The 144,179-nt window shown below is 31.2% G+C and overlaps 7 protein-coding genes and 4 long non-coding RNA genes across 13 annotated transcripts; 5 read left to right on the top strand and 6 right to left on the bottom strand.

Moving 5' to 3' along the window:
* Positions 1–9,782: 9,782 nt before the first annotated feature.
* On the bottom strand, positions 9,783–13,187 carry LOC147807597 (uncharacterized). Its single transcript, XR_015434884.1, has 2 exons — positions 12,988–13,187; positions 9,783–10,957 (listed from the first exon to the last, which is right to left on the bottom strand). It is a non-coding gene; the product is annotated as an uncharacterized LOC147807597 (long non-coding RNA).
* Positions 13,188–39,144: 25,957 nt separating this feature from the next.
* LOC107452857 (putative nuclease HARBI1) lies at positions 39,145–56,178 on the top strand. The gene is made up of 5 exons (XM_087166703.1): positions 39,145–45,179; positions 46,014–46,183; positions 53,133–53,301; positions 54,422–54,570; positions 55,759–56,178. The coding sequence occupies exons 1-5, from the start codon at positions 44,877–44,879 to the stop codon at positions 56,123–56,125; spliced, it is 1,158 nt and encodes a 385-aa protein (XP_087022829.1). The 5' UTR covers positions 39,145–44,876; the 3' UTR covers positions 56,126–56,178.
* On the bottom strand, positions 41,861–43,384 carry LOC147807596 (uncharacterized). The gene is made up of 2 exons (XM_087166704.1): positions 43,196–43,384; positions 41,861–42,043 (listed from the first exon to the last, which is right to left on the bottom strand). Exons 1-2 carry the CDS (start codon positions 43,382–43,384, stop codon positions 41,861–41,863), a joined length of 372 nt encoding a protein of 123 aa, XP_087022830.1.
* Positions 56,179–56,605: 427 nt separating the features above from the next.
* Positions 56,606–59,514, bottom strand: LOC122272496 (uncharacterized). 2 transcript variants are annotated; one of them, XR_015434882.1, is made up of 3 exons: positions 59,071–59,514; positions 57,841–58,020; positions 56,606–57,312 (listed from the first exon to the last, which is right to left on the bottom strand). It is a non-coding gene; the product is annotated as an uncharacterized LOC122272496 (long non-coding RNA). The 2 variants fall into 2 exon arrangements; XR_015434883.1 differs by lacking the exon at positions 59,071–59,514 and having other exon boundaries at positions 57,841–58,054.
* A 1,360-nt stretch (positions 59,515–60,874) lies between these two features.
* LOC147807595 (uncharacterized) lies at positions 60,875–65,935 on the bottom strand. Its single transcript, XM_087166702.1, has 5 exons — positions 65,863–65,935; positions 64,735–64,866; positions 63,917–64,083; positions 63,534–63,797; positions 60,875–63,449 (listed from the first exon to the last, which is right to left on the bottom strand). Exons 1-5 carry the CDS (start codon positions 65,933–65,935, stop codon positions 63,165–63,167), a joined length of 921 nt encoding a protein of 306 aa, XP_087022828.1. The 3' UTR covers positions 60,875–63,164.
* Positions 65,936–83,760: 17,825 nt separating this feature from the next.
* LOC147807594 (uncharacterized) lies at positions 83,761–86,904 on the top strand. 2 transcript variants are annotated; one of them, XR_015434531.1, is made up of 3 exons: positions 83,761–85,059; positions 85,686–85,869; positions 86,679–86,904. It is a non-coding gene; the product is annotated as an uncharacterized LOC147807594 (long non-coding RNA). The 2 variants fall into 2 exon arrangements; XR_015434532.1 differs by lacking the exon at positions 83,761–85,059 and having other exon boundaries at positions 85,529–85,869.
* A 616-nt stretch (positions 86,905–87,520) lies between these two features.
* LOC147807592 (uncharacterized) lies at positions 87,521–100,754 on the bottom strand. The gene is made up of 5 exons (XM_087166701.1): positions 100,461–100,754; positions 98,972–99,968; positions 94,195–94,437; positions 89,129–89,455; positions 87,521–88,150 (listed from the first exon to the last, which is right to left on the bottom strand). The coding sequence occupies exons 1-5, from the start codon at positions 100,712–100,714 to the stop codon at positions 87,644–87,646; spliced, it is 2,328 nt and encodes a 775-aa protein (XP_087022827.1). The 5' UTR covers positions 100,715–100,754; the 3' UTR covers positions 87,521–87,643.
* On the top strand, positions 97,139–98,772 carry LOC147807593 (uncharacterized). Its single transcript, XM_087165446.1, has 2 exons — positions 97,139–97,673; positions 98,438–98,772. Exons 1-2 carry the CDS (start codon positions 97,555–97,557, stop codon positions 98,730–98,732), a joined length of 414 nt encoding a protein of 137 aa, XP_087021572.1. The 5' UTR covers positions 97,139–97,554; the 3' UTR covers positions 98,733–98,772.
* Positions 100,755–116,856: 16,102 nt separating the features above from the next.
* LOC147807591 (uncharacterized) lies at positions 116,857–120,904 on the top strand. The gene is made up of 3 exons (XR_015434876.1): positions 116,857–118,795; positions 119,470–119,626; positions 120,492–120,904. It is a non-coding gene; the product is annotated as an uncharacterized LOC147807591 (long non-coding RNA).
* Positions 120,905–133,299: 12,395 nt separating this feature from the next.
* On the top strand, positions 133,300–136,153 carry LOC147807590 (uncharacterized). The gene is made up of 2 exons (XM_087166579.1): positions 133,300–133,734; positions 134,646–136,153. Exons 1-2 carry the CDS (start codon positions 133,531–133,533, stop codon positions 136,008–136,010), a joined length of 1,569 nt encoding a protein of 522 aa, XP_087022705.1. The 5' UTR covers positions 133,300–133,530; the 3' UTR covers positions 136,011–136,153.
* A 284-nt stretch (positions 136,154–136,437) lies between these two features.
* On the bottom strand, positions 136,438–140,716 carry LOC147807589 (uncharacterized). The gene has a single exon (XM_087166582.1). It carries the CDS (start codon positions 138,257–138,259, stop codon positions 137,165–137,167), a length of 1,095 nt encoding a protein of 364 aa, XP_087022708.1. The 5' UTR covers positions 138,260–140,716; the 3' UTR covers positions 136,438–137,164.
* Between the last annotated feature and the right edge of the window lie 3,463 nt (positions 140,717–144,179).

Raw genomic sequence — 144,179 nt, 5'->3', positions numbered from 1 at the left:
TAATAAGATGCCATCTAGTGGCTTATAATTTGTCAGATTCTGCAATATCCCCCCCCCAAAACGAGCTAAAAAGTTCATTTAACTACATTTCAAATTAACAATTAATTATCAAATCAAATTAATAATAACAAACATAAAATACAGTGAAAATTATCTTCAAATTACTAAATTGAAAAATTATATTTATCAACACTTTCTTAAGTTAACAAAAATTTCTACTTTGAATTTTACGACCACTGGGGAAAATCATCCTCGAGAGGATTAAAAGTTGGCTGAAATAGTGTGTTTTAAAAAGGTTTTTCCTTTCAATTTTTCAATAAAACAGGTGTTTAAGAAATTAATCTTTTCCTGATTCCTTATTTTTAAAGGGTGAGGGCTTATTTTTACAAAAAGGAGGGCTCATTTATAGGGATCAAAAGGCTGGCAGGTTGGGCCTACTAATAATACATATAGGTGTAAATATTATGACAATATTGGAATATTTAATCATTATTGATAACTATAATTACTAATATGATATATTGTAAATATTATGCATTACCACAAATATTGAAAACAATATAGTGAGTTTTGATATGTAAGGGTAACCGAAATATTGACCTTTATAAAAATAATACTAATTAGTACAGTTGGGAAAATTTGTTATATTTATTATACTTGATATATTTTGTCAATCGATAGTAATATTAAAATTATTCATCCAAATTCGATTCTATTTTCTAGTTTTCACATTAATTTACAACCCCTGTTACGTTTACCTATCTCTTTCATACTTCATTTTTCAAAAGAATACTAACAGAGCAAGTGAAAGTCAGTCATTAGGATAATTGCCAGCTCATTTATCAGTAGATCAAGAGCTAAAATAAATTTTAAAAAACACAAAATTAGAGATTCAAATACAATAAAGAGAAATTGCTTAAACCACTAATATTCTTATTGTAGAATTTTTTTCATTGTGAAGAAAACAATAAAGGTCAGATTCGATTAACTGGACAAATTCCAAAGCTTTAACTGAGTGTTCTAAGATCATATAGCTCAAAGTAATCAAACACAATAAAAAAAGTTCCCAATTTGTGGAAATGTTACGTCTTCCACATCATAATTACTAATCAAATATTTAAGTAACTCTTTAAAATCAATTATTGGAATATAGCTCTTACTTACAAAAATATATAAATCAGTAAAATTGATAAGTTACCGTTTTTTTTTAAATTTCAGAAAACAATTATAATTAGTATCATTTTAAATTGAAATATTATTCACAAATATACAGAAATTTAATTCAATAATGCACATCTGATAATTCACAAATAATCAGAAATTTATCTCTATTGCAATTCTTAAGGAACTTATCATATACTTCCTTTAACAATCGCTTTATTAGTAAAATACTGTTTTATTATAACAATTAAAAAAGAATCTAATCTATATTATATAAAACGCTAATACGTATGTATCAATAAAACCGATGATATTTCTTTTCCGCGTTGGCAACAGTTTTCATTTTTAATTGATAGTCTTCGGCGCGCAAGAGCACGTAGTGAGCATCATATGGCTAATCTATATTATATAAAACGCTAATACGTTTTAATTGATAGGCTTCGGTGCGCAAGAGCACGTAGTGAGCATCATATGTCTAATCGGGTGAATTCTCACCGAATTATCAAAAAAGTTCTCACAAAATTATTTCATTTCTCATACACATATGCACACATTTCTCAACAACTGAAATTTAGAATAGTGTGATTAAGAAAAATATGTGAACTGTTTGCAATTTCGAATTAATATTGTAATGCACAGGTTTAGAATTTTCTAAATTGAAAAGTTTTCGAAACTTCAGTGTTCAAAAAAGTATACAAAAGCTAGACGTTAAGAACGTATCCAATGAGCAAGCAAAGTGAGCATCGGATTGCGAAACAATCAGAAACAAAACTGCGAAAGCAGTTCCGTAGGTTGGCGAGCGCCAGCGAGAAGGGGGCGAAGCCTCCTAGTTAATATAATTTTGCTTTAAATGTGAAAATTTATTTGCAGGTTCTTAAAAATGCTAAGAAATTGACTTTCTTATAAACTATCATCTGATATATAATATTCTTTCTTTTCCTTTTCAATTTGATAAAAGTACTTTCAACCAAAATCTAGCTTTGCATCTTTTTTAACGCAAAAAAAAGAAAAATTTCTTTTGTCATTGATATTTTTAGAGGCCAAATCCATTTAACCGGTGATTTTAAAAAGCCTAACTAATCACTGAAGACATCAATATAGATGGTTGACCAGGGCCGGCTTATGCATGTTGCGGCCCCTAGGCAATGCTCGTCTCGGGCCCCCTCCCCTACCGTCTTCTAACTTCCTAATTATTATATATCACAGTATATTATATATAGTATATTATCACATTATTCAATAAAAATATTGAATCAAACGAAAAGAATATAAGTAATTAATATATGCATTTAAAAAAAGTCATATAATAAGCTTAGATATTAACTCTTCTAACTTTTTTTGTTACAAAATCGTTCAAGACATCCTGAAAGTTAACCTTTACCAATACATCATTTTCAATTGCCATTAAGGTTGGTTTTGAGGTCGGTTTTAAACGGTTTTGAGACATAGTTGAACGAAGACAGTTTTTAATTTCAATTCTCGGTGGCTAGTTCTTCCCCTTTGTGGTTCTGTATGAGAAGAAATTTAAGGAAACGTTCAGCCGAAGTGAAAATTCAATTGCACGAAGTGAAAATTCAACGATTACATTAAAAATTTTTCAAAAATGTTGTCTATGACACAATACAACGTATGTATTTAGCGGATCGGGGAATACCCCAGTCCTGCGACGAACGAACCAGTACTGCCAACCTTATTTTTACATACTCTTTGGTAGCTTGGCCATAGAATATACATACCTATGGTAGGTACCAGAACAGTAAGTGTGCATTCACAACGTAGAATTTTGCGCGTTTTTCAGGCGTGTTGTGTTAAAAAAGCTGCTCTCGCTATATAGTCATCTGATTAGTCGGCGTTGAAATTACAGCGATAAAATTGCTTGCGATTATATTACTGCGTTATATATGAACTAACTACTATAATATTAATATCTAATTTAGAATGCGTTCAGAAATGTACTAAAATAGCGTCGATGTAATGTACAGAGCAAAACAATCGTCATTGAAATTTCGAATTAAATTTCTCTGTAGCACAGGGCCCCTAGGCAGTTGCCTACAGTGCCTAATGGATAAAACGGCCCTGTGGTTGACCGTATAATGTTAAGTGAAAAGGGTGCTGGAGGGGTCAGAATTCGCCATAAAATTTCTGGATTGCTATTTCCGACTGATTTTTAAGTCTAATAGTGAAAACACGCGCCATCCAATTGTATTATGCACGTAGTATTTTCAATACAACACGTTTTTTCAATTTAACTTTCAACGAAACAAATAACAAATGAATTTGAAAGACTCCGCAAGTTTGTCATAATGCTACCCAAAATTAGAAAACGGCACTATTTTACACAAATATTGCCAAATAAGGGATAACACTCAAAACATGACAAACATTACACTTTATTAATATTGCGATATAAATTTTTTTTTTACATTTGTTTAGAATATTTAAATTACGAAAATGTCTTATGAATGGTATAAATTAGAGCAAATTTAAACGCAAATCACAATAATAAAAGTTCCTGGAATATTAAGCCTGCTCACACATCGCCTCGTAAGCATTAACATAAGCACAGTTTTTAAAATTTCGTCCGATTTTAGGAAGCTTGTTATTGTTTACATTTAGTTAATCATCAATACAAACTAATATTTGGATAAATATTTGCTGTAAAGCGATTTTCGAAGCATCACTTCATAATTACATACAGAAAAATTGATCAAACATTTAACCGATCTAATAAATCTTGAGCAGAAAGAGTGCAGACAATGATATCCCTTAGAACATTCCTTGAAACAGTCAGTTCGTTTTTCTGGGCGTAAAAAAGTATTCTAGACCCCAAACCTCGCAGCTTTTGAACACGGACGGTGACGTCACTATTCCCCGGAGTCTATTCTATACCACCGTCCGATAGTAAAACAAATTCCAAACCTCGCAACTCCCGAATAGAGTGCCTGTATTGAAAAGAGTGATGACAATATCCTAGAGCGCATGCGCTGCAGTCAGATTTTTGTCCAAGGGGGTTGCCAGATGATACACCGAAATTGGCGCCACTCGCTCATTTGGTGTTATTCTGAAGGTTCTGTTATTCTAAGAGTATATACTAAAGTATCAATAATATAAACGTTAAGATTGGAAAGTACATGATATTACAGATTTTTTAAGAAACATTGTCTAGCATCTGAAATTGTTAAAAAATTAACGTCAATGAAAAAAAAAAAAAGACTAATGAAAAGACTTCAGCTTTTAATAAATGCCTTAAATAAAATATAAAAATTAATAATGATTATGCCATTTATTTCAGAAATAATAATTAATAATACAAATTATATAATTTATTATTATTTATTACTTTTTCAGGAAAAAATTATCGCATATTCACCTGAAAAGGTATTGTTTATTTCAACAAATTGTAAACAAAAATTTCCATAATTAGTTGAAATTTAAAACAAACTAGCGTTTTATACAGTTGGTAACGAAAAGTAAACAAATGCTACTTTGTAACTGCACTTCTGAAGTTTTGATAAAAAGATGCTCAAATCTTAAAATTTATAAGTAATTTAGATAGAAATTATGTGCATTAAAAGTAAATACATTTATTCTTATCTAACCATTAGTTATTTCATCACCTTGTTCTCTTTACAATGAGATAAACATAACTTTATATGCACGCAAGTAAGTGATAATAAGGATAAATTCTAATAACTAACAACTATCCAAATTTTCAGCCATAATTTTAACATTTACTGTAACTGTGAAGTTTCTTATTGAAAAAAAGTAAGTAATGAACTTATTACATGCATTTATTAATACAGAACATAATTTTTTTGAGTCAGATAATTTTCACTCCATGTAATTCCAATGGCGAATTTTCCACTCTCGCCTCCGGCGGTAAAGTTTTTCTGTCCACCAATCAGGAATCGTTTCTCCCTTGTCCACTCTCTTTTACTCTAGGCTCTCTACTCCCGAAGAGAGCGGTGAAGGGAATCCCAGCCCTCGAACAAAGGTTCGGACCCTCCCCCTAGGAAGTGACGTTTTGTATCGATAGTTATAGGAAAGTGACCAATGGCTTTTGTTTATCCTTTAATCGTTCTCCCTTCGCTTAGGGGTCGTGACCTCTATCCCAGAGTTTACTGTGTTCTTTCAGAAAGAGAATGTATTCTTCTTTCATTTTGACAGTTACATACATAGTCTAAAATAAATATCTACATATTTTAATCTTTGATCTTTCTTCAAGAATTTAATATGTAGTATTCGTTTTAAACTTGTTTGCATTATTGTATTTATTATTAGAGAATCGATTTACTTATAACTATATTTACTAACAGTTTGCCAAAAAAAAGAAATATTCTTAAAATAAAAAATAATACGTCAAATAATAGAAATCCAATACATCTTTATTTATTACCTTTTCTAAAAATCATACTTTGAATGTTGTTTTAAATATATGTAATTGAGTCAATCAGAAATTTTATCACTAGATTATGAAACTTTAGAAATTATATGTATATTATCGAGTGCTTTTAGATTTAAAGAACTAATGATTAATAAAGGTTATTTAATTTCACAAAATTTTGCAATTTTCTATTTTTACTTATTTTATTATTTATAAAATTTTTATTATATTTATGATTACTTCATTACCTTCTATTATTTATAATTATTATTTTTTTTATTATTATTTGCAATTGATAAAATGTGTAGCTTTATACTTTATAACACTAAAATCTTTTAGTTTTAAAGCTACAATAAGTATCAAAATAACGCGCAATAAATAAACTTTAATAAATCGGTAGAATGCATGAAATAAACTTTAAACTAGCATTTTTTAAATAATTGTTAGTTTAAATAATCTTAAAAAAAATTTGCTTTACAATTTTAAAAGAAACTGCTTTTTCAATTTTTCACTTTCTTTTTTGTTATGATTCCTCTTTTTTTTCCTTTTTTTTTTCGCAATTGCAGACTTATAGATTTTAATAATTGTAAGTTATTTTTTCAAGAAAAACATTATTTTCTTCTTTTTTATAATATTTTTTTAATAAATTACAATTCGCAACTCAAACAATGCAATATTTATTTTTCAAATTTAATAATTTATCTCTTTTTTGGAAATGGTATTTTCAATCGTTATGTTATATTGAGCTAGATTTGGAAAAAAAATTCTCTGCAATGGATTTTTTGCCTTACATTACCCTCTTACATTAAACCCAACTCAGAAGACAAGGATGCCAAGTAGTTGTACTTTATTTAAGAATTTCATGCTAGAGTTATTAGTTACACAATTTCACTATTGTCGTTCTAACCATAAGGGCAGTTCGTGATTCTTTTTATATCACAAATTCGTTTTTAAAGTTTAACTCGTTACAAGTATTTTTAATACTTTCAATTAAACACATTTTCAATTTCAAAATGTTCTCAATTGTTTTATATTTGATGCTGGATTTTATTTTTTTTGCCCTATCATTTACCATTGTGTATGTAAATAAATTATGAAAAAGTAATTCGGAAAAATATTTGTTTTAAGTGTCACATAAATTTGTAAGAGACTTTTTGAATTAGAATTAATTGCATCAATGAGGATAACTTTAAATATTATTCGAATAATACCAAAAAAAGATTAGTATAATAATTACCAATGAATACAGGTAAAACAGAATATATTAGTTAATATTTAAAAATTAATAATACTTAGCAAATTATTAATACTTAACTAATATTTAAAAAAAAAATCTCAAAAAAAAGAGAAAACAATTATGCTTGATTTTTTTCTCTCCCTAAAATTTGTAATACTAACAATAAGTATTTTCAAAAATTCAAATGTCAAACAACAGCTTAAGAAATAACTAAAAAGTTTTCTTTAGTCTAGAATTTTTTTAGTACAATTTTTAAACAAAATATTTAAAACAACGTGATTTTTTTTAGAAATTTTTTAATGTTTATTTTAACAATTTTTTTTTGAGTATATTTCGATGTCATAATTATAAGACTAGAAATGTAAAAATTTTTTTCTTGGAATATTGAGAACAGGAAAATTAAGGAAAAAAATAATAAAAAAAGGTTTCTTAATTATGCATCTAAATTTACCAGCAACTTTAAAACAATTAATTCAAAAACAATTTTATTAAAAAAGTTTTCTTTCTTTATATTCCGGTCTTTTTATTATGCTCTTATATGGAATCCAACTCAGAAGACAAGGGTGACAAGTCATGAGAACTTTGTTAGAACTTTTGGGAGTTAGAGCTTTTAGTTATACATTTCCATTGTACAGCAATGGAAAATGGTCTAGCCATAAGGATTATTCGTGATTTTATTTTATCACAAATTAGTGTTAGTAGTTTAGCTCGATGCAAATATCAACTAGTTTTTATTGCACACATTTTTAAGAACAAAATTTTCTCAATTGTTTTTCTGATTGACGCAGGATATTTTTTTCTTATGATTTACCATTCTGTATATAAATAAATTATGCTAAAGCAATTCAAAAGAAATTCTCTCTTTTTACACGTCGCAAAAATTCGAAAAAAGCTTTTTGAAGTAGAATTAATCGCATACATTAAGATAATTTAAAGTATTACTTGAATAAAAGCATAATAACGCTAGTTTAATAATAACAAATAAATATAAGTGAATATCTTTAGAATAACTTAGCTGATACTTAATGGAGAATCTCGAAACAGAAAAGAAAATAAGTTTTTTTGCCACCCTGAAACTTATTACTTACCATTTTATTAAAGGAGTAATTATTTTAAAAAGATCAAATGTCAAACAGAAGATTAAGAAATAACTCTAAAACGCTTTTCTTATTCAATTGCTTTTTTAATGCTATTTCTAACAAAAAAAAATTTAAAAAAGGTGATTTTAGAATTTTTTTAATCTTAATCTTAACAAATTTTATTCCTAAAAATAATAGTTAATTTTTCAAAAAATAAATTGTCGAATATATTTTGGCATTATAGATAGATATAAGAGTAAAAATATCTTTTTGTCTTAGAAAATAAAATATGAAATTTTCGCATTTAAAGTATGAACAGAAAAATAAAAAAAAATAATAAAAATGTTTCTTAATTATGCATCTAAATTTAACTGCAACTTAATAATAATTCAAAAACTATTATATCGAAAAAATTTCCGCTCTTCATATTCCATGCTTTTTATTACCCACTTATATTCTACCCAACTCAAAAGACAAGTGAAAATAAATGAAATTATGCTTCTTAATTATGCATCTTAACTAATCAACTACTTTATAAAAATTACAAAACCGATCATATTCTAAAAGCTTCAGTTTTTTCAAATCTCTGATAGAAAATTGCATAGCGGATTAAAAATAAGCATACAATTTATAGTAATTCTTATTTAAATTTTATACGATTTAGTTATAGTAATCTTTTTTATTTATTTGGCACTAATCTCAGTCATAACTCACCAATTTTTTAAAGAAAAAAATTCCATTTTTTTTCTGCAGTTATTTTGAAAATATTACGAGGTAATTAAAATGAAAGTTAATAAAAACATGGCAATAATTATACTAAACATATTATGGCTAAGAATACACAAAAATTTGGAACAGGAAAAATGTTCACGTTTTATTTAAAGTCGTGCAAGATTATTATAGATTTTATTATAAGTTCTGCTAGAAACCGAAACTAATTATTTAATCCATTTATTATATGAAATAATAAGTTTGTGAGAGAAAAAATTATGTCTGAAATATATTCATAAAATATCTAGGTAAATGATTATAAAAAATCATAAAATATCTGGGTAAAAATTATCTTTGAAATCGGAAATCTAATTTAATCCCAGCGTTAAACGTATCCTATTCGAACGTTCGAATCGCTTTCACCAGCAAATTGTTAGGTGAAAGCTTTCCGATAGATGGGAGGAAAAATGAAGATCGCAGCCCGTTAGCAAAATCCGTTCGAAAGCGCGAGGTTTCAGGTTTTCCCTAGGAGTAGAAACGTGACGTCAAAATGACGTCATTTTTCTCTTCCTAGATCGTTCGAAGTCTGCGAGGTTTGAGCTCCTAGTCAAGAATTTTAAACGCATTCACGCAGCTGCGTCTTCATGAAAACACAAGTGTAACCCTATAGGTTGCCATGAGAAAAAGTATTGTTCATTTCCGTCCTGCCCGGTTCTGGGACTAAGCGCTAACATCTACTTTTCAGAAAGCTAAGTTTAAAGCCTCAAGAGAAAATAATTTTAGTTTTTTAAGATTACAAGCGTATCTTACACCACCTTTTATTTTATTAGAATTGAATTATATAGTTGTAGAATTTGGTGAAGAATGGTGAGAGACGAGTCTACACCTTTGAATAGTAGAAATCCACAGTGATAGGGATGGAAAATTCCAGTTTTGAGTTAAAAATCGACGAGTCTCTTTAAGAGCATGCGTTCGAGGGATTTGCTCAAGGTTGATGTAAGCGATATGGATCTGTATGATGATACTAGGTCAGGTGGTTTCCCTTTGTTATGGATAGGGATGATATGGGCCAACTTCCAGGATTCTGGGATCTGTCCTGAGACCCAGATATAGTTTAACTCGTCGAGTAGCTTCTGAGTAGCTGCTTCCGAAAGGGAGCGAAGAATTTTTAAAGGAATGCCATCTGGTCCGGGGGACTTGCATTTTGAAGCTGTGAAAGCGTCATTTTGAGTTCTTGTAAGGAGAATGGTTTGTTGTATTCTTGGTCAACTCTGCTGAAATCCAGTGGGAGTGTGTTTTTGTTTGTTGGTTTGGAATAGAAAGCTGCAAATGCATTTGCTTGAGACAATGGGCTGTAAAGTTCTATGTTGTTGATCATGATTAAGTTCGACGATATATTTTGCTTTTCTGGGCGGTTAATAATCTCCAAGAATCTCACTACTTCTCCTAGACCAAATAGCCAAATTGTGAAGTCTTTCTCATTTATCTGGGTCCCAAGTTAGTAGAAAGTCCTAAGGGCCCCAAATGCGGACATATAGACACGAACAAACACTTATCTCTTGGAGTGCTCCATTTATCAAAATGCTCGTAAAGACCTCTATCAATCCTTATCCCTGCAGAGCCCAGCTTTCACTGATCTGGTTAACTTGTCTCTTAACTCCCGGACCAAAATCCAATCCCTCTTAAAATTCTTCCAAGCTACTAACCGATTCTAGCAGTTCGCTCCATCCTTGTGCTATCTACTCAGCCCCAACCTTAAACCTTACCTATTGAAACGCAGAGCTATAAGCGATAAGAGCTCATCGCACCTTACCACACTCAATACTACTCGTCGAATTTTGGCATGTGCTGCTTATTACGACAGAGTTCTTAATAATAGTTCTTTTTTTTTATTATTTTTGAATCAGAAAAGAAAACTCCTTTTTTCTTGTGTGAATTAGCTTCCTATATGAGTTGTATTCTCTGCGTAATTGCCTATGATGTGTTCTTAGTTGCATATTATATTATTAAATAGTATTTAATATTGATAAACAAAATTTCATCTACTTTAATTCTTCTTCGTTATATATTTCCTATCTAACATTATGTTTATTGCTTTGAATAGTATAAACTGAGAATTCGTTTAATTTTAATTGCACTCACTATATACTTTTTAAGTACTGGCAATATATATTAGTTCTGCGATCTATCAACAAGAATTTTTTTCGGATTAAATAAGAGGATTAAATAAAAAGTGTTTTTCTAATTGTAATCTGCATTATATGTTTTTGATTGTTCTGGTGTTTAGTTTATATTATGGTTTTTATGATGAAATATAATTATGAGAGTGAAATATAAAAACTTAAATACTGCAGAAATGCAACGAAAAAAAAAAAACGTTATGCACTCATGATTAGGACTGGGCGATATTAGAAATTATATATCGTGATATATCGTTAGTTTTGCATCGCGATATAGCGATGTATCGCGATATAGTATTTTTGAATTTCATTTACTTTAAGGCACAGAAAGTCAGATTTCTATCAAGACTTCATACGCATATTGATTTAAATCAATTTATAAATTTGAAAATATATATGTTTTGCTAAAGAAAGATATTAAATAAATTGACTAAGATGTACAAATCTTACTTAAAATATTTATTGAAAAAATGTGTGTAGATACAGAATGAAATATTTGCACTTCTTTATCGTTTATAAGGTATAAGCAGTCTTAATTTAAGTTCACCCCTAAAACACCCTTAATGAAAAAAAAAAAAATTGTTATTAAACAAAAGCTGATTTCAAAATTTCAAAATATATTTTAATTAAAATAAAAGTTAGATTGACTAAAAGCCGAAGTTTAAAATTAAAAATGTTCGAATTTTAAACTAAAAAGTAAACATAAGATTTGTAATAATTTCTTAAAATTTTCGTTCTCTGAAAGATTTCTCAGTTTAAAAGTAAAAAGGGAATTTTATAAAGATATCTAGCTGAAATTATTGAAAGAAAATTTAAAAAATTAAAAAAAAAGTTTGTTAAGAAATTCATTATACACTTAAAACAAAGTGTTAAAAATATTTTTTTTTTTTTTTTTAAAAAAAGAAACTTTTTTTAACAAATCAATATTTGCTTGTACTATTATGCGTAAATAATTACAGAATTATTAAGTTCGATCGTAATGTTCAAATTCTTAATGAAGAAGTAAACACAAGTTTTGCTATATTTTCTAAAGATGATCACGCAAATAACAAAAGATTTCTTAGTTTAAAAATAAAAAAATAAATAAAAGTGAAATTTATCAATATATTTACCTAACAGCATAGGAACAAAATTTAAAAAATAAGTTCGTTAAAAAATTATTTGTATGCTTAAAACAAAGAGCTAAATAAATTTTAGAAAAAAAATGCTTCTTAAACACTATTTTTATTATTATTTCATAGAAATAATTAAATTAAATTAAATAATGACCGAATTATAAACGAAAAACAAAGTAAGGCAAAGTTTCTTAATTAAATTCTTAAAAATAAAAACAAAAGAATTGTGATATTCGGTAATATATTTAGCTAATTAACTAATAATATAAAACGAAAATTAAAAAAAAATAATGATTTTACTCTCTAATAAAACGAAGTAGTAATTGATAAAAAAAAAAAAAGAAATGAATAAAATTCGCAAACTTTTAAAATTCTTTTGAACAAATAAAGTTTATTGACTTATGTCCAAAAAATAAGTTTTGTTTTAACTTTATTTCTAAAAATAAAAACAACGCAAGATTTATAAATTTAAAATCAGTACATAATAGAAGCCCATTAAATAATTAGAAGTTTTATCCGAAAAGTTTTTAATAAATTTAAAAAAAAGTAAAAAAATAACCTAACAAATTTATTTACTTTGTAATTTAATTCCTTATGGGTGCCTTAAATTAGATTTCCGATAATTTTCACATTTAAAAATATAAAAAAAGTTTTGTCAGAAAATAAATAAAAAACTTACCTAATTAATGAAGAAACTTTTCTTTATAAATTCTTTTCAATAATAGATTGCGTTCAGAACAAGGTTACGACGGCGATCACGAAGTTAATCCCATTGAAAATAATCTACAAGAAACGATTTCAAATAGCGAAGGTGCGAAAACGAACATGTGATATAACGATATAAGGTCTCAAAAGTGATTCTGATTCTACCGCTCATCAGTCAAGGCCGTCTCAACATAACGAAACAATATCGTCTTCCACAGCGCGAGTTGGCATCGGAACGTAAGAGAAAGTCCTTGCGTGTATCGCTATATCGCTATATCGTTATATCGTCTTCTTCACTCGACGGCTTAAATCACATTTCTGATGTATCGCTTGGAATGAAAGTTGCTGTATCGGTTTGCCGATATAGGCGTTAAATCGATATGTCGCGATATATCGATTTATAGCCCAGTCCTACTCATGATTTATGTATTTGTTGACTATTATACATTATTATAGATGCTTTTTAATGCTCTTTCAAAGAATTAAATTATTTTTAAATTCTCTAGCAATCATATCACTCCATTGCTGATATCTAGCATTTATTTTTTTTAATGGATTCAACACTAACATTTACTGGAATTGTGTTATAAGTTCTCTCTTTTTTTAAAAAAAAAATTAAACCGTTTTTTTTCTTTATTTTAGTGTAAATTGAATTGTAGAAAAATGTTTGCAGTCCTTGATTATATGTTGTCATGGAATGCCTCGATGATCGTAAATCATATATCAAGAGTGTAATTAAGACATAACGGCATATGTCTGATACATTTTTATTGTTTTTCAAATGATCATTTTCCTCAGGGGGTTTACTATTTTGGTAAACACGGGTGTCACATTCCCGAGGTACCCCAGTGATCTTTTTTTAAAGAACGGTGAATTATAGGATTTTTATAGCCCAATACTCCTTTACGTGAAACCAGATTTTTTCTATCGTTTGCTACAGCGAAGTCAAAATATTTAAAATATTGTGCCTTCCCAACAAGTATTGAAACTTATATGCAAGAACCATAAGTTTATTTAAGAAGCTATCTTTCTGACAGTGATTATACAATTTTAAAAAAATAAATATAATATTATACAATGAAATATTCTAATGAAATGGAGTGTTAATACAAGAAAAAAATTAATAATTTCAAGCTGTAGATAAAATATATAAAAGATTTAAACCTGTGCTTTTTGGAAAACCTAATTTTGAATTTTCAAATGTTTGCTTTATTGTGAATTTTTTTTTTTGCTGCTAGTATAGAAATACTTAAGCCTAAGGGACTGCATAACTCCTTCAATTTTTCTACCTTTCTATTATTGAAAAAAATGAGCTCCAATGATTAAGAAGTGTTTAAAATGTAATTTATTATAAAGGATAGAGGTGTGATATGAAAATATTCTTTGAGAACAAGAATATTCAAAAATTCTAGAATATTTTGAGAACATATTCTTGAGTAAAAATGAAATGAATTCTTGAGTGAAAATTTTTAAAAATAGAGACATCCGTTTGCTTACACCCTTGTTGACCCCTTATTCCTCTTTTTTTTACCTTTAAAATTCTATACTTCTCTCTCCCAAAAAATTTATAAATCTGTTTTTAAAATAATTATAGTAACTTAATGTAAAAATATTTTGCTAAAACTCTAATCGTCATAAAATGAACTATTATGTGACATTGAATACAATCAATTGAACTTAGTAAAAGTAATATTTATAGTTTGTCTAAAGTAAGAACTCCTCTAGACATTCGTCTGAACCCTTGGTGGTGACTATGGTAAGGAGGTATAACTTAGTTATACAGTGGGGTGTCCATTGAAAAGACATCAAATTCGCTGTAAGTCTCAGAATTTCCCTGTATCGCTCAGATGATGTTTAATTTTCAATTTTATAAAAAAAAGAAATATTTTATAATCTGAAATATATAATAACCTTTGGAAAATAATGAACAGATTATAATATAAACATTATGCATTTAGAAATAAAGTAGATATATATAATACTGCAAACTTATATTTCTCTTAGTACATAAAACGTTACGTAACTTCAATACTGAATAAACAAATACAAGAAATCACTGTTCAAAACCCTATCAAAATATTTATTTATTACTTATATCATTATGATGAAATGTTATTCTACATTAATTCACAAAGAAGCAATCTGCTCCCCCACATTACTAATTTCTTTAGTAGCATCTTCTTTAATCTTAGCAATTTTTTCCCCCAATTCTTTCTTAATCAACGAATGAGCATTCCGAAAGGAATGTACAAGTGGTTTTGAAATTTTATAGGAATTTGCATTTTTCGCCGTGAAAATATTAGTATTGTTTATCATTCTCTGCGATATCAGAGTCTCTTCTTACAAATTTTCAATCAAACATTGCTAGTTTACAGAGAAACCTCTCCGTTATATAAACTCATGGTGAGTTTCATGACTTTGGTGATTTCATCCGAATCTCAAAGAAGTTTAAATACATCTCTCCACAATACATCGACACGACTGTCAGTCCTATTAAATTTTTTCAGCAGTTCTATAAAAGATTTTGTTTTCATGCACTTTTATATTGACGTTCAGCTTTATCAGCTATTGGTCCATCAACCCAACTATTTTCAATGAAAGTTGTAAGGAGATTCTTTATTCTCAACGAAGCCAAGTCGGCAACAGTTGCCACATCTGGATTGAAGCACGTCACTGCCTTAGTCAGTGGATAAAGCAACAGCGATTTATCAAATAATTTTGTAGCAAAGGACTTGTAATATGCCAGACAATCGTTTCGAAATTGTGACACCTCATTATCAGCAATTTTCTTTTCGTTCCTCTTTTTTAAAGCATTACGGGCAGCATACCCTAAATCAATTTTATCTGCAGTTTCTTAGTTGTTGAAATCTATTTTATGTATCGAATTTTCTTTTAATATATTAAGTTTTACAAATTTACTAATTTTCAGGCAAATAGAATGCCGCGGTTTGAAGCATTCGGAGATTGCTGGCTATTTGAATACTTTCGTCACCCGTTCGTAATTTAAATCTGTTGATAAAATTTTTATATTTTTTATAATGCACCTTAAACTAAAATTTTTTTGAAGATGTAATAATGCAACAACTGATTGCGTTATTTTATGATTCAATTTTTGCCTCGAAAATTATTTTACTTTACTTTTTTTCCCACATCATTATTATTTAAAGAATAAACCATATAAAGTAAATATTTCTTAGAATTCAACCCATACAAAGATACTAAAGATTTTTGTACTATATGAAAAAGGCAATACTCAAAAATAAATCATAAGGTGCTAGACAAAACTAACTCACACATAAACATTACAGTTTTATATTTTACAAAAAAGTACCAATTTCGCAAGAAGGAAATAAATGTTTCATGGCTATTTTTTAATTCAGAGACATTATGCTGTATGTCTCGTGAGTACTTTTCTATTTTATCCTTTTCAAATTTTATATTTATATACACACAGATAAGTATTAGCAAATTGATGAAAAATCTACATACAAATTATGAACTATGATCTAATATATGAAAATAAAATTCTATAAATTAAAAAAAGAATAAAAGCTCCCATTTCAAAATTTCCTCTTTAGACTAAAAAAGCAGATTTTTTAAATTGAATTTCATTGTACAGGAAACTATATTGTGGACAATTTTTCCCTGAAAGAATTATTTAAAAAATGAAATTCAATTAATTAAAAAATAATACATTCTCTTATTAGTATATTTTTTAAAAAACATTATCTTTTCCTACTCAAAAAATAAATTATGAGAGAAACATTTCTTAAAATTCAAGTTATATTAGGATCTTAAGTTAGAATTTTTTTTCTCCACAATAATGCTAATAAACTGTAGAATTAACAAATTTAAAAATTTATGGCAAAGGAAAAACTCATCAGATAAAAAAATTTAGGAAACTATCTAAACAACGTACATACACTGGTTATCATAAATTAAGGAAAATTCACAAAAATCGCGATAACTCAAGAAATTACACATGGAATTTTATGAAACTTACCCACAATATATAACACATAGTAAGGTATTAAACAACATAAAAAGAAATTATCAGACATTAATAGTAGTATAGAAATTAGCACATGTATAAAATAAACAAATAGGAAGTATCGGTTTGCAATAGAAAAAGTACCTTTAATATGGAATATGATTGCCTCTAGAAGCAATACAGCACAAACAGCGATGTGTGATGCTTTCAATTATGCGGTCTATCAGTTCAATAGGAAGTGAGAGCCATTGCTCTTGTAAAGCAGTTGCAAGGGTCTGAGGGGGCGGATTGATGGCAGATACACGCCTCCCTAGAGCATCCCAAACGTGCTCGATAGGATTCAAGTCCGGGGATCGAGCTGGCCACTCCATGCGAGTAATTGTTTCCTGTTGAAGATAATCATCAACAATGCGAGCTCTGTGTGGTCTTGCATTATCGTCCTGTAACAGGAAGCAATCACCAATTGCCCCGGCATATGGGCGCACATAAGCATCAAGGATGTTGTCTCGATAAACCTGAGCATTCACGGTTCCCCTTGGAAAGACATGGAGGTATGTGCGCCCTCCTAAGGATATGCCTCCCCAAACACAGACACTGCCTCTTCCGTATGCATCTCTTTCACGGATGTTTGATGGATGATAACGGGTCCCAGGTTCTCTCCATATCAAATAACGTCTACTGTCACTTTCTAGACTAAACCTGGACTCATCCGTAAAGAGAACAGGCCTCCATTGATCTGACGTCCAGTGGACATGTTGTCGGGCCCACTGCAAACGGTCTCTCCTATGGCGTGATGTGAGCGGCACGCAAATGGCTGGTCGTCTCGCATACAGACCACCTTCGTGGAGCCTTCTGCGCACAGTTGACGTTGACACCAACCTTCCGGTGGCTGCAGCAAGAGAGGATCTAAGATGTGTCGGAGTAGCGGTTCTATTCCTGCGTGCACTTAATGTCAAATATCGGTCATCGGCACTGGTCGTAACAGTTGGCCGTCCTTGACTGAACCTCCTAGATGCCGAATCTGTGGTTTGAAATTGCCTCCAAAGTCTATGAACCACAGATGGACTCACATTTAGCCATCTGGCCACTTCTGATTGACTCTGCCCTGCCTCTAGTCTCCCGATGGCTCTCCATCGTAGTTCTTCAGGCAAATGATGCCTAGAGGTCATTATTACGAATTGGCTATCTCAGATTTTCAATGTCGCAATCACAGTAAAATTTGTGTGCTTTCTCTCAAACTTGGACTTTTATGCTCCAGGCAGATGACGTAAGCCGAGTGCAGCGCCACTAATTTACATATTGCAATTTTACTCAGCTACTCTTAGTGGACAACATATGCAAATTTTGCACGGTTTGACTTACTTTTGAAAGAGTTATCGCTATTTTTGTGATTTTTCCTTAATTTATGATAACCAGTGTATATTAAATAAAACTTTTACGAGTTAAATCTATAAAAGTGCTTACTTTTTTTTACACTTTTTAAAACATTTACTAAAATAGCATTTAATTATTAAAATTTTGTATTGCTGCATGTTCCATACAGCAATTAAGTTTCAAAATAAGGGACAGAGAAAAAATTTATAAATGATATAAAACTATTTGTGAACTGTAGCTAATTTTCTAGCATTTGCTTTTTAAGTTAGTAACTTATCATTCCTTAATTTTGAATAATTATTAAAAAGAATATTGGAAGTAACTTTTATACAGGCATATATAATATTACTACTTAATTTTTTACAAGAAATTCTACGCCTTCATCCTGAAGTTTTTCCTTTACCAATTCACAGTAAATACCCTTGATTCTGAAATTTTAAAGACTCTCCTTCATAGGGATCATTGATGCATGTTTGAAAAATTTATAAACCGTAACACACAGCATTACCATGAAATCACTAGACCATATTAAGCCTCCTCGATCGAGACCACACAAATACTGCTTGATAACATCAGGAGCTTAGATGAATAATTCTGAATGCTTGTCAATGGAGAATTTTTCTTTGTATTTATTGCAAGATTCTGAAACTACCCGTGCAATATAATATATCCCCCAATGTACAATAATACTTTTTTATTACCATTACTCTGACATCTGAGAGGATAAAACAACATTGAAAAAGAAATCAGGAAGAGGAATTTCATTCTCTTTTAGAGATAGCAAAAAAGACTTGATATTGAATGTTCCCATTTTTGCAGACTTTTAAGTATAAACTAAGAAGTTTCAACTTTCTTTCAGACACTAAAATTTGAGTGACAGAAACTTGTTGACTGAGAGTCAGATAGTTTCCACCACTCATCAGTCTGTACTGCCCGAATCTAGCTTCTAATTTAGCCGTTTGAAATTTTCCAAGCAGAATATAGTGGGACTGAATACTTTCAAGGAGGTATTTTGAGATGGAAATAAGCGTTCTTGTTGTATGCAACAGTGCAAAAAAGGTTTCCCTTGAAAGTTTACCGCTTCTTAATTTGATTTAACACATAAACAGTTGATTAACACAATATGGGATCACAGTAAGCATCTCGCTTAAATTTACCCGTTTCTGGTGTCTTGACGTTAACAATTCTCTCCAGATGATTAGGAAATAGAGCTTTTCTAGTTAACCCTGGAGCTAATTTAATACAATTATCAGAATCATTGTATTATAGACTTTTTAAGAAGAAAATATTTGCATAGACATTTTCTTTCTCTTCACTTGACTCAGTGTTAGCTGGTATATAAAAAAAGTTTGATTGGTATCATGCTGATTAAGCCAGTTGTATCGGATGCATTTCTAAATATGAACTGTATCAAAATATAAAAAGAGCTTCTGTCCAGGATCAGGTATTGATGGTTGCAGTGTGTCACCACACAACTTTTCGAATGCTTTCCGATTTACACGGTTGTTATCACCAATAGCAGCTAAAACTTCAAATCCAGCCCCTTTAATACTTTTAAAACATGCAAAAGTATGGGTCATCGGAAGAAAGCCTACAATATCTTTATTTTTTGAAAATATAGAGCTTAATAAAAAGCTCTGTAAAGTTGAAACTTCCGCCTTTTCACTATTTATGGATAAGCCTACTAATTTGCCTTCTTCATGTTATTTGTTGATTGACATAAATTTCATCCATGAGTAAGCATACTGTTTTCTCATGCTCCGATAATTCCATACATTTCTTCTCCAAGTACTTAGCGTGGGTACTTTTAACACCAGCTTCCAAATTCCCTATATTCTGTAGTAGTGTCTTCAAATAGTAGGGGTGCGGCAGAGTTAGTTTACCTGACTTTCGTAGAAGACGATGGGCAGCAGGATAAGCAGCTCTCTTTATGTTGATGATCTACATATTTTGTGTTCAGGATTTCGTGTTCATCGAGCGGCAACTTCAGTTACCAGTAAACTAGATTTTAGACTTGCAGACAGACCCTTCAAAATGATCCTGTCATTTTCGTTAATGACATTGCTATACCAGTTATGTCACATACAAAGTTTTTAAGAGTCACTTTTGATAGCAAATTTTATACCTCATATCAAACAATTACGAAAGAGATGCGAGCAGAAACTGAATATGTTGCGTGTTCTGTCTAATACGTTCTGGGGAGCGGATCGCCAAGCGCTTCTGCGCATTTATCAAGCCCTGATACTATCACGGCTTGATTATGCATGTATAGTTTATGGCATGTATAACCGCTTCTAACCTACGAGCATTAGACACAGTGCACTATACTGCTTTACGTATATGTTCCGGAGCATTTCGTGCTTCCCCTGTTGAAAGTCTATACGTTGTTTGCCATCCGATACCATTACATCTACGTCGCATACAAGCTGTCTCTTTACTTATTATTTTCGTATCATGTTCTCTAAGACACATCCCTTAAAGAATGATGTTATTTCATAAAGCCTGGAGCGACTATATGCTGCTAGACCGTCTAACATTGGCTCATTTCATGCACGCACCCACTCACTCATTCTAACATTCGTTATCTGTGAATTGCCATCACAATCAGTGGATCACTTTCTCATTCCTCCATGAACCATTTCACCACATTACTCTATTTCCCGTTTCAAGTTCTACAATAAAGCCAACGTTACACCCAGCATTTTTCATATACTCTTTACTGCACGTCGTCACCAATTTGCTCAATATGTACAGATTTTTCCATCCAATTTTATGTATCATTATTCATTTGTTAAGGGGACACAGGACCTTGTGTGCAAAATTAAAAAAAAATATATTTTTTTTGCACTTATTTGAATTTTTTAGCTTAATTTATATGTTTTTAGCAAAATTATTAATTTTCAGCTGTTTAAAACATTTTTATTTATTTTTTTTTCTTCAAAAATTTAGCAAAATCTTTAGAAAAAATTGAAAACTGAAAAATTGTCCCTCGCGCCTCAAAATTCAACCAAATTACTTATAAACTGAGCTATGAATATGTAATGCTAATATAAAAGTACTCAATCATTGGTTAGTGTGTAACTTTAAAAGATTTTTTTAAAAAAAGTTTTTTCAAACTTTCGATAATTTTTTTAAAAATTTTAATACATTTGTGTAATTATTTCTTCGTAAAATTTTTTCAAATTAATATTTTTGAAAGCTATTGCTTAACCCTTTATGTCCCAAATTATGATGTTTTTCAAAAACTTGTGCAGTACATTTTTTTTAATGCTCAATTTAGCTGTAGAAAGACGCACAAAAATTGAGATTCATTTACAATAATTATTTTTATTGTAATAACACAGAATATTACACGGGACTTTAAAGTCCCGTCGGGATTTATGTTCATTACATCCATTAGTATGAAGAAGAAAAAAATATTAAATATAAATGAAATGTAATATATTTTTACACAATTAATTATGGTATTGATAAAAGCAGTTCTTTTTTTCATTAACACAAAGAAATACTTTGCATAATGTGCACTGAGAATGCGGTCATGACTCAATTCTTTCCGAAGCACAAAACTCGCACCGTTCTCTGTTTTTTACAAATACTGGCCAATGCGCACCTTTGTTTTGTTGTCTTATGTCATCAGAAACGGAAAAATTTGCGGTCTTGCGTTTTTTGGGGGGTGGTAATTTCACTTATATCTCCAGCATCTGATCTAGGTCTTCCCCTTTTCTTCGAAGACACTTTTGACATTGTTATTAGACCTTGTGTTACCCTTCGTTTGTATTCTAGAAGAGGTATTTTATCCTGTATGTCAGAGTAGCAAATATACGAGTTTACCATTGCAATTTCTATAATACCGAAAAAGAGACGATGCCACCACTTTTTGGCCTTTCTATCTCTATCATATAGTGATTTTAGCATGTCACTTTTATCCACGCCTCCCATGTGTCTGTTATAAGCTCTTACTATTGTAGGAGCTGGTATATCCATAATTAAACCATCTTTTTGTTTTCTTTGAATTTTACTAACTTGAGGTGACTTGAATTTTACTTGGACAAGAAAAAAACACAGCGGTTGTCTTTCCATTTGAAGTATGAAAGTCCTTGGTCTGTTATTCGACAGTCAAAATCACCCCTTTTCAAAGCTTTGTTTACTGCAAGAGACGGTAAACCTTTGCGATTACTTCGTACAGTTCCATATGCATATATACCAACAGATTTTAGATATTCATACAATTCCACAGAGGAAAAAAAGTTATCCATCATTATGATGTGATTTTTATTGGCAAGAGATTTGGTTAATTTCTGCACTACACTCCCTCCTAGACCAAATCTTTTGAATTCTGAATCACCTTTTCCCTGATATACTTCAAATTCATACATGTAACCTGACATATCTGAACGACACCATAGTTTGTATCCTCTTTTTATTGGTTTTTTAGGATTGTACTGTTTGAGTGTCGAGCGGTCTTTGAATAATATCATGCTTTCGTCTATACTTTGTGTTTGATGAGGCATTCTCAGTGATTGAAAATTTTTATTTAGTTTATCCATAAATGGTCTAATTTTATACAGTCTATCAGTATTTTGCTTTGGTATTACTTCATTGTCATTTACATGCAAGTTACCTAATATCTGGAAATACCTATTTCGTGAAAGAGTATCAGGAACAACAGGTACAGAATAATCTATATCACTGCTCCAATAATTTCGTACTCGAGGTAAACGGTGGTAGCTAAATAACATATTTAGTCCCAAAAATCCATAAAACTCCTCTTTAAAAATAGGCTTTATATTCCTTTGTTTTTGATTTGAATAGAGGTTTGTTTGAAATACAATATTACTTATAATTTCATGGTCTAAAAATGTTTAAAAGAAATCGGTAGGCAATGTTTTACCTTCGAAAGCTGATACACATGTTCCATGAGATAAGCTAAATATAGGGATAGTTGATGTACAATCTCTTTTCTTCCAAATTCTTTTTGGTGTAATTTCTTCACTTTCAGTGTCTTCACTTGAATCGTTTTCAGAGTCTGAAATTTTATGAATGTTTTCCGGATTCAAACTTTGTTTGTTTTATTTTGTTCTGGGGAATCTTCGTCAGAACTGCTGTCCCCTTCTGGTGTTTCAACATCAGATGGTAATTCATCCCAGATAATTTTAATTTCTTCTGGCGTCAAGCCTTTTCTTCGTCTATACATTATTCTAAAAAAATAGAAATCGAAAGAATTTTGTAAAAAGGAGGGAAACTCTAAACATTTGTAAATACTCAGTGACAAAACAAAAAACCATTAAGAAATGCAATACTTCAGGATAATTGAATATATTCAAGTGTTTAAAAACAAATTATAACAACATGCAATAACAAAATTCCATTTCAAAAAAGAAATTATTCAATTTTTACCAGGACTTTTATGACCCAACGGGACTTCAATGTCCCAAAAGAACAATAATACGTCATGTTAGAAAATTTTCACTTAATTGGTTATGTTTTGAATTAAAATTACAAGAAAGTTCATAAAGAAAAGGTAAAAAAATATAAAGTACTTACCAATAAATATTCTGTTGTTACGAAGCTTGGAAGTACGTTAGTAATTTTCCAGCAAAATGGCTGTTCAAACTGAGCGCATGACGAAAGTGTTCACTTATATCCACGCGGAACAAACCGTTTTATATAGTGCTGCCATCTACTGATCATTAGAAGAAGGTTTAAATGAAAGAACTTAAAAGTCCCGTCGAGACATAAAGGGTTAACAACCTTTATAATCATCATATAAAACATTAGAAAAAGTTTTAGGTGCATTACTAAAAAATTGAGGCTCGAAGCACAAAATAAAGAAAAAAAATACCGATAAATATTTTACTGAGAAAAATGAGTTTTTGTGTAAATGAGCTCAATTACCAACAATGAGTATTATATGTATAAAAAAATCATATTCTCTTAGGTCTCAACTAAAAAAACATGTACCTAATAATAATAATAACAAAAGTTTATTTCCTGATTTTTATGTGAAAGTGTATATAAATAATCCATCGACTCAATACATATGATATCGACAAGCTTTCATTTCCATCGCATTTGAGGATCCGTCAAAGTTCTTGTCGCAGGGTCCCGCACTCTTGTGACCTTCATAGCAAAAATGATACTCAGGAGAATCACCTAATTCTCTCTTGGTGATTTCACATAAATGGCAATACTTTGAAAGAATTGTGAAGTCAATTGCAAGTCCTGTAAGAATGTCAATTACAACACCTATGCCATAAAGGGAGTTGTGGCCGCGCTTCTGCCATGTTCCGTCAAAAGAAACACCAATGTTTATAATCTCACCTTCATTCTGTAGTTTTAAATACTCATTCCTGACAACTTCCCTAGCTTGTTGTAAAACAGTTGTTTTGAAATTTTTATTTTCTTCATACAATTGTTTAACAAACCTATCAAAAGTTTTTTGGTCCATTGACTTTAGACCTAAAGTCATCGAAAAACTTTCCATCGCTGAGTGGCCTTTGCCCACATTCAAAAAAGCTTCAATATTTTTGTTCACAGAAAAAGCTCTCTGATCCACAATGCGTGGACTAGAAAAAGTGGACCCAAAGATTTTTTCGCAAAATTGACATGGGATCTGCAATTTTGCTGAGAAACCATATTCTGTTGACTTTGAAAATTCTAGGCAGTTTTTATTACAAGCATCACATTTCAATTCTTTCAGTAATACAGGCCATACTTCATCAGCAAGGATAGTATGAGAAGAAGTTGATGCTTTAACTTCTTCAACAGGAAAGCATCCCAGTTTCTTTTCACTTCTGGATTGTTCCACAGTGTCTATTCTTGTATCAGAAGTTTTAATTTTGGACCATCTCGCTTTTGCTCTTTCAACAGCAAGTTTGCGTTTTTTAGAAGGCCTCGATTTTTTTGCATGCCATCTTCCACTTATTTTATCCATACTTTTGAAAACAAGAAATATATAAACGTAACAGAAAAGAACAAGAAAAATATAACCGTAACAATAAAAAACAAGAAAAATATAAACGTAACGTAATAAAACAAAAATATAACGAATACAACTGAATAAAATCAAGCTATTTTGAGAAGTTCGAAATTGACAGCAAACGTCACAAAAGTAAACATCAACAAGTGTGAGATTGCAAACAAAGATACAGTTACAATCAGATTTTCCGGTACAGTTAAATTACAATATTAAAAGTATTCCAGATAATAATAGTAAAAAAAAAAAATGAAATCAAAACTGAAATCCGAAATGTAAACAAACCTGACAGCTGTTAAAAGACCACGTCCACTTTTGGATAATCGTTAAAAATCATCGGATTGAAAAAATTTCAACACCACGTGATGAGTACTGATTATCTTCACGTTTTTAACGCAAAATCCCCCCCCTTAAATTTGATGATTTCAAGGTCCTGTATCTTCAGAAGAACGGCTTTGAGATTTTATTTTGCTGGTTATCAAGTCATGTTGGTATTCCAGGGAGTGAATTCGCTGACTCAGCTGCACGATCTCCCACATCTGTCTTAACATTGTCAATACCTTTCTCCGACGTGAAACGACACAAAAATTTGTAATATCAATATGGCAACAACAATGGGACCTCAAAGTTTTTATTAGATGGCATAGAATTAAATCTGATTTAGACGATCTACCAGTGCTGACGTAAAGCTCACCCTCCTCCGAATTGATCACACCCGATTAACACAAGTCCATTTACTGTTTGGAGAACCTTCTCCGGAATGCAGTACTTGTAATGTCCCTCTCACAATTCATCATATTTTAATAACGTGTCCATGTTTTAATCAACATCGTTAAAGTTTTTTGGGAATTCTATTTTTGCATTTTTATGTGTCGTTGGTATTTTTAACTGCATATAAAAGTTTAATTTTGCATATTTTACTTACTTCGTTTTATACTGTATTCATACTTTTTATCTTACTGTTTTATCAGATGTAATTGTGCTACAATTAACATTTTGTATGCACTTCAGCATTTGAACTGTTTGACCATATTGTTTAGCGCAGCATGTCCTCATTTGGACTTTGTGCCACTAAACCCTACATTCAATCAATCACACTTGAAGTACATAGTTCTTATTAAAAATTTGGAACATTGCAGCATATCTGGGCGTAAGAGATCACCTACACGCTGCCTGCTCAATTCTTGGACAGCTGAATCTTTTTTTAAACCTCTCTACCAGACTTCTTTACACCCCAAGAGAATGTCTAAGTACACTATTTTAAAAATGCACATCGTAGATCAATTTTAATTTAGTGATATTCAATTTACAATTATCCTTAAAATATCTTATTTACACCCCTAACATAGTGAAAAACTAATCAAATGTAAAATATTACACTCAAAATAATCATATATTTTTCTGCTTAATATTCTTACTCTGCCTTGATAGCCTGTGGCTTTCTTCTTACTATCTATAACTATATTTGTTGCTAAAAAACAGTTGAATTACTGCTATAAATCTTATTCAAAACTCATGAATACACATCAAACATTAACAACTTTACAAGCAACTTTAATCTTTATACCCCTTAACCACACCCATCAATGGCAGAATTGAACTAAAGCGTATTCAAACGCTGCATGTAACATTTCTAAATTTAACAGATCATCTACGCGCAGCCTGCTTAGCATTCGCCTTTTCAGCAACTCTTTTAAACTACTCTACCTGATTTCTTTATCTCTTAAGAAGATGTATGTCTATCTGCACTCTAATTTGAGAACATACTACACCTCATTAATATATCAGTTTTAATTATATTAGCTGTAATTAGAAAATTTGAGCAATCTTAGTCACACCCTTCTCAAACATAGAACTCTTACACTTGGGACTTGAAAATTTTTCTTTTAGACCACAGTTAATTTATAAACATAACAGGTTACCTACACACAGTTCATTTTTCAGCTGATATTTTTAAACCACGTATGATTATTACTAACTAAATATATACGACTACTACTAACCTCAGTAAATTCTATGACCCCCTAACCCTACACAAAATATTACTTAATCTTTTAGAGACATCTGGCATTGCGGCTGATTTCTCAACTTCTAGGAACATCAAAACAGTTTTTTTTAACTCACTAGCTGACAGAAGAATTACCAAACTGCTAAATATAATAAGAGATCACACTAAACACAATCATCTGTTACTCCTTCATCCACAGCTAAAGAATTAACTATTATAAGAGACTCCTCTTGTTGATTTACTTAATATTGCTGCACGATTACGCTTTTTTTTTCGTAGAAAAAAACCTTTCCCTAGATATCTTTTTATTGACAGGCTCTTTACCAACACCTGGCTTGCAGATAAATGATTCTGACGCAATAGAGAACGAAACATCTATCCCTGAAAACATCCTATCTAACTTGGTGCACTCCTCTTTAGAACTACATGACTCCATATAATTTCAAAATTTCTCTATGTACTTTTATTCTATGCCATCTCTATTTACTCAGCATTAAGGTCAACATCAGACAGAGATATAAAATTATTGTTTGATCTACAAAACCAAATGAATGTAGTTACACATAATGGAATTGTCAATGCACGTGCATATAAAATCATTCAAACAACTCACATTGCACAGGACAAGGCTTAGTTGTACATCTGTTATATCTTGTAACTTCATAAAATTGACCTTCTACACTGACTGATTGTACACACCATTTGTCGCTATCATTACTGGGCACCACATTTAACAAATCTGAATTCACACTGTTCCAGTATCTTTGTCTGGTGGTCACCATCTTAAAAGATACCTTTCCTTTATGTAGTTGTTGTGTTGTGTCCAATCCTTCAGGATCTAGCGACAGCTAGATCAAATCCATGAGACCGTGAACTCTAGCAAAGTCAAGCACCAGAAGTGGGCTATCACGGATATCTGCCAGAGCGAGCCCCAAGCAATCGAGAATATGATCGGGGGAGGCCGGCATCAGATGACACTTGGTGCACGTTGGGAAGACTTGGCGGCCGCATTTAAATTTCATGCATTTTAGGTGCCCACCGTTAAGTCTTGATGCGGCCGTTTGAGCCTGTCTGTCAGCCTCAAGATAAATGCGCATCCTGGTCTTTTCCTACAGAACCAGGTATGGGCAGGAGGGGAGAGCGAGTCCCGCTGGTTTCTATTTTTCGTCACTGAGAATATCTCTTGAAAAGAGAGGTCATAGTCGGTAGTTGCCGTCTCAGAGCAGCCTCTTTTAGCAAAGATGTCCGCAAATTCGTTTCCAGGGACGTTGACGTGAGAGGGGATCCACTGAAAGTGGACCTCCCTACGATTTGCGAGAATTTTGAGCATATTGATTATTTGAATGCTTACGAGGTCTTTTACTCGACCTGTCCTGTAGATGTTGAATCGAGCTGCGGTTATCTGTGAGAATCCAAATATCGCTAGAGTCAGTGGAGTGGAGGATGGTTTTTAAACCCTCCTCAATAGCTATTAATTCGCTCCTAAATACCGAGCAGTTCTCTGGGTTTCGTCTAGAGAGTCGAACAGAAATATTCTCGATATAACTACTACTTCCAGTGTGATTTGACTCGTCTTTACTGCCATCTGTATATATTAAAGTGGCATCTCTCGGGATACAGTTTATAACCTCGACAGCCACCTTTATGTAGTGCCATAAGTTTATCAAAATGTTTGTCTCGCACAAATTGAGTCAAAGATATAGTTACTTACTTCAATAAAAATTCTATAAAATATAGTTAGTTACTTCAAGAGAAAAAAATTCCAAATAAGAAGAAAATATGACTGATTTTTTTTCTCTTATCAAAAAAATTTCTTTATAAAATAAAAAAATTGGTCGGATTAAGTGCCGAATTACTACATATTTATATTTTAAAAATATTTTTTTTAATTTCATTTATTTTTTGGAAATATACCTCTTTTATTTAAATAAGAAGATATCAGTTTATAAATCGCGTCCATAACAACGATGCATCGGCAAAAATTAAATATACTAAAGTAATGCTTTACAAATATTACTAAAATTAAAATGTAAATTAATATATAAAATGTGTAGTCTAACAAAAGCAAGAATCTGTTATTAAACCCTTTGAACAAACTATACTCAAAATAATAATTTTACAATCGGAAATCGCTGGTGGCGCCATCTCTAGGTTAAGAATTAAATAACTGACTTACATTGCAACATATTTACATTTTATTACTTAAGCACGCTTTTTAAAGTGGGTCGCATCCACTTAAAATTTAGGTTCACTGTACCGTTACCCCTTTGGCTGTGATCTCAAAATTTAAATTTAGTAACGGTTACCCAGGTTATTTAGTAGACAAATATCTAATGAATTACAGAAAACTTTCAACATTTAAAACTCATTTTTATTGCACCTCTAAATCTTCAAAAACATAATTTCACACATTTCCAAATGCCAACATGGGAATAAACATTTATACATTAATTAAAACAAAAATGCAACCTTAAAACACTCAAGCATAACCTTCAACTTCTACAGTTCAAAAAAAGACATTTATAAAATAAAAACTTCATTTAACATTTCTAAAAACCCAGACTTGGTTTATGATATCTATAAATTACACTTAAATGCTGATTGTTCTCCTACATAAAAAAAAACACAACATAACAGTTCAGAATTTTCGGTAAATGATTCCTCTAAAAAGTTAACGAAATAAAATTTAAAGTTTTATAAGTACCCTACGGAATTTACTGCTTTCACTCTGGAACCGCCCACCGGAAAGGTAGATGAACTCATGGACAAACTTGGAAAGAAGATATTTACGGTTATTTAAATAAAAAGTATACCCTTGCACCTTTTTCTGAATCGATAGTAAATGTAAACGTTAGGAAATATTTTAATTCTGAATTGTGTTTGGTGGAACCTATTTTTAACGACAGGGAATACTGTGTGGCAAGGTCAGTTAACAAATTTAAGAGTAATCATCAAACCCTTCAAATTCGCTGCATTCAGAATCTGAATGAAACAATTGAAGCAATTCTTCATCCAATTCAGCAGCATCATTATCTTCCTCTGTCGGATCACTTTCTTCGATAGAACCACTCGGGATTATATCCGCCTGCGAAAAACCTAACTTTATTGTGTCCGGAGAAATTGCTTTCCAAGCTTCTGAAACCCATCGAGCTACTTCTCCATATGAAGCTCTTTTCAAATTTCCGTTTTTAGTGTACGAGTGATCTTCGCCAGCCATCCATGCCTCCCAAAGCTTTCTCACGCGGCTTTTGAAACTTCTATTTACTGTTAAATCCAGCGGCTGAAGTATTTTTGTTAGCCCACCTGGGATAACAGCTAAAGAACCTGAAGCTCTTTTTGCTTCCTTTTTCACCGAGTCCAGCAAATGTGCCCGTATCGAATCCATCACAAGAATGCCACTTGGCTGGAAAAATGACCATTTTCTTTTACGCTAGACTTCATTAATCCAGTCAAGCATTATTTTCTCACACATCCAGCCCTTCTCGTTGCATTTTATTACGACGTCATTTGGGAAAATTTCCTTAGGCAACGTTTTCAGCTTGAAAATCAGCATCGGTTTTAATTTTTCACCATTAGCAGCACAGGCAAGTACACAAGTGAAGGATGTTTTTTCGTGGCCAGATGTAACAATTGTAACGGTTTTAACACCGGTTTTATTTACCGTTCGGTTGGGCGGGCAATCGAACGTCAACGGAACTTCGTCCATATTGACGATTTGGCATTCCTTAATTCCTTTCTGAGCTCTTAAATCCTTCATATAATTCAAAAAGGATTCTTTTTTTTTCTTTCCAGTCATCTGGAAGACTTAGGCCGATCGTCGTTTTACTTCGCACAGATAATTTCTTTCTTCTCATGAACCGATAGCACCAATTTGGATTGCCGTTAAAATTGGAAATTCCCATGTTTGCAGATATCTTTTTTGCTTGTAGACGAATTTTAATGGTTGATACAGGGAGTCCTTTCTCGCGCTGTTCCAACGCACAGTTCCACTTCTTCCCCTTTTCATTTTCGGCATGCTTTCTTTTTTCGACCGCCATCGGCGAATGCATCTCTCATCTACTTCAAATTCCCGCGCTGCTGCACGATTTCCTGTACTTTCCGCTCGTTCAATAACTTGCAGTTTGAAAGCAGTTGTATAACTCTTATGTCTTTTAGGAGGCATATTGTAATATGAAAAAATATTAGCAAATACTAAAAAGAAAACTTTCCGCAATTTAATTTCTCCACAAAGCACGTTGTTACAAAGTGAGAAAAAATGTGAAAGAGCTATCAACCACGCGGTTTGGCGGGAACTAGATCGAGATCAACCCACTTTCTTTAAGGATGGGTTATCGATAGTGGCGCCAGTTTTTAAACTCGTAAACGCCGCGGCGTTTCTTCCATAAATTTATATAGAATTTTCAGGAGTTATTGCTATTAATGTCAAAGGCGAAACACACAGTTGAGAAGTTTTGGTTCTCATGATTTCATCTCCATTAACTTTGGGGGAAATAAGAAATTAGTCCATTAACATTAATTAAGCCTGTTTTCAATAAGGCAATGCTCTAATTTAAATGAACTATTAATTCTTATGTTCACACTGACAAAATTATGTGGAAAATTGCATTATTTAACAATTATAAAACATAGGTTGAATAACATTGATACACAACACGCTAAAATAGTAATGCAATTATTTATTAATTAAAATGTTTAAGCATTTTGGGTCTTCAACTACAATCCGGTTTAAATGTTCCTGAAATTCTATTTGTGCAGACAGCAGCCGCATCTTTAGACCATGTTCCTCTTCCTCCCGCTCCTCTTTCTTTCTCGTTATCTCCATCTCCAGTTTATTCTTCTCCTCAATAGAACAAGCAGCTTTTAAGTCGGCAGAGGGGGCAGATTTTTTGGCCTGTTTGCGGAACATTGAGAAGCTCGGTTTGAAGGTGGCCTTCGCGGGAGTTTCCTCGGTTCCTGCCACCTGGGAAGGACATGGTGTTGAGATTAACTGTTCTTGATCCTGTAATATTCAAAGTAAATTTGACATAGTGCTACATTACATTAAAATTGAATGCAGTTACAAAGTTTATTTCCTGATGGTGATGATTTGTGAACACATAGTTAATTTCTTTTAGCATGTATAAAAATGCAGAGACTAATAACTTTTTTAACCGGTTCCCGGATTATCCGGAGTTAACTCGGGTATGTATATATTGCAAATATTTAATATTATACGTCTAGCAGAATTCATCAATATGCTTTGTTTTATCACATTTTTATTTATGTGTTCTGACATCTTATTTTTATTCTGAGAGTGAAAGTTAGCCAAATTTTGTTTGTAGTTTTGCCATTTTTGGGGCAGAAGATTTTTTTTTTGTGTGTGTAATTGTATATACACTGGTTAATGAATTTATATGGGAAAAAATGGTGATAATGCAGATATTTTTTCAGATTATTTAAACATATACTGATGGTAAATTAAATATAGTAATCACACAAAAAATTTCAAGGTAGTACAAAAACTGAATAGCTGATAAAATTGTCTTTAGATGCTGAAAACCTTAGCTGCGCCATTAGATTTAAGCAATACATGTGCAACATAATAATTATGAGGCTAAGTTATTTAATCTATAATTATTTGCTAACAAAATAAAAATACTTCGTACTTCTGTTTAATCTAAAGTGTCCCAAGGAAGAATACTTTCAGGTTCATCTAAAATTGAAAAAAAAAAAAAAAAAACTGATTAGTAATATTCTAAGAGGTTAACATTTAAAAAATTCATCAAACAACAAAATCAGAAAGATTCTAGGCTAAAAATATTGCTACTTATGATATGTACATATATAGGTTAATTCAAACTTCCTTATTTCATAGGTACACAATACGAAATGTAATATGAATTACATTCTTTAAAAATAGATAGAGGAAATGAAAGCAAATTTTGAATGTAATTCCCCACAGATGTTTACACTTTTGTTTTATGACATCCATTAAGCTTAAAATATATTTATCATACTTGTTTTCAACCTGCCTGATAGTTAATCAATTATTAACATTATTCAACTAATCTAAACATTGTTTAAATTCTAATGAAAATTTCGATTGTTCTATGCTATATTTTATTCTCAAAGTTCTCAGTTATGACATTGTGTGGTTTACAATTTATCAAGGCGTTTGTTGCAAATTTTTAGATGTTTCAATAATGTAAAAATTAGTTGATTTAACAAATCACAACATAGAAATATCTGAACCCTTGTGGGAGAATTTTTCAAGCGTTCTACAACAATTATCTCTTATACTAATACCTTTCTGAGAGATATGTTTAGTAGTAGCAAATACATATATGTTACTTATTTAATGTAACAGAAGTGATTTTTGCTTACAAAAAGTCTTTAGTGTATGGGACAGAACAGTATATATATTCTTAAATAATAAATATAATGTTTTTAAAATCTAAATTACATATCCTAATATTGACGATATTCTCCTTTACTAAACGTACTTATATATTTAACCTTTTTAAAATTTTTGCTATATAGAAATTACTTTAATCGGGAGCCTTTTTTTTTCAAACACTGATATGTGAAAAAGGGATTTTTCAAACATGATTCTGCAGAAAGTAAAAAAAAATATATGTCGAATAATTTTGTAGATAAAAATTTAAACTTTTTTTGCTTTCCAAATAAAAAATCTGTCTGCAGGAATTCTGTAATATCGTGCGAACATGTCACCACAATTCTACCATATGGATCTGAACAAAAAATTCAACGTAGCATAGTAGTTCATTGTCATAATAAATTCAAATAATATCTTTTGACAACGAGTGAAATTAGCATGAAGCCACTAAATTGAAACACCAAATACTGTCATATAAACATATATTCATAACACCTCGATGATTTCTTGAGCATAAAATTCTATTAACACCTTACACTTACAGAAAAATATTAAAATTATATATAAAAATATCACTTTCGCATGATTATATATATATCTTTTAATATTAGTACAATAGATAAAACAAACACTATTAATAATCAGATATATAGAATTAAACGTGCTCATTTGTTTCCCAAGGAAATAAATTAAATTGACTGAAACCTTCAATGGCTAAAGTTTTTAAAAATCAAATGGCACTCTTAACTCATTCTATATATTTCAATAAAATGAAAAACTACATTGATATTTTACAATCAGGTAAAAAAAAAAAAAAGACAAAAACATATACCAGCCATGTTTCATAATCAAAATTTACTGACTTTGCATTTTAATTTATAAGTTAGAGTTACTTCCTTTTTATATTTTAAATTAATAACTAAACTTGCAATTTTTGAAAATTACTTTACAAATTATTCCCAGAGCTTCAGTATGATTTCAGAACATTAATTTTGAACACAAATGTTATAATTCAAAATTATAAAATAATACTTACTTTCTAAATCCATAAAATCACAGTCGTATCTGGATTTCAACGGCTGCGTAAGTAGAGGCAATGAGAGATATCTTTCGTCTGTTTCAGTTAACTGAGTGCATGAATTCTCCCCTCCCCCAGTTAACCTGAAATGCTGCCGAGCTTTGGCGGATTTTTTATTCATTTTTTTTAAATGTTTTGGTAGCATTGACGCAATTGCACAGCAGTTCTGGGATTCACTCCCGCAGTTTTATTAAATTGCCCTGCAATTTCAACGAAAGCTTCGGCTTTCTTAGCTGAGACCACTTTGTTGGTCTCTTTATTTTCAATGATTCCCAGCTTAGGTTCTACCAGCTGCATTAATAATTCTTTTTCCGTTTCTGTAAAATACAGCTTTTGAGACATAATGAAATGATGTCGAGAAAAAACAAATATCAGGGGAATCAAGCAAACAACGCCATTATCACGTGTTTCATGCAAACAACGCGGTTATCACGTGTTTCATGCAAACAACGCGGTTATCACGTGTTTTCTCTTATCCAATAGGAAAGAGCCTGTAACTGCCGGTCAAGTAACCTGCAGTTAAGTAACCGACGGTCAAGAAATAATGGTGAAATCGCTTTTGAACTCTCGGTCCAAGTTTCCAAACTTGGGGCTTCGGAACTGGGAGTTTCGCGCTGGGTCAGAGTTAACGGTGAATTCGGGGGTTACTGTCTCTCTCATATCATTCAATATTTCTTTAATGGGTTTTTTACTACTCAACTGATATGCAATACTCTCACGCTCATCCTTAGAAAAACGGAGACGACCTAAACCACACTCATGGTTTTGTGTTTCAGTGATACAGACAATCACAATCTTTAACTTCAACAGAAATCATTGCATGACAAGTACTATCTATTTCATGACTACCCATTTCTTTACTAAAACCCATACCAGAATCTTTTTTACAATGCATACCAGAACGATGATAATAATAATACTCATAAATAGTTCCTTTAGACCTCTTAGCACCACGATTTTTTACAAAAGAGCTTACTGTCTCTTGTTCACTTTTTTTTACCACACTTATTACATGTACATCTTTTAAGGGCTTCTCATAATTACATTTAGAACTAAATAAAACTTTACAAGAAACACATTATCTTTGATGCATCTGAAATGAAGTGTACCTTTAATATATGTTTCCTGGGGTGCTTCACATCAGGATACCTGTTTTCACAATAAACCTTCTCACGGGTAGTTTGGTCACTACTTCTGCCAGCAACAATCATATCAGAGTCTTCTTTTGAAAATCCTTTAGAGCCACACGTATGCTGAGAAACAAATTTCACTTTAACTAAACATCTACTAGTACCAACATTTTTGCAAGACATTTATGTGTAACCTAACCTGCTTAACATCTGACCCATTTGAACAGTAATAATACTGTCACTTCCTAGTAATTATTTAAATATTCATTATTTTAATGAAAGGGGGATTAGTGTTTTTTTATTATTATTATTTTCAAGGCCTAATGTAGTCACATGTGTGATTTTCGCTCCGGCATCGACTACATTTTATATATAAGTAGCGCATTACGATTCGCATTCGTGCAAATTTTAAATCACTACGGAATTTTAATAAATAACACGCAGAATGGACAAGGAAAAAAGAATTTGTTTCATGCATCAAAGGCGAAGAAAAATTTAGTAAATTCTTACATAAAACCATCGTTATGTGTTTAATAACTTATTGCTGGGTTGACTGGTTTAAACCATGACTCAAACCACTGTTTAAAAGCCAAACTTGTTTTTTTCCCCGTGAAACTCCTTGTTTCGCCAAATGTCAAACCAGGCTCTAGCTTCCTTTTCCAAATCCTCATTATTATAAAACTTTGAAAGGTCTTTCACAGTTTCAAAAAATGTTTCTTTGTTTGTGTGTTTAAGCACATTCGGATGAAAATGCATTCCTTTAATTGGAATCTGATTAGACTCTGAAAACCTAGTTTCAAGGGATATTATAAGAGAAACCAAATAAGAAATGAAGAGAGATTTTTTATAATATTCCAACGGTGTAGCTGCTGGAATATTTGACCTGTGAATGTGCTTTTTATTTATTCTAGGTATTTTGATTTTCACATCAATTATATTACATGTTTTTTCTGCATCTTCGAAAATTTTATCAAATTCCTCATCTGCTACAGCCCTATGTTTTTTAAAAATTTCCATCAAATAATTTTTCATACACCTGTGTACTGCATAAAGGTCACAATCAACTGATTGCATTTTATGCTGAATATCTAGAAATAATTGTTAAACCTATTACGAAAACCACGCAAGAAGTTGCTAAGTCCAACTGATGAACTTGGGATCTTGTTTCTTGATTAACTTCTTCATCAAAACTTAGATTCTTTTAAGATTAAAAAATGTTTGGAGAATTGTTTAATACATTTATATTTTTCAGTCCATCTTGTCTCACACAACATTGGAATATTCGATGCTTTTTTCCTCCGTATATGCTGAATGTCTAAAAAAATTAATGACCGTTTTTATTGTACCAATGGTGTTTCGTACCTCCGCTAGGTTACTCAAGTCATTAACGACTAAATTTAGTCTGTGAGCACAGTGAAAGAATATAGCTTAGGATATTTTATAGTCGTATCCTTTGTTGCACCATTCTTAATTAATAGTTAGCGCTAATTAATTAGCATATTTGAAGTCACCCCCAGGAACCATTAAGATTGACACTTAGTTCGTGAAAATCCGATCATTAGAACGAAAGTTATTCAGTGTGATTCTTTTTTTTTTGCGAACTGTAGGGGAGACCGGTGTACCTAGGGCCACCTTTTTTCAATTCATAAAAACAGAGCCACGGATTTGTTTAAAATTGTGAAATTGATACACACACATCATATTATACTTACTGCTTCCGATTGGGATTAATATAAATACTTAAAATAATAAATTCTGTCAAATAGAAGGTTTTTTAAAAAACTTCACAAATGGCCCTAGGTACAAGAACTCATTGTACCTAGTGCCATTCCCTGAAAGTTGGGTTTCACTCCACAATCAATAGAAAAAAATACACACATGAATTTTCTAAAAGAAACAATATCAAGTGATACATTGATTTATTGTAAAATAACAATTTAAATTGCAATACACCAAATTATTAGTGAATTACAAAAACTGATTCCATGAGCTGCATACATTGTCGCTCTGAAGCACCAACAGATTTTGGTTTGGGCGATTTGAATACAATATTTGTGTTATCATAGAGAAACTTATTTGAATGTGCGATTTTTTTCAGGTATTTAACACTATATTGTTCCTCTTTAACATCTATTATTTCTGCCACATAAAAATGTTCATTCTTTTTGCCTTGTAATCTTGTTAAACGAAAATCCCCTTTTTCAATAGTATCACTTATATCAGCTACTGTAGAACTTGCATCATCAGTGGAATCAGAAGAATCTACAATGTCTGATAATTCTTCAGATGAAGTTTCCGCAATTTGAAACACTGGTTTTTTCACTTTCTTTTTCTTTTGGCCATTCTAATCGCAATTTGTTCTTCAAGTTCTTTTTTTTCTGGAGTGTCTGTCAGGATTCTACATCTCCCTGGTTTTCGACCGCCTCTTTTGGATGTACGGGGTTTTGCTTTTGGGAAAGGTCGTACCTGTTCAGGCGTGACACAGGAAGTAGAGCTGCATGTAGGTAGCTCACAAAATTCAGCAGCACTTGAAATAGAGTTTGATGTCGAAGGCGCTGAAATTTCTGCAGGACATGAAACTGAGTTTGATACAGAAACATCCAGTTCCATCATTGTTGATTCACTTTCTTCTTTAGGAAAATTATTATTTTGGTAATTTAAGGAAGGATCTGGTCTGTCGGTAACATATGAACTGAAATATTCATCATCAGTGAATATGTTTTCATTTACTGGCCATATACCAGACGCACGAAATCCCGCTAGAATGTTTACAGGAGTAAAAGCCAAAGGGTAGGATTTGGTTCCTGGAGGTGAACCTTTCAGCACGTGATTTTTAAAGTTCACTCTTGGGGAGAATCATCATAGGAGGGACGGAATTTCCTATTGCATTTACACTGCAAATAATAGTTATATTAATTCCTCGTTCACCAGAAGTCATGCTGCCAACCTGTTTCTTGCCTTTTGGGACTATAACTTTACTTGGTGTGTGAACTGTCGTAATGCCTGTTTCGTCCACATTATAGATGCATTCAGGCAAAAACTTGTATTTTGAAAACACCTCCTGATACTTTGCAAAAAAAAAATCGACATTTGTTTTAGTGAAGCTGGTGGCTCTTGCTAAACTCGTGGCTTGGGGTTTTCTTAGTGAAAGAACCTTATTATTTCTTTTCATAAAATCAATGTACCATTGATCACGAGCTTCACTATTTGCATCCCAGAACTTTGGATATTTTTTTCTATTGGCGGTTGCATACTCAAAAGCAAGCTTTTTAACCTGTTGTTTTGACAACCCGTAATGCATATTGCATGCAACGAGAAGGTACTGAATGAGGGCATTCTCTTCATCTTTAGAGAACACTGTCCAAACAGCACATCGGTTAGAATATGCACAATTTAATTCTGTATTTTCAGAATTATTCTTCCTACAAAAATCAATATGTCTCTGCAGAGTTGTTCTGGCTACTCCAAACTGTCGTGCTGCAGTCCGAACTGGAACTCCATCCTTCAAAACCGCACTTACATTATCTGCATTAGGTTTTGACCTCTTTATTCCATCAGGATTTCTAGGCATCTAAAAACATAATTAGGAATTTGTAATTAGTACTCACGAAGAGGAATACTGATAAATTAGAAATTTTCAAATGGTATAAAGGTTGAAAATTTAAAATTTTATAGAAACCTTATTTAGAATTATACTTTTGCTTTTATAAATATATCCTATATATTAATAAATTCTCATATTTAAATAAACAAATTAATAATCCTGGATAATAATAATAGCAAACTTGTGTTTTATAAGTCAAGCACATTAAAAGTTCCAAAGCAAAATATATACCCTCTCACTTACATAACATCCAATAACAAAAAGTTTGACTAAATCAAAATGGTTCAGATAATTAAAGCCATTTTCCTCCATTTATTACAAAAACTTCTCAATAAAATAACAACATAAAGAATATGATTAAAATATGGTAGAAACCTTATTTAGAATTATACTTTTGCTTCTATTAAATATAAAAAATTATTTTTTTTAAAATAAATTCTCAAATTTATATAAACAAATTAATAATCCTGAATAATATAATAGCAAACTTATCTTTTATAAGTGAAGGGCATTAAGAGTTCCAAAGCAAAATATACACCCTCCCACTTAAATAACATCCAAAAAAAAAAGCTTGACTAAATCAAAATGGTTCAGATAATTAAGGCCATTTTCCTCCATTTATTAAGAAAACTTTTCAATAAAATAGCAATATAAAGAATATAATTGCAGTTGTACCTAGGGCCATGGCCCTAGGTACGAGACTAGGTACTTTCATACAAAATGTCTTCTACTGAAAAACACACATGGAGAGGGGACTTATTTCATATCTCATTTTGTACTTAATGATACAAACAAAATTATGTACTAGAATTCAAAGAAAAGTATTTGACTTACCTTTGTAAAACAATAAAAGTGATGAGCTCCAAAATTTTACTTCAGACCTTATAAAACACTTTTCCACTTATAACTTGCCACAGCTTTCTCCTCCAAAATTTCAAAATGGCCTCATTAATATACGAATACACTTACTTAATTTTATTCAGATATATATATAAAAAACTAAACATAAACTTAACAAAAAGATTTAAGCAAAACGACAAGCCAAAAATTTTGCGATTTTCTCAAAAGCATCGGCTTTCCTTCTCTCAATTTCATTTCGTTCTTTTAGCTCCTCGGCCTTCCATTTTTCTATATCATTCCGCTCTCGCATAATCACTTGAATGTGTGCAGATGTTGTTTCTCTTTGAGCAGACAAGAGCTCCTGCACTTTGTCAGGAGACATTCATCTGTCAATTTTCTGCCTTTTCCTCCTTCGGAAACCAGACTTTTGGCTGGTGGCATCATTTTCTCTTTTTAGGTTGGGCGTCGTAAAAACCTGAGAGTTTGTAAAAGATACATCTGCCTCCCCTTCTGAAAATTGAGGCGTATTAGGAATTATAAACTCAAATGGTGAGATCGTTCTTGGAGGGGAAGCAGATGTCGATGGCAAGTGGTCCGCTGCCTTGTTATCAAGTTGGAACTTAAAGAAAATGAAATTTTTTTTATTCAGCACAATTAAACTACCCTTTTACGATTTTTGGTAAACTATTTTTTCAATGTAGAAGTTACAATTTATTTACAAAATGTAGTGACTTTTGACTACTTTTAAGAGGCAAATTGTACTAAAAGATTTTATTTCCACTGTTAAAAAAAAATAGAAAACTGAGAGAAAAAATTTAAGAAAAATAAATTTCTAAAATTAAATTTACTTATGGGCCAGAGGCAATGGTAAACTATCTATTTTTGTTAACAAGCAAAAATATTTTACTCTAAGATGTTTAATTCAAGAAATATTAAGAAATCGTTCTACATTTATAACAATGTTCATGGCAAATCGCAAAGTAAAAGATGTCCATCTTCAAATATCGTAAATAAGCTGTCAAAAAACCATAACATAAATCATTTCAAGTACAAAATCATCTATATATATATTTCTCTTACACGGCGACAAAAAAAGCCTCATCACAACTCCCCAAATGGCAATGCTAGAAAATCGACCAATGATTGCCGCTAAAAATGTCACACGCCAAATCTAGCTGAGATGGCTCAACATATAGTGCTTTTAAAAACGGAAACTGAAATAACCAGAGAGAGCATAAGCTAGGCAGAAGTGAGTAGTTTGTCGATAGCACCTTTTTTTCATGAATTTATACATTACGAATTTATATGTCGATTTTTGATTTATATCAACTATTTATTTGTTTATGCAGGTTTTTCCATTGCAATTCACTTATTTCAATTTTTAATAATTACAGACGAAGTTTTAACCTTTTTAAGGAGATATCAGTGTTAGAAATTTTATCTTAAGATTTTATACTATAGCACATTTTTAATAGGTTTAACGAATTACATGTCATTTATTTGGATTCAAATTTATTTTAATGACTTAGTATTTACTAAAAAGATATAATTTTATTTTTAAAAAAAAAGTTGTTTATGGATTTTAATGATTGTTTTAAATTCTTAGAATTTTGTGCATTTGCAATGTACCTAAGTTAGTAGTTAACGAAGCGAGCTTGGCTTGCGAAGCAAACCATATAAGAATGCGCAGCCACTAGTTTCTTGAAATACCACTAAAGGTTGTATACTATTTGAAAGAGCAGATTTATGCTTGCAATACTGATGAAATATAAAAATTTAAATAGGCTTTATATCTTATTATAAACGCATAGTAATGTCGAGAAAAAGACAAAAGTATAAAATAATTCCCAACTGCAATAAAAATTTTTTGATATCAACAGTTAATAGTGCACGTAACTAAGGATAATTACTTCAGGAAAGACTACTCTCAAACACATTTTGCAGCCCATTCAAAGCATCTGGCCCGATTAGGGCAAGGACCCTCTCATCAAGGGCACTGAGGGGCTTGGGATCTGGTCCTCCCCCAGTTCCGTTGGCATATGTCTTGTATCGCTGAAACCTTCTCTTTGTGTCGGTTTTTAGCTGAGTCCAACACTACATAAAAAAACTTTATATTAGACACAAAAATTAAATTATATCTAATAATGAGGATGCATAATTCTCAATTGAGACACTATATATATTTCCAAGCAAATGAAATTTTTTTAAGTAGTTTGCCAGATTCAGATATAACTAAAAATTTTTGTGAACTCAAAATCTCTATATACAAAACCTTTTAGCAACAATCTTAATTAAGCCTTAAATATTGTAATATTAATTAACTCTTAAAAACTAGTTTCAACTCTTATGGCTCATATTTTTTGGCAACGGTGAGTGACAAAATAATCATTAAGTCCTAGCGATTTTTGACAGTGAGCCAAGATAACTAAAAACAAAATCATAGAACTGCCATAATCGTAGAAGGGTATATTTCCCAGAAGAACGACTATTTTCTCAACTAAGAATTTTAAGTAACAAAAAATAAATTACTTCTTTTTGAAAAAGTAATATCAATAAGAATTTTTCTAATATTTTGTAAAGGAGCATTCATAATTATTTCTTCAAAATATTCAGACACTACTCCCTGTGAAAAATAGACATTGATATAATTCTTATTGATATAATATTTATTGCCTTATATGAGTGAAGCTGCGTTCTCAGCCGTTACGTTCTAAAAATATAAGTATCTGAAAAGATTTGGTGTCGAAACAAATTTGAGAATAAAATTAACATCACCTCCTAATATGAAATTGCTATGTGATGACAAACAACACTATTCTTCACACTAAGGACAAAATATGTTGAAACATAATTTACCTCTTTCACTTAAGTTATAACAATTTAAATTTATTTTGTAAATAAATAGGTTTTATTTTTTCATAAAGCAGATCACAAAAATTTTTAAAACCTATTTTTTAACCAAAAATTTTGAAAAATGTGGATACATGTTATACACACTAATGGGCATCGCAGGGAGTCAACTAACAACTGTTAAGAAAACAAAAAGAATGCAGTTACAATAGAAAAAAAAATCATAATTTAATCAAAGGTCTGCAAAATTTTTAAGCTCATTTATTGTTTGTTTATAACTTAGAGAAATCGGTGTTATTTTGCGAAAATTTTCTTCCTAAGTTAGAAACATTGAAAGGGAACAAATACCACCAACGATGCCTATGAAAATAAATTTATACTACTCAAAATACTTACTTCTCTCCATTTCTCAACAGTTTTATGGCAGCTTCCAATCGCATGCAACTCCAGCTGCAAGGCCAGCCACATTCTCTCTCTGTCTTTATTGGTGAAACTCGGCGTCAACTCTCCTTTGTACAGTTGCGGATTTTTCTCCATGAAGGAGACCAATTTTTCCATCTGAGTAGGAGTAATTTTTTTACCCATAATTAAGATTAGAAGATACACAGTGCACGCAAAGAAAATACACAGTGCACGGAATTAGTATTTTAAGAAAACACACGGTTGATAAAACAACGTTGCCATATTGCGGAAATAAATATTGCATAAATTCAACGATTGGTTAAATTCAAGCCACGCTCTTAGAACCAGAATCGTGGAATGTCTGATTCCCGGTGAGTGTTCGTGGTACGATTTAGGGATGACATGGAATCAAACTTTCCCTGGCTTCTCGTTCCAGGCGGGAATCTTCGTTCCATTCCCAGTAGTTCATGGTAGGGGTCCTGATTCGCGAAGTAAAAATCGAGGAAGTTTGATGTTCAAACATAAGATCTTTCTGAACTTGTTTCCATTTATCTGCAATCTCTGGTGTTACACTATCATCCCACTGCAATTGGCGTTTCCATAGTAGTTACACGATTAGCTTGAATTGAATTGTGATTGGAGATAGCCATCCAAGAGGATCAAAGGTCTTTGCTTTGGAGGAAAGTAAATGTCTTTTTGTTACTGAAAGTTCAAGAGATGATTGATCAACTTTGAAAAGGAATACATCTGCTGCGGGATGCCACAGGATACCTTAAGTTTTTATGATGTTGTCATCATTGTCTATGCTCAGGGACGTCTTTGATGAACGCAAATCTGGATCAATTTCGTTCAAAAATTCTGCAGACTTTGAAGCTCACTTTCTTAAGTTGAGTTTAGCATTTGACAACATTTCCGTCTATTGTCTACAAAGTTCGATTGCCTTTGAGGTTGAACTGGCTCCTGACATCAAATCATCAACGTAAAAGTCCTCGAGAGATGCTTTAGAAGCTATTGGATATTTGTCTGCTTCCTCTGCTAACTTCTGCAAACATCTCACTGAAAGGTACAGAGCTGATGCAGTGCCGTACGCAATTCTTGTTATTCTGAAATCTTGAACAGCTTCATTAGGCGAGTTGCGCCAAACTATTCTTTGAAAGTCTGAATTTTACATTATGATTTGCCTGTATATCTTTTTTATGTCGGCTGTAACTGCTACTTTGTGCATTCTAAATTTGAGAAGCAATAAGGTAATGTCTAATTGCAGTTGAGGACCTATCATCAACTTATCGTTGAGTGATATACCACTAGGTGATTTAGCTGAACCTTCAAACCGTCTTGGATTTCGAATTTAGAAGTTTTTTTCTGGAATAATAAATAGAATTGCACTCATAGTTAAGAAGCTGTATCACTGCTAAAATCTGCTGCATGACTTGCGGACTAAACTGAGCACCGGCATCTACCCGAGTAATTTTCATGTACGCTGTAAAATTGCTAATTTGGCGGCTTGTTGGAGTATCTCTTGTAATCGTCAGGAAGTTATCCCCGATCAGGGGTCCTATTACCAGCTTCACGGAATCAGATTCCGATCGAAATGAAGCTCTCGTGACGTTATAAATCCGTGAATGTCAGTTAGGCCGTATTACGAGCTCTTGATTCCGCTCGGAACTAAATTCCGATGCGAAATAATTACGAATCCGATTCCGGCAGGTTTAAGAGTAAGCGAAATCTAGATTTCGATAAGATTTTGTTTATTTTTATGATCAAAATGGCGCTGTTTTCTGTCTTACAATTAGCTATTGCTGAAGAAAGTGATAGAAACACAATTAAAAGGAAGATTAAAGTTTTTCAGTATCCAGATAACGAGTTTCGAAGTCAATTCAGATTGACAAAAGATATATGTGCGGAACTTATTGAAAAACTTCGGCCAGCGTTGGAGCCATTGACTTCACGTAGAAATGCCTTCTCTGTCGAAACTAAAGTAAGTACACAACTTTATTTTGTTCATTTATACAAGAAAATAAGTCCCTAGAATTTCTTAATTATCAGTTATAACTAGTTTTTATTCAACTTAAAACTTAAGTTTATAAAATTTTGAAACAAGTGATTTTGCAGTGATATTTATTATTATTTTACTTAGCTTTTTTTGTTTGGTTATTGTTCGATAAGTTAAAAAATCTAAAGCTTATTACAGTAATAAAGCATGGGGATAAAATTCTCATGATTATATATGCTTACAGCACTAGGTAAGCATTGGCGATTTTTTACAATGTAAGCAGATTGTAAAAAATCGCCAATACTCCAAATGGAATTTATACTTGCTAATTTAAAAAAATATGGGTAAATAAATGCTTGCCTTGCCGTAAATCGCAAAACGGAAATCTTTCCAAAATTTTTATATGTTATATTTCAGTTTAACTCCCTATATATTTTCTCTTTTTTTCTTTCACAAAATTACTTGCAATGAAAATAATTATTGACAACCTTGATTTTCCTTTTAATTGCATTTAGTGGTGGATATTAAAATCTGATAAAATTTACACATTTAATGCATTTATAACTTTAAAGATTGATTACGATAATAATTTTAAGATATATTAGAAATTCAATTCAGATTTCTTTTATATTCAAATAATTTTTTTCCTAACATTGTTAAAAAAGTTATGTTCATATTTTTTTGCATAGAACTTTTCAAATATTATTAAAGTTTGAAAGTTCCTTTTAAAATATATTTTAGAAGCTATTTTAAGTGATATTGATTTTAAAGATGTGATGTTGATTTTACTTGTGTGCTCATTTTTATGATTTGTTTTAGATCTTTTGTGCTTTAAGATTTTTTGCAACTGGGTGTTACCAGAAAAATATTGCCACAGACACTTGTGCAAGCATGACACAAGCAAGTGTCAGCAATTCCATAAGGAGTGTGACCATTGCAATTAATGAATTGATGTTTGAAGAATACATAAAATTTCCTGTCCTTGAAAGGTAAAAAAATCAAATTCTTGTGATACAGTACAGTAATATGTATACAGTAAATAGGTTTCAAAGATTAGAATAAGTATTCTTTGAACTTTTTGATTTTGTTGAGAAACATATAGTATTTTTCCTAACTTTAACACGAATGTAAATTAATATGTATATTGAATTCTGATGGCTTCAATAAACATTATATGATTAATTATAAATACTAGAATAGGTTAATAACTAATACAAATGTTTGTAGAAAGCTGCATTATCTTTTATTAATTAAAAACTTATTTTCAGATCATTTATTTAGAAAAAGTTTGTAAATACAAGCAAGAACCCATTATTAAATACACATCAACTACCTTAAAAACAGCGTTGCTTTTCATGATTTATGTTAGGAATAATGTAATGTGATGTATTGTTTTTTTTTTTTTTTTTTCCATTTCAATTTTTATAAATTTTTTGTACTGTTAAAATGTGTCGTATAAAGCAAATGAAACAATTAATTTTTAAAATTAAAGGAAAACATTAGCTGATTCAGTTTATTCATCTCTGACTTTGCATGTCCCCCCAGGGGCACACTCTTGTGTGACGGGCGTGGCGCACCCGGGGCCCTGAGCTGGACCTGAGCATTTTTCCATTTCTCTCTTGCGACGGTCCTGTTTTGAGTTCCCGACTTTTCATCAAATACTATATTGACCTAGTGAACGAATTTTATTTCATTCCATTCAAAAACACTGTATATTATTTACAGACTATAGATCTTCAGATTTCTGTATGTTTTCTACTGTTTTTGTCGGCTTTCCTGATTTATGATGTTTCACCTATTTATTTTAAGTAACCAATTTTCCCCTAAAGTAAACAGACTAACAACGTTAGCTTTTGCTGACCAGCACGTTTGCCGTGTGCTGCGTCTCGTAAGGTGGAAAGGGGGAGCCTGGAGCTACCTGTCTGCTCTCTCATACGAGTGTGGCGCCCAAGGGGGCATTTTCATCTCGGAGTTGGTCGACTGCGTACTCTTTGGCCCCTGCTTCACTGTAGACGAGTGGAAGGAGGTTAGGTCCCCCTCCCTTTCAATCGGCTGGTAGGGCATGCGTAGCACCCTGCTAGGGACTACGTGCTGCATCAGGAGAGTGCCCTTGAACTCTGATAGTTTTGGCGGATTCACGCTCCCCTGTTGTAGTGCTATACCTGGAGCTACCCTGAACAGAACACCGAGGCTGAGCTTTTCAGAGCCGGTGCTTCTTTTCCCCTTGTTGGGCTCGATGGTGGGCATGGGAGTATCCAGATGAACGTTTCTATGAACTATGGAGTCACCCAAAGATTCTGCACACAGTTTCGCAAATACATCTAAATTTGATCTATCCAAATGTCCCAACTACGACGCAGCAAAATCCAGATTTCTTGTTCTTAATTCTAAAGACAAAAAACTTAGTACTGTTTCACCATTTATTATTCAAAAATTCTTAGAATCCCAAATCGGAAACCCTAAAAATGTTCGTCAATTGCCGTCAGGTGATTTACTAGTTGAAACCAATTCTAATAAGCAAACCATGTCACTTCTACAATCACGTAAAATAGATAATATATCTATAACTGTTACTCCTCACAATACCCTCAACATATCAAAAGGTGTCATTACAGTTCAATCATTACAATATCTCCCAATCAGCGAGATTATTGAAGGTCTTTCTGATCAATCAGTTGTTGATGCACGCCATATAACCATTAAGAGAGGCAAAGATATAATTACTACTCAACATTTAATATTAACTTTCAATTCCGCCACTCTACCAACTGACATTAAAGTAGGCTATATGAATTGTAAAGTACGACCATATGTTCCTAACCCTCTTCGATGCTTTAAGTGTCAGAAGTTTGGCCATTCGACTAATCACTGCAGGGGTAAAGAAACTTGTTCTCGCTGCAGTGAATTTGGACATACATTTCAAACTTGCACCCGGCCTGAAAAATGTACCAACTGTTCAGAACCTCACTCCGCCAACTCCCGACTCTGTCAAAAATGGAAAACGGAAAAACAAATCATCAACATCAAAGTTAATCAAAATCTGACATACACTGAAGCTAAAGCTAAGTTCTTAAGTTCACAACCAAGACCTAATATTTCATATTCTGCAGCATTATCCAATAGTAAACCGAAGATATCCATAGGTATTCAGTATGACGCAGCTGATACCGAACCAAATAATACAAATTTCAAAAGACTATTGACTAAACCAACAGCAAGCTCAACTAATAAGGAGCAATCTCAATCAACCTCAAAAACACAAAACCCTGTAAAATCTGTTATCTCTCGTACAACCCCTTCACAAACCTCTACAGAAAAACAAAAATATCTGAAACTGACTCCACAATTGGTAAATGTCTTACAACAAAAACTTACACAATCACCACTAGTGACTAAACACAAATATGTACCAAAGAGCAGACAAAATAAATTTAATAAGAATAGGCAAAAACAAACAAAAGAAAAAGAACAAGAATATTCACAATCTGATGCAATGAGCACAGACGAAAACACCGCCGATGAAATTTCAGATACACAAATGCAAACCGATAAAGGATTGGAAACACCGCCCAATCTCTGTCCAAAAAATCCAAAATCCAAAAATCGGAAGCAATAAATGGCTAAATTAATATCTTGGAATTGTAGGAGCTACAACAATAATAAACCTGACATTATAGATATAATTAATAAGTTTTCTCCATGTTGCATTTGCTTACAGGAAACATCACTAAAACCCATTCATAAAACTAAAATTCATGGGTATCACGTCATCAGGAAGGATAATATAGACAATAGTAGAGCTTCAGGTGGAGTCATGATAATGACTTCCTGTATGTATCCCTCCAGTATGGTTTCACTAAATACTTCTTTGCAGGCAGTAGCTGTCCGCCTTAGTATCCAATTTTTATTGACTGTATGCTGCATATATCTTCCACCTCGAGATGATGTATCAGAAGCAGATCTTGACGAACTAATTGCACAACTCCCAGAACCTTTCATAATAATAGGGGATTTTAATGGCCATAATCCCATCTGGGGTAGTTTGGACATAAATAATAGAGGGAACTTAATTGAAAAACTTATCAATAATCATTTACTCAGTCTTCTCAATTCAGGTGAGAATACTTATTTTCACGCCCCTTCACAATCTTATCATGCCATAGATTTAGCAATCTGCAGCTCATCTCAGTATCCATATTGGTCTTTTTTGGTTCATGATAACATTTTCAATAGTGATCACTTCCCCTTAATACTAACTCATACAGGCAGCAGTAACTTTCAAAATTCCCGCACGCCACGACTTAAAATAGACACTATGAATTGGAACAAATTTAAATCGACTGTAAATATAAATGAAAACTTTATAAACCAAACCAATATAAATGATGCAGTGGAACATATCACATCGAATATACTTAAAGCAGCGAAACACTGCACAAAGATGACATCAACTAAACTGCCAAAACATCCGAAACCTTGGTGGAATCAAAACTGTTTTCAAGCACAGAAAGAACAAAAAAAGCAATGGCAAACCTTTCGTAGACACCCAACCACAGATAATCTGATTGCATTTAAAAAAGCTCGGTCCATAGCCCGGAGAGTTCGAAGAAATGCTCAAAAAACCTCGTGGAAAAATTATGTCTCCTCAATAAACAGTAATACACCCTCAACTGAAATCTGGAACAAAATTAAAAGTATATCCGGTAAATATTGTGAACATAACATACCTATTCTCAAAGTTAATAACACACATATATCACACACTCCTGATATTGCAAATGCTCTTGCTGCTGCTTTCTCTGAAATTTCAAGTGCTTCAAATTACAAAGAACCCTTCGCCACATTTAAGAAAAATATCGAAAAAATTAAATTGAGGCCAAAAGATGACATAGATTGTAATTATAACCAGCCATTTACAATAAATGAACTCCAATATGTTCTAAAAAACACCCGTCCTTCAACACCTGGACCAGATGAAATTCATTATTCAATGTTACAAAACCTGCCGGATAGAGCTTTAGTGCTTCTACTTCAATTATATAATCGTATCTGGACAGAAAGAGTTTTTCCACAGACCTGGTCAACAGCATATGTTATCCCTATTTTAAAACCTGGTAAGAATTCCGAAGACACCACAAGCTACAGACCAATAGCCTTAACTAGCTGTCTTTGTAAACTTTTTGAAAAGATGGTAAATAAACGTTTAGTATTTTTACTTGAATCGCGAAATCAATTATCTCCTTATCAAAGTGGTTTTCGCAAGGGCCGCAGTACCACTGATAATTTACTCAAACTTGAAACCGACATCCGTCACAGCTTTCTCAAAAATCAACACTTGGTTTCTATATTCTTTGATATGGAAAAAGCATATGACAGGACGTGGCGTTATGGAATCTTGCGAGATTTAATCAATTGTGACATTGGCGGTAATTTATTTTATTTTATCAAAAACTTTTTATCAAACAGGACATTTAGAGTTAAAATTAGTTCAACTTTATCAGATGTTTTTTCCCAGGAGCAGGGTGTTCCTCAGGGAAGCGTTTTAAGTGTGACACTTTTCATTTTGAAAATAAACGAAATTTTAAATCAACTTCCCCCGACTGTCTATGGCGAGCTATTTGTCGACGATTTTAGAATTTCATGCCGATCTGTCAATATGTCTCTCATTGAACGACAACTACAAATAGCTGTGAATAAAATTTTAAAATGGGCAAATGAAAACGGTTTTACATTTTCCCCACAAAAAACTCATTGTGTTCATTTCTGTCGTAAACGTGGTATGCATCTTCATCCTGAGATAACTCTGAATAATAACGTGATTCCTGTTTTAGCAGAAACCAAGTATCTAGGCATGATCTTCGATGAAAAACTTACATTCAAACCACACATATTTTATATTAAAAGAAAATGCTCTCAAACACTTAACATTCTTAAGGTCCTCACAAACTGCTCATGGGGGGCTGATATGGACGCAATGCTTAAAATATACCGGTCCGTAATCCGTTCCAAACTTGACTATGGTATTTCTGTATACTCATCAGCCCGCCAATCTGTATTAAAATATCTCGATACCATCCATCATCAAGGATTAAGAATTTCATCGGGTGCATTCAGGACTTCACCAGTTGAGAGTCTTTATGTTTTATGTTCTGAACCTTCTCTGCATTTTCGTCGTTACAAGTTATCTCTGGACTATTATTTTAAAATAAAAGCGAATCCACTTCATCCACTCTACTCTTGTGTTTGCCATCCGCAACTTGTTACTCACTTCTCTTCACGTCCATCTTACATTCCTTCATTTGGAATTAGAACCACCAATATTTTATGTGAGCTTAACGTTTTAAATTTTGAGGTTTTTACTAGCACAGACGCTATCCCACCATGGGTTGATCTTACAACTTGTGTTTTAAACGTTTTTAATAATTTGAAAAAATCCGAGACGAGCCCAACAATTTTTAGCCAAATGTTTTACGAACATCGTCATCAATATATGGATTTTACACCTGTTTATACAGATGGATCGAAACATGATAACCATGTTGGTTGTGGTGTTGTTTACGAAAGCTCTAATATTTCTGAAAAATTTATTCACGAAACTTCAATTCTCACTGCAGAATGCTATGCTATTTTGCTAGCACTTAATTTTATTTCAAACCAAACAAAAAATAAATGGATAATTTATACTGATTCTCGTAGCTTTATATCTAGTATTCCTTACGTCGGAAAAAATCCCATAATTCAAAAAATACAAAGCCACTTTATGAAAATGCAAGTCCGAGGGTTCAGCATATATTTTTGTTGGATACCGTCACATGTCGGCATTCTTGGAAATGACCGTGCTGATATCATAGCTAAAACTACTCATAACTTAAACAGTAATCTCTTGACTTGCTTAGACCTGAAACACATTTGTAAAACTTCAGTTTATCAGGCCTGGAAAAATCATTGGAATACGCAAAATAATAATAAATTATATGAAATTTACCCTAATCTTGATAATTGTAAGACATTAACTGTTGATCGCAAAACCCAGACTATTATAAATAGACTACGTATCGGTCATACTCGTTTCACGCATATGCATTTACTGAAAGCCGAACGTGCACCCATCTGTACTCTATGTCAAGTTAACATTTCAATTAAACACATATTAACTGACTGCAGACGATTCAAATATTTGAGGAAGAAACTTTTTGGCAGATTTTATCCCGATCTTTCATCCCTACTTAGTGACCCTATACATCACAATCTCATCAAGTTCATCAAAACAATAAAACTGTATTCATTGATATAAGTAAAAGTGCAATTTTATTTACCTAGTGACTGGCGCAGTATAGCCACTTCTGGCTCTTGTGCCATTAAACTTTAACTAACCAACTGACTTTGCATGTAGAAATCAATGTAAAAAAAAAAGAGTTATTATTAATAGTAAACCAATCTTTCAGTTAATGTAAATAACTGATAACATGCATTTGCTATTGTCAATTAGATCACAAAAGAAATTTGGCTGGTTAATGTAAAGAGTTCTCACATATTACTCATTTTGTCCAGCCCGTTCGAGCATTAATTGCAGTCAGATTTATTCAGTTGACTGTAACAGATCCTGTACACACTCATTATATATATATATATATTGATCAGATATTATTTTTTTAAGTGTGACACCATGAACTTTCGAAATTGAGCACTCACTTAACTGTTAAACTTACTGCACACTCAGCAACTTATCCTAAATTAAATTGCTCTTGGGTTACTTCTTTTGGTATTTTGAGCTCTTGTTTATAAAAATACACCTTATACTGCTTTTGAAAGCTGCTTAAAAAATTTATTGAAAACACAGTGTTGAAATTTTGTTACTTTCTATAACACTAATTTTTAACTTTATTGTCTTGATTGAGTGTGATGTGTAGCATCTCCATTTATTCAACTTTATTTCAGTGAAAGAGAAATGTTGAAAAGAGAATTTTTCGAATACTCAGGTTTCCCGGGAGTGATAGGTGCTTTGGATTGCACTCATGTGGCCATTGTTGCTCCGCAGAATGATGGCAAGCATCTTGAGAAAAACTATGTGAATAGAAAGAATTTTCATTCTCTGAATGTTCAACTGGTAAGATGTTTCATTTTTGAATTAATAATATAAATATGATACATTAATTTAGTCAATGAGTTAACATTTTATGCAAAACTTAAAACAGAGTTTCCAATCTACAAATTAGTTAAAGTAATTGACATATAGGTGAGTGTCGGGTACCCCCGCTGTCAATTTCATATGTAAGGAATGTTTTTTCAATGTTTCTATCGGACATTAATTATTATATTAAAAAAAGATTATTTTCAAAGTTTCAAGTAGCAGCTGGTAACATGGTAAACAATGGTTTTGAAAATATGTTGAGTACAGTAGTCATGAAATTAAGAAAAATTGGTTGAATGTTTCAATTAAACTTTATTGTAATACTAAAAAAATAATTTTTTCTATACATACAGCATTAAAGTATGTAGTCTTAAGTTTAATTTGCACAAAGAAAGAAGTTTATATGTGAAAAATTGTTCGAGCAATTACAAATTTACAAAAAAATTGGATTTTGGGTAGCCCCGCTCGCATGAATGTCGGGTATCACTGCCCAATTTTATTTCTTTGGTAAATGTACGGTTGCAAAGATTTGCTTAAATTAAATTTTCTTTAAATATTTAATATAAATATATATTAATATTAAACTATATTAATATACATTAATAATAATAAAAAATATTACATTTGTTGTTATTAAATGATAGAATTCACTAAAAGTATAGAAATATGTAATAAACAAAATAATTTTGTGATAAAAATGATAAATGAGGTTCATCTATTGTCAATACATTGGTCATTTTCATTTACACCTGAAAAAATAGTCAAAAAACATAATTTTTGTAACTGGGACATTATACCCAGCACATTTTGAAAAGAGCTGAAAAACATGTTTTTTTAAATTTCTTTTTTTTTTTAAGTTGAACTATTCTTTTTTTGGTTTATTCTTTTTGCATTATTTAATTAGATGATAAAACAATAGAAACATACAAAAATATTGATTATTACTCAATATTATGCAGAAATATAAGCAATACTCCTTAGGTGGGCGGGGCTTCCCGACTCTTCCCTATATATTGCTTCAATTATCTGTAAAATTTTATAAAATATATATTTTGCAGTTGCATCAGTAAAATTTTCTTTTTAATATTTATAACAGGTTTGCGATATGCATATGCAAATCATGAGCATTTCAGCCAGATTTCCTGGATGCACGCATGATGCATACATTTGGAAGATGAGTCTTCTGAGGGATTGGTTCATCGACAACTCTTCCAGATTAAAAAACACATGGCTTCTAGATAAGTTGTAGAAAAATCTTTCATGTAAGCTCATTTAAAATAGATTTAGTTACTCTGGTATTTTAAACACTTCTCTATTTAAAAATCAATTGTTAATTTTTTATTAAAAAAAGCAATTAGAAGGTTTCAAAATATCATTTTTATTTCATAGATACTTAGAGCTCTTATTTAATGTTCAGAAACTTTTTTGTTTATGAGATATCCTAATAAACTTTTAAGCATATTGAACTACGTTTACAATAAATCTGGTAGTCCCATTTTTTTTAATGCACCATGTGATCCAAAAGTTAATTTACTGTATAATTTTCAAACAAATATTTTTTTTTGTATCAAAAAATTCGTGTTTATGAGCAAGTGGAATTGCTTTATTGTAAATAGCTAAAAAATTATAATGTTTTGAAAAGTAAACTGCCTTTTGGATCACCTCTTATTAAATACAGTCGGACCTCTATTTAACGAAGTCGCCAAATCCCGATAATAAGTTCGTTACCCAGAAAATTCGCTAAATAGAAAGTCTCCTTTTGAAATACTTAAACCGCATAAAGCAGGTTTTAAATTCATAAACACTAGACAAAATTAAAATAGCAATGGATACACCTTTATCTTGAAATCTGCATGGAATGCAAGAACAGAGCAAAATATTATCCAATACATGCTATATATATTTTCAACTAAGAAAAGCTAAATTTATGTATAAAATTATATCTGCATTTAATTATAAAAGTAATGTCAAACATGCATTACCAAATGTGTTCTTAAGTTTAATTGCTACTGATAAAATCCGTTAATTTCCTTTGAGTTTTTCGCTTGAAATGCAAAAAAAAAAGGGGGGGTGGAAGGGATTTTACTACATTCTCTAAAAGTTAAGTGGCTTCAAAAACCAATTAAAGGGCATTTCCCTCATAAAATGAGTTAACAAGTTTAACATGTTCTGAAATTTTACGGAAAATAGAGAAAGTGGATCTCACAGAAAAGTTTGTTAAATAGAAAATTGACTTCGGTATTCGGAAGTTATTTTACGAAGAAATTTCCAAAATGTTATTGGTTTCTCAAAAAGATTCGCAAAATAGAGAAATTCGTAAAAGGGAAGTTCGTTAAATAGGGGTCCGACTGTAACTATCTTATCAAATTGATTTTAAGTTATATAATAATTTTAAGACTTAGATGTACCATTTTAATCTTTGTATTAATTTCTTTATTCAGGTGATTCTGGCTATCCCCTAGAGCCATGGCTCATGACCCCTCTCACCGAAACGTCTGTGGAGGAAGAAAATTACAATTTCAGGCACAGACTCGGGAGGAACATCATCGAGAGATGTATTGGGGTGTTGAAAGGAAGGTTCAGATGCCTCTTAAAAGAAAGAGTGCTGCATTACACACCAACAATTGCTGGCATGATTGTAAATGCATGTGCAGTACTGCACAATATGTGCATGAGAGATGGGTATCATATTACATATGATACCCTCTCAGAAGAGGACATGCCATTCAATACTGGTTTGCCGGCATGTGACGGTAGAAACGCGGTGAGAATTCGCGATAGAATTGTTACTATGTTGTGAATTGTTGTTACTATGAGAAAATTTATTTTGTTTGAATAAAAATTTGTAATTAATTTTATATTTGTTTATTTACTAATTTTTTTACTTAACTGTTAACAAATTAGCAATGTTTAAATTTCTTTATAAGCGATAGATGATGCTTCAAGTTAGCAACAAATACACAAATATAACTGCAGAATAAATTGTTACTAAAAAACCAAGAAAAATATACAGAAGTTTAGTAAATAACAGACTCGGAGCACAAAAATACTGAGCCAATCGAAGTGGCAGCATAAGTGACAAGAAAATTTGATGGATTTTGGTTACATCGAAATGTTTTATACCAAGTTTTTTTATTTGCATTAAGTAAGATATTACTTATAATTAACAATCAATATTATTGCATATAATTAACTGAAGGTTTCCAATACTATCTCTAATTTAATATGAATCCACATTATTCCTTTTAAATTTTAAGACTTTGTTTTATAGCTGTTTACGAACAAATAGAGCAAATTAACTTTCAGAATTATGATATAAACTGTTGTAATATATTAAAAAGCCTATCTATTAGATGTGATGTATATGAAAAATGCCCTAACAGTCTTAAAAAATACTTAATTTTACTCTAGATTCCAATGCTACCTACCAAAAGCCAAGTGTGCTCATTATTCATAAAATATCAAAAACACTGGTAAGCACAAGGCAATGAAACATTTCACACTAAAAATTATCAAACTACTATATAATTTCATTTTAAAATAAGTACTAATGAAACAAATAAAGATTAGATAAAACTTTTATTGCCCAACACTTTGCATATATTTTCGAAAGCTATTGCCTTCCTCAGCTCAATGCCGTTTCTTTCTTCTGCGAGCCGATTGGCCTCTTTCAAATGTTCCGATATAGTCCTAATAGCTTCATTGTTGCTCAATTGAGCTTCTATTAGACGCTCAGCTTTTTCAGGTGGGATTACGAGACCTCGGTTTCTCTTCCTTTTCAAAACCTGCCTCTTTGCCGAAACTTGTTCGTGTGCTGAAGAGGTCCCCGCCGCTCCAACAGGTGTTGGGGACTCCACGGGTGTCTCTGGCTGAATAGTGACTGTAGCTTGGCTCAGCCACTGACTCAACTTCATCCAGACTGAAGTTTAATTCTACAAATGAATCTGCTGGAGACCCAGGCAAAATTACTTCAATAGATTCATTGACCTATAATATTAAAAATTCAATTAAAGAAAAGTAAAACAATATTCCAATGTTCTGAAAAATTGTCATTTGCAAAATCTACAATCTAATAAAACCACTTTCAATCAGGAATCACTTTCTAACAAAATCAATTCTGGATTGACAATATTAAACCTTCAAGCAGTAATTTTTTAGATAAGAAGTAGCATGCAGAAACTTTATATTGGGTTTCTATCTAAAATAAGGAAAACTAATTCAGGGTGCAAAGCCAAATTATTCAACAAAAAATAAGCACTTTTTAAGTACTTTTCAAGCAGTCAAAAAAATATTTTTAAGCACTTTAAAAAAATATCATAATTAGGCAGGGTTGGAAAGTTTTTGTCAGTTTTATTTTGTTTTAACTGTCATGTTAAAAAAAAATAATAATAATAATAATAATAAATAAATAAAAAAAACTTCTGGCATTGTTTTAAACGATTGTCAAAAATCATGAAATTTTAAAGCTGACAATTTTTATTAACATATTGAAATATAAAACAAAAATGAACTTACTGGGGAAGGCCTGTGCTCCTTTATAGTGAGGCCCATGTATGCATCTGTTCCAATTAGTGCTAAGACTCTTTCCTCCAACTCTGTCAGTTCTTTCAGAGGGGGACCTCCTCCGGTGCCATTGGCATGCTTAACTCTTTTCAGATATTTCTTCTTTACCTCTTGCTTGTAATCAGACCACTACTATAACAAAAAAAAAACAAATGAGAAACTGTAGAATTACACAAGATTTATTATGAATTATTTAATAAACAAAATTTACGTTAATTTATAAGCCTGCAAAAATTCACAAAAAACACTTTTTTAAATGGTGTTACAAAGAATACCAAAATTGGTTGTAATAATTTCCTATATCGCTAGAAATATATCTGAGTATTTAAAAACTGCGTAAAAATCAGACATTAAACGTAACATTTGAAAACTTTACATTAAATAAAAACTTATTAAACTTCAAAAAAAAAAATTCAAATATTTATAACAAAAAAGGAATAAAAAAAGATTTATTGTTTTTCTAAAATTAACGACAGCTTATTTAAAAAAATGTTCAAATATCCATTACTAAAGAAGGAATTGGAAAAGATTTATTCTCTTGCTAAATTAAACGACAACTTAATTTAAAAAATGTTCAAACATTCATACCTAAAAAGGGGAATTAATTAGATTAATGATAAAATCGACATGAACCGAGTGTAAAAGTGTTATCCATTGAATTCATGGTTCGAACTTTGCTTCATATTAGTTTTCAAATTATTGAAATGATTAATTTATTCTGCTATGCATATTTATTTAGAACTAACCACAGAAGAAATGTCTAAGGATATTACTTTTATCCAACACAGTAAACTATTTGGTATTCCAGTTCAATTTGCTAATTCAAAGGTTCTTTACATTGTGAAATGATATATTACAGATGGTTTTCATAATAAAAAGGTGCAGTAAGATTAATAATTATCAAAATTAATATTACGTTTTAATTAACAAAATATCATTGCCTTGTTATGTTTCTAATTGGAGAAACTAGAAAACTTATTTTTAATAATATTTAAAAGAAATATTAATAAATTGTTGTCAAAAACAAATAATAATTAGATGTTATATAGAATGAATTGACTAATTTTATGCTAAATTCTGTTGCAGAATTTTAAACTGGTACCTTGTTTTAAGCGAAATTGGCTACCAATAAATTTAACTAGTGCAATTAGTGACATAAAATTGATAAACTATCTTTCTTACCTTCATCCATTTGTCCACAGATTTGATACATCCACCTTCCGCATTCAGCATCTTTGAAAGAACTTCCCAATGATTTTGTTTAATCTTAGATGTAAAGGTGCCGGTAAGGGTTCCTTTATTAAGGTCGGGATTCTTTTCTAGATACTCAACTATCATGGCTTGTTGCCGAACATTAACTTTCGTGCGAGAACCCATTTCAAATTATTTCGTCTATTCTCTATACAATTCAAATAAACACGAGTTGGGTTAACACACACAGTTGTTGAAAATGTATAAATGTTTAAGCTTTCATTTCTAAGATAATGCGATTTTAGCTCGCATAGAAGAAGAGAAAACAAAAATATCGTTGCCAGATTAATAAATTAGAATTAAAGTAATTTTCTAATTGGTCAAAGTTAGTCCCGCCTACAAACTTCAATTTCACCGGAATCGTGTGGAATGGCGATTTCGATTCCGGATTCCGATATGCTCATGTTACGGTAAAGTGACCACATTTTTATTGAGACAAAGCGGGACAAATGGGATGAAATGAGAATTACAATTTAGTCAAACTTTCAACACGCACAATATATATATAAAAATACGAATAAATGTTTGCAGTAATATTTTCAACATCAACTGGAAGTAAGTCAGATGCTGTTTGAATAGTATAGGTATAGAATGTGCGCTGCACAACCTACTCCAAAATTTTTTTGCTTCAAATGTTCGTTAAGTTTCGTAAAAACGTTATTGATGCCTCTTCTAGCTTTTCCACCAAAATTTACGTTAGTGTTATTCGCACAATAGGCAATAATTTTATTGTTTAAATTATTCTTTTTTTAAAATAGTACTTATTAAATCAAAAATTATTTGAAGTTTCATCAGGCAATGAAAAAAAATCTAATATTCTAATTTTAATTCCTGTTTCTGGATCAAAAAATCTAACAATTGTGGGAAATAATTTTAAATATTTGGGGTTGGAAGTATCAGAATATATGGATATAAATGCACATTTTTCTAATTCTTTCTGCAATTGTGAAAACGAATATGGTGAAAAAAACATTACAAATAATTGCTTCGGTTTTTGTCCTTGCACATGCATATTTTTTGTCGCATAATGTTTTGATCACTTGCGACATTGATCTGAAACTTTGATTGTGATTTATGGTGCGGAAAGCACCGCTAATGCTAGCTGTTTTTCCGTGTTGCTAAAGCTAGCACTGCGAAAAAACTGTTCCATTTTAGTTGAGGAAGCGGTAATATTAAAAAATCTTTTGTGCCTCTTTGTCGCTAGATGTTTAGTAATATCGTTTTTTCCACCATGTGAGACCGAAAATTCAGCATTGCATTTATCACACCGTACCATATAGTTTATTTTGGTACTTTAAATAAATTTAAATTCTCTGCTTAGCTCTTCATTAAATTTGCATCCTCTTTTTTTACTCATCTTTTATTTTGTGGGTAAATACTAGAAATAAATAAAAAATTTACTACAAAGGCTAAAAAAGAGTATTAAATTTTACCTTATTGACCGTTACTTTGTGGCGACTATTGCTCAACCTTTGTCAATCAATGAGTCAAGCCGAACGTCAAATTGAAAACAACAAACCGCACTGTCTAACGGCAGTCCGCACTTATCTGAATTAAGCCGAGACGTAAAGACAATGATCGCACACCACCGAGTAAATCTAACTTGGTGCATTGCCTAATTTAGTTTACTCTGCACGCATTTTATGTGTTTTTTATGTATTTGTTATTTCTTTATATTCACCATAATACTTAATAAATAATAAGAATATATTTTCACAGTACATTAAAAATAAGAAATGCAGATATTTTCTAAAAAGCGGGACATTTTTAAAAATCGGCGGGACGCGGGACAGTCCACCAAAAAGCGGGACTGTCCCGCCAAAATCGGGACGTGTGGTCACTTTATGTTACGGCAAAGTGGGTTTTACGAAATTGGCAATCCGATGAAAGCTAGTTTCCGATCGGAATCGTTTCCGAGCGGAATAAATTTCGATGAGTTGGTAATAGTAGGTGGATAGGTACAAGAGGAAGGGCTGATAACCGCCGAATCCACCGCCTTGTGTCTTCACAGTTTACGTAAGCGGATACCAGACCTAACGCTTGAACCTGAAATAAAATTTTGACACTAAAGTGAGTGTTAGTGATACTATTCTCAATACTTAAAATTTTTCTTTGAATTTTTAGTCTTTCTAGTGTACATGCAGGGACTAATTCAGACCAATTTTGGTACCGTTCCTTGGAACCTTCACAAAAATGAATCAAAACGGCATCTTCACGAAATTTACTGAGAAAGTCGGTACCATCACAAAAAATCTACCAGAACATCGACACTTCACAATATTCTACCGAAAATCGACACTTCCGTTATCATTTTATAACAAACGAAAGGAAAAAAAGGCAGTTTTATATTTGTACTTTTTTCATTTAAGAAATGAATCGACTTATCAAGCTTCAAGACATTATATACTTGTTTTTAGTTTTTTAATCTTTGGTTTAATATTTCTAATAAGGAATGTTTGAGTCTTTATAAAATAGTGTCTTTTGTCTTCATAAAATCGATAGTGAGATATAATAGTGACGGAGCTCAAAAAAAGAATCAAAGGGGGGTTAGTATTTTAAAAGTTGCGTGTTTTTTTTTTTTTTTTTTTGTATATAATGTACAATTTTTTAATCGTATTTATTTTGAAAAAAAAAACCTTTAAAACTAATTATGCCATTGATTTAAAATTCTCTATCATTCAATTTAGGATGAGATATTACATTAAAAAAAAATTTATCTTATATTTTCAGATGGGGCCCCTACATAGCGCAATAAAAAGTGCACATGAAAAGTATAATACTTTTTATACGTGAAAATACTTGCAACTTTTGAACTGTCCTTTCTATAGTCTGAATAACTTCATTCGATTAAACATAAAAATATAGATAGGAAACAAACCCTCACTTGTTTAGATAGCTATGCCAACTGCTTAAATCGCTGAAAATACAGAATTGTACTTTTTGTGCATGAAACCCTTTTAAATTTTAGAGTATTAGTTCGATCATATTGGTGATTGGTTTCATTCAATTCAGCGGGGGGGGGGGGAATGTATCGGAAGCAATGCCTTTCTAGCCTATCAAGAAGAAATTTTATTCTCTGCTCTAATCATCCGGTTTTCCTCTGAAAAGGGGGGGAAAGCAGAGAGAAAAAAAAAGGAGTTTTCAGGCATAATTTGTAATGACAAAACAAAATTAAAATTTTAACCATTTATTTTATTTTAACAACAACCGTTACAAAACCATTCATTCTTCTAGGAGTGGACCGGCACAGAAAATATGGTCCCATGCTAAACACGAATCACATTGTAGAGAACATTTTGAATAAATGTCTTCCTGGCAAAAGCCACAGCTTCACCATCAGGAAAGTGTTTTGGCTTAAACAAGGTTTTCAACAATAAGCCACGCGTCCTTCTCAAAATGCTCTTTAGCTATGCCCAAATCGACATGTTTGTCTAGTATGGCATTTACTCTTTCCGGGAAACATTCCATCTTTTCTTCTGGAATTATATATTTTTTTGTTGTGGCTTTATCTGCCACCTCCTTGCCAAACAACCATGATAAAATATTTTTTTGTACTGCTATATGTTTTTTAAGGAAGGCCATCTTATGTTTTTTCCTGTCTTTACTTAGTGTTATAACTGTTTTTGTGAAACCTTTTAGTCTTCCTTTAACCTGGTTTTTTTTTTGGCAATCTGATCTTAACTTGTTTATCCTTACCTGTAAGAAAACATGAGGACTTGAAGTAATCAAATAATCTATTTTCAAATGTATGTGTAAGAATTATATCATAGTGGTGGGAAAAAAACAATAATACGATTTAACTTATTTGTTTACACTTACAATTATCATTCTCACACAAAAAGAATTGTATTGAAATTGAGAAAAGTTTTTGTAGGTGTTATCGTCAAATTGCTTCGTTGAATACATTATACAGGGTACGCTTATACAGGGTATTTTTAAAAACTGTAATATTAAATATTCTTAAAAACCGAGATATATAAAAGTTTTAATAGCCAGATTATTTTCGAAACCTGAAATTTAAATTTTTATATTAAGTTTGATAATCTGTTCTCAATTAATGTGACTGATATACCTGCAGAAGAATATAATGGCATTTTCTCTTTAAGCTTATCAAAGGGATTGACTGAAGAGCTGAGGTTAGTTTCTCTCCAGCAGTGGTGAAGGTATATAATTTGGCGAAGGGTGGGATTAACTGAAGCATTGGCTAAATTCTGGAAATATTCTTCAGTCAAAAATTTATCTTCATGAAAGTGATGAGCTTCAGTAGGGGTCATCCCTGTGTAAAAATAGTCATAAAAAGTTTCTTTCACCTGAAATATAATAATAAATTAATCAATATTTTAAGAGAGCTCATGACTTAAATTACATACAAAGAACAAAAACTTTATACTTACACTTTCTTCAACTCTAAGCAATCTGAGAGCTGCAGCAGATGAATTGTTGTGGTTGTGTTTCAGCGAGAGCTGCACTTCAGCATTTAGCGGAGGGCTGCGTTTCAAAAACTGATCGTTTTTCACAGTGTTCCTGTTGACTTTCTTTATAAGAATTGAAAGTTTGGCAGGGCAGTCTGTGTTCCTTTCACCAGCAATTTTTTTATTCTTTTTAGCATGTCGGCAAGACAAAGACTTACTAAATACATCCCTAAAAAATATAACGATTTATCAGAACAAGATCAGAAGAAAAACAAATCAGTAAAAATACAAATTTCATTACACTATCTTTGAAAATTTCCTTGCGTCCTATAGATGATCCAATTCGAATTTGTGATTTTAGATACATTGTTTTTTAGTTTTTCAGCATCATCTGCATCTACCAGTAACAGTCTCAGATTTATTTTATTCAAATTTGATTTTTCACAGTCAATCTCTGCATCGCTGTACAGTTTTCTGATTTCAGGAAAAAGAGTATCCTTCAAGAAATTAACTTCTTCATCAGGGTTTTGCCCTGAAAAGGGCATTTGTTTTGAATTTTCATCTGTCATACCTAAGATTAATAAACTACTAAGGTTGAACCAGGTTAAATGTCACAAACTGTCAAACTAAAATAGCGAACGACTAAAAGTGTCAACAACGGAACTAACCCAAACGCAAAGGATTGCTCTATATGCCTTTTCCTTACGGCGCATGGCGCATGCGCAGCTTTCTTTTTCGCACCAAAAATGCTTAGATGTTCTTTATCGCGCCAAGTGCTCTGTATCATTGAGTCTTTGTAAATACGCATCCCGTAAATGATGCGGAAAATATGTAAGGGCATTTCATAAATAGTACGAATTGCATAGAAACTCCTGCCCGGAAGTACCAAGGCACGCACCTAGGGTTGCTTACCTATTCTGAGCTTATTGTTCGGTTGACTTTGAACGGTACTTTTATTTATCTAAGAAATTTAAATTTCATTTATGTTCTTTTAATAATTATTGTCGAAAATTTAAATGAGCTTAGAAATAGCTGCCCTCACACAAGTTGCACACACTAAGTTGCCCTCACACAAGTTCATTGTATTCATTACATTTTAGTTTTAGTTTCATGCTCAACTGATTTTTCAGTTTGAAATCGCAGTTTACAATGTAACAAAGTATAAGTATAAAATATTAATTACTTGCTACTGGTGGCTTTTGTGAATAACAGTGTTCACTTTCGTTGTTGTTTAATATAACGTAGTGTTCGGTAGCATCAGGTGAAGTAAGGGCTAGAGACTCTGGCTTGCTCAGATTTTTAACTCGACTGTGGGCTGTAAAAGTATGTATGTAGCTTGAAAACATATCACTAAAAACAATCACTAAAAATTGGTAAAATTTAATTTATACCCAAGATTCCAACAATGTGTGGATCTTATTATGAGTAGTAAATATATTTTATTCAATACATGAAATGCTATCTTTTATCTACATTGAATGATTGTTAAATACTACGGATTGTATAAATATATTTGCAAACTATAAATAATTTTTTCGGATTTCTGTTCGCAATTGTTCCATTTTAACGTCTTAATCTCCAGTCATTGTACATTTAACATCAAATAAAGATAATAGGAAAGAAACTGAACATTGATTCTTGCAAAGCTTTTTATTTATTCAACGTTCATCAATAAATTAAAAAAAGATGATCATTCAACTATTAAGGAAATACAAATTTCTAATGAAAATGCAGAAAATCAATACTTTGAATAAAATATAATTACATACCCTTTAAATAATCTTTTACTATTTCTTGATAAGTTTTGATTTGCCGCATTCTTTAAGTGAGCGCGCCATTTTCTGTTGTGTAGTCGTCTGTAACAAGAAAGACTGGGAGAAGGCGAGAACATGCCTTGAAAGGTCATCCTGTTTCCTATGGCAGCACATCCTGAAGCTATACACTACCTTTCTAGTAAGGAATTTTTGAGTTTTCACAAAATGGTGTCTTTTAATAACTATTTTCTCACGTGTTTCACTTTTTAATATTTGTTATAAGGTTTTTGTTGATTTATTTTAATTTGGGTAAATTAGTTTCATCTTATATTCAGATAAAACTAACAATCCTTTAAATTGTACACAGCTTGCTTGTTCTGCAATGGATTTCGATGTGGTTAAAAAAAAATGAAAATTAGACATTTGTGGACTGTGAGACGGATAATAAACTACATAGTATCTATTCTAACCTACAACCTTATACACATCTTAATCTACCTCGAAAGCTAGAAGTTGTTTTAAACCGTTTACGTATCGGTCATACTCGTATTACTCACACAGACATCTTCTACTAGATGAGCCTGCTCCAGAGTGTTCCCACTGTAAGGAACCGCTCACTGTGAAACACATTTTTAACCAAATGTAGCAAATTTAAAATTCAGAGACAACGCCAATTCGGTTGCTTTAATCCATCATTGATTTTATTAATTGGTAACAGTCCCCACGACAACATCTTCTCATACCTCAAAGCCATTGGTTTTGATACATCAATATAGATATTTAATAAAAACCAAGTTGTAGGCGCGATATAGCCACAACTGGCTCTAGCGCCAATAACTAACATGTGTGGACTGTACTTCTTTATATGCGGTTGCACTGCGTAAAGAGACAATTACGATCATGTATGCATACCTGCCAACTTTTACTCCCTTCCTTTATCATTTTTCCCAGTAGTATTAAAACGGAATTAAAATTTCAATTTTAAGCAAATCGATGCTTTGTATTTGAGAAAACTTAAATTGATAACCATGATAGTAACACATATCAATATGTATGCTTAATTTTTTTAAGAATAGTGGTAATCAAAATTATTTAAAAATTAAGTTTATAAAAGAAAAAATAGTATATATTTACCACCACTTTAAATATGAAAATAAAATTTTACGCCAAATGCGTAAAAGTTGGCAGGTATGTGTATGCTCTTCGGTAGATTTACATCAACTGACGCTTGGCTCTGAAAAATAACGCTAAGAAGCCAACGGGCGTAGCAACATACCGGCCCGCGTTGCAATATCCATGATATTCAACTCAGTTATTCAAATTTTAAAAATAACAAGAAGTGCAATTATGACATAACAAAGTTAAAAAAAAAATACGTAAAGATTATAAAACAAGAACACAATAATTCAACTAATATGACAGAAATTAAATGTTTAACAAAAGATACGGATAACTACAATGGTTGAAATTTACTTAGTAGATTAAATTAACTTTAGTATTTTGACAAATGAATGCAATTAGTGAAATTTTAAAGCACAACAAAGTTTTTAACTAAAATTATCTTCTATAGAAAGTAGAAAAATTTTAGAAATAGGTCTTTTAAGAGGTCCAGATTTGGTATTTAATATTACAACTCTGACCTTTCCATCAGAACCAGGAATAGTTTGATCTATTCTTCCCATCATCCATCTAAAAGTGGGCAAATTGTCCTCCTTAACTATAACCATATCTTTTTTCCTAACATTATCTTAAAAAAAATACCATTCCTTATGTTGTTGCAAATGATTAAGATAATCTACAGACCAACGTTTCCAAAGTATCTGTGTCATTTTTGACAGTTTACGCCAATAAGGCAATCTATTTTCGGGCTCATTGATTAAAATCGGTTCTGCAATAGTATTTATCGGTCGACCTATGAGAAAATGGCCTGGGGTAAGAAGCTCATAGTCAGAAACGTCCGATGACAAAGGGGAAAACGGACGGGAATTTAAAATTCCTCCAATTTGGGAAAGTACAGAAAGAAGTTCTTCATAATTAAATCTAGCATTAGCAACAGTTATTTTCAAGTGATGTTTGAATGACTTTACACCAGATTCCCATAGACCTCCAAAATTTGGGGCACGAGTAAGGATAAGTAATTATCCTTACTCGTGATAAATTTCAGAGGATCATTAATTAGCTAAATATTCATGAGGAGATGTTAATAGTGATGCAAGTTTCTTTAACTCTGTATTAGCACATGTGAAATTAGTAGCATTGTCGCTAAAAATACAAGAGCTTTTCCCTCTTCGAGAAAAGAAGCGTTTTAAACATGCAACGAAAGCTTGGGCAGAAGAATCAAATACAATTTCTAGATGTATGGCCTTCGTAACTAAACAAATAAAAATAGCAACATACACCTTATGTAAATTTCCCTTTTTTTAATTCTTGTATTAATAAGGAAGGGGCCACAGTAGTCTTCTCCTGTATTGCTAAAAGTTAAATTAGGAGTTACACGTTCAGCGGGCAAATTTCCCATTAATTGTTCTAAATTAGTACGTTTATGGCGAAAACAAATTAAACAGTCATGAACGGTTTTTCTAGCAATATCTTTTCCACCCATGGGCCAATGAACTCGTCGAATAAAAAGCAATAAAGCTTGCAGCCCTGCATGAAGATTTTTTAAATGGTACTAAGCAAATATCATTTTGGTTAACTTATGCTTTTTGGGAAGCAAAATTTGATGTTTTGAATCATTGTCAAACGTCCATTAATTATTATTATTAATCACTTGTCATCAATAAACAAATTTAAATTTCTCACCTGCCCTGTTGTGATACATTTTCAGCAAATCATCACAGCAGACTGTGTGTGTAATCATTTTGCCGAATTTGAAAATTTAATAGACATTAACAAGTCAAGAAATATTTTGTACGATTTCGGAAATTAAAGAATGGATGGATTACAATAATTTCATATTTTATCTCGAGAGAAGATAAGTTTCTACTTCCTTCTTTCCTTAGTTCCTTACTTTCAAGGAGTATATTCAAGAGATACGTCTACAAGAAAATACATGTGCTATCATGAATTCATCCCAACCACGACCTCACTGGCTAGCATTATTCGTGAATGATAAAAAGAAATTAGTTTTATGACCCCGATGGAAGGCCTCCCGAATTTTACAATATGAATACCTCTTCCTATTCAAATGTACAATAGAATTCCTAAGTTTTTCAATCACGTCCAATGTATGCGGACAATATTGTATTTACTTTTTATTCAAGCGATGTCAAGATTATTCTATCTATATTTTAAGTAATCATTTTCTGATGTTTCAATTTGTAAAGAAACGATATGGTGTAAGATTTGTTTTTAAAAAATGAAAAGAAATTAAACTAAATAATTTTTGTCTTTCTTGTTTCCATTATTAAAATTTATTCAAAATTTCTAGAAAATTTGATATTTCAGAATTTTATTTAAATCGGAAAACTTTCAGTTACAAAATTTTTAAAATGTTTCTACACAAGAAAATTTTTTTTTTTTATTCATTTAAATTTTCTATTTTTTTTTTTCAGAAATTTTCTTCTTGAATTTTTTTGTTTTGTTTTAAAAAATTACTTTTTTAAAAATTTGTCCACTTGAGACAAAATATTTTTGCAAATTTTATTTTTAAAATTTTTCTACTCTAGAATAAAAATATTTTGTAAAGTTTATTTTTAAATAATTTTTTTTTAATTGAAGAAAAAAAAATTTTTTTTTCTACTCAAGAAAAAACTTTTTCTTCTCTTTTCCAAATTTTTTAATGCATTAGAGAAAAGAAAATTTATAACATTATTTTTTTTAAAAAAACATTTATTAATTAAATGATAAATGTTTTTTTTTTAAACTTTTTCCGTAAATTTTAGCAAGATAAAATATTTAAACCTGAAAGGAAAAAGTATCAATAAAGATGAAAATTTAAATACATAAAATAGCATTTATTTCAAAGTTTAAACCATGCATTTCTGCGAGCATACAGTATAGGATTTTTCACAATTTAATTTTCTTTATACAATTTTTTATTTACATCTGAATGTTTTAGTAATTTAACATCATTGAAAGCACTTAAAAATACATGTCTTCCTTCTAGAGCTGATTTCCGATTTCTTAAAAAGTCATTGAGGAGATTTACAATGTTACTTACAGGAATAGTAAAGGAAACGAAGAAAATAAAAATATGACCACCGAAGCCGACGTCTTCAGGGGGTACCGGCCTCGGTAGCCATAAAAACAAAACCATTTCCAATTGAGGGAGAAGCAAATGCCTAAATTAACTCCCTCAGTACCCCGATGGTTTTGTATAGAATTCCAGGAAAAAACATGAAATACAAATAACAAATTAAGAAAAGAAACTCAAACAAAATCATCAGAAAAATAAAAACTCACTTAGTCACAGGTCAAACATCGATTTCACAAGCAAGCCGAATGAAAAGAAACACAAATGAAAGAAGTCAAGAGAAAGAAACACGTAACAAATTAAAAGAATGCTTAATTGGGGCTGCTCAGTTAAGACTTGAATTGCGCCCTGTTAAAAGAAAAAAATATAAAAACCTAGAATTCTTCAATCATTTTTTTAATTAAAAAATTAACATTACAAAAATTAAAAGGAAAATCATTATTACTCAAATTATTTAAAAAATTATTCACAGCTTCCAGAAAACTTTCAACATTATTGCAAATATTTTTGATCCTAACCAATTGTGAAAAAACTGAAGTTTTAAATATTTTATTACACAAATTAGTATTAAAGTTGCAAAAAAAATAACTTTAAATTTAAAAGCTTTTCTTTTATCAAAGACACCAATTTTAATAAAACTGTTAACAATATCATTTTTAAAATCTAAATATTCAACATTAAAACAAATCTCATAACTTTTCTTCTTCAAGACCAAATCTCCAGGATAAATACTATAAATAAAATTATAATTATCACAATTAAACAAAATCAAATCATCAATATATCTAAATGCTTTAAATTCATTATGCTCCAGAAATTTAGCTTAAAAAGAATTTTAAAAAAAATATTAGCAAAAGCCCCAGAAAAGGAATTACGTTGTGGAATTCCAATAATTTGTTTATAAAAATCTAAACCATTAAAAAGAACATTCTCAAAAAGATTAAATTTACATAAATCCAACCAAATAAACTTATCACTTTTCTCATTAAATAAATACCTATCATAAATGCCTTCACAAATCTCAATAATCTTTCCATGTAGTGTACTTGTATACAAATTTTCGAAATCAAAAGTATTAATGCTGGAAATGTCATTACTATTAATATTATCCAAAACTTCAACATTACTATTTATAACAATATTTTTCTCTTTTTTAATTTTAAACAAAATAATTTTTTGAAAACTAAAGAACTTTTTACTAATATCAGAATTATAACTATTAGTACCACACGATATAAACCTAAATTTAATCAGATTTTTATGAAATTTAACAATTGGAAATAAATATGGAAATGTAATGATATTTAACCTAAAATTTAATTTTTTACTAAATGCAATAATTCTTTTTTCAATAACTTTTTTATCTTTTAATTTTAAATAAGTATTATTTGCATTATATACTCCAATAATCAATTTTTAAAAAAAATATTTATACATAATACAGAAATTATTTGAAGCTTTATCTACAACAGTAACAATAAATTTATCCTTAAGATTTTTAATTTTCCTAGATAAATCGTTATTTATATAAGTACCGTTAGGAAATGAACTAAAACTGGTATTAAATAAATTAAATTTAACCCTTTCAATAATTTTAACTTTCCACTCAGAAAAATCTTCAACGGGCCAATGATTTTTTCTGGAAATTTTTGCAATAATAAAATCAAGATCCTTTTTAATAGATAAAATCAAATATTCTTTTTTCATTTTAACTCTGGTCCTAAATTTTGAACCTTTACTTAAAATGCTGATTAAATCTTGATCACCCACAATCTCCAAATTTCCCGTAATAACATGTCTCCTACTCGCACGGAGGCTGAGAAGGGAATGTTACCCGTCAACTTCCAGGATGTATACAATGAAAATACTTAAGAGGAATGTTCTGAGATTGGGCTCAACCATACAAGTTATTGGCTTCTAGATACAAATAATAATCTTATGGTAGGGCATTTTATAAGGATTGTTGGCTCTCGCGTGTCGGTGAGAGCACTGAGAGATCCCACCACGGATTCCATTCTCTACAAACAATAATATGTCATAATCCACTAACAGCTCCAGTTGGACTTCAGTCTTCTTTAGCATACTGTCCCATGACAGTCCTGGTGCCGTGTAATACCAAGCGGGATCCAGCTCATAAGTCTTTATGCAGACATCTCTGAAATTTTCAAAGATATCGGCAAGCAGCAACACATCCGACTTAACGTACAAGTCAGCATACTCTACGAGAGTGTTCAGCTCAAAAACATTCCACACTCTTTGAGCATGCTCGTAGTCAGGCGTAGTAATGCCGACCTCATTCAGGCGATTATAGAAAGGCATCTTGAGGAGGCAAGGAAGTCTCGTTGAACTTGTCCGGATGTCAGATGTAGTCATACGGGTACAGCCCCTTTCGCAGCAGTAGAGGCACTTGAGACGGTTGAAAATATCTCCGGATGAGTCTGAACTGGTCTTCCGATAAGTTCTGAGCGAGTTTGTCCACGCTGCTGGCCATGAATCGGAAGGAGTCCAGGAATCGGAGACTCAGCCTCTTTCCAACTTGCTTCGAAAAGGAGATGTACTTCTCTGTGTTCTCTGGTATGACAGTAATATTCCCATCATCTCCACCTAATTCCTTAATGAAGAGATGACTGTCGTACCCGGACAAGTTGTGGAAGATTACCGGGAAAAAGTTAGGTGTCCTTGCCTTCAAGTTGCACGTGTTGCAGGAAATACCACTGAGTTTCTTGGTTTGATAATCGTGGTCCCTCACCTAAAAAGAGAATAAACAACTTTAGAAAAATAAATAACTAGCAGTTTTATAAATAAGTAAAAGGTTTTTCCCATATGAGTTAAAATTACATGTTACTTTTTGTTAGTCTTTAAATTCCACGTTTAAGAGTAAAAACTTTTATTGTAAATGGGATATAAAATATTTAGAATGAGTAATCGAAACTTAGAAGCTCAATTCAGGAAAAATCACTGAAATGTTTAAAAAAAATGCTTATAAATTGTGAATTTTTATTTAATCAAATAAACAATTTACTAAGTTAATTTTTTCATTAGATAATTTTTAAGTTAACATAATATTTTAAAAACTAAATATAGCACTTTCATGTTACGATATTTTAAAACTCAGTAAAAATGTTTTCAAACAAAGTGCATAAAAAAAGAAATAACATTTTAAAATAATTGATTTACACAGTTAATATAACTCTTTGATATTAAGATAAAAATTTTTGTAAGAAATATACATTTAAAAACAAATGATGCTAAACATTTATTTTAATCAAATATTGGAAAAAATTGTTTTTCCTTAGGAAAATGATATTAAAAAATAATAAAATATACGATAATATTTAATGTAATATTTTAAGAATTAATGTGAATAAAAAAACACTTACCGTTTAATGTTTCGTGGAGAACTTATCTTTACACATATAGCAATTTGTAACAGTATCAAAAAACTCGCTGTTGCTCTTCTGTCAATGGGTCAATAGGCAGAGGATGATTGTAGATTCGGCGAATATCTTCAGCCTCCAATTGATGATTTCCTCAAGGACCCATCCGGATTCTTTCCCTTCAATATCATCAGCTTCTGCCAGGACTTTATTCACCTTTGCACCATATACTTCGGGGATATCGGTGAAAGATGTAATGACTGCATTTTTTGTTCAGAAATTTTTCACCTCTCTGATAATACCATTTTGAGTCACTTTTTGGTAACGACACAAAAATTTCGCTTTCAGTTCATAGTCAACGAGGTGAGAAGATACTGTAAGAACTAGTATAACGTTCTCACATTTGAGGGAACCAAAGACAACATGATTAAAATCAGAGGATAAAAATAAAAGATTTATTTTCCGGAAAAAGGTACAGTCGCAAAACTGAGTGATTAACTTAAAATAAATTAAAATACAAAAGTGTACAACACACTGAGTAGCTATTAGCTTGGCCATAACGATGAAAACACTGTGATATTCCCCCATGAATTCCCTTTTCTACAAACATAAGCATTTCATAATCAGTTAAAAGCTGAATTTCCACCCCCGTCATCTTTAACATGGCATCCCACGAAAGACCTGGGGAAGTAAAATACCATGCAGGGTCAAGGTGGTATGTTTCTTGACAAACTTTTCTAAAATTAGTGAAAATATCTGAAAGAAGTACGTCAGTTTTAATGTATAAATCAGAATACTCTCCAAGAGTTTTCAAGTTAATGTATCCCAAATATCTTCTTCGTTTAACCGGTTGTAAAAACATTGTTTTGGGGGGAGAGATGTTTCGTCCAATTTTTCAAAACTATTTACATAGTCATAGGGAAAAACACCTCTCCTAAGTAATAAAGGGACTTGGGTAGATTTGAAATTTCAATTAATATTTAAAAATTCGTCCTGGTGCAGGTTTTTAGCTAAATTTTCAAAACTACTCGGCATGAACCTGAGAGAGTCCAAAAACTTAATATTAAAACCGTCTTTTATTTTTTTGGAGAAGGAAATATATTTCTCGCTAGTTTGAGGAATCACATCAATGTCCCGCACATCATTCCCCAATTCTCTAATAAATATATGGCTATCAAAGCCTGACAAGTTGTGGAAAAATACGGGGAGAAAATTAGGAACTTTGGTCTTTAGATTACAGCTATTGCATGCAGCTCCATGATATTTAGAGCTAGAGTGTGAGAGTGATCTCTAACCTATAAAAAATAAGAAAAAAAAATAATTCAATTTAACTAAATAACCTTTCACATTTCGTCCTTTTTTGAGACACAAAATAAAAATATGGTACTTTGCTAATTTAATCTAATTCTACATATTTTAAGGTTTGGATTGAAAACATTTTTTTTTCTTCATAAAAACAACTCTAATAAAAAAATAAAAAATTTTTTTTTTTGAATAAGAGATATATTTTAAAATTATAAATAGAAACACTTGTTTCTTTTAATATATAATTAGGAAACTAGCAGTTTCTTTTAATATACCGAAAAAGAGTGGAGGCTTTTCATCAATCAAAATAAACATTGTTACTTTAAGCATGATAAAAGGAATAAATTCACATTTCATTGTGAGTTTTTGTTCTAAATAAAGTAAAATTTTACAAAATGCACATAAAAAAAAGTTCAAAAGAAATAAAATGACTTACCTTATAATTAGTGCTGGTAAATTCTTTTCCGCACATGTAACAAGTCGTTGCACTTGCAAAGGTAATCAGCTCATCATGAGTTAAAGGTGCCATCGGTTTTGGATTTTTGTACATCCTTTGAATCAATTCGGCTTCTCCGACGATAGCTTGGAAATTTTTTTTTATCAGCACCAGGTCCTCTATAGATGACTGGTTCTGTTTTTGAACCATCCCAACAACTGATGAAGTAGCAAAAACTGTACGCTTCATGTTTTTGGTATTGAAGTATGTATGAATCAATTGAATTAGGTTCGAAGGACGCAAGCAGTCGGGTTAGCGTTTCAAATTCCGCGAAAACGACGTAGGGAACCTACAAAGTACGTTGAACATTTTCAAACCAAGGATTCTGTGGCATTTCCACTCTCACAGCTTCGTGGTTACAGTCTCTTATGTTTGAGAAGGATTTCTTTGGTCGTGAAATGTTGTAAGCATCTTTTACAAATGAAAGTTTTTCCATTGTGCCTAGATATTTGAGAACAAATGAGTCGCGATAGATCTTTAATCAAACAGTAGTGAGAAGTCGATGTAGGAGTTATATATAACAAATCAACGTGAACTTGCCTTTCGTTTTCTGTAATGTGCAGAGGATAAATCACATTCTTATCATTGAAACCATATACATTTATCGAAATATTATTTTTCTTTTCAAATTTGGAAATATCTTGTAGTTTCATTGGAAACTCAAGGCAGGAAAAGTCAAAATCATCAACAAAAGTTGCAAGTTTTTCCACTGTATACGCATTATTGGTCTGTCGGTATAAGGCGGCAAGGACTGCATACATAAAACATTTATTATCGTTATTTTTAATATTAATTACGGCCTTTTTCCTTTGAATAAAATCTGGTAGTTCAATAAATGTTGATCCGTTTAACGAATTATATTTATTGACTTTTATCTAAGTACATGATTTTTGACCAGCCGCTATCTTTTTCTTCAAATTCAGAAGATTCAGCAAGTTAAAAATTTTGGAAACCGAAACCAAAACTAAAGCAGGAGTTAAACAACTCAACTCAGCAGCAGGAGTGAAACTGCCACCAGAACCGGACCGTCCATGGAAATCTGCAATAATTTCTTCAGGTCTAAATTTTTGACACGCATAAAAGCAGGCTAAAAGGTCATCTGATGTAGAATGGCCCAGAAAAGCTGATGTTAAGTATTACGTCTCTACAATGTTCTTATCTGGGTTCCAAAAGCGGATATGTAAATCCAACTGCTTCTGCTGCGTCGCTTTGTTCAAAGACTCATCAAAAAAGCAATGTATAAAACTTGGCATTATCAATGCACTTCAGAGGTAGCATGCTAAAATGAGGTGCAAGTCCAAAATGACAGAGATATACTCACTTAGATTCATTGCAGGCGAATTGACGTGTTATTGAACTGTCTGGAAACATTGCACTGAATAATTTTCCAGTGTCTTTGAAAGAATTGTTTGTTGGAGAAGTGGCTTTCTATAACTTTCAAAGCCCATAAAATCTCAGACGAACGAACTTCTATCCCCAAATCCCAAGAATCTTCTAAAGAGCTGGAGGCAATAGAATTTAAGGATTTAGTGGAGGGACCAACCTTCCTAAACTCATTCATTGAAATTTCTTTGGTCTTCATGGCATTGAGCAGGATTGGATTGGATTGAATGTAAAAGTTTTATGGCACAAGATCCAAAGGAGGATATGCTGCGCCAAACAGTTTGTTGGGTTAGATCTAATGGTGAAACACAATAGTTTCATTGTCATAAAATAAATGAAACTAATAAAGTAGTTTATCTCAAGACAAAAATTTTCAAAAGTTCATAAAAACCAATAAAAAGCGTAATTCTATAAAATACACAGAAAAGGTAAAACGGTTCATGGGTAGGAAATAAGAGTGAATAAAATCAGATAAAACAGTTTTATACAATAAAAAATACCAATAGCTCGCAGAAATGCGAGCTATTGGTAGGATGATTAATATCATCAAACGTTAGGATGATTAATATCATCTAACAAATCCTTCATACATAAAATCGTGCTATTAAAAAAGGTAAGACGATGCTGGTTAAAACAAGGACAAATGGTTAAAATGTGATGAACCGTAAGTAAAGTATTGCAAGAGTCGCATTTGGGAGGAGATTCTCCAAACAACAGATGAAGATGTGTGAGTCGAGTATGGCCGATTCTGAGACGATTAAACTTTACATCTGCATTACGTAAACGTAATACAGGTAAGGGGTCTATATATGGTTTGATGTTATGAAGTTTATTTTGAGTTTGAAGATCCCAATGCTGTTGCCAAAGGGACGGGATGAGCTGTCAAACATGTAGTTTAATGTCTGAGAATGGTACAGATATTGTAAGTTCAGTAGTTGCAGATCGTGCTGCAGAATCCGCTAACTCATTCCCTGGGATACCGACGTGACTCGGTATCCAGCAAAATGAAATATCAAATCCCTTCTTGTGAAGAGAGATTAATAAATGATTAATGAAGCATAAGTCTGGGTGAGTATCGCTGCGAAAATTTTCTAACTTGTTCAAAACGCTCTTATTATCGGAGTATATAAAATACTTTCGTTCGGAGCGTGAAGAAATCAGCCGCAATGCCAAAAGGATGGCAACAGCTTCCGCAGTGAAGACGGAACAAATATCATGGATCTTGTAGCTATAAGTATCATAAGCGATGATGACACCACAGCCTACGTATTCCACCGATTTTGATCCGTCAGTATATACAGGCACATACTCTAAATATTGGTGACGATGAGAATTGAATATTTGTTGATAAATGATGGATGCAACATTAGATTTACTGTACAATTTAGAAAGGGAATAAAACTGATGTGGTGCGATGATCCATGGTGGTATGAGAAGGTGATCTATTGATTGTGTTGGCACGTCGCACATGTCAAAAGTTCATACGAGAGCGCACACGAGCATGAAATGGACGGACATATGATGGTTTAGCGTCATACAATCGTCCTAAGCTTGATGGAAAGACATCGTGTTTTAGAGGGTGAGATTTGCAGGATTTCACTCGATAGTAATAGGTTACAGACAATTGCATGCGACGTAAATCGAGAGATGATTGGTGACAAATGACATATAAACTCTCTACTGGTGAGGTGCGGAATGCGCCACTACATATACGTAAAGCCGTATGATGCACTGTATCCAAACGTCTTAAGATGGAAGCAGTAACAGTGCCATAGACTGCACAAGCGTAATCTATACGTGATAGTATTAACGCATTGTACAGTCTGAGTAGGGCGATACGATCCGCACCCCAAAAGGTATTTGATAGTACGCGTAACACATTCAAGGTTTTCTCACACCGCTTTCTTAGATGTAAAATATGAGGCAAAAAAGTGAGTTTATGATCAAATATAACACCTAAGAACTTTGTTTCAGATACAACAGGTATGGTAATGTTACGAATCGATATAATGGGATCAAAATGCATTCTGCGTAATCTACAAAAATGTAGGCAAGAGCTTTTGACAGGTGACAGGCTATGACCATTATGCTCACACCATTCCACAATTTTATTCACAGTCAACTGCAGTTGACGCTCAATAACGCGCATGTCTGATCCAGAACATGATACGTTCAGATCGTCAACATACAGTGAACCAAATACGGAAGGTGGAAGCAAGTTCAAGATTTGTGAAACATGAATAATGAATAGTATGACACTTAAAACACTGCCTTGTGGAACTCCTTCTGCCTGAATGAATAGATCAGAAAATGTAGTGCCCTGTTTTATTCGAAAATACAGCTTCGACAGAAAGTTTTTCAGAAAGATGGATAGGTTTCCACGAAGTCCCATGCTGTAAAGTGTCTTCAAAATTCCGTAACGCCATGTCCGATCGTAAGCCTTCTCGATATCAAAGAAGATAGAGACAAAATGATTACGTCGGACAAAAGCATTGCGAATTCGAGACTGTAGAGCAACAATATTATCAATCGTGAATCTTTCCTTTCGAAAACCACTTTGGAAGTCTGGTATAAGATGATTTTTTTCGAGGTAGTATACCAAGCGAGAGTTGACCATCCGTTCAGATATTTTCCCAAGACAGCTGGTTAACGCTATGGGGCGATGGCTTTGAGCAGTTGCTGATGCTTCATTCCTAAAATGTGAAGCATTACAATCTAATTAAATACTAAAATTAAATGTTTTAAATTTCAACAAAAAAAAGTTACGCAGCGAGAGGGTTAAAACCTATGTTCACGGGTGAACCGACTTAAATATGATAATAGAATAAAAATAAGATAAAAGAATTTTTTTTTAAAAAAATTAACTACAAACAATTAGAAATTAAAAGCACAAGGCTAATAAAAAAAAACCAAAAGACCCAATAAAAACGGTACACCCTGGGGTCACTTAAGTTAATCCACAGAACGATTATTTCACAATCCAAAGAAAATGATGTTATCCTATTGCTATAATATACAATTACCTATTTTATTTTATTAGTGGCAAGTATTTAAATTTAAAAAAAAAAAACAGGACAAAATCTATACATATAATAAATATATTACATTAAAAAAAATACTATTTTTCATGATTAAAAGTTCAAAATATGAGTACCACTTATGGGTACAAGTTAAAATTTCTTAAGACAGTCATCGTAACCCATTAAAAAATATATTTTCATAATTAAAATATTAATCTTATAATCACAAATAATAAAATGTCTTCTACAATGTTAGAAGTGTAAACCGAAAAAAATATGCACGAAAATAAATATTTCATTTACCAGGGATGAGAATTGCAAAAAGTAAAAATACTGAAATTGGTGCGTGAACAAAAAATTATACAACATTTTATACAGGGAAAATATTAAAAGAAATAAAATCACGGCTAAATAAGTTTTACTTTAACCCCCCCCCCCCAATTAATTCTTTTTTTTATCACTGTAACACAACTCTGCACTATTCTTCCTACCAAAGGAATTGCTATCCAACCATTTCCCATGCCAAAAAAGCTGCCCTCCCCTAACAAAACTAAAGACTGATTTAAACTTATACAGTTCAACTTAAATTTCTCAATATCCAAAATGAATGAATGAAAAATAGGAAGAAAAATCTGAGTGTATTAAGATCACAAACAATCAAACTGTTAATTCATTCCTCAAGAACCAAGAAATTGGCCTTCTATTTTTTGACCATCTGAATTAAAATCATCTAAATTTCTTTTTTTCGAGATTTTTATTGATTGTCTATTTTCTAAGTATTATCTTTCAATACATATTTAATTTCATGTGCCGAAATTTTTTCCCGACCAAAAAAGAAAGTCGGATAAGTTTTGTCCATTAGATTGCGCCACAATCGAATTTTACAACTCTGACGATCCGAAAATAAAGAAATGCTAGCAGAAACAATATAGAAAGGCATTAAGAGGAAAATTCTCATCCCTGGTACAAATAGAACACTTTAAATATCTAATAAGAATGAAGCATCCTATATTTGTTGGCTCTTTTAAATTATCACAAATACGTTTATATTTGCTCGAAGAACTTAGTTGCTTAGTGAGCAATTTTTGCTTAGGTAAAAAACATAAAAAATATTCAGAGATATTTGCCCATTGCTCAACTAGCCTCTACTATTTACATGTCTCAATTAAAACTGAGCCGTCACTTCCGTTATTTCTTCCATGTGTTTAAAATCCTCCCTGCGTACAGCACTGTTCTTTAGAAAAAAATATATATCATTGGCGAACTCATCAAAGTTGACTTCTAAAGAATTCAGAAAAACTTTAAACGCATTATTAACGGCAATAACGTATTCGAACCAATTTGATCCGAAAATTTCCTCATGACACTTTTGTTGACATTAGGATTGTCCATAGAAAGACATATTACTTTATTCAATAGAATCTTATAAGTAGACAAAACATCCAAAAGTTCATTTAAAATAATATCGGCCGTAGCATGGCCTAAAAATACACTTTTTAAATATCGACATAATACCAAATTAAAGTCGGTAGACCAATATCTGGCATATACATCTAGTTGCCGCTTGTTCTGTACATTTGTACTCTCATCAAATGCTAATGTTATTTTTGTTGCACTCTCAATATCCTTCATTAAAAGATCTTCAAAATATTTAGATACACCATGGTTTAATACATAGGCAGTTTTTTTTCTCTTTAAGTTGCATTGCCGACGCTATGGGAGAATCTGGAAACATTACCTTGAATAAATCCACTGTATCCGTACAAGATTTAAAAGAAATATTTTTTTCAGCCACATGTAAACACCATAAAGTTTCAGCTTTCAAAATTTGATTTTGCTAGATAAGAACAGCTGTATCACTGCTTTTATTTTGCACCCAATTGAATATTGTTGATTGACCATTTCCTTTAAATCTTTCATCAAATTTCCGATGATGTTTTTTCCCTTTATGATGCGATCGTACTTGTGCGAATCCACTTCCAGATACTTCGAATGTTTCACAGCATAAACTACATTTCGCGGAATAGTCATTTCCAGTCACAGATTCCAACCATTCTTTAAGCAAAACACCATCTAGTTCTTTTTCAAACCAATCCGTCTGGAATTTTGTTCGTCCTTTTCCCATAGCATCAATTTATAAATAACAAATCAACCAAGATGGCGAAGGATTTCAGAACCACGCTGAACAAAAAGAGAGACAGGTGGAGAGGGAGGAGAGGAGAGGCCCGTGACGTCTTAGGAGTGAAAATAACCACGTGATAAAAAAAAACAATCACTCGCCTGAATGTCGTCACACCGCCGGACGTCGTCTTTCTTCCCCAAACGCCGTCCCGCGTCTCCTTCCATCCTCCTCTCCTTGCAGAGAAGCGATGACGTAAACAAATTCGATACAAAAAGAAAGAGGCGCGGCATTTTCATTTTATCTGTGATTTATTCCTATAACTCAAATTTTTTAGGAACACCAACAAAATTTTAGCAGATTTTTAGGAATTTTAGGGTTTGTACATAGTTTTAGGAATTTTAGGGGGAATGTGACCCCTGTACGATTGAAAAGTAATCCAAGTAATTGTAGTACTGGGAACCACTTTTTTTTGGGCACTGAATTCTGATGTGTTTCCCATCAATGCAATTGGGCATATTCCACAGAGAAGTGAATTTTTCTGCCTCACTTTTCCATTGATCTTCGGTTGGGCTTGGCATGCACTCCTCTTTCTTAATCCAGTAGCAAGATATCTACAAATCGAGAAATAGAATTTTTAAAAATATGCATTTATCTACATGTGCGCAAAATCATAATTAATGTTATCCTTACAACACTGTGGCGTTTGTGGCGTGATTTAACTTACAATTTTTTTTAACAATTGTAAAGAAACTAACATCAAAATATAAATATGAAAAATGTGCCAAATATTTTAAAGTGTTCTTTTTAAAACAATTCTAGATATAATATTTACAATTTTAAATATTATATCTAACATAATATTACCAATAATGGAAATTAGCTGGTGTGTATGCACTGGTACTAAAATTAATAAGAGTGTACCATACTGGTTCCTTCAATTTTTCCAAAGTTTAAAATCTTTCTAATAGAAAATCGAAATCTCTTGGTGACTCAATGACTGAATTTAAATTTTCCTTTTATGAGTCATAAATCATTTTCTCTTATTTAAATACTAGCCGCTTAAGGCGGCCAGCTGTCCACCACGCTAAAGGTTTTCACAAATAAAGTTTTTTAAAACATAGCAGGAAATCTAAATATTAGTGGACAATTAAAGTGTTCCTGTCCTGCAATTTTGTCTTCATATCCAGTTCTGCTGCAGATGTGTTATAGCTCTTGAGGATGTTTGAAGATGTAACTTTGCTATGTAACCTAAGATCTATGGTAACCTAACCTATAATATAACAGGAAAAATATACTTGAGGGTGTCCCTTGGCGAAACTGGCGACTTATGTTTGGCGCCATACTTGTTTGCCCGGAACGCCGTGGTAACCCACAAACAGGACATTTATATCTATTACTAATTAAACCGTCATTCAGACACCAGTCAATCACTGTTTTTTTTCATTGTTATTCAAATCGTACAGAAACTTTAGATTTATCTTATTGACAGTATTCATTTTTAGTACCAGAAGCAAAAATAACCTTACCAGCCGGTATCCAAAGTAGAACTAACGGATCTCTGAAATTACATTTAAAAATTCATTTAAAAACAATGCTAAATTCTAAACTAATCAGAATCACGATTGGTTTTCAACATCGCCCAGCTTGGCGGTCAATCGCGATCGCAACTTGGCGAGGGCACCCTCATGTATAGTCTACCCCAAAAGTTGCTTTCGAAATCATCATTGGTCAATAGCTGAAAACCTCTTCTAATCTTCTTTGACGTCTCTGATACTTCTTGGGCTCTAGAATTGCCTGTCGAAATTCGGTCATGTTCCATCCTTCTTTGACGTTCCACAGACGTTTCTTGGGCCCTTCTTCTTCTTCTTTGAGAATCTCTTAATATCTTTTCTTTGACAAAATACAAAGTTTTTTGGAAGGCGGTTTTGCCATGTCAGTAATCGGGTTTTTAAGAAGTCAACGAATACTTTAGAACAACAATTACTATGAAAGCAAGTCATGAAACTTCAATATTAAAATCTAAGTGCTTACCTGCAAACTGAAACTTTCTGAAAATAACTAATTACATTTAATAAAAACTGTTAAAATAAAGAATAGAAAAACCAAAGAGATCCAAGGTAAGTGTAACGCTACACGACTTAAGAAAAAAAAACTAAAATGCTAAATACATGAAAAGAACACGAAGACGAATTAATTTTTTATGGTATCAATTTCTATTTCTATATAATTTTTTATGGTATCAATTTCTATTTCTATATCGCTACAAAAATTATCGTCTTCGCTTAAGAAAAAAACAATAGAGCGTGGAAAGACGAAGAAAAACTGATTATATCAATTATGAACAGCGACAAATATATCAAAGCGAAGCGTTCTATTTACGTTTGCCACATTTTTAACACAAAAGTTAAACTTTTCTCCACTTTGATAAATGTAAACTAATGCGAACCTTACAACTAAATTATTAATTCCTTCGTATATTATTGGTTTAAGTTGTCGAAAATTAATATTTCAACTGTAAGGTTCGCATTAGCATACATTTATAAGAGTGGAGAAAAGTATATGCATTTTTTAATATTTTTTTGAATATGGCTCTTTGAAGACGAAAAAGCATAGATTTTCTTACAAAATGACTGATAACTAAAAAACTAATCCAAATTTTTGCAAAAGAAAAAAAATACTTCTTCATTATGTCAAAACCCAATTATGTGCCGAGTTTCGTGCCTGGGCGAGGCTTCTGGGGCGATATATTGTGTTTACCGACACACACACACAGCCGCGTTTATTATTATGTATAGATAATTTGTATAAGTTTCTTGATTAATGTGGAGTCCATCACTGAGTCTTACTTATAAATTAATATCGAACTTTTTACACGAAGAATAATAGTAGTTTAAAATCCAGATTATAAATAAAAAGTTTCCTTACCTTAGAGTAATCAATAATCGCTCTTCTGGACAAATACATCCTCTGCAGTTTGTGTCCTTTTGAATACACGGCTTCAACAAATTGTATAACAACTGAAATGTGGGTTGTGTCATTCTGTAATAGGATTGAAACATCACCGGGTCCTTCATCTCCTCAACAATTTTAAATTTTCCGTGAATTGGTTGATGCCGATTATAAGGATGTATCTTCGATTCACTTTTTTCTTAGGGCCTTATGCAACTGAAACGCGCCTCTTCGATTCGATTTCATCGAGCCCGTTCGTTCGCTATTCGAATGTGACCGGTTTCCGAATTCAACTGTAACATTTACGCGCCATCGAACTGGAAGGGTTACCTTTCGAAGCGGGTCATCATTTTGAGAGGTCACGTGATAGCTTAGAATTATCAGCCAATCAAAAAATTTATAGTCGTTCCAGAAATAAATTTAACTAATACTTTTTAACTGTGACTTTTTACGATTATATAAACATATATTTTCGATATATTGAATCAGTGATACTTCGTAAATTGTTTTTATAAACATGGATGCAATTTTAAAGGAAACAAATTTACTTATGGAATTATTAAGAAGCAGAAAGGATTTAATTAGCAATTATATTAGTCCTTCGTCAACTTTAAAGTCAAAAAATGACGTTAAAAAGGAATGGGATTCATTGGCCCAAGAAATTTCATCATATGGCTTCGGCAAGCCAAGGACCGGAGCCGAAATTTAAAAAAAATGGCAAGATCTGAAGTGTAGAGTGAGAAAAAAGGCTTTGGCCATAAATAAATATAAATCAGGGACAGGTGGCGGGCCACCAGCTCCACCTTTGAGTGAATTGGACAGAAGTGTTATCGATGTTTTGGGTCCTGCTGCCTTCAGTGGTGTGCCACTCTGTTCAAACCTTGATTCTATTTCACTTCAACAACAGGTTAGTAATGATTTGCTTTTATTAACTTTTACTGATAATTTTATAGTACTGAACCTTAGAATTAGTTAATTTATTTAGTTAGGAATGCAAGTAATGGTTCGAATTTTATTTTTAAAAAATATATTCATATAGTTATCAAGATAATGCTTTATAAACTTTTATCAGCAAATATTGTTCACGCTAGATTTAATTTCTTTTAACAAAAGTATCTGGATTTTGCTATATATATATATATATATATATATATATATATATATATATATATATATATATATATATATATATATATATATATATATATATATATATATAATTTGTTGTTTTAAAATGGTGATTGAATATTTCTAAAGATTAAACTATTATTGAGATATCTCACACATTATTAATTTTCTAGCTGTGTCACTGTTTTTGCTCTTGCAACAAAGCTTTACAGTTACTCAATTTTTTACACAGCTCTTGCTAGGTCCTTTCTTTGTTAGTTTAAGCAATTTGCTTGAAAATTTTAACAACAGAACTTATTATCAGCTAATAATATTTACTTTAAAATTATATAGCTGAAATACATATAGTATTTTTTTTATTTTATTATGGTTTTAATTATTTTAAATTTTCTTTGTGGTTATTAGGTTGTTCCCGAAGAATTATCAGCAGTGGAGCCTGAGTTTTCTGATATTGATTCTTCGGTTTTCATTAATGATGGTAAATCTAACCAGTATGCAGCAGTTGTGCCTCCATTGGCCTCTACTAGCCAGGAATACAACTTAACAGAAATGACACCACAAGCAGAAAAAACTCCAGTTTCTATTAAAAGTAAAAATTATCTCTTTGTGGATTGTTTCATTACACTGTGATTTGCATTTCGTTGTTAATTTTTAAGATCTAAACAGTCATAATATTTTCTGTTATAAAATGTTGATTTAAAAAATTGAATAATTTAGATAATGAAAAGATGATAACTTTTCTTTCTACATGCATATTTCATTTTTAGCTAAGCATAAATGTAATGTGTCAAAAACGTATTCAAAAATGTATTTAAAGAAATTAATAATTAACATACAGTCCAAAAAGTTATGTGACTTTATGAAAAGTTACGTCTGTCCCAAATCTACAGATTTGAACTCACAATTAATGAAAACACGTTTTATATTCTGATGTAGCATATAAATTTTTGTAAACCTCTGACTGATAATATTCAATTTATTATATTAGAAAAAAAAATAATTATTCAGAATGAAACTATTGTCATATAGTTTTATACCCTTATACAACTGAAACATTATTCTTTGAACTTTAATGATCATTATAGGGTGGTGACTGTTGTTCAAGTGTTATATCATCAAAAATAAATTTTTAAATGTGATAAGTTTTTGAAAAAGTAATTGTAATTCTGTTGCCCAGAAAAAAATAATTTATCAAATGCTGGCAGTTAATATATATTAGCTCCAATTAATTATTTAAGCATGTGCTTAATAAAAAACTTTCACTGCATTCAAATGAAAATTAGATTGAAGAAACATATATCATTTGTAAGTTTTACTTTAGTTTAATTTAAAAGTTTTGGCAGAAATTTCAAGCTATTTTCTTTTGCCATTTAATCTCTATTTTAAATTTGATTACAGGCTCTACTTCAAGAGTAAGAAAATTTCGGAGGAAGCAACGGTCTTTAAAAAAGGGATCAGATGTACAAGAACTTTTAGACCTTAAAAGGAGATCCTTGAAAGTTAAGGAGAGAATGGCTAGAATTTTGGAAGTAAAAACCAGATTGAAGTGCATGAAGATGGGTGTCAACTTTGATGAAATGATAAATGAAATTCCATGAAATAAAATTATTTTATTTGACCATTATTAATGTCCATGTTTATTTATCCATCTATTTTACATATCTATAAAATTTTATGCTTTAAAATTTATGAAATTCACTAATTGATGTTTGGTAATAAATATTACAGTGCTTATTTTTTCTGTAAGAACAATATACATTTTGCCTTTGTCTTATAATTTTAAGTCATAATTTTGTCTTATATTTTTGTTAGTTTCTAATCTTATTTAGTTTCTAATCTCTTCAAATTAGTTTCTAATCTTTTCTGATTTTTTTAAACACCGAAAGCTTCTCAGAGCAATAAAATTGTAATATTAATTTTGTTTCCATGTTTGTTACCAAGTAGACTAAGAAAACGCCTTTTTTTTTTTTGGTTCACCAAAAATGTTTTATTTTTTAGGACATTTTTTAAAGACATTGATCTAATTTCTTGCAAATAGAAGAATTATGATATTCTGCTTATAAAATTGCTTTTGAAAAAAATTTTAAAATTAATTTTTAAATTAATATCAAATTTATAATATTTAATTATTTTATATTATATTAATATTAAAAGAAAACATATTAAACAATTTATTAATATTAAAAAATATGATGTTCCTTGAATTAATTCTGATTCTAAATAAAGACAATATTACAGAGTTTGTTCAGACATTACAAATTTTATATTAAACAAAAGATTCAGAAAAATGTACTACATCAAACAATTATTATACCATATTTGTAAGTAATAACACTATTAGCAAACAAGAGTCATAAAATTCTTTATCTTTCGCTTAGATTTTGAGCTATTGAACTACGTGCCAAACACCCTCTAGCATACACACTAGTATTTGTTGGCAAATCATCTGGTTCGTCATCATCATTGTCATCTTCTATATACTCCAACAAAGGAATATTTCTTTCAATGCAAATGTTGTGTAACACACAACAAGCCATGATTATCTGGCATGATTTAGATGGACTATATAATAAGTTGCCACCTGATTTATGAAGACACCTAAATCTTGATTTTAATACTCCATTACACCTCTCGACAGAACTCCGGAGGGATCTTAGTTTTTTATTGAAATTTTCTTCAATTGCAGTTGTGGGAGTATCATAGGGTTTTAATAACCAAGGCTCTAATGGATATCCGGCATCTCCAATTAAATAATCTGTGCCTGATGTTAATACTCTCCTCAATTCACAGGCAGCCCAAATGTATGCATCGTGAACACTACCTGGCCACCGTGCCACCACATTTGAAATTTTCAGATCTTTATCACATACCTAAATAGAAGTAGAGTAAAATTAGTAAATCTTCTAAAGTTCTTAAAAATAAGAAAAAAATATTTCTGATCCTGTCGAATTTTCCTAATGATTTCCGGTTCACAAGAGTTTGAATAAAATTTAACTATGCTAATATTTGAGAACACTAAGAATAAATTTTAAGTCGATAAGTAGACTACCAAAAAAATAAATGTTAAGTAGACTAAATAAATAAATGTTAAGTATTTTTGATTTTTATTTTCGTGGGATAAACACACAAGCAAGTAGAGCAGTGGTTTCCAACCTGTGGTGCACGCCCCCTATGGGGGAGCAATACTGTTGCAAGGAAGCGTGTAGCTGTTTTCAAAATATAATTTCAAATACAAACCAAAAAAAATCAAATGGGTGTCAAAAAATGAATAAGCAGTATACGTAATCCACAATTCTAACTGCTGATTTTTGGTGCACAAATGCTAAAACATCCCATTCATACTCTTCTTCAAATCAAAATATCTTGCTTTTGTGTTTGTAGCCGAGTACCGATGGGGGTGGAATCAAAAGTTAAGCACTGGCAACATCCCGGTTATTCTCGTGCTTACTTGCGCCAAACTTCAGTAAACAGAAGCTTTAATTTGTCAGTAGTCCCTACCTTATTATGTTGTAGTAGTATTAATTATATAACATTTTTTTGTTTTATTATATTTCTTATAATAAATATATTATATTAGGGTAGATAACTACAAACTGAATTTCAAATTTATGACAAATTTTTTTTATATAAGCCTGAAATATATAACCCTGCAAATTACTTTGAAATGGTGGTGGATAAAAATTTACAAAATCGATTTTATTAAACAAAGAATCACAATAAATAAACCACCACTTCACATTATTTATTTTCTGTCCGGAGCGGCATATCTGCATAAATACAAAAAGTATATTTTGCCAATTTTTAATAATTTACAACTATAATAAAATCAACGAATTAAATTAACTTACTAATTGAACATTAATCGAAAAAATGCTTTTTCGATTTATGTACATAAACCAGTCATCTGATGGCGGTCTTTGAATCGGTATATGTGTCCCATCAATTATTCCCAATAGTCTTGGAAAGCCACTAGCTTCAAAAAATTTCATTCTTGTGTTCCGCTTCTCTTGGTCAGTAGAGGGAAATTTTATAAACATTGGAAGTATATCCACTAGAGCTTTCGTCACTCTACCCAAGCTTCTTGACACTGATGACTGCGACATCTCTGAAAATTTGCTGTCAGCAGTCACGCCTTGGAATGATCCTGAAGCAAGTAGACTGAGAGTCATTAATACCTAGAAAACCAAACAATATAAATATTTTAATAAGTAAATAAAATTCTTGAGAGCATCTAAACAGTGACTTATGATAAATCAAAAAAAGAAATAAAATAATCACACAGTGTAACATTTAATTCACACCTTACCACTTAGATAATTCTTTTTTTGTGCACACTAAAAATACCTTTACCTTCTAGATGTAAGTAGTACACATGCATAGATACATACTTTTCAAAAAGCATTTTATTTAAATAATATTTTAATAAAAAAAATTTCTTTTTACAAACCATCACTCGTGAAATTGTACTTTATTTAACATAAAGTACTACTAATACCAGTAGGTCTTATATGCTAGAGAAATTTGTCAAACACAATAACCAAATAAAGTTTAAATTAGCCATTATTTAATAATTTAATATATATATATATATATATATATATATATATATATATATATATGTAACATAAAAAGCTTTTATTAATCTTTTTATGTTAGTTTCTTTGCTATAAAACAACTCCTACTTTATTACTAATTAATTATTCTATTTGAAATACTTTCTCACACTTTTAAAAGCCACATCCTGTTCTTAAATCTATTTTTGGCTCAACTATGCATTTAATTAAGAGCAGGACATATTTCCCTTGCTTTGTGTGGGAACGCGCGATTTCTTTCATAAACCAATAGTAATCCTTATCACTTCCCTTTTCCCCTCAAATATAACAAAATAGAGGGAAATTCCTTTGCTACTTTCCCTAAGATAAAAACTTAAGCACACAGTTTTTGAGTGCGAATTTGGAGCTCCGCCTTTGCTAGAAAATGTCTTAAATATACTATGTGAAGCTAATAAAATATTTTTTGCCTTCCAACTGCTATCTGCGTGGCCTAACATCACTCACCATGACTGCTACCCTTTCAAGCCTAGCAGGATAGATAAATTTTGCAGTTGGTTTGGCACTTTTTTTTTTTTCTCACTGGCTCCATTAAAAAAAAAAAATGCTTTTTTCAAATAAGTAAAAAATATATAAATATAAAAGGAAAGAAAATAATCGAATGAAGTTTTAGGAGATGCCGGCGTTGCTCGTGAAACAGATATCCTGACTAAAAGAATGAGAATTTCGGGACTTTCCTTCATAATGGGTCCAGACGTTGCCTCTACACCGTTGTACCGGAATCGCCGTTAAAGAATTGATGTCTTCGCTGTTTTGGTTTCGTTTTCGCCTACCGTGTGTTACCATCAACAATTAGCTTCTTGCGGATTTACAGCAAGTGCTTGCTGTGTTGCCCTACTTGCTTGCTGCTTGTCGGTCTCATTGAGGATTGATAAAGGTTCATCATATGATCGAATTGATTTCGTTTTCTGGCGATTTTCTCGAGTGTTCTGTGTTTCCTTGAACGGAAGATGACCAAAAATGTGATCTCAAGTGGTAGCTATGATTCCGCTCGCGTGTGCGCGTGATTCATCAAATATTAGAAGTGATTTATTGGTGATTAATTACAGATGTGATTGGTATTTACTCTCAAAAGTTTAAGTTTTTAAACGTGAATACTTTTGAATCATTTACGCTCATATATTGAAATAGGAACATATAATTTTATGTTTATTGTTCCAAATATTTATTCCGGTAATATTATATTTATCTATTAATATTTATATTTTGATAATAGTTCCATTTATTGATGCTATTATTCAATGGTTTATAATATTATTTGTTTAAATTAAATAATGATATTAAAATTTAGTGCTATCACATATTTTTTTTTTTCACTTTTAATGCAGTATGATTATGGTTTTAATTATTATTTAAGGAATCACTTTTTATATTGCATTATATATCACAGTGTATATTATATTGATTGTAGAAGAAAAATTTAAATTTTTATTTTATTATGGTGTTTAAAAAAGCAAAATATGTGCTATTCATAAATTTAACTTTTTTTTCTTTTAAATGTTATATTTAGTTAATGAAATTTATTTTGGTTATTTGAATGCCCTTACGGAGTGGCAAAAATTACAAATTAAAGATGGTAATCAAAAATAGTGCAACAAATAATTTTGAAAATCAATACAAAATTTTTCAAAATTAGAATTTAAGTGAAGTTAGACCCGGAGAAGGTTCAGGCATTTCCATTAACAGATCAAGTTTATAAGAGAAAGAGTCAAACCCAACATAAAGTCACCAAACCACGAATTGACAATGAATAGTATCCGGATACACTCAAAATACATTCAAAATAAAAATAATAAAAGTAACAACTACCCGATGGTGACTAAGAAAACTATCATGTTAAATACTAACACAGGTGGTACTTTAAAAATAAACCCAACAAATATTTTAGAAAAGTTATGTGTCCAAAAAGAAAAAAAAAAAAAGATAAATGAAAACAAACAAAAAGTAATTTGCAAATTAACCTAACTTGCACTTCAAATTAAAAATAAGGAAAATAGCTAGGTCAGTCAAAATTTAAAAAACTGATTTACCTAATACCATATTGAATTTGAAAGCTTTGTTTTGGATTTCAATTAATAATGAATTGTGTTAAACGGGTTGTAATGTAAATTCTGAGAAGACTGATCACCTTTTCTAATTGTAAAAGCAATTTGTTCTCACACATTTTTTTTCCTGAAATCCTGGTTAATGTTTGCAATTAAAAAAAAAAAAAAAAAACCAAAAAAGAAAGTAGATAGAAAAAAAATTTTTTTTTTCAAATCTAAGAAAAACAAAAAGAAAGGAAGAAAATAAAAATTTGGGCATAAATAAAAGAAGAATAGTAAAAAGAAAAATGTTAACAAAGTAAGTTTAAAGAAAAATAAAACAAAAGATAGACTGAAAATAAAGACTTAAATAGCAAAACTGAAAAAATCTTGAATTATCAAGTCTTTTTGAGACTGATTGTGATAATGTGGGGCCGCATTGTCAAAATCATGTTGACGGAATTATGCAAATTCAAGATAATAAAAAAAAAAATTTCCAACTTCAAGAAATTTTTCAGTTATTTTTGCTAAAAACAAATAGTATATAGAGACAATAAAAATTGAACCTCAAAGGTTAAAATAACCATCAAGTTTACCAGTGTAAAACTTTTTATTTTCTCATTGAAATAAAAATACTGAAGTCTTAAACTTCAGATTAATGACCATTGTGTCAAAAATTTTTTTTACATTTTATATTGAAAATTTTTTTGATAAAAAGTGTCAATTTGTATTTTTATATCTCATATCACTTGCATTTTCATATTTTTGTATCTTTCTTGTTATTGAATATGAATATTTACATCTTTTAGGAAATTTTTATAGATTTTCTTGTCTTAAGTGAAAAGTTTATTTTAATTGTGTTAGTATGAGGAATAACTTTATTTACTGTGATTATAAAGAAGGACTGAAAAAAGTTAATCACAAAAAACTTTTGAAAATGGAGATCTAACACTTCATTTCGATAGTAGCGCTACTTCAAAAATTTTTTTCTTCCTCTAACACTGTATGAAAATTTTTTTTACATAGTGTGCAAATGTGTTTTTTTTTCATTATAATTCATGTTACTTTATATCTTGTTGATATTACAAATATTAGTATTAAAATTTTTAATTGTGTCATCATAAGGAAAGTTTTGCAAAGGGATAATTTTAAAAAAATTTTAGATATTAGTCAAAATTTTTCGGCGAGGGGGGATGTAACATAAAAAGCTTTTATTAATCTTTTTATGTTAGTTTCTTTGCTATAAAACAACTCCTACTTTATTACTAATTAATTATTCTATTTGAAATACTTTCTCACACTTTTAAAAGCCACATCCTGTTCTTAAATCTATTTTTGGCTCAACTATGCATTTAATTAAGAGCAGGACATATTTCCCTTGCTTTGTGTGGGAACGCGCGATTTCTTTCATAAACCAATAGTAATCCTTATCACTTCCCTTTTCCCCTCAAATATAACAAAATAGAGGGAAATTCCTTTGCTACTTTCCCTAAGATAAAAACTTAAGCACACAGTTTTTGAGTGCGAATTTGGAGCTCCGCCTTTGCTAGAAAATGTCTTAAATATACTATGTGAAGCTAATAAAATATTTTTTGCCTTCCAACTGCTATCTGCGTGGCCTAACATCACTCACCATGACTGCTACCCTTTCATATATATATATATATATATACACACACACATATATATATATATATAGAGAGAGAGAGAGAGCCCAGACATGTTTCTGTTCCAGAATATACTACTATTAAACTTCTTTAATCTTTAAATTTATTTCAAAATCAAATTTTTTCACAAATAAATAAATGATATAAATAATTGGCATGATGTAAATGATTTATTTCTAGATATATTCATTACTAAAATAAATATTTGTTAAAATCATTACATAATAGCTTTAAAAATAAATCAAAACTTGAAGCTAGAAATTTTATACTGTATAAATATTTTGATGAAAAATAATATTCAAAACTAAACATTAAAGTTTTTTTTTGCAACTTAAAACAATAACAAAACGGAAGTGTAAATAAATTTTTTTATTTCATTAGGGCCCATGCGTTTTGACATAGCATAAGTGATTACAGTGACAATATTTTTCAAAATTAATGTGAAAGGTAATCCTTTACTGTTTACTAAGTGCAAGGTAATGTTTTCTACTACACAAACTTTTAAGATTTTTGACCTGATAGAAGATATAAGTTAAAATGGGTAATAAATATGTTAAATTACTGCTTACAGTTTACATGAGATAGAAAAAGTAAACAAACAAAAATATCTTACCTGTTGTTCAACGGTATGGCCTGATGTCTTTAGCTTTATTTTGCTCTCTAACAAGTCACACACATATAAATAAGATTCTCGAGTCAAGCGATAGCGGCTTATAAATTGCTCTTCTGAAAGATCAAGAGGATTCATATAATCCCGTAAATATCTCGGGATTTTATTTTTTCGTTTCTTAAAAGAAGTAAAAAATCCGCCATTGTAATCGTCAACAAACACCACGATACAATTCTGGCCTGTGATTGGTCAGAGAAGTTCTATCGAACCTCAACCTTCGAAGTCAAGCTATCGTGCTGGTCACGTGATAAAAAACGTTCGTAACGTTTCAGTTGAATTAGGAAACACGCATTTTTTCGAACCGATCGAGAAGTAACCAGTCGTTCGATCGAATTTTGTTTCAGTTGCATAGGGCGCTTAATCTATGCATTTTATAAATATTGTCTTAATATTAATGAAGAGTTGATACTAATTGTATTACTTGATTGCTATCTTCATTCTCCTCAAACGTATACAAATTGGAAGTAACAGTCTGCACAATTCAAGTGCTCATTAATAGGCAATTTATTTTTGAGCAGTAGAAAGTCATTTCTTTTCAAATTTAGTAAAGTAGTAACTTTATGTATTTTGAGCATAGCTTAAATTTATTAATTATTTTTTCTAAATGAATATTCAATAAAGACATTTTAATTTTATGTGGTGTAGACCATTTTGAAACACTACTATTACTTTTAAGCAATTTTACTGAAATATATTAAAAAATTCAGAATTTTTTTATGTTTGATATTATATTAGAATTTTTTGTAAATTTTAAGAGGGAGTAGTCGAAATTGTATTAGGAAAAAATTTGATATTATTAGTTGATTGTAGTAGGAGATGTTGATGGCGTAGCAAATGTTAATCACTAATTCCGTAGAAGACACACAAAAAATCGAATGATAATAATGTAATGTAACAGTATAAAAAAATTAAATGAATTGTAAAGAAAAGATTTATTAACCTTTTATTTATTTATTATTTTTTTTTTTGAAATAATGTATTTTTTATCTTTTACACAGGTTGACAGAATTTTATTCTTCGTCTCCTCTTCTGCAATTTAAAATAACCTGTATTATATCACTGACGGAAATAATTACAAGCTTTCATTTTCTAAAAACCATAAACAGAAGTAGAAAGAGCAGTAGTGAAAGTGTTCAGAGAAAAATGTTTTGACCTTAGGGAGCTTTCATAATCATTTATATAACTTTTTATCTTAATTTACTTAATTACCTTTATTAATCTTAATCTTATCAGGACTTTTATAATCTTAATTATGTATTAGTTATTTTTGGAGGTTATTGTGGTAGCAATTTAAAAAAAAAATTCCTGTACTGGATCTTTTATTGGATTAATAACATTTTACTATGGCCTATTCAAAATTGTTATACAAAAGTTTTTAAATATATTTTCTAAACATTAAATCTGAGGAAATTTGCTATTAAATATTCTTTGTAGATTAAAATTCAAATTATATTTTTATTATTAAACAGTTCAAGATTCTTTCTTTAAATGTAAACTTCTTCTAATTGTTTTATATTGTACAATTTTAATGTTGATACTGCATAATGTATATGCATGTTACATAAAATATTTATAAATCTTTGTGACAGTTTTCTTTAATCTTTTTGTTCTTATTCTCTTCTTTTTAAGTACTAGAAATTAGTCAAGATAGTTTATGGGTGAGAGCTTATAAATTTCTTCATTCATAGTTTCAGTGTAATCCATTAAATTTATTTCCTTAAACTAATATGTTTAATTTACTATAAAAATTATTTCATTCAATATATTGTTCTTTCCCATTTCAAATGATTTGTAATCCAATGATGTTTTTACCAATAAAAGTTTTTAAACTAAGAACTATTGCTTGTATGTTGCAAAAAAAATAAAATTGGATTTCAGTGGAGTTGTATAATAAATTTTAATAATAGTATATTTTTCTGTATTAGATGTAAAAGGCTTCAGCATGCAGAATTTATAGAAATCAATACTTTTCTTGATGTAAAAGTTACTCTATAAATAACAATAATAAACGATGTAGGAATCAAATAGCAAATGCCTAAAGTTATTGAGTATCAAATAATGTTTCTAGAACTTTCTGGAATCTTTTTCTCAAGTTGCTAAAGTTTCTCATCAAATATCACCGAAATACAAATTTATTTACATTTATTGAAACAGTCTTTTCGTTTTAACTATTTCAATTCATAATTTAAAATCAACAAGTCCAATGGATTACCAGTAGGTCCAGGTTTTACTTTTGATGTATGACGAGGCATGTCAGAGAAGAATGATGGAAAGTTAAGGTTTATTTATGTATAGTTTATTTTTTTAAAAAAAAAAAAAAAAAATTTTTAACCCCTATATCTATTTACAATATCAGTTGTTAAAAAATTTGGCTTTAAAAGAGCATGATATAGCATAAGCTTTTTTATAAGGAGTTTGATAATAATTATTACAAAATAATAGCTTGCATAAGGAATACAAATTGAAAAATTTGTTTGAGTAAATTAACATTCTTTAATGATAGTAACAAGTGGTATATATATGTAACACAATAAAAAACAAAAAAGATTACGAAAGTCATAAAAAAAAATTACTTTTATAGAAAAAAAAAACACACTTTTCTGGAAAAAATTTTTTTTACTTTTTATTTATAAAAAAGAACATTAAATATTAAAAAATATATTCTTTATATTTTTCATAATCAATAATTTTCTGCTTATGTTAACTTTTCTTCAATCACGAAACACCAAAGTGGGCAAAATTAATGTGAATTAATATACAAAAAAGTCACTTATAAAACAAAGTATTTATGAGCATCGTTGCATATTTTTTTACTTAAATTTAACCAAAAAAAATCTTTTTAAATAAATTTTTTTTGTTTAAAATTAGTTTTGTTTAATTTAAATATCTTAAGAACACAAAACAATCAATAACATCGGCTTGACCAAGAATGGTTGACCCGGATGCTTCTTGATACCCTAAAATTTCGAAAAAAGAAATATGCTGAATAAGAAGCTTGCAGGGAGCACAATATAGGTTGGCAGGCTGCCTGTTGGACAGCCCTGGTCTATATTATAAATAGCTTATAGCAGTTAATAATATAAAAATGAAAGATTTAGAGACTCAATAAAATAATTGGAATACTAAAAAATTTTGTATGAACATCAACAATATACATATAGTTTAAGTATATATCTAAACGTTACAATTTTTCACACAAGTTTACCTTTTTTTAATGTCATTCGTGTATTATTACTGTTTGATTTCTTATTCTAAATTAAATTTTTAGTTTCTGACAATACTCTAAATGATGATGAACCAGACATGGATGGACATTTACATTCTGTAATTCTGAACGATGAAGATGAAATAAATACATCTGAACAAACCAACCAGGATGAGGCCGAAAAAATTCATTCACAGGAGATTGATTATGAACCAATGTAAGTATAAATGAGTTGTATTTTTTTTTCTTTTTTAATCACAGTATTAAATAAAACTAGGTATATGATTAAAATATGAAAAAATTATTCAAATTTAGAGTTCAAAATTGTACTATAATCCATCATATTACTAGTAAATAATTGAATATTAATTTTTAGTTATTTTAAATAATTATAATTTTACACAATCATAATAGTTATTTTATTTAAATAACATTAAAGAAAATTGTTAGAAATGTTTCAATCAGAAAAATAATTGAAGATTTTCATAGGATATTGTTTTTCTGTGAGAAAGGAAAACCTAGAATGATCTCACTATCACAAAACTTCCTTATCAGTGATTAAAATGAAGTAATTGAAAATACAAAATTACAACCTGAAATAACACAAATGTAGGAAAGGCAGCCACATGGCCATCTGCCTTTTAATGAAGAATGCTGCCAAAGCACTACCTTATAATGCAAAAATCACACCTACTCTAGCAGCCATAAAATTTCTCATAACAAAGTAACAAAAATATTGAACACTTGTACAGCACTTCCCGCCGAAATCTAATAAGTCCCAATTTAGGTCAAGATAAAACTACATATAAATTTTGGTGTTACTCTCCTCAATAGTGCTTGAAAAATATTGAATGGCAGCACTACCTGTCCCCCCAAAAATTTTTCAGCTCCGATTGAGGTCAAGCTACCTGTAATTATCAATTTGTTTGTTGTTTAATATGTTTGGATAAACAGTGCTTTTATTTATTTTTTTAATTTCAGAGATGAAACAGACTTGCTGGAGGATTCTTTTTCTGAAAATTTAACTCAACCAAGTACATCAACAACAAGGGTCAATAACCAGGTTAAAACAATAAAACAGGGCCGAAAGCGTCGGCGCATCAATGACTTTGAGGAGGCTCTACGCAAAGTTATGGAGGAAACGACAAACAAAGTCCTGGAATTCGAAGAGAGGCTTGAGATCAAAGCCGAAGAGAAGAGAGAAACTTTTCGCAACACCATTATTCAGCAAAATGCAGAAATGTTAAAATTATTAAAAGAAAATATAAAAAAATAAATTTTCTATCATGATGAAGTTAATAAATTTTTGCCTTATATATTTTGTCATTATTCTTGAATTAATTATGATTTAAAAGTAAAACTATTTTTTCTAGTTTGATTTTTGATGATTGTCTAATTAATGATTTATCAGTATTTTTTTAATAGATTCATTTATAACATGGAATTTATTTTGCAATATAGATTTATTTTGAAAATTCAATTTCTTTAAAACAATAATTTAGTACATTAGATTTATCTAAAAAAATCAATATTAGCAGCACAACATTCAACAAAGGAATACCATACATAAATTATCCATAATTTTGTACCCAAGACATAGCAGATTTCTTTTTGATTTACTGTCATTGGAGTATAGCACAGGATAAACAGTTGGGTCATTACATAATGTTGAGTTATCGTCCCATTCGTAAAGATACTCATCTTGAATATCTTGTGCGATATTGTGCAACATGCAAGTACTAGGTACTTTAAATTTTTCATCTGGGAGTCATTGGCCTTCAATAAGCACCTCCAGCGTCCTTTCAACATGCCGAATGCATGCTCGACATACACTCGGCACCGACTAAGCCTCTTATTGAAGGTAGCTTGCTGCCCATTTAAAGCACCACTAAATGGCTTCATCAGCCACTGTTTTAAAGGATAGGCTGGGTCAGCAACAATGTAAGGGGGAATTGTGGATGCAGCACCAGGCAATTCACAAAAATAATTGTCTAAGATGCCTGATTCACACTGCACGAACAGCTCAGAATTTGCCAGAACCCTTGCATCGTGTACAGATCCTGGCCACCCAAAATTTAAATTTATAAATTTCTTCTTGTGGTTCACCACTGCTTGTAAAACAACACTGTAAAACTGCTTTCGGTTAAAATAGTCTTTTTTATTTCTAATTGGAGCTTTTATAGGAATGTGACAGCCATCTAAAGCACCCAACACTCCTGGTAGTCCACAGACACCAAAGAAGGAGTCTGTCGCAATGGACACTTCATCTCCTTCAGGAAATTTCAATTCCTCCATGTAGCAACTCACCACCACTCGAGTTGTTTGTTGCACAATAACACACACAGTGCTCCTTGCCATTCCAAATAACTCAGCAATATTTCGAAGTTCAGAAGAGCTGCTGAGTCGCAGTAACATCACAGCTATTCTTACTTCAACTGAGAAAACATCTCGTACCACTTTCTTCTTTTGGAGATGAGGGCGAAGGAAGTCACAGATGATTGTAAATGTTGACCTATAAAGAGAAAAAATAAAATCATTAAACATGAATAGAGAAACAAGTAATTAAAAGTGAATGATTTTGTGTAAATGAAAAGACACCCATAGCTCATGTAGTGTATTTTGACATAAAATATATTGCCAATTATCAGGGTATAGCAGAATTTTAAGGGGCGAATGTGCCAATATTTTCATACAAAATAAGGGTAATGGGTTTGAAAAACACATCATTTTCTATCCGAATCAATAATTTATGTTTAAATATTTAAGCCTATTCTTTGAACTTTTAAATTAAAATATACACTATTACAGAAAAATAGGATGAAAAAAAATTACTTAAATGTCCTGCATATATTAAGTATGTTAACAATTGTTATTTTAATTTTTGGCGAAATTACATTCTTTTTTGTTGATTGATCAGAAAAGCACGAGTTACATTCAGATTATAGGAGTTAAATAAATATATATTAAATAATATAATTTATACAAATAAAATATCCAAACATACCTGTTTATTCTAAAAGTTTCTTTCCATCTACTATCATCATAATGTTGGAGAACTGTCTTTTCAAACCATTCTGAATGCCGTATTTGTTTCCACATTCTCCTGTGCGGAAATGCTAAACTTAAGGATGAAACTGCTGATCTGCACAGGATGTTTAACATCCTTTTAATACGCCTTTTCCGAGCATCATTTATGTCGCTCAAAGCATTTTCAATATTTTGAACGAATAACAATGATATTATTTGAATATTATCCATTTTAAATGAAAAGTATAAAAAACTTTACCTCAAAATGTAAACAAAAATATTGCAAGGATTGATGGGATATATTTTCTTACTTCCGATTTATCATGTGACCAATGACGTAGAGGAAGTTGTTTGAAAATCCGGGGTTGAAATTCTTTTGCGTGTAAACGGGTTTTCTTACCGATTATACATTGCCCTGTAAAATCCCTGTACCCTTCTTTTACCCCGGATTAATAGATTGCTCATGTAAACGGGGCCAGTGCGTGACTTTTTTTCCCCTTCGCATTTTCCCTTTTCCCTAAAATTTCGCAGTTCCCATTTTTGTTTTATTTACTTTTATGACTTACTTTGATTGCGCGCGCCTACTTTGATCAAAGTACTTTGATCGTGTCAACCCGCCTTTAGTCTTAGTAAATACGCATCCCGTAAATGATGCGGCAAATATGTAAGGGCATTTCATAAATAGTACGAATTGCATAGAAACTCCTGCCCGGAGTACCAAGGCACGCACCTAGGGTTGCTTACCTATTCTGAGCTTATTGTTCGGTTGACCTTGAACGGTACTTTTATTTATCTAAGAAATTTAAATTTCATTTATGTTCTTTTAATAATTATTGTCGCTACTATCCATCTACTATCATCATAATGTTGGAGAACTGTCTTTTCAAACCATTCTGAATGCCGTATTTGTTTCCACATTCTCCTGTGCGGAAATGCTAAACTTAAGGATGAAACTGCTGATCTGCACAGGATGTTTAACATCCTTTTAATACGCCTTTTCCGAGCATCATTTATGTCGCTCAAAGCATTTTCAATATTTTGAACGAATAACAATGATATTATTTGAATATTATCCATTTTAAATGAAAAGTATAAAAAACTTTACCTCAAAATGTAAACAAAAATATTGCAAGGAGTGATGGGATATATTTTCTTACTTCCCTGTAAATAATTATTGTCGCTACTATTCCATCTACTATCATCATAATGTTGGAGAACTGTCTTTTCAAACCATTCTGAATGCCGTATTTGTTTCCACATTCTCCTGTGCGGAAATGCTAAACTTAAGGATGAAACTGCTGATCTGCACAGGATGTTTAACATCCTTTTAATACGCCTTTTCCGAGCATCATTTATGTCGCTCAAAGCATTTTCAATATTTTGAACGAATAACAATGATATTATTTGAATATTATCCATTTTAAATGAAAAGTATAAAAAACTTTACCTCAAAATGTAAACAAAAATATTGCAAGGAGTGATGGGATATATTTTCTTACTTCCGATTTATCATGTGACCAATGACGTAGAGGAAGTTGTTTGAAAATCCGGGGTTGAAATTCTTTTGCGTGTAAACGGGTTTTCTTACCGATTATACATTGCCCTGTAAAATCCCTGTACCCTTCTTTTACCCCGGATTAATAGATTGCTCATGTAAACGGGGCCAGTGCGTGACTTTTTTTCCCCTTCGCATTTTCCCTTTTCCCTAAAATTTCGCAGTTCCCATTTTTGTTTTATTTACTTTTATGACTTACTTTGATTGCGCGCGCCTACTTTGATCAAAGTACTTTGATCGTGTCAACCCGCCTTTAGTCTTAGTAAATACGCATCCCGTAAATGATGCGGCAAATATGTAAGGGCATTTCATAAATAGTACGAATTGCATAGAAACTCCTGCCCGGAGTACCAAGGCACGCACCTAGGGTTGCTTACCTATTCTGAGCTTATTGTTCGGTTGACCTTGAACGGTACTTTTATTTATCTAAGAAATTTAAATTTCATTTATGTTCTTTTAATAATTATTGTCGAAAATTTAAATGAGCTTAGAAATAGCTGCCCTCACACAAGTTCATTGTATTCATTACATTTTAATTTTAGTTTCATGCTCAACTGATTTTTCAGTTTGAAATCGCAGTTTATAATGTAACAAAGTATAAGTATAAAATATTAATTACTTGCTACTGGTGGCTTTTGTGAAGAACAGTGTTCACTTTCGTTGTTGTTTATTATAACGTAGTGTTCGGTAGCATCAGGTGAAGTAAGGGGGTTCCTTGGGGTATTCATCCGTTTTTCCTTCGAGGAGAATTTCATTCCCCCTTCCTTACCCGTCGAATATCGAAGGCCCTGTTATTATCGTTTAGAAAACGATTAGAAGCTGTTAGCGAAGAATTCTGAATGCTCTGCGAGTGTACTATGCATGATTCTTTATCGCCTTACGAGATCATCGCCAACAAAACCAATTATTTTTATTTTTTGAATCCGGAATGAAAACTTTAGCAGAAGAGTTCCGATTTCTGTGTGGATGCTAGTTTCTGTTTAGTTAAAGTGGTTCTTCGCTTACTGACCAAGTACCAATCTTCATTTCTATAGTTCTTTTTTTTTTTTTTTTCCTTTTCCCTTTATTTCAATCGCTTTATTTTGTTATTCACAGATATATTTTAAAACAAAAGGATTAACTAAAATAAAAAGTTTGTTTTTCATTAAAGCTTCATACGTAATTAAAATTAAATAAATTTGTGTCTTAGATTTAATTTGTGTTATAAAATTTTTAGCAAAATAAATTCACCACATGTTTTAAAATGCTTTAAGACAGGGAAAAAATTATATATCACATTTACCCATTATAGCTTTCTGATTATGTCATTTTAATAAGGATAAGAAGGATATGAAAAGAATAGTGTAATAATGCAATCTCTAGGAGAGGAGATTTTATTAAATAAAAATGAAAAAAAAAATTTGGAATAACATGCATTAATAAACATTTTTGTTTTAAATTTATATATATGTATGTGTCTAATCATAAATACAGGAGTTTAACAAAATAATTGAGACACCTCGATACTAACACATTTTTTAATATTTAAAAAATAAATACTTAGAGAATCAGTTCATAAATTTAAAAATTATTGGATGGTACGATTTCTCCTACATATCAATGAAGTTAACGCTTTTTGAAGTTTGAGGTACCGACAATGAACCACAAACGGAAAAAAATGTTTTTCAACAACTGTGCCAAAAAATGTGGCAATAAATTTGCAACTCATAACTATTATTTTGGATATTATATGCAATAATTGGACAAAACTTCGTACACCTTGGTTAAATATTTCTGGAGATGTATGAAAATTTTTATAAAAAAATAATTTTTTTTTTTTGCTATAGTTTAAATATTAAAAAAAAATTAAACAAAGCGATTGAATCAATTTTAAACTGATAACGAAACTATTGCTTTAAAACTAAAAAAAATAATAATTAAAACTGCGCCAGATAAGAGTAATTGAAGTAGTTGCTTTATACAGCGCATGTGCAGAAAAAAATTTTTAAAAAAAATTATCTTAATTTTACAGTGAATCGTATTTGACAACTAATAAGTTAAGTCCGATTTGAATATCTTTAAAATGAAAAAAGTTTCAAGCAATTTTCTAAGTAGTTTTCTTACTCTTTTATGAGAAAACTCAAAATTATGAGGGTTTTTTCACAAATTTCATTTTGTTCTATTAAACAAGATTTATTAACAAATGATGATACCCAGAAAATGATGGTCTGGATAACAAAGTGTGATGGAATTAGGAAATAAAACATGCGAAAGAAAGGATACTTTAATCGGCATAATCTCCAACCGATGTCATTTATAAATCTTGTTTAATAGTACAAAATGAAATTTGTGGAAAATCGTTTATTATTTTGAGGTTTCTTTTAAAAAGAAAAAAAAAACTCCTTAGAAAATTGCTTAAGATATTCAAATTGGACTTAAGTAGTAGTCAAATAAGATTCACTTCAAAATTAAGAAAATTTTTTAAATTATTTATTTATTTTATTTAGTTATTTTTATTTTGCGTATATGCGCAGTATAAAGAAACGTTAATTACACGTATTTGGAGCAGTTTTTAACAAATTTTTTTTTAAAAATTTCTATGTCAATAATATTTTAATCAATTTAAAATTGATTCAAACGTTTTTTATTTTATTTTATTGAATTTTTTTAAAGTTATTAAAAAAAAACGCAAGACAAAAAAATAATTTTTTTTTAAATCTTTTTTTTTATAAAAATGTTCATATTTTCAAAAATATTTAAGCTACGTTTACGAAGTTTAGTTCAATTATTGTATATAAGAACCAAAATAATAAGTTACAATTTTATTACTACATTTTTTTGTCATAGGGTGCTCAAAAGTATTTTTAACGTTTGTCATTCATTCTCGGTGCCTCAACCCTTATAAAGCTGTAAATTTCATTGATATGAATAAGAAATCGAAGGATCTAAATTTATATTTTGATTCTCCATGTATTTTCTGAGAAATATCAAAAAATGTGTTAGTATCGATTATCGAAGTCTTTCCATTATTTTGTGCAACTCCTGTAGAATTCTTTTAATCAAAATTCGAACATTTATCTTCATTTTCAATGAAAAAATCGAACATTATGATTTTAATAATTTGGAAGTATACTTTTTCAATAATCATTTCGTTTAAAATAATTAAACACTACTGTAGACACGTGAGGGGCTATTGTGGATAAGTTATAAAAATAATTATTTAATCTATTGTTAGTTATAAAAAGTAAATAAAATTAAAATACCATTCAATTCTCAACTTGGTTATTCGATTTGTTAATATTCTGTACCACATCCACCGCTATATTTTTAATAAGATACAGCGACCACTGTGTCTATAAATGATAGCAAAATGATAAATTATAGCATTTTGTCACTTAATTTGAAAATAAACAAAAGAACCAATAATAATTCAGCAAGTCTTTTGTGTTTAAAATAGTAGTTTGAAACAGCGCAGGTGTAGAAATCAAAAAATTTTCTTTACGAATTCAGCAAAAGCTGCATTTGAATGGGGAAAAAAATTAAACATTGTTGGCAATTAATAACATATTATTCCGGAATTTATATTTAAAAAAAAGCATTTGGATAAGGAAGGATTTTAATTAATTTAAATAAATACATAAAATGTGGTCATCATGCTCTGAGGTTTATATATGATAAAAATATCAGGCAATCGTACCTTATCTTAATTGTTAAAACTTTTGATTTTAAAATGATTTAACATATCAATTTAAATATCCCTGATAAATATCTCTAAATATATTAAAAATGTCCCGCAGTGGACTGATCGTTAAGACACGGTTCCCAGCAGATCACCGAAGTCAAGCATCGCTGGCTGCAGTCAGAGTGCGGGTGGGTGACCACTTGGATTAGTCTGCGTAGGGACCGAGGGTTTGCGGTATTGGTCCTCGTTAAACTGTTCTATCGTAAAGTGCTCAACTGTGCGTACAGGTCGTCGGGCTACCGAAGCAGGGGTGCCATCCCCTCTGCAGAGGATCAAAATTGTGATGGCATGACTTCGGATCATCCTCCGGGATGTTTCCCAGACCGTCTCCAAAAGCCCATTGTGCAGCTCCAGTGCGACGTAAATGAACTACTATTAACTAAAAATATAATGAAAAATAGTTAATAGTCGCTTCATGTTAAACGTCATATTTTCAAAACCTAAGACTCATCAGCAATCCAGTTGGAGACACACACACTAATTCTTTAGTTTATTCAGGGCCGGATTTAAGCTTGGTGGGGCCCTAAGCTACTGAAAATGATGGGGCCCTTATAAGTTCAATTCCATTTCTATACACCTAAAGTAAACTGTCATTATTTTTTATTGTTGAGTATTAACATTTTATTATTAAAAAATTTGATAGTATTACTTTATTGCTAAATATATTAATTGTGATGAGACTATTATGTAGAACCTTTCTTTTATTGCACAAATTTTTTTAACGAGGGGAAAAAGTTACAAAAAAAAAAAACACATTTTAAGCACAGAGTAAAAATTTGGCGTGCTGGGCCGCTATATATTTAACAGAGTTTTTTTTTTTTTTTTAGATTCATTTTGAATATATTTTATTTGCAATTTTTAATGATTTTTTTGCGAATTGTTTTCTCAATTGTTTTTTCTTTACGTTACAAAATCTGTGAGACTTAGAAACATGAAATTTTGAATGCGCGTAGAAAATATGCAAAGAGTTAGAAAGAAAACAAGAAAATACAATTTGATTATTAGTTTTATTTTTTTTTAATTACCGCCGTTAAACAACCAACTCAATTTTGAATTTACGGCTACCAATGTTTAACTCCGTAGCCTTGTAATTTTGAACCCAATCCAGAAGACAAGGGAACTGCTAGATTAGTACCCAGAGTACACACACGTGCACTGCAACCAGTCCATTGCGAACTGCAATACCATACCGATTTCTGATCCTTATTCGTTCTTTTATAGTTGAATAAATTCTTCCTAAATATAAGCACTCTGCCTCCTCTTTCCGAAGGAAGAAATTGAATATTATTTTCGTCCATTTCAATTTTTATTTGCAATGCAATTTCGAATAAAACTAATTTGTAAAATGTTGCGTTAAAATTAAAATTGTAAGTTATCATTGATATGTTTAAATTGTGTTCACTTCTCTTCACAAACGCCATTAGTATATGCTTATATGAACCCAGTTAGTTTTGGTAAAAATAAATTTAAGAATATTTTTATCAGCAAGTAAGACTCCTCAGTTCAACCTCTCACTTAATTGCTGGCGCGTCACCCCTACGGACGCCAACCCGAAGGGGTGTCCCTTTCGTACGCCAAAACGAAGGGGTGTGCAACCCTAAATGCCACACACCTCTTTTAACCCCCTATATCATTATCTCCTCCATCATGGCTGCAGCTTCTTAGAGGGGTGGGGGCCGAAATCCAGGTGCATCTAAAAACGGATGAATACCCCAAGACACCAAGTAAGGGCTAGAGACTCTGGCTTGCTCAGATTTTCAACTCGACTGTGGTCTGTAAAAGTATGTATGTAGCTTGAAAACGTATCACTAAAAACAATCACTAAAAATTGGTAAAATTTAATTTATACCCAAGATTCCAACAATGTGTGGATCTTATTATGAGTAGTAAATATATTTTATTCAATACATGAAATGCTACCTTTTATCTACATTGAATGATTGTTAAATACTAAGGATTGTATAAATATATTTGCAAACTATAAATAATTTTTTCGGATTTCTGTTCGCAATTGTTCCATTTTAACGTCTTAATCTCCAGTCATTGTACATTTAACATCAAATAAAGATAATAGGAAAGAAACTGAACATTGATTCTTGCAAAGCTTTTTATTTATTCAACGTTCATCAATAAATTAAAAAAAGATGATCATTCAACTATTAAGGAAATATAAATTTCTAATGAAAATGCAGAAAATCAATACTTTGAATAAAATATAATTACATATCCTTTAAATAATCTTTTATTATTTCTTGCTAAGTTTTGATTTGCCGCATTCTTTAAATGAGCGCGCCATTTTCTGTTGTGTAGTCGTCTGTAACAAGAAAGAAAGGAGAAGGCGAGAACATGCCTGGAAAGGTCATCTTGTTTCCTATGGGCAGCACATCCTGAAGCTATACACTACCTTTCTAGTAAGGAATGTTTGAGTTTTCATAAAATGGTGTCTTTTAATAACTATTTTCTCACGTGTTTCACTTTTTAATATTTGTTATAAGGTTTTTGTTGATTTATTTTAATTTGGGTAAATTAGTTTCATCTTATATTTAGATAAAACTAACAATCATTTAAATTGTACACAGCTTGCTTGTTCTAGGATGGATTTCGATGTGGTTAAAAAAAATGAAAATTAGACAGTGAGACGGATAATAAACTACATAGTATCTATTCTAACCTACAACCTTATACACATCTTAATCTACCTCGAAAGCTAGAAGTTGTTTTAAACCGTTTACGTATCGGTCATACTCGTATTACTCACAGACATCTTCTACTAGATGAGCCTGCTCCAGAGTGTTCCCACTGTAAGGAACCGCTCACTGTGAAACACATTTTAACCAAATGTAGCAAATTTAAAATTCAGAGACAACGCCAATTCGGTTGCTTTAATCCATCATTGATTTTATTAATTGGTAACAGTCCCACGACAACATCTTCTCATACCTCAAAGCCATTGGTTTTGATACATCAATATAGATATTTAATAAAAACCAAGTTGTAGGTGCGATATAGCCACAACTGGCTCTAGCGCCAATAACTAACATGTGTGGACTGTACTTCTTTATATGCGGTTGCACTGCTTAAAGAGACAATTACGATCATGTATGCTCTTCGGTAGATTTACATCAACTGACGTTTGGCTCTGAAAAATAACGCTAAGAAGCCAACGGGCGTAGCAACATACCAGCTCGCGTTGCAATATCCATGATATTCAACTCAGTTATTCAAATTTAAAAATAACAAGAAGTGCAATTATGACATAACAAAGTAAAAAAAAAATACATAAAGATTATAAAACGAACACAATAATTCAACTAATATGACAGAAATTAAATCTTTAACAAAAGATACGGATCACTACAATGGTTGAAATTTACTTAGTAGATTAAATTAACTTTAGTATTTTGACAAATGAATGCAATTAGTGAAAATTTAAAGCACAACAAAGTTGTTAACTAAAATTATCTTCAATAGAAAGTAGTAAAATTCTAGAAATAGGTCTTTTAAGAGGTCCAGATTTAGTATTTACTATTACAACTCGGACCTTTCCATCAGAAAAAGGAATAGTTTGATCTATTCTTCCCATCATTCATTTAAAAGTGGGAAAATTGTCCTCCTTAACAATAACCATATCTTTTTTCTTAACATTATCTTTAAGGGGGGTCAGGACCCTTAAAACTCTCAAAAAATCGATTTTTCAAGAATCATTTTTTTTTATTCCTTGCATTATTCTGCGCATTTTCATATCTTACATTTCGAAATCTTTCAATTGGTTCAAAAGTTATAAGGGTTAGAAGACAAGTCACTCACCAACAATTGCTTTAGTGGGCGTGGTCGCGAATTGCTTCATTTTGGGCTTATCTTATAGTTTCTAATAATAATCTGAGATTTAAAGTGTCTACAACTCAACTCTGCTCCAACCCTTTGCAGATTTTATTTGTTTATATTCGAATTGCATGCGTTTTTTAATCTTAGATTAATATTTGTACATTCGTCTATTAGCTTTCATTTTAGTCAAAAATCTAGTTTCGGTTTGATTTATTTATTATAAATAATCATGAATAATCCTCGTAGATCTGGTCAGAGACCAAAAAAGAGAAGATTTCGTGGAAATCAATTTCGGCAAAGTGTAAATGTGGGCAGTTGCAATGTTTTTATTGAAAAAGAGGATTTTAAAAGTGCTTCTAAGAAAAAGCTTTCGATGTCATGTTCCAGTTTCAAGGATATCGAAACTGAAACTAAAGAGACTTTTGATGGTTATCGCCTTATTGATGTTGCTTCCTTGATAAGTTTTTTCAATAATGTAGCTGCTTGTGGAATTTGTCATGCTTCCTTGAAAATGACTGAGAAATCCCAGTGTGGATTGTTGTCTTCTTTTGAAATAACATGTCAAGCATGTCAGAAAAGGGATGTTTTTAAAAGCTGCAAACTGATAGGAGTGAATAAGAACATTCCAGAAGTAAACAGAAGATCTGTTTTTGCAATGCGGTGCATTGGTGGTGGACTTTCAAGTCTGCAGACATTTTGTTCTGTGATGTGCTTGCCCAAGCCCATAACTCAGAAATCTTATGATAAAATTAATTCTAAAATATTGGAAGTATCAAAAGAAGTTGCTTTGTCATCCATGGAACAGGCAGTTAACGAGGAAAAGTGTCTATCAGATAATCCAAACAGTCTAACCGTCAGTGGAGACGGCACCTGGAAAACCAGAGGTCATACGTCTTTAATAGGCGTATGTACCCTGGTAGGCGGCGAGACAGGAAAAGCTGTTGACATAGAAGTAATGTCGACATTCTGCAAAGGTTGTGCTTCGTACAAGGGTCCAAAGTTTGGCTTGAGATATCATAAGTGGCTATCTTCTCATAAAACAGTGTGCCAGAAAAATCATGCCGGCTCTTCTGGAAAAATGGAGGTTGACGGCATGAAGAGGATTTTCCAAAGATCTGAAGAAAAATATGACGTCAAGTATGAAACATACATTGGCGATGGTGATTGTAAAACTTTCCAGGCTATTTGTGAGGCAAAGCCATATGGAAAAGATGTTTCGATAACCAAAGTGGAGTGTGTGGGACACATACAGAAGAGAATGGGCACTCGTTTGCGAAAACTCAAAACTTCATATGGCAAAAAAAGGCTTTCAGATGGTAAGACGACAGGTGGTCGGGGAAGACTGACAGACGTAACAATAAATAGAATTACAAGTTATTATGGCAATGCAATTCGCCAAAACAGCAATAACTCAGTCAACATGCGAACAGCGATTTGGGCCATATGGGCTCATACTTGCAGCACGGATAAAGAGCCGATGCACTGGTTTTGTCCGAAAGGCGAAAATAGTTGGTGCAGCTATAATAAAGCTGTGCATAACAACAAAGTGCATGAGTATAAGCATCCAATGCTGGTTGCTAAAGTTGTTATGGAGGCAATAAAGCCAATATTTAAGGATCTGTCTCATCCGTCTCTTTTGAAAAGATGTTTGGGGGGTAAGACCCAAAACCCAAATGAGTCGTTGAACTCACTCATATGGAAGTTTTGCCCTAAATTTGCTAGTGCTGGCAAAAATGTTGCCGAAATAGCTGCATGTATGGGTGTTTGTGTTTTTAACGATGGAAAAAAGTCTTTGATGTCTATTATGAAACTGTTGGAGCTACAAATCAACAAAAAAGCAAAGCAAAACTTTCATGCTCAAGATAAACTCCGCGTAACAAAAGCTGAAAAGCGAGCTAGTGAACAGTCTATTGTAGCTCGTAGAGTGAAACGACAAAAAAAGATTTGTGAAAATGAGAGAATGAAAAAAAGTGAAGGGGGGGATATGTATATTTCTGGTGGCTTTTAATTTTTAAATGTTTTTTTTTATATTGATTTTATTATAAAATAATAAAATGTAAGAAATTTATTCCTTTATATCTATGTCTTTGAGGTTACTTAGGATTTCTAGATAAACATAAAAATGGATATTGTTATAATAATCAAAATTTTAACTTTGTGGTCATTTTTATAAACAATTTTTTAAAAGTTACTAATTTGAAAATCTTTTGTTTGCTTTTGAAAATTTATTTTAAAACATCATCTTTTAGATTTTTATAAATCTCAAAAATCTATCATTTAGGTTGGTTTGGTTTTTGTATCAATCATTTCTAAAGTTTGAAAAGTTGATTGCTATTTGACTCGATGCTCGTTATGTGACAAGTCGTTGTGAAATGTTACTTTATTTTGTTTATAAGTCAAATTTAGTTAATGTATTATTGTTTAAGTTGTATGTAGGTATTGTAAAATGATTTATTTTATTTATTTAGGCATTTTTAGAAAAATATATTGAGTGGTATTCGAAAAAAACAAATTTTTAACTTTAAAGTCATTTTTCTCAAAATGTGATATGTTGAACTTGTGCGCACTGCGTACAAAGAACTAATTGATAGAATTGTACGAAACTTTAGGAAAAGTTTTATGATATGGTTTGCTACAACTGGTACCTACTATAGAAACCATTACTCTCTTAAAATTTTTTTAAATAATTGTGTAATGTGCCAAAAATATAGAAATTTGAAAAACTTAAACTTTTTTAATTTTTAGAAAATTAAAATATATGTATATCAAAATAATATTAGGTAACACAGGTTTAGGGTAATTATAACTTTAATTTAAAATTAGTTTGACATTATTTTGATGATATTTGACTCGTACGCTTTGCGCGCAATGAAACTCACTTTTTCGAAAATAAAAAAATTTCACTATATTAAAAAAAGTCTGTAATTTTTTTTATGAATGATTTTTTTGAATTTAGCTATTTAATTATATTGATAATAGTGCTAGTAAATGATAAAAAAAATTTCATAGCTTTAGGATAAATTCAAAGATAGTTACAGTGTGTCGAAAATATGGTATTTCATTGTATCGTTTAAGGCGTTAAAGGGTCCTGACCCCCCTTAAAAAAAATACCATTTCTTATGTTGTTGCAAATGATTAAGATAATCTACAGACCAACGTTTCCAAAGTATCTGTATCATTTTTGACAGTTTACGCCAATAAGACAATCTATTTTCGGGCTCATTGATTAAAATCGGTTCTGCAATAGTATTTATTGGTCGACCTATGAGAAAATGGCCTGGGGTAAGAAGCTCATAGTCAGAAACGTCCGATGACAAAGGGGAAATCGAACAGGAATTTAAAATTCCTCCAATTTGGGAAAGTACAGAAAGAAGTTCTTAATAATTAAATTTAGTATTAGCAACAGTTCTTTTCAAGTGATGTTTGAATGACTTTACTCCTGATTCCCATAGACCTCCAAAATTTGGGGCACGAGTAAGGATAAGTATTTATCCTTACTCGTGATAAATTTCAGAGGATCAGTAATTAGCTAAATATTCATTAGGAGATGTTAATAGTGATGCAAGTTTCTTTAACTCTGTATTAGCACATGTGAAATTAGTAGCATTGTCGCTAAAAATACAAGAGCTTTTCCCTCTTCGAGAAAAGAAGCGTTTTAAACATGCAACGAAAGCTTGGGCAGAAGAATCCAATACAATTTCTAGATGTATGGCCTTCGTAACTAAACAAATAAAAATAGCAACATACACCTTATGTAAATTTCCCTTTTTTTAATTCTTGTATTAATAAGGAAGGGGCCACAGTAGTCTTCTCCTGTATTGCTAAAAGTTAAATTAGGAGTTACACGTTCAGCGGGCAAATTTCCCATTAATTGTTCTAAATTAGTACGTTTATGGCGAAAACAAATTAAACAGTCATGAACGGTTTTTCTAGCAATATCTTTTCCACCCATGGGCCAATGAACTCGTCGAATAAAAAGCAATAAAGCTTGCAGCCCTGCATGAAGATTTTTTAAATGGTACTAAGCAAATATCATTTTGGTTAAGGGCGATTCCACGAAAAGTGGTCCTGAGTGACTAAATTTTCAAAATTATCGTAAAATTAAAAATGACACAATTTCGGAATCTAGAAGATGTATATTTTTAAATAGTTAAGATAGTTTTTTGAATTACAAAAAATATTTATGTGAATTCTAACAAAAGGTGGAACACTATGAATTTTAACAGGAGTTCTCTTCTTTGTTATGTTATATTCCAATGGAGTTCTTAAAATATTAAAGAGCAATAAAATAGTTTTTAGTATTAAATATAACTATTTTACTCTTTTATCATTGTTTAATGTATTTTTTTAATTTGGCCTACATTTTTTTGCTTGTTTGAAAGTCGATTAATCAAGATAGTCTAATTTCCCAGTAACACACGTAACATAATTTTGCATTTTTTTCTGTAAAAACTTTAGTAAAAAAGAAAATTTAAAAACTTTTTGTTTTATAAATTAAGAACGCAAGATATGCAATGGAAAAAATTCTCGAATTAAAACTGTCAATAGTTAAAATTTTATAATTAATTTTATTCAAGGTAACACACGTAACGAAAAGTTACGCGCGTTACTGTTATGTGTGTTAGAGGTACTTATACACTTTAATTATTTATTTATTTTCAATAAAAGATTTAAATCATGTTCGGACATTTTTTATAACCGCCGCGCAACTTCAATGCCACAAATACGGAATTGTAAGATTGTGGTTTTTTGTAAAATCAGGTCGGTATAAGCATTAATAAAAAAACAGCATAATAAGACGATAATTTTGAAACTTTTGGAAATTGTTTTCCCAAACTTCTATTTGTTATACGTTTATGTTTAAGTAGAATATTTCGACTGCATTTGCTAGATTATTATAAAATGTATAAGCTTAAAATAGTGTCCTTATCTGGATTTAAAAGAATAAAAAGATGAAGAAAAAAAGAAAAGAGTAAAAGATTCTGCACTTCAAAGGAAAGAAAATAAGGAAATAATGAAAGTTAGACTTGAACTTTCAAAACAGATTGATAATGATGTAAAAGGTTCACCACTAAGTATTTCAGATGAACTTAATTATTAATAAATGGATTTTCTTCAAAAGTTAGACTGTTTATACTATGCTTGTATTGAAACAAGAGCTGGTTCTCTGGATTATTACGGGGAAAAACGGGCAATAAAACGAAAGAACTATCTAACAATGTTTCTAAGAGAGGCTTATACTGATTTTTGTCAGTTGCATCCTAAACATTGTTTAATTTTCCATATTTAGTGCTTTATGATTAAAAAATTTATTGCTACTGTAAAACTTAGAATCAAAACAAATATCATGAAATTTTTATTCTTTAACTGGAAGGCTAAAATTAAGTTTATGACAATACATGGTGATGGTAGAAGTATTTATGTATATAAAGTAAAAGAAATTTTGGATCTAATTGTTGGAAGGGTGCTTCTGATACTTACAAAAATTTCTCATTGCTTGTTATAGGTTTCTAACCATCATTTATTGTAGTTTGATAACGATGAGAAAAAGATGACAATATCTCACAATAAAAAATATATAATGGCAAATGTGCAAGAAGAATGTTTTGAAATAACTCTTGAAAATTGGAACAACTTTCAATAATACGTAAGAGTTAAAAGAATCCGAGGTGATACTTTCCAAACAAACATATCTAGCATTAAAACCAGGGAAATTCAAGTTGACTTTGCAATGGCATATTCTTTTGAATATCAAAACGAATTTCAATCAGCATTATGCTATCCAGCCACAGTTCCGTTATTCACAGCAGCTGTTTCCTTAGACGATACTCTCCTAAAGAGTTTAAAATAGAGTCCTTTACAATATTTTCCTAAGGCAAAGACAAAGGTGAAACAATGTCTACACTTTTATTTTAAGACTGTTTAAAAACGATTCTACTTCAGAAGATGAGCTAACAGAAACCTTCTATAACAATAAGTCAAATTAAGAATTTAAAAATAAATATATGGTTGAATTATTTCATATTTTGTCAATCAAAATATAAAAAAAGAAATTAATTTGGAAATATTTTACGATATCACATGCAGAAGTTCCTTCTATGGGATAGGTGTGTAGTACAAAATCTTGAAAGCGAAGCAAAAAGCAAAGTTATTTATATCATTGTGTTGTTATACAAAAAAATTTATTTGCTATCCAGTGTTGTTTGCAAAGCTAACCAATCAACTCATGCCTAATACAACAGTATTACATATTAGCCAAAAGGAAATAAAGATATTAATTGAAAAGATCAATACATGGCAACGGTGATACAAAGCATAAAATCTATGCATAAGTATCGTTAGATACTTGAATAAGATGCATAGATGTACATTGTCGCACACAAATAGTCAGTAAGTCAATTTCTGTTCCCTCCTGATCAGAAGTGCGCCTATAACTGAAATTAAAAAGACATATGCTCTATCTCGGGAACATTATTGACGCAAATGCACATGCTTGTAAACTTAAAATGCAATATTTGCATAAAATAATTGGAAAATATGCATATTTTTGTTTCCAAACAGAAATGATTTTGAAGGAATAGATGTGCCTAAGATTTGCTATGTTTTACTCTCTAAACCAGTATAAAGAAGGGCTACAACCATCTTTCCAGACCATTAACTATTTTATTTGCTAAAATAAATTGTTTTTCTTCTGCTAAATTAAAATAAATAAATGTTTTAGTGCAACATTTATGACTTCTCAGTTGAAATATTCACAGAGGGTAACACACGTAACTTTCAGTTAACACACGTAACGCACCAATTTCATCAAAATAAAGAAGTTTTTACTGTTGCAAGAAATTTTTAAAAATCACTTAACACAGCTTCGATATTGTATCTCTCTATAAAAGAAAATATCTTAATTTTTTGCCTTTATACTTCACAGAATTACATGAATATATTCAAAGCTTCAAATATCTAGCATTATAAAGGGTAACACACGTAACAAAATTTCAGAAATTTTTTTTTCAACATCAAATTAATTTACGCCTTCAATCTTCGTTTTGAAAACTTACAACACATATAGATTTAACAACAAATTAAGAAAAACATGAAAAATATCTAACAAGTTTATTATAATAAGTGTTAAAGTTGAAATATGTCGTGTAAAAGTAACACACGTAACGAAAGAATCGCCCACAACTTATGCTTTTTGGGAAGCAAAATTTGATGTTTTGAATCATTGTCAAACGTTCATTAATTATTATTATTAATTATTAACAAATAATTGATAATGAAATATTTCATAGATAAAAATACCTTTGTAACTATTATCAAAAATAATAATTATAGTGACTAAAAATTATAATTGAGCGCTAAAAGTTTTTTAATGGCAAGATATTAATTAGCTTATTGAAAGTTTTCCGTCTTTTAGATTCACGTGGACGAAACGACACTTTGGCATGGATTAGAAAATGATTAAAGAAATACAGTTGAACCTGTTTATCTCGAAAACCTGTATTTCTCAAAATTTCTTAGTTTCCCGATATTAACGATTTAATTTTAATGTATTTTTTCAAGTTTGTATCGAAAGAATTTCTTTCAAAACCTGTGTTTCTCGAATTTTGAAGGAGAATGTACATCATCGTAACCGATGCCTGGACAGCAGAACTTGTTCAAACAAGCTACATTAGAAGAACAGAAAAATTCCCTAGCCCCATGGGAAGTAAGAATGAGCAGACTGGGTGGCCGTTTCTTGCAATTTCCGGTTACTATCGTCACACTCTCCAACCAATTGAGTGTATTCGGACAATGAAAAGTTGATTGATGAGGGGGGCGTCACCACTGGGCATCAGTTTCCACACATGGATAAGAACAACACAAAGAGAAATTCATTTTATCAGTAGAATTTTTTTAGGAGGTCGTTGGTTTGAGCGTCACAGTTTTTTTTAAACATTGTTGAATTGAATTTTGATTAAGTAAGGCAGGGGCTAAACGTAAATTGAATGTTCTCTCCATTGAATAAAAAATGAAAATTTTAACATTCTTGGACGGAAATCCATTAATGAAAAAAAACGAAGTTGCAGTGAAGTTCGGTTTACCAGCAAGCACTCTTTCTACAATTATTAAGAATCGAGAAGCTGTGGAGCAAAAATTTCATAGCGCAACAAGAATGCGAAAAAAAAGCCGAAAATGCACTTTTCCGGACATGGATGAATGTGTTTTAAAATGGTTTACACAATGCAGGAGTAGCGATATTCCTATCAGTGGACAAATAATGCAACGAAAAGCTGAGGATTTTGCTAAAGAGCTTGGCCATGAAGATAATTTTAAAGGCAGTAACGGATGGCTAGAAAGTTTTAAAAATAGGCACGGTATTATTTTTCGAAGACTTGGTGAAAGTGCATCTGTTCCTGAAAGTGTATGCGAAGACTTCCTAAATGTAGTCAACGTGAAGCTTCAATTAAATTAGGGATTTCCCAAACTGCTCTTTTCAACATTCTGAAACAAAGGATAAATATTTGCGAGGAAATAAAAAAGAATGGAAATCAGTCAATAAAGCGTTAGCGTGAAAGAAAATCGGAGGAAATTGAAATGGCTCTGTTAGAATGGTTCAAAAATGCACACGAACGAAGAATTCGAATTTCCCGTGGAATTTTATTTCACAAAGCATAGGACTTTGCTAACTTATTTGGTGATTCTGATTTTAAAGCTACAGATGGGTGGCTAACCCGATGGAAAGACCGCAGCAACATTGTTTATCGTAAATTGAATGGTGAAAAGCGTGATGCTGATTTTAGCTCTGCCGCCGATTGGGTAAACGACGTGAGGCCAACACTCATCAAAGACTATAAGGCCGGCCGCACACTGAGGAGGGAAGCGAGAGGAATACGAAAGGTGCGGTAAATTTGTTTCCTATAGGTTTCTACTGGCACGCGCACACTGACGGAGTAAGGAGTTTTTTTCCTCCAGGAGGCAAACAACTCCTACAAACCTCTCAAATAGGTCCGACGCTATTTTTGCCTGTCGTTACATCGTGCCTCCTGTAAACACGTGACGTTTTTCAAGATAAGGGATGACCGTGAATTTAATATAAAATTTATTGCAGAAGTAGAAAAGAGAAGAGCATTGTATGATGTAACATGCAAAGACTATTCCAACAGAAATATAGTATACAAAGCCTGGAGCGATGTTTCTAAATTATTATCAACGCCCACAGAGCCTGCAACAGGTTAGTAATTTTTAAAAAATAATTTAATTTCACAGAATAAATTTTAAATTCTATTGATTTTTAATACTATATGATAGTGTAATCTATGGAATTTTATGTTTAATCTAGAATTTTTGTATTTTTAACTTTTATTTATTGAAGCCAGAACAAAATTATCTGGAATAATAATCAAATATTAATTGCTCATAGCTTTAAATTTGTATTTATTTTTAAGTTAAATATTATTATTAAAACCTTTTTAAAAATTTCTTGCATATATTTTTTAAGGCTATTATATATTAATCACTTAGTCTTTATTTTATAAGCCTTGTATATTATAATTGAAACCCAATAATTATTTAACAATTCTTTTACCCCAACAGTTCTTTACTTTTTTAAGTTGAATACTAATTAATCATAGTTCATGTCATGTTAAATTTGATCAAAGACATTTTATTTTACCAAAAACGCTTCTGAAAATATAATAAATTAATATTTACTAATAAAGCTTATTTTAGTCATGCTTAATTAAATATTAATATTAATTGAGTGCAAATGAATAAACTACTAGTGAGAGAGATGTGAAACTTATTATCGAGCAGAAATCAAGATTTTATTTAAACTAAAATAATTTAAACAATTTTCAGGTATGTTATATTTTTAAAATAATTCACCTATTTTTTTTTTCTAACTAGAGGATGATTACAAAAACAAATGGAAGAATATCCGAGGAAGTTATAGAAAATACATGAGCACCAAGGGACCAAGTGGTTCAGCAGCTAGGCCGAAAAAGCCATATTATTTGAGCCCCTACCTGGAATTTGTTTTGCCATACATTAAAACAAATGACAAGTAAGCTTTATATATGACTTTTACAAATGTTTATTTACTGTTTTATATTATTAGTTAATAGAAAAATTATACTAGTAGGAAAAACTCAATGTCAATCATTGAACTTAGGTTTATCGACAAAAAAGAATTGACCCAGGCAGTGTTTCTGCGTGCAAAACTTAATAAGTATCTGCTGCATTTTAGATTTTCAAATTCATAATTAACTCAAAAAATTTCTGCAAATATTCTTTCTTTTCTGCAGAATTATATTCTAAAGATATTTATCTCATTCCTCGGAAAGGAAAGATATACTCCTGTTTTTCTGTTCTCATTTCAGAATGAAAAAATTCGCCAGTGACTGTTTCAGCTAGAATTTTTAATTGATTAAATAATAACAAAGATTCTGAAATCACAGAAGTTTACAAGATAATTCGCTCTAGAAATGATGTTTTATCTTTCATTTTTTGAAAGAACATTATAAAAACATTTTATATATTAATAAAATATGACTGAGTAAGAATTTTGTTACAAATTCAGACATTCGAAACACCATGAAATTGGGTTTGAGTCCGTGATTTTTTTTTTATTTTTAAAAAGTGACATTTCATGACAAATTCAAGTACTGTAAATTCTTTTCCTATCGAGAGTGTCAACGGTTTTTTAAAATTTGTAATTTATTAAACATTAGTATAGCCTAATGTATTCAGCATTATATAATTTACAAAATTAATATTTAAAATTTTTGAAATGTAAGCAATATTTTAAAATGATTTTGTTAAATTTGGGGTGATTAATTGCAGGTTTTCATCTTCGACAATCTTTGTCTACAAAAGATTAAAATAAGTATTAGTATAATAAGCTAATTGTTGCATTTTTTCTGCTCTAGATCTGAAAGCAATTTATCGGCAGTTTCTGTCGTGGTTGTCTCAACTTTGGATGAGTCGTATACAGTCATCCCACCAGTTGACATAAAAATGGAACCTGATGTGGTGCTTAATGAAGAAAGTGATGCCTGTAGCTATGATATGGAGCCTTCGTAAGGTACGGACATGTCCGACCACATGGTTCGTCGTACCCCGCAGTCCTCCAGCAAAAAAAGAAAAGCTGAGGACAGCATGGAGGATGTTTTGAAGAGCTACTTCAAAAAAAAAAAAAAGACAAAATGAAGAGGACACTGACGGCTTTGCCTCTTTTTTTTAAGGGTTTACTGCCGCAGGCGATGATGCAAATTGCAGATTTTGGAAGTTGTGAACAACATTTGTAACGAATTGCCGTAAATAAATTCATAAAGAAATTTTCATTCATTTTGTATAATTTGAAGTTTGAATAAGGTCTACACCAAGGGTGCCACTCTTCAGTCCTGGGGACTGAAATCAGTCTTGAGAAAAAATTATGAGATTAAATTTCATCAATTAATATCTCTTTTCCATTCACTCTTTAAATTGAAATGTTCTTATTACCTTAAAAAAGTTAATTTTATACAAACATTTTCTATTTATTTTTTAGTTAATTTTATATAAATATTACATTTTTATGAAAACATTGCCGCATGATGTTTTTTTCCAACGGAAAAGCCTCATCTCCAACAAAATAATATGGAAAATTGTACATTTCCATATTATTAGGTAATGTGGATCCATTTGGTATATTTAAAGTTCCGCCTTGCAGATGTTGTCCAAGAACGGAGTTCTTCAATATTCCACCATCACTGTTGCGGCCATAATCTCCAACAACAATGATGGAAAACAGCCCTTCTGCATTTACGACAGCAAGTAGAACGATTGAAAAGTAATCCAAGTAATTGTAGTACTGGAAACCACTTTTTTTGGGCACTGAATTCTGATGTGTTTCCCATCAATGCTGCCAATGCAATTAGGCATATTCCACAGAGAAGTGAATTTTTCTGTCTCACTTTTCCATTGATCTTCGGTTGAGCTTGGCATGCACTCCTCTTTCAAATTCTGCCATAAAGCAGAACATGTTTCTTCAACCACTTTGCCAATTGATGTCTCGCCTCTCATGAAATCAGCAGCTAGTCCACTGAAGCTTAATCCAGTAGCAAGATATCTACAAATCGAGAAATAGAATTTTTAAAAATATGCATTTATCTACATGTGTGCAAAATCATAATTAATGTTATCCTTACAACACTTCTAAGTTTGTGGCGTGATTTAATTTACAATTTTTTTTAACAATTATAAAGAAACTGACATCAAAAGATAAATATGAAAAATGTGCCAAATATTTTAAAGTGTTCTTTTTAAAAATTTTAAATATTATATCTAAAATAATATTACCAATAATGGAAATTAGCTGGTGTGTATGCACTGGTACTAAAATTAATAAGAGTGTACCATACTGGTTCCTTCAATATTTCCAAAGTTTAAAATCTTTCTAATAGAAAATCGAAATCTCTTGGTGACTCAATAACTGAATTTAAATTTTTTGTATAAGTTTCTTGATGAATGTGGAGTCCATCACTGAGTCTTACTTATAAATTAATATCGAACTTATTACACTAAGCATAATACTTTAAAATCCAGATTATAAATAAAAAGTTTCCTTACCTTGGAGTAATCAATAATCGCTCTTCTGGACAAATACATTCTCTGCAGTTTGTGTCCTTCTTTTGAATACACGGCTTCAACAAATCGCATAACAACTGAAATGTGGGTTGTGTCATTATGTAATAGGATTGAAACATCACCGGGTCTTGCTTCATCTCCTCAACAATTTTAAATTTTCCGTGAATTGGTTGTTGCCGATTATAAGGATGAACACAATATCTTCGATTCACTTTTTTCTTAATCTGTTTCTTTTTTATACCAATCGCGACGAGAGCGAGAAAAACATCTTCCGACGACGACGCCATTTTATAGAATGTAAACAAATTCACCAAATCTGCGCATGCGTTGAGGAGGCGACTACGCTTCCTCAATGTGCACTTATTTTTTTGCTCACCTCCTGAAAACAGTCCTGAAACAAAAAAGGCACCATTGGTTCAGAGGTCTGAAATTTTTTAAGAAATGGCTGAAGAATATTTGAAATATAGGAAAAGAAGCTAATTTTAGCTAGAATCAATTTGTCCCGACAAGCACCTTTGATATTGTCACAAGTCATAGATCCAGGCAAATCTTTTTTACTGAACTCAATGTATTTTTTTACATTGTCAAAAACTTTAAGAGCACGTTCGCAAACATTAAAATTTTCTACCCAGCGGATAGAACAAAACTTTAATGGAAATTCGGAAGAGCCTGTTACTTCCAGAAAATTAGCACGTCTTGCTGGACTATCTTTAAATATTCCATACATTGCTCTTAGAGTAACATCTACTTTCCACCCAGTAGATTTGTGTCCATACTGCAACGCTTCGTGGATTATGTGTAGTCCACAAGTACCCAGATTTTAAATTTTATAGTCATTTTCTGACAAAAGTTCTTCGTTGACGTGTTTTAAAAATTTTAAATTGACGCTTGGTCCATCCATGCTGAGAGTAACTGTAAGTCTAAACTTGATATAACTTCTTTAAAATTCTTAAAGAGTTCTTGAGCTGTAGTACGCCTTAAAAATACAGAATTAAAATATCTTGTGGAGACTCTATTAGTTGAATCACACCAATATCTTACTATAAGGTCCATTTGACATTTTTGCGAAATGCAGTTCAAAGCTTCATCAAAGCATATGACAAATTTTTTGTTCTTTAAAGATTTCAGAAGAGATTGTTGAAAAAATGGTGCTAATCCGAAACAGATAAGGTACGACATTTTTGAACGCCCCAACGTACACTTTTTGGCTATTTCACTATCAGCGAACATTAGTGAAAATAATTCCGCTACATCATTAAAAGAATTAAACGCGAATGCGATGCAACGAGTTTTAATGCCCATAACAGTTCAGCTTTAAATGATTGTTCATGAATTAAAAAGTTAATTATTGGTTTATTTCCGGACACCAAATCTTTTGTTTTTGGACTTGAGGTATGCGCTACTTCCGCTTTTCCGTAATCCAAAATTGATGGTGTCTTTTCTGAATCGGCACGTTTTGTATTATTTTTTGTCTTCTTATGACTGGTAAGCGCTTGTCTCCCCATATTACTTAGGCTTATTTTCTTATTGCACAGCAAGCAGTACGCAGCAAATGGATTTTTCGGAACTTCGGTAACCCATGCTGCAAAGTCGGGATTAATATTTTTATCCATCCAATCCGTATTGAAAACGGACTTAGAGCAGCTCATTTTTAAAAAAAATCACTAACCAACTTTTATTGATAAAAAATACCAACAAAATATTCAACATGTAAACACACGTGCGAGCGACCAAACAACAGCTACACCATTACGCAACAGCAGATGGAATATTGCCACTTCCGCGAGCGTGAATCCATATGCACATTCGACGAGACGGAGAGACTCGTACTTGCGCATGCGCAATTTGTGAGCTTCTAGAGGAGAAAGAGCTACCTCCTCTAAATTGGACTGGCCTATGCAGAAGATGTGGGAAGTGACGGTGGTAGAAATGGATGAGCTTCCGCGCACGGTTCAATGGATGTTATTTCGTTTTCGGAGCGAGCTACAGCTGCGATCGTTTCTTCTTATGATTGTTAAAGAGATCGGCATTTTTCAGCGAAAAAACTAAGCAATTTAAAATTCCCTGCGTTTTCCCGGTTTTTAAGGAAAAACACGAAATTCCCTGCATTTTCCCTGTTTTTGCATTTGACTTTAAATTCCCTGTATTTTCCCGGTGCCGTGGCAACCCTGAGAGTCATTTTAACTCAAAATTAATTTTTTTTATTTACTTTAAAACGCGAAAATATTAGCTGCAAAATCATGAATTTTTGCAGCCACGAATTCAAGTGGTTGAAGATATGTATTATATCTAACTTTGCTTAAATCAATTAATTTTCAAATCTAGTATTAAATGTTTATTTCCTCTTATGACATTTTTTTTTGACGTATGAAATAAGCTAATCTTGCTAAAACCATAATTTTTGCAGTCACCAACCTTCTCTTATGTCTGAAGAATAAGAAAAGAATGTATTGAATAAGACTAATAATAACTGCGAAAGCAATTAAAGGGGTTTTGTGAGCAATAGAAAGCGCCTTCTATTTTTGAAAGAAAAAGTTATGTTTTATAATCAATAAATTAAAATTGATTTAAAAAAAAACTCAGTTCATTAAAATTTGTTCACAAATTGTTGGAAAGAATCTCTAGATTAAATACACCAAAGACTAAAATGCACAATGAGCCCAGTAAAATTAGACATTTTCCTAAAAAGTAAATTAATATCCAGCATTGCACATGTAGTGAAAGTGACTTGTAGGGATGAATTGAATTTCTTCTAGACAGGCTAAGTGTATTTTTTCTTAACTCAGGATATCTTACCATTTCCCTGACGATCGGACAATCAGTTTAGTTGATATGGTTTCATGCAAGAAAAGAACAATTTTGTACTCATACCTATTTACGCGATTCTAGGAAAAAAAGGTACCTGTGTAGGGAAAATTCTGTAGGGGAAAATATTTGAAATGAGAAGATTAGATTGAAGTTCTTTTTGCTGTTCCCTGCATGGTTTTTTTTTTCGTGTCGCGCGTTTTAAAAGTGCTTTTTACCCAACTTTTGTTTCTTATTTATGCATTTATTCTTAAAAAGTTAATTAAATATGAAAATTTTCAATAAAATTGCTTCTTTATTGAACATAATAAATAAAATAAATAGAGAAATACCGCGACTCTAATTAAAAAAAGACAAATACCTTCTTTTCACCTCCGTGTATATGAAACTTCACCCAAACGAAAGTTGACCCAATAGATAATTAATGATGTGCACCCAGGCACGGGAGATCTCCTGGGGTCCGTTTGGAGGGAAGGGTACAGAGGGATTTTATACAGGGGACAGAATCCTTTTTTGGGGAAAACCTGAAAGCGAAAATAGATTTTCCTCTTACTATCGCTTAACCATATATTCAATCTTCAGCATTTTTTCTAGTCATTTTAAATAATGTCGGAAATAAGCTACTTAAAGTCTTCAAGAGGGGGCTATTTGATACTGTATAAAAATTATTTGTTTACTTTGCACAGTAAATATAAAAATGAAACTAGTTATTGGAAATGTGAACAGAAAAATTGCACAGCGAAACTCACTACAATAAATGGCTTTTTGAAAAATGCTATAGAGACACATAACCATGCTCCGGATTTCCATAAAATTCGCAGGAAAACGTTTTACAACAAATTGAAAAGCAGGTGTGAGACGGAGTTCTCTGAGGCTATTCGAAGAATATACAGATAAGAAATTTATTTTTAAAAATGTTATATAGTATGATTTCATTTTAATTTTTCAATCGAGAATTTAATTTCCAGATAAGTCAGTTTATATATATATTTATTATTATTATTCAAGTATTAATTTCTCTACTAGAATCTCATAATTTTGATTTAACCTATATTTGAATTAATTATAGAAACAAACTGAAGATTTGAAGAAAAAAAAAATCCCTTATTTGACTAAGGCAATAATCAAGAAACAGTGTTTTTAAACTAAAGTAACATGTTGAAAATTGTTAATTCAAGAATAAAAATAGAATTTGTTAATTTATGAAAGTCATTTTAAAAAAAAAACTCTCTGGAATTTAATTACAAATTTTCCAAAAGTTTATTCAACATAAAATTTATTTATTCAGAAAGTTTTGGAATTATTCCCAGCCTTGTATAGAAAACTTTTTTTTAAAAAGTAGTAAAGCCATGAATAATTTACGGTACTGCAATTTGTTTATTTCATTGTAACGTTATTTGTAAAACTTTCTCTTTTAAATGTAAGGACATAATAATTTATATACCAATTATCAGTCATGGAAAAATTTTTCTATATGAAAAAATTAACCATCAGGCAAATATTAAAAGAAAAAAAGTGAAAATAAAAAACCTAAAATTGAAAATCAAAATAAAATAAATTTCTTTAATTAAAACAGTTAACGTAAGATAATCACACCTGGAAATAACTCATAGATAATGTTAGAGATATTTTAAATAGATATCTTTAATACAGATTTTATTTTCTCCCAGCTTATCGTAAAAATATTAATTAAATATAATTTCAGAAATAAATCAAAGAATATTTAATTCTGATTTCTTTTTTTTCTTTTTTTTACAAATTTCAAATTTTTAAAAATTATTATTTGCTTAATGGTTGTTTCAAAGTGCATTTTTAAATATAGGGTACTTATTTTTTAAAAAATTATTACTCCTTAATTTTGATAACTAGCGTAAAATGTCTCAAAGTTTCATAGTACATTATTTTTGCATTTTAATAGATTTAAAGAAACTGTGTAGGATTGACTAGCATTTTAACTTTAAAATAAAAAAATTAATTACTGTTAATTCATTATTGGATAATATATTTTTTAAAAAATCAATTTTATTGCATTAAAAATAAAATTAATATATATAGTCATTAAAAATACATCAATGTTAAAATAAAAAAAAAGAATAAAATAACAAAAAAAAATTATGCGAAGTTTAACTAAGCAATTTAAAAAACAAAAAATCCACTTTAACTAAGAAAATTGGAAATATAAATTCATATAATTTAGGCAATTTTATATTGTTTAATACCTTTTATTTCATCTTGCATTGTCCTTTTTTTCTTTGGTATTTAAGATATTATACATAATGATTAAAATAGACTTAGTAGTAACTACAGAGAATCATGTCGAGCAGGCATAAGCAGTGCCATTTGTTATATTATGTTGGTGCGAAGGTCAGTAACATATATTAAGAAACAGCTGATAAGAGATTTACTATGTAAATACAGTATTTAACCTTTTACATATTTCTATAGACTTAATCAAGCTTTATAAACCTTATCTTATGTTGAACATATTAACTATCAGCAAAAAGTTGGAATTCTCATAAGTCATTAATAGTTGATAAAAGCATACTTCTTTTATTTTGGTTATTATAATAAAAGCGACAGTATAATTATAATAATAAAAGAGACAGTATAACACTCCAAACAATTTGATCTCTGATCTGAGAAAAGTATGATCATTTAAATATTAGTAAAGCAAATCAAAAAGATTATGTACTACTGAATGGCAACATCAATGTATTCGATGCATGTGCACTTTTACTTCATGCCATCACAAGTAAATTAGATTCTCACAGGCACAAAATGTCTTTCTCACATTCAATTTCTAAACATCGGCAAGGCAAGCGTTTTTAAAGTTTTTGCGCATAGTGTAAATGTTTCCCTTGAAACTACTTGTAAAGGGCTATTCTCTAACTGGATGCAAAAATAAATCGAATATGCGAATTCAAAAGCAACTTGATTAAAGAGCTTTATGCGGATAAATATATTTAACTTATCGGATTTTCATTGGAATCGTTAAATTCGTATACGCGCTTTTTTCGCTTCCAGAGAGAACGGTCCCTGAGACAAACTGCGAACTGCGCAAATTGCACGAATGTGAATTGCATGAATGTCAATCATAATTTTAATATTAGATCATATTAAACTTTCAAATTCTATTATTAAAATTTTTGCAATTTTAAAAAAAAATTTATTATTATGAAAGTTTTAAAAAATCATCACTTTCAAAAAAATAAAATTTTTATTTAGTATACAATACACCATTTCAACTATTGTGTTATTATAAATTGTTAAAATGTAATTTTGTACAGAAAAATAATGTATTAAAGTATGCAGAAAAATGAAAAATAAACTATTTTTGAAATAGTAAATGATGTTCGAGCTCATTTGTTTTATTTATTTATTTTTTTGTATTTATTTTAATGCACAAAAATTAAATAAATAAAAATTCTACATATTTTCATACTAAATATCAATGCATTTATTTATTTTTTAACTATAATTAATTCAGACAAAAACATTTTTATGTTATTATTGTAAAATATATTATTGGTATCAAAGCAATATAAACTTCTAGTACTATGTTTCCACTTGAGAATCCCGCAATGTTTATAAGTGAAGGAAGAAAGTTTTAAAAATATTGTAAAGATTCATTAAGAAGAAAAGAAAAGAAAAAAAGAAACATCAGAAATAAAAATTGTGAATGAATTTCCGTAAAATAATATTGCTAATTATTTCGCTTTTGTTATCAAGCACGTGAAACGGAAAATAAATAAATAAACAGTTCCTTAATTGCGCACTTTTTAGTGTTCCAAAGCAGTTAAAAATCCCTAACATCATTTTCAACACACTCTTTTCCCTCATCTGTTTTCCCTATTGCTGAAGAACAAAATTATTTTCTTATCTTTAACACTCCATCGGGCGCGTTGATCTGACAGATACAGGTGTGTCAATATCTCTGCTTTTGTCCCCTAAAACATTTTCTTACGACCTTGACCTCATCAGTATCTGTCCATCTGGCCCCCTGCTACTTTGAAATGCAGTAGTGACCAGTTCCGTGTAGGAGTATTTCCTGTTTCTAAGCTTGTTTGAAGTTTTGTATCTGTTAGATACACGCGCCCGATAACGTTTGACTCGTGAAGCTACATGGAAGTATCGAGATTCCCTGAGCGTTTTTGATTTATCTTTTTCCCACGATGAGTGCTAAACGCTTTTTAGATTTGAAAAATCAGAAAGACCTAGAGCTAGTTCATAGTATTCTATTTAGTGATGGAAATGAGGAATTAAATGCTGAAGAATTTGATGAAAGTGATGCTGACGAAGAAGATATTTTAGAAACACGTGAAGTTGATTCTGATGGCAGTGAAAGTGATTATAATGACTCAGAACTCGATGATGATGCTAATAATGATGATTTTTATTTAGGAAAGGGCAATAATACTAAATGGGCAAAACATATCGGAAGAAAAAATGTGAAAGTTAGATCGCAGAATATTATCACGAAATTACCTGGAGTAATCGGAAGTGCGAAAGGTATAAAAACTATATATGGCTCTTGGAACTGTTTCTTTCCTGACGAAATATTGGAAATAATTGTAAAATGCACTAACAAATACATTTCTATAGTTTCTGATCTACATAGTAGAGAAAGAGATGCAAGACTAACAGATATTATTGAAATAAAAGCACTTATTGGTTTACTTCTATTAGCTGGTGTTTTGCGAAGTAATCGGCAAATTTTGGAAGAACTGTGTCTACTGATGGAATGGGTATTGAGATGTTTAGAACGGTAATGAGTCTAAAACGATTTAAATTTCTTTTAAGATGCTGTAGATTCGATGATAAAGAGACGAGGAACGAGAGAAGAAAAACAGATAAATTAGCACTTATAAGAGAAATGTTTGAGAAATTTGTGGAAAAATGTAATAGTAATTATTGTGTGGGTCAAAATGTTACGATAGATGAGAAATTAGAAGGCTTTAGAGGAAGATGCCCTTTCCGCCAATACATTCCATCAAAACCAAACAAATATGGCATTAAAATATTCGCAGCAGTTGATGCTAAAACTCTGTACACTGTAAATTTAGAAATTTATGCCGGAAAACAGCCCGAAGGTCCATTTAGTGTCAGTAATTCCCCACTAGATGTTGTTCTGCGATTATCGGAACCAATTTTCAACAGTGGTCGCAATATAACAGCAGATAATTGGTTCACCTCTATACCCGGTAACAACCCCGGAATTTCCGGAGCCTCTCCGGAAATTCCAGTGTACTCTGGGCACTCCGCAAAGATATACATTTTACCCGGAAAATAAACCCAGTAGCTAATTTTCACATTTTTCTTAAGATGACGTCACGTAATCCTATTCCCCGCCCCTTTCACGTCAGCTCCTTCTCCTCCCAATCGAGAACGGTGTTTCTTTTCCCGCGCTCTTGTGGTATAGTGCTGACGTCACCGAACCTGCAGAGCTAGAACTGGTCGAATGACGTCACCATTACATTAAAACTGTGGTGCGAGCCTGTCGTGTTTACTTTTTTCTGCTGCCGACGCTAGGCTTAGTTGAAGTTAGTTGCTGCTTGAAGATAAGATCATGGCTTCCAAAAAACATTCACAGATGTATAGAAAAGAATATTCTGTCGAATGGCCAGTTTTTTCTCGCTCGACTAAATCTATGAATCATGTATACTGTAATATTTGCAAATGCGATTTTTCTATCGCTCATGGAGGTCGGAATGACTGTTTACGGCATGTGGAGGGATCGCGCCATCGAGCGAATGGTGCCGCTTCTTCCTCCAGTAAAAGTATTAGAGATATATTCTCTAGTTCCTCAAAAGAGAGCCAAAGTGTCATTAAAGCAGAAACTCTCTTCACCAATTTCATAGTTCAGCATAATTTACCTCTATCTGTTGCGGACCACGTAGGCCAGTTATTTAAAAGAATGTTCCCGGACTCTAACATAGCGGCCAAATTCAAATGCGCTAGGAAAAAAACGACAGAAATCTGCAAAAGTCTTGCAGAAACTACTCAAAATAATTTGTGCTCCATAATGAGGAATGGAAAGTTTTCTCTAGCGACAGACGGGAGCAATTCGTCTGGCGATAAGCTTTTTCCTCTGGTGGTAACATTCTTTGATGATACCAACGGTAGAATTAAGACTACCCTTTTCTCTCTTCCAAAATTGGATAAGGATGGTACCGGGGAAAACATTTTCATGCTCCTTGATAGTGTGTTGTCAAAAAATAGTGTTCCCTGGGAACACTGCATCGCCTTTTGTGCAGACAATGCTTCAGTTATGCTTGGACAACATAAAGGAGTGGGGTCATTTATAAAGAAAAAGAATCCTAATGTCATCATTCATGGTTATGCTTGCCACTTAATCCATTTAGCTGCTAAACATGCTACAAAAAAAATCAGTTTTGATGTAGAAAGTTTTTTGATAGATGTGTTCTACTATTTGAAGAAGAGTTCAAAGAGAATCCAGCTTTTAAAATTCTGTGAAGAACTATGTAATCTTGAAAACAGCAAGGTTCTTAAGTATGGGGCTACAAGGTGGCTATCAATGGGCAAAACCATTGATCGATTTTTAGAGAAATGGGATGCCTTAAAAATCTTTTTTTGTGAGGAAGAGAAGGGCTCTTCGGAAACTTTTAAAAAATTGAAGACTATTTTTGAGGATAAATCGACTCAACTCTACCTTTTCTTTTTACAGTCAGTCATCCCATTGTTTGAATCGTGCAATACGATGATGCAGCAGCAAGCTCCATTGATTCATAGATTTCAGAGAGAACTTATGAATTTATTTAGCAATATTTTGTCTCGATTCATAAAACCAGCATGCATAGCAAATGCAAGTTCTGTTTTTGAGGTCAATTTTAATAAATCAAAGAACCAAAAAGATGATTCTGAACTTGTGATAGGTGGCAAGACAAGACAATACATAAAAGATTCAGACCTTTCTTCAGAAGAAATGAGGCAGTTTTATTCGTCAATCAGAAAATTTTATACCGAAGCACTCTCTTATATTTTAAAAAAATTTCCCCTGACCACTGAAGTTTACAACACTGTGAAGTGGCTGATATAACCATTCGACATGAAGCTAAATTTGCTTCTTTGGACTATTTTTTGTCTCTGTTTTTTGTTTCAGAGGAAAAACGGAGTCAAATTGAGCAAGAGTTTGCAGTTTTGTATAATGGACAAACTAAATGAAGAGATTTTATCAGCCGAACGATGTGACACAGCTTGGACTCTTATATCGGGTTTAGTGGATATGAATGGTGCAAGGAAATATGAAGCATTGCCATCAATAATGCTGACCATACTCATTTTGCCTCACAGCAATGCTGCTTGTGAACGGGTGTTTTCTATAGTTAAAAAAAATTTAACTGATAGTAGGTCCAGCTTGGCTTTGCCAACCTTGGAGGCACTGCTAATAGAGAAGTGCAAAAGTTCCGAAACATGCTGCTATGATGCAGTGTTAACTGAACAAGACTTAATAAAAGCTAAAAAAGCTACTTATGTTTCTTTAACTGGCGAAAAAGTTTAAGTCTTTGATATAATTATGTATAATGATAACAATATAACGAGGAAAGTGTTCGTTTTATTAAAATTTATTTTTCATTTGCTTTATAATTATTTTGTCTACAATTCTTTCATAGTAATCTCATTGCATAATGTAAGTTTAAAAAATAATTATACTTTTTTTAAAATCATTAAAAAAGTGAATAATATAGTTAATTTTAATCATGATTTAATAATCTAAGATGGTCTATATATTGTTCAGTAACTAGTATTAATTTTCCATTTTCAATATTTTTCTATTAATTATACCCTTCTAAAGTAATGTATCTTTAAATTTATGCACAAAAATATGAATAAATTTGTTCCGAGTTACACTCCTGATGTTTTTAATAATATCTCCTGAAATCCTTTTTACAAAGTTACCAGGTCTGCATAAAAGCCCTAAAAGATAAGAAACTTTCTTACGTAGGAACAATAAAAAAGAAATACCCCCCTGTTTTGTGACATCAAGAGGAAAAGAATTATATTCAAGAGTATTTGGTTTTTCTAAAAACAGCACTTTAGTTTCATACGTACCGAAAAAGGGCAAGAATGTTTTACTTGTATCAAGTATGCACTTTGATGGTGCTATAGATGCAGACACTGGAGAGAGAAAAAAGCCAGAGATCATCACATTTTACAATGATACAAAATATGGTGTTGATGCTCTAGATAAGATGTGTGGAACTTATAATGGACAATTGCAGTCAATTTTTTTTATGTTCTTAATGAATTCAGAATGATGGAAAAGTCCTGAAAAACATCTTTTTACCTCCCAAAAAATGCTACTTTTTTTAATTAAGAGCAATTAAAAATCGTGTACTTTCGTTTTCAGTTTAAAAAGGAAGTCACGTGACTTTTAAGAAAGTGACGCCATTCGAGCCTGACTCGCGTTTGTTTACACTTTTTCTCCTTGGTGATTTAACGCTTGTTTACGTGCCTAGTTGAACGTCGTTTGTTTTTTTAAAAATATATTTTAAAATCGAAGTGTATTGCTGTTTGATGTCTTCATCAAGTAAATATAAGTACTGTATAGTGCCTATGTGCACTAACACAACTTCCACAGCTCCTGAAAAGATATTTTTTGATGTGCCAAGAAAAGCTGAGATAAGGAAAACATGGTGCCATCTAATGAAGCGTGATGAGAATAAAAATCCTGAATTTTCTGAAAAATGCCCTCGACATATCTGCCAAGACCACTTTGATGTAAGTATATTCAATCACCTTATAAGTTTTTATCTTCGTGAGACCATCATTAAACTGAAATAAGATTTGTATTGACAGACGAATTCAACAGTCGAAATTTGATCGATTGTTGACAGCCGATCTACTACTTTTTTTCTTTTGTTTATTTAACTCTCACATATGGACGGCAGTGTATAAATAAAGTCCACTTTTATTTATTTATGACTTTAACCTATACATTGGCCTTTTAATGTCTGGTAGCTACATGTGAAAGTGCCACTGCATTGTGTGGAAATTGATATCAGTTTTTGTTGCTGTAAATTATACCTAGGTAAATTGGTTTTAATAAAATTAGGTGTTAGTATCTAAATATTTCAGAAAACTCAAACTATTTATTTATGAATGTAAATTAATAATGAGCATTAATTTTGTTTGTTAAATGAATAAAAAATGTATCAGATATTCATTTATATTAGTATTAGAAATGCCTGAATGTTGATATTATTACGAATAATATTATTTCGAATTTTAACTTTTCTATGCTTTTATAGTTAAATTCTATTGGTTTATATAGTTGAACCTCATTAACTTCAACTCGAAGGGGAACAGAAAGTTTGGTCACGTTAAAAGTAGCTCACATTGTCAGCTTTATACAAGTAAGCAAAATGACAAGGAATCAAAAAACAGTTCTCGTAAAAGAAATTCTAGAAAGAAGTTCAACTATATTTGTTTTTTCTTCTCCATAATTTAAATAAAATTGTAGGGCAAAAATAAATAGGCACATAGTTAACATAATCATAAAACAGGTGTGGTTCTTAATAGCTAATTGAATATTTTTATTAATATGTCTGAAATGCTTGGTATTGTTATTTATGTAAATTATGAATGTTTGCAGAATGGACTAAATTTGATAAAATTTTCATTTGTTTCAGCTTGAAACTGATACAGAAAATTATGTGCGGCATAAAGTACAAGGTGTAAATCTCAAGTTAAAAAAAGGAGCTTTACCACACATATTTGCATGCCAGAAAAATAAGCCTCCAGCTCTGTCTACAGAAAGAGCTGCAAAGCGTCAGCGAAAGAACACTGTGAATGACATTCTTTCGAATTCAGCTGTAGTTACTACAGCACACATTAAAGATGACGAATATAAAGATGCCATTTGCCAGGTAAATATTAAACCTGGATATAGAAGTAAATGCACCAGTACCACCACTGTTTCTATGAGAGATTTTGGTTGCCAAATCTCACCTCATATGCAAAATAAAGCTTGCAATGCGGATATTGTTAATTTACAAGAAAGTGTTAAGGAAAATTGTGCAATACCGTGTACAGAATTATTTGAATGTGACAAAGACACGTCAAATGATTATCATTATGAATGTTTGTCTGGGTCTGATTATGATCCAGAGGATGATGAAGAAGAAGATAAAAAAGCGATACGAAATTGTATGCTGAAGGCAATCCAAAAAAATCCCCTGATGTGCTTAGGGATTCAGAAAGAGGAAGCTTTTTTAATAGACTATTTGTCAAAACATGCTAAAAGCTTGGAGCTGAATGTGATAATCACGTTGAAAAAAATCAGACAGAATGAAACTTATGAACAACTTGGAATGCTTTTCGGCATGAGTGCTAGTAATGTGGGGAGGATTTTTAAGGACACATTGTTTCTTCTTGCAGGAGTGCTGCAAAACTTTGTTTATTGGCCCGCTGACCCAAGTAGCATCAAGTTGTGTTTGCCGGTGGCATTTCGAAGAAAATATTACAATGTGCAAAGCATCATTGATTGCTTCGAAATACCCATTGAAAAGCTCACTAACCCCTTACATCAAAGTTTAACGTGGTCAGAGTATTATAAAGACAACACCATAAAGTATCTAGTGTCCTGCACTCCTGATGGAACTGTGAGTTTCATTTCGAAAGGTTATGGTGGACGTGCCTCTGATACTGCCATTGTTGAAGATTGTGGTTATTTGAATATGTTATTTCCTCACTTAGACGTTATGGCAGACAGAGGCTTTAAAAATGTTTCATGTTTGTTGCAGCAATTGCACTGCCATTTGATTCGTCCACCATCTGTTGTTCACAGTGCTCCGATGTCTGCGCAGGATGTAAAGACAACCAAACAAGTTGCTGCAGTTAGAGTGCACGTAGAAAGAGTTATTAATCGTTTGAGAAATTTTTCTATCTTATCTAAGCATACTTGCGTTGATAGACATTTAGTGCAACTATTTGATCAAATTTTAATAGTAGTTTGTGGTCTTATAAATTTTCAAAACAAATTAATTAAGGTCTAAATGTGTATATTTGTAACCTTGTAAAAAAAAAATTTTGTAAAAACTATTTAAAATTAATATATTTTTCTTTTCAAATATTTAGTTTAATATTTTTTTTTAATTTTAACTGCAGCAGCTTCTTTGGTTGTCTTTATAACCTCTGAAAATTGATACTTTTAAAAAATTAAGAGAATGTTAAAAAGATACTTGCCATAAATGTTTGAAATATTTTTATGTATTTTATATCATACTTGTGGAAATTCACTTAGATACTTTTTAAGATTTATATTTTAAGAAGTCTTTTTATTGTACCCTTCTTAACACATATTATTTACTTTTTACTTCAAATATAAGTTAAAATTATAGAAACACTACAATTATTACCTATTGATCATAACCTAATTCTTATAACATAAAGTTATAATAACTTTGATATAATAAAAAAATTCTTTTTTACTAATCTCTATTTAACATGTCTTTCTTTGGAATTTTACAATTAAAGTTGATTTTTTTATCAAAATATATAATAGTTGTAATAAACTAATCTTTTTTCTTAAAAAATTCTCTTTGTTCCTATTTTTTAAGTACTTGTTGCTTGTGGTTAGAATTTTTTCTCATTATAAACTCTTTATCGCTCACATGATCCTTCACATTTACATTATACTTTTAGCAAATATTAAAATTTATTAGATAATGGCAGAATAATATTATGTTTGACAGTATGAAATTTGTATTTTAAAGTTTTTTTTTTACTGTGCCCTTCTTAACGCATATTATGCATTTTTTTTTACTACTAAATACTAATATAAGTTAAAATAATGATAACAAAAATTTATTGCCTATTTGTTTTCATAAAGTTATAATAATCAGTTCGATGTAACAAATAAGTTCTTTTTTAATGTTCTCTATTTAACATATGTACAATGAATTTTTAAAATAAACACTAATGCATATCTAAGTTTTTATCAAAATATGTAATAGACAGTAATAAACTACACACATGATATATTGCATTTACATTACAATTTTAAATAATTTGATGGTGGCAATAACCAATTTAAAAACATAGAAAAATAAAAGCTAGATAAAAATAAAGCAAAAAATTTTGATGATTATTTCACAGACAGGCATAATATTTATAAGTTAAATTTAGTCAAGTTAAGTAGGATAAGTTATTAGGAAAGTGAAATCTTATACAGCTGTGGAAAAATGGCCTTTTTCCAAAAATCAAGAGCTTTATGCATAATATTTTCACAATAGTCATCATCTCGATTAATCCAAATTTCAGTTACATTGCCACCTTTTTCGAAATCAGGATGCGCCACGCAAAATAAGCCTTTTTGCTTGTCTGCGAACAACATTTGTAGTTGCATTTGTGCATAATGTTTGGCAGCAGGTTTGTTGTCATCAAAGTATTTTTCCATTGTTTTTTCAGAGGTAGGACACTTAACTTCCACAATAAAATCTGTGGCTATACCATCGGGCGACGCTCCGAAAATTGGGAATTCATCTTTTAGTAATATCCCACTTGATTTTATTTTTATGTTATGCTTTTGTTGAACTTTTTGCACAACTTCTTTTTCTAGATGGCTTCCCCTCTTGATGGCTTTAGTTGGGTTAAACTTTGCTCCTAGAATGGTCTCAACAAGACTGCCATTTAAATTTGCACACTGAGACGCTTCATATAACTTAGAGGCAGTTATTCTTCCATATCTCAGCTCGTGCCAAATGGGATTTTGGTTTTGGCCAAGTGAGGCCTGGGCAACTTCACTACATAGTTGAACAGGCACCATGTCCTTCAGATATTGTAAAAACTCATCGACTGTGGTACCTACTTTCAATGCTGTAAATTGCACTATTAGATAGTGCAATGATATTTTTTCCAGATTTGAGGGCTCAGAAAAGTAATTGCAAAGCTGCACATTTTTAGAATTTCTCGCATTTGCAATTTTCATGCAATCTTCTAAAATAGAAGGACACTTTGGGGGAAGATCTTTGATATCTTTTTTACCTAAACTAGAAGCATGAATAAATTTTTGGGATGAACCAACTGATGAAAGTTTAGATTTTTTCCAATAGCATTCTATTTCTGTTGGAGATGGTAGCGAACATTTTCGGTGAACCCAGAAAAGAAATGCTATCATGTGCTTGCATCCTCCTGCGCTGGCCGCACAGTTATCGCACACTAATGAGTTTATGACCCCAGAAGATTCATCACATGTCAAAGTTATTGCATATGCTTTGGTTTTTATTTTATGCTCAGGAGTCATTTTCCCTTTAACAATGCAGATATCACTTTCTCGCTTAACTTGCACATAGCCTATAGCATTATCCCCATATGTTTGTCTTGCTGATCTGAAGTTAAAATATATATATATATATATATATATATATATATATATGTGTGTGTGTGTGTGAAAAAGATGATTTAAAAACTGAAAAACAGAATCTTATTAGACTAAACAACCAATTGAGACAGACCTGGCCTCCCCAAGGCCATAGTGTCGATAAAGAAGAAGAAGTTTTTTATAGCTTTCCTATGTCCATGTAATATTAGTTTGTGTTAATCGCTATTTCATATCTTTCTTTTCCGTAAAAATTCCAAAAGTTTCTGGAAACCTTAAATTATGAAATAGTTATTTAATATAAAATTTAGTATACATTAATTTTTTCTTTTTTTTACAGAATAGGGATAAAAACTATTATATTTTTTTAAATCCTTCAATATGCACACTATCTGCATAACTAGACGCTTTAAAATATAATGTAATAAAAATCTTTTTGATTTTTAATACATCATTCATAAAATGTACCAGTATCTTTCAAAATGGTTCATGTTGTTATTTACACCTTGGATTTAACACTTTAAAAAATATTATGAAGCAAAACTTATTTTTAAATTTAATAAAAAAATTCGATAAAAAAACATTAGCAGGTGTAGTTAAAGTAAAATATACTAAAATTGAAGATGTGTATTTATGTTTGACAGTAGAAAGGGTAAAAATATTCTATAACTAGCTTGCCTCTGACTATTTCTTTAATTTTTTTTATAAATTAGAATCTAATTTTCTTTAATTTTATTTTATTAAATATTAATTTTTGATAAAACAATAATTTTTAATAAAAATAATAGCTTATTTATTTTTATAAAATCGTTTATAAATTATTTTTAATAAAATTGACTTCAATTAATTTTTAACTAAATTAATTTTAATAAAATTGATTGTAATTATTACAAAGTTGTTTATAATTGGTCTTTAATAAAATAATAACTTTAATTCAAATTAATTTTTAATAAAATAATACATTTTATTAAAATTAATTTTTAATCAAATAATTTTAATAAAAGAGTAAGTATAACGTTTATAATAATAATTTTGTGAGTAAGTATAATTATTTGTTTTTGTGAGTAATAATAATTTAGTGTGTAAGAATAGCGTTTAGTTTTATACTTTTATGAAAGTGGAAAGATGTTTTTAGTATACTTAAATCCTTGCTATATTTTAACGTGTACCTATATGTGTTATAACAAATCGCCGTTCCATTTTCACACACAAAATTATTTACAGCCAGGGGCGCCGGTAGAATAAAATATAGGGGGGTGCAACCCTCTAACAAACTACCATCCCCACAAAAAAAAAGATTAAAACTATTCTGTATGATTGCAATTCTTGTTTGATTAATCAATTTTTTACATAAAATTTCATAACTAAATTGCTTTTCTATTTATTTTTAATTGCTTAAAGAAAATCCAGGGTAGTGCAAGTGCACCTCCTTGCCGACGCCCTTATTTACAGCTACAGTTTATAAATAAACAAATTTATACCTTTGAGCCTTTGATTTCAGGCGAAATGAAATCTTGGTTCGTTCGAAAAAAATCCATAATCATCTCTTCAGTAACTTGCGGCAAATTGTCCGTTTGAGCTTTTTGAAACCCCTCTTCCATTTTGATTCTATATATGCAATAGATTTCAAAATATTTGCTGCTAAATACGCATTTAAATACACGCGGGAAAATTTGGAAAAAATAAGTTAAAGAAGAGCTAGTTAAAACCGCAAGAAAGAAAATACATAATAACAACGGGAAGGTCGTGAGGAGTAAGGCTCTAATGACGTCACACCAATCAGCGGTCGTTTTCGAGTGAGGGCGTTTTCGCTCAAATTAAAATATTAATAATTAAATAAATATTTATTTGTCAGAGTTAAAAATTATATTTTCGTAATCAGGAAATCAATCTTAAGAAGTAATGACTATAATTTGGAAAATTTAAGAGATGCTGCAATTGTCCATTGCGCTTGCAATACAAGAAGATGGCCGATGGTAATTTTTTATTCAATGCTAAATATTTCAGCTTTAAATGGCTTAATTGTATTTTTGGGAAATCAGAATTCTGTTAAGAACAGGAGAGAGTATTTGAAAATACTGGTGCAAGAATTAGTCAAAGAAGAAGTTACTAGGCTCATGACTAAACCCAATTTATCTAATGATTTGAAAATAAAACTTCAATCCTACAGACCAACTGCTGAAGAAGGAAAAAATGCAAACGATTTCAGGACCCAAAATAAACGTAAAAGGTGTTCTACATGCCAATCAAATAAGAAAAGTAGATTGACTCAATATTCCTGCTTAAAATGCAATGAATATTTTTGTTTGGAACATGCAGTAATGTTGTGTCAAAAATGTTCAAATGAAACTTGAACTTAAATTTAGAATCGGATTCAATTACAATAACTGATTTAATTTGTCACTTTTATATTATGTATTATTTGTGCATAACTGCCCTTTTTATATTTCTTCAACTGTAATAACATGTTTAATTAAATGTTTTGCAAAGCAATTATCTTTTATAATAGCGTTTGTGATTAATAAATAAAAATTATTATTAAAAAATATGTAAAAATTAAAAAAATATGTATAAAAAACTAATAAAAGGTCCGGGTGTAAAAGCCTGGACCTAAAAAGAGTAAAAAATAGGAAATTTAAAGTAATACATATTAACAGAAAACACACAAAACAGCGATGTATCTGACAGATACATCGCGCCCGATGCCGTAAGTTTCGAGACGCGCCCGACGGAGTGTTAACTACCACACCTGCTCGACCCCACCCTTTTTTCCATTTTGACAGTTTGGATGAAATGACGTTGCAATCGGCTAATCTTGAATGTCAACACGCTTTTCAAAAAATATCATTTGAAATAAAAAGATAGCATATTTTATATTAAATCTTCCCCTTAGAAAAATAAAAGCAATAAAGAAATTAAATACACCCAGCTCATAAGAAAATAAATACCGCGACTCTAATTGAAAAGGACCAATACTTTCACCTCCAATCACGAATAAACATCCAACACATAAATCCTCCCATTGGCTACTTTAAGCTTAAAGTACTAATTGATTCTCTAGATTAAATAATTGATTAAATAATATACTTACAAGATATTAATTTCTGAAAAATAGCAAAACAAACAGCAACAATATAAACAATGACACAAGCTGAATTTTTCAAGCCTCCTCTATTAAGCATATCAAGATCAAAAGACTGAGATATAAATCACAGCATGCATCACAATCAACATTAAACCTGTATACAAAGTATCCAGCAATATATACCAACAGTCATTCCGCTCACAGGCACTAAGGCGTGACCTTCGAGACTAGGAGGCCTGCTTACCGAATAAAACCAGTAGCATTAGTCATCACGAGCTGGGAGTAGGTTTGGAGGGAGAAAGAGCGTCGATCGCTCTGCTACGTTTATGTGGATTTAAGGAAAAAAAGGTCCCGGTAAAAAAGGTACCTGTGTAGGGGAAAATATTTGAAATGAGAAGATTAGATTGAAGCGCTTTTTGCTGTTCCGTGCATTTTTTTTTTCTCGTGTCGCGCGTTCTCAAAGTCAATAAACATCCAACACATAAATCCTCCCAACTTCCCCGATTGGCTACTTTAAGCCTCACATTAGCAACTTCTTCACAAAATATAATTTAAAATAGAAAATAACACATTTTCCACTTAAAAAAATTACAAAAAAAAAAGTAAAACATTATTGAAAAATTTTAATAGTATCTTCCCGCTTTAAAAAATAATCAAAGAAGAATAAATAAATTAAATAAAATTTTAAAAAAAAGCATAATACAACCAGCCCATAAGTAATTACCTCAATAATCTAATCTGAATTATTACAGATAAAAAGAATATTCATTGAAAATAGCGGGAAGCATTCATGCTGCCCAGAAAGCGAGAGGGGAAATATCCCTACAGATTTTCCCTATGGAGGTTACTTTTTTTTTCCAGGGACCTTTTTTTTCGTCTACCATTTTCGCACCCGACATTCCTATTGATATTCTTTATGCTGAATAGAATGAGATAAAACAGGAGTCGGATAGAGAAGTTATAAGGGTTTTGTGCAGGTATTTTTATTTATGTATTTTACATTGCTTAATCTTAATCGTATGTAATGACAAGTATTGTTCTTCATGTATTTTTTCTCGGTTGTTTGACTGAGCTCAAAAAAAAAAAAAAAAAGAATCAAAGGGGTTTGTATTTTATAAAAGTTACGATGCGTTTTTTTTTCTTTTTGTACAAAATGTACAATTTTTTAATTGTATTTTAATGAAGAAAAAAAAAACCTTTAAAACCAATTATGCCATTGACCCAAAATTCTATTTCTATATCATTCAATTCAGGATGAGATATTACATAAAAAAAATTATCTTATATTTTCAGATGGGCCCCTGCATAGCGCAACAAAAAGTGCACATAAGTACACATGAAAAATATAATACTTTTTATACGTGAAAATACTTGTAACTTTAGAACTGTTCTTTCTATTGCCTGAATAGTTTCATTCGATTAAACATAAAAATATAGATAGGAAACAAAGCCTCAATTGTTTAGATAGCTATGCAAACTGCTTAAATCGCTGAAAATACAGAATTGTACTTTTTGTGCGTGAAACCCTTTTAAATTTTAGAGTATTAGTTCGATCATATTGGTGATTGATCTCATTCAAATCAGCGTGAAAACAAATGCATCGGAAGCAATGTCTTACTAGCCTATCAGGAAGAAATTTTATTCTCTCCTCTAATCATTCGGTTTTCCTCAGAAAAAGGGGGAAAGGCAGAGAGCAGGAAAAAGGAGTTTTCAGACATAATTTGTAATGACAAAACAAAATTAAAATACAAAATTTTAACCATTTATTTTATTTTAACAACAACAGTTACGAAACCATTCTTTGCTCCTAGGAGTGGACTTTAAAGGGCCACAGAAAATATGGTACCATGCTAAACACGAATCACATTGTAGAGAACATTTTGAACAAATGTCTTCCTGGCAAAAGCCACAGCTCCACGAACAGGAAAGTGTTTTGGCTTTAACAAGGTTTTCAACAATAAGCCACGCATCCTTGCCCAAATCGACATGTTTGTATAGTATGGCATTATTTACTCTTTCCGGGAAACATTCCACCTTTTCTTCCGGAATTATATATTTTTCTGTTGTGGCTTTTTCTGCTACCTCCTTGTCGACTAACCATGATAAAATAATATTTTTTGGTACTGCTATAGGTTTTTTAAGTCCTATAACTTATGTCTTATGTTTTTTTTAGTCCTATAACTGTCTTTGTGAAACCTTTTGGTCTTCCTTTGACTGGGATTTTTTAATGACAATCTGATCTTAACTTGTTTATCCTAACCTGTAAGAAAACATGCAGACATTAAAAAATCAAATAACCTATTTTCAAATGTATGTGTAAGAATTATATCATAGTGGGGGGAGGGGAAGCAATAATACGATTTAACTTATTTGTTTACACTTATAATTATGATTCTCTCACAAAAAGAATTGTATTGAAATTGAGAAAAGCTTTTGAAGGTGTTATCGTTAAATTGCATCGTTGAATACATTATACAGGGTATCCCAAAAATGTTGCGACAAATTTCTAAGGGCACTTCATAAATAGTACGAATTGCATAGAAACTCCTGCCCGGAAGTACCAAGGCACTCAGCTTACCTATTTATTTATGTTCCTTTAGTAATTATTGTCGAAAATTTAAATGGGCTTAGAAATAGCTGTTTTATCATAAATAAATAATTTATCGAGCTTTGGCGCTAAATTATTAAATTACTATACTATTAAAATAAAATAATTTAAGAAAAAAAATAAATTAAAAAGCCGGAAAACAAAAAAAAAAA

The sequence above is a fragment of the Parasteatoda tepidariorum genome, chromosome 6 (assembly GCF_982258835.1).
Source record: "Parasteatoda tepidariorum strain Cologne lab strain chromosome 6, Ptep-v5.0, whole genome shotgun sequence".
NCBI lineage: Eukaryota > Metazoa > Arthropoda > Arachnida > Araneae > Theridiidae > Parasteatoda > Parasteatoda tepidariorum.
This window is presented reverse-complemented; position numbering and strand designations above follow the sequence as displayed.

What these genes read in the sequence shown, in the direction of transcription:
- LOC147807596 (XM_087166704.1), bottom strand. Translation starts at nt 43,384, where the DNA reads ATGGGTAAAAAAATTACTCCTACTCAGATGGAAAAATTGGTCTCCTTC. An exon ending in CTGTTGAGAAATGGAGAGAA is followed by an intron (nt 42,044 to 43,195) that starts GTAAGTATTTTG and finishes TTTTTTATGTAG; the next exon opens with TGTTGGACTCAGCTAAAAAC.
- LOC147807590 (XM_087166579.1), top strand. Translation starts at nt 133,531, where the DNA reads ATGTCTTCATCAAGTAAATATAAGTACTGTATAGTGCCTATGTGCACT. An exon ending in TCTGCCAAGACCACTTTGAT is followed by an intron (nt 133,735 to 134,645) that starts GTAAGTATATTC and finishes CATTTGTTTCAG; the next exon opens with CTTGAAACTGATACAGAAAA.
- LOC107452857 (XM_087166703.1), top strand. Translation starts at nt 44,877, where the DNA reads ATGCGAAATAATTACGAATCCGATTCCGGCAGGTTTAAGAGTAAGCGA. An exon ending in ATTCTCTGAATGTTCAACTG is followed by an intron (nt 53,302 to 54,421) that starts GTAAGATGTTTC and finishes TATTTATAACAG; the next exon opens with GTTTGCGATATGCATATGCA. An exon ending in ACATGGCTTCTAGATAAGTT is followed by an intron (nt 54,571 to 55,758) that starts GTAGAAAAATCT and finishes GTATTAATTTCT; the next exon opens with TTATTCAGGTGATTCTGGCT.
- LOC147807592 (XM_087166701.1), bottom strand. Translation starts at nt 100,714, where the DNA reads ATGGATAATATTCAAATAATATCATTGTTATTCGTTCAAAATATTGAA. An exon ending in GCCATACCGTTGAACAACAG is followed by an intron (nt 89,456 to 94,194) that starts GTAAGATATTTT and finishes TTGGTTTTCTAG; the next exon opens with GTATTAATGACTCTCAGTCT. An exon ending in TTTCGATTAATGTTCAATTA is followed by an intron (nt 88,151 to 89,128) that starts GTAAGTTAATTT and finishes ACTTCTATTTAG; the next exon opens with GTATGTGATAAAGATCTGAA.
- LOC147807589 (XM_087166582.1), bottom strand. Translation starts at nt 138,259, where the DNA reads ATGACTCCTGAGCATAAAATAAAAACCAAAGCATATGCAATAACTTTG.
- LOC147807595 (XM_087166702.1), bottom strand. Translation starts at nt 65,935, where the DNA reads ATGTGTTTCACAGTGAGCGGTTCCTTACAGTGGGAACACTCTGGAGCA. An exon ending in ACAAAAGCCACCAGTAGCAA is followed by an intron (nt 64,084 to 64,734) that starts GTAATTAATATT and finishes TGCCCTTTTCAG; the next exon opens with GGCAAAACCCTGATGAAGAA. An exon ending in CTGAAAAACTAAAAAACAAT is followed by an intron (nt 63,798 to 63,916) that starts GTATCTAAAATC and finishes TTGTTCTGATAA; the next exon opens with ATCGTTATATTTTTTAGGGA.
- LOC147807593 (XM_087165446.1), top strand. Translation starts at nt 97,555, where the DNA reads ATGGATGGACATTTACATTCTGTAATTCTGAACGATGAAGATGAAATA. An exon ending in GAGATTGATTATGAACCAAT is followed by an intron (nt 97,674 to 98,437) that starts GTAAGTATAAAT and finishes TTTTAATTTCAG; the next exon opens with AGATGAAACAGACTTGCTGG.